The sequence below is a fragment of the Notechis scutatus genome, chromosome 6 (genome assembly GCF_049901735.1).
Source record: "Notechis scutatus isolate UNSWTSFEM ecotype Mainland chromosome 6, rNotScu1.2, whole genome shotgun sequence".
Lineage (NCBI taxonomy): Eukaryota > Metazoa > Chordata > Lepidosauria > Squamata > Elapidae > Notechis > Notechis scutatus.
In genome coordinates, this window is record NC_142014.1 from 19151728 (window position 1) to 19275850 (window position 124123).

General features: G+C 36.8%; 1 protein-coding gene across 2 annotated transcripts; it reads right to left on the bottom strand.

Annotated features, from left to right (window-relative positions):
• Positions 1–9431: 9431 nt before the first annotated feature.
• TBC1D22A (TBC1 domain family member 22A) lies at positions 9432–120725 on the bottom strand. Of its 2 annotated transcripts, none has more exons than XM_026677657.2 (13): positions 120401–120725; positions 114153–114209; positions 108099–108430; positions 106937–107110; positions 93604–93674; positions 89399–89527; positions 86700–86762; positions 84675–84789; positions 60277–60383; positions 58102–58177; positions 49869–49996; positions 31418–31513; positions 9432–12571 (listed from the first exon to the last, which is right to left on the bottom strand). In XM_026677657.2, exons 1-13 carry the CDS (start codon positions 120460–120462, stop codon positions 12443–12445), a joined length of 1539 nt encoding a protein of 512 aa, XP_026533442.1. In that variant the 5' UTR covers positions 120463–120725; the 3' UTR covers positions 9432–12442. The 2 variants fall into 2 exon arrangements, with proteins under 2 accessions (XP_026533442.1, XP_026533441.1); XM_026677656.2 differs by having other exon boundaries at positions 93604–93677; positions 120401–120666.
• Positions 120726–124123: the final 3398 nt, after the last annotated feature.

Below are 124123 nucleotides of genomic sequence, written 5' to 3' on the forward strand. Positions count from 1 at the left end.
AGGTTCTGACCAGTTCTGGAGAACCGGTAGCGGACATTTTGAGTAGTTTGGAGAACCGGCAAATACCACCTCTGACTGGCCCCACCAACCCCATCTATTCTCTGCCTCCCGAGTTCCAGCTGATTGGCTGGGTCTTCTTTTGTTGCCCTGCACAGGAGAACAGAGCTGGAAAGCAGGTTAGTGGGGTCTGGTGGGGAGGGAATGGGATTTTGCAGTATCCTTCCCCTGCCACACCCACCAAGCCACACCATGCCCACCAAGCCAGGTCCACAGAACTTGTAGTAAAAAATTTGAATCCTACCACTGCTTCACAACTATTTTGTATATAATAGGTTATCCTGGGAAAGCAAACATCTGCATTCAGTTCAGTTGATGATTACCATTCCAATACTGTAACTCTTCAGAGGATGAAGTATCTGAAAGGAATCCTGGTCAGTTATATAGTGCAAAAGTGATTGTATAACAAAGATTAAACTTCAACATTAGTGCATGCAATTATTTGAGAAAACATCTCTTTTGTGATGTCAAATAAATCTCACCTTTACACACTTCCCGGCAACCCTCATCAACATATCTATATAGTTGTTGTCATTATTATGCCATTATCAAATAGAACTTTGGGCTGCTCCCTGTACAAAAGCAATAAAGATGATTTGCAAAGTAGAAAACACGAAATAAAAGGAATACATTAAAAGCAGTTTTTAAAAAGATAAAGAGACGGGAGGAAGGAAAACTAAAACATATTCTATGTAAGATGCTAAGAGTCTTACAAATACAGTATATTGTGGTAGGATAGAAACTCAATAAATAAAAATTAAAAGAAAACCTATTTGTCCAACAGAGAAGGCCTGAATGAATAGGTACTGTAAGTCTTCAAAACCAGCTAAAAGATGGAAGAGGGAGCATTACAATAGGTGTAATTACAGATAGGCTGCATGCCCTACTTTGCAATGAGTGTTCCTCTGTTTGAAAGACTGTCAGAGGCCATCCTCTATTTGAAAGGGTTCTTTAGTTGTAAAACTCAAGAACAATCCTCAATTTCAAGAGGCCCCTTTTCAAAAGGCCATCAGAGAACAATCTCTTGTTTGAATATGCTCTTGATCTGAATGGTTATAAAGGTTATAAATGGTTATAAATGGTTATGAACGCAGAAGAGCCACTGCTTATCTGGTAATTCTTTTAAGTCTTCCCCTCTGATGATATTGTATTGCTATTTCAATCACAATTATTTCTTAACATGGAGATGACCATATACATCAGTTGCATGTGTGTTTTATCAAAGGGGGCTATTTCCCCCCTCCTCTGTTTACAATGTGGTTAACCCTCTCTTTTTGCTAATGCACAAAACCACTTAGGGAAATTGCCTTGGGTATTATGGTGCATCCTTTCTAGGACCCCTGCTTTACCGTGTTTTTCTGTAATGTGCTTGCATTAATAAGCAGTGTTATGTGTGTTTCTGCATCTTTTCAACCTATGCATGACGATGTTTCTATGTTTTAATGAAGTGATAATGAAGATGTGTACTTTTTCTCCTTTGGTATGCTGAACTAGGATTAAGTAAGCTATAGGAAGTCTTGAAGTGTTGTTCCCATTATAGCAGAACCTCAATGCTAACCCTTCAGTTAGCATGTACTTTGGGATTGGTTGGGTAGAGTTTATAATGAGAATTAAAAATGAGCTGGAAGAATGTGACTCTCAGCTATGCAAGAAGATAAAAGAAATGTATGGAGGTGTAGAGATCACCCTGAGACAAACATTAGTTTCTAAAAGAAGTAATTAAGTGACATGGTCCCACAGAAGAAAAAAGAGGAGGAGGAGGAGGAGGAGGAGGAGGAGGAGGAGGAGGAGGAGGAGGAGGTGGAGGAGGAGGAGGAGGAGGAGGAGGAGGAGGAGAAACCTTCATTAGGGGAACAGGCTGAATTTCATAAATAGGGGTATACTAATGTGGAAAGGGAACTTCACGCAGACAGTAGTGTCACTCCAACAGGAAAAGCCCAAGGGGAACATCAGGCCAGCCATAAAACAAACTTACATAGGAAAAGGAATCAAATAAAAGGTATTAAAGAATCCCTATAGACAAAAGCCTCAGTAATTAAGAAAACTAGACAAATAAGAAAAGGAAACCCTTACAAACACAGGACATACCAAATAAGCAAAACAAACAGACAAAAGACACACAAAAAAATATAAATTACAAAAGAGACAGACAGGAGATTGCCACAAGACAAATATGAAAAAGCCATTATAAAGCTAAAAGAGATTAGGAAAAACCGATAATACAATCTGGCCACCCCGCGGAGTTTGCCTTCCGCACCCCGTGGAGTTTGCCCTCCAGCAGAAATAAAGACAAACTCAAACAGAATTTGAAACATTAAGCACAAATACAAACATTCAACTCACAAAGGGAGAAAAGGGTATAAAAAACCAGGGACTTACCATAAGAATCTAGCTAGCCCAGGAACGCAGACTTTTCGCTGTCCGCCGCCTTCCTGAATAATAAAAAGATCCAGCTTTCAAGCAGCTGTCCGTATCCTTGCGCCGGAGCTCTCCCAGAGGGAAAATCAAATCCTCGAAGGAAAGGCATTTTGACACTTTTCAACACTAATAAATATATGATGTATTTGTACATGTGTGTTTTGTGACCCATCAATCTTGATGGTTTTGGAGTTGAAAAGTCCACTTACCCATGTAGAATCATCATAATGTTTTAACTATCTTTTCATCAATTTAAAGGAAGAAGAAACTACATATGATATTTTAACACTCTTACCATTTTTCTGATGAACTAAAAACTAGTTTTGACCATGTGGAGATGCAGTTAGCATTGAAGTTCTCTCCAGCTGGTTTCTGAATACCACCTCCATATATTTTCTTACATAAAATGTTGCAATGTTCAAAAAAATTAACAGGGGAACATTTATATTTATCTAGGTACGGTGCTGAAATCCTGAAAGTTTCTGGCATGAAGAAATCGAGTTAAAAATAATTAGAAGAAATATTTAATTTTATTTGGGTGTACGTACATGAATATAGACAATGGTATACTGTTCCATTACAAGTGTTAATTAGTTTAGCCAAGGTAGAGTAGTTTTGCTATAATTAATTGCTGCTGTTGTAAGTGTGTACTTATTTTGCATATATTTAATCCTTAAGTAGATGATCACAAGTATACTTCTGATATTTCATTTCTATTTAACTCTAATTATAAGTTTTTCCTCTACAAATGTGTCCATGTATGTCTTAAGACTTTTAATTCTCTATTATTTTATTTTGTCCATCTCAACAAATGGCTTTAGATGGGGTGCAGCATAAAATATCAAAACAATTAAAACAATACAAATAAATATATATTCCATGAAACAAATGTCAAAAGCAAAAAATCATTGCGAAGACTCGTGTTACACTGACCAACAATTAATTGCTACCCATAGAAGATAGAATGATAACAACCCCATCTCCTGGCAAACTTTTTCCAACTAGTCCTGCATATAGGTTCCCTGCTATAGATATAAGTCTGCAGGAACTGGGGAATCATATCATTCCACCCTCTCAAAGCCAGCAGCCCAAGGAGGAGTCCAAAAGGAAGGAGTCCGAGAGGAGCAATGACACCAACCTTGCTAGGTTTCCAATTCAAAGTGGTCATCAAAGCCCACCAGGAAAAGGCAGGCAGATATCAATGCCACCAATAGGTCCACGTGTCTCCAAGTCCAACACAACCTCAAAAAAACAAAAACAAAAACCTCATTCAAATAAAGCCTGAATAAACACACACCACCACCATTCTTGTTGAGATCTTGAATTAAGCTCTGATTCTATTCCAAATTTGGTCAATTCATATTGATAGACATGATTCAAGGTAATCAAAGCACCATATTTTTCATAGCACATTGAGCTACCTAAACTGATTTGCAGCCTGTAGAAATAGAATAGAAATAGAATAACTGCTGCCTTGTCAGCATCTACCTGTGCGGCCTCCAAATCTTCATTGGAAATAATCTTTCTCCTCCCTCCCTTACAGTGAGAAAGAGAAGACACAGAGGAACAATCTCGTTGACTGCAAAACTCCAGGCCATTGATTTAAGATCATGTTTCTCTCCTTTTAAAAGATGTTCAAATCCTTGCCACGTTAAATAATTTAACCAGTTCAGGTCTCCAAAGGGAGCAGAATTTGTGTTATTTTTCTGAGAGAAGTCAGCAAATGGAAGATTTGGTATATAAAACCAAAAATAAATGAATGGAAAGAAGGAATTCTAACAGAGTAAGAAGTTGCACAGAGTGAAATTAGTAAAACCCCATCCGAGCTTCATTTAAAACTGATCTCAGTTTATATCACCAATGTGCTAAAACAAGTTTCCTTTTCTTGTCACCCTTCAGATGTTTTGGGAGTAAAACACATTCTCACCCAAAGACCAGCCTTGCTGGGGTTTTGGGGAAGACAGTCCCAGAATACTTGTAAAGCACCACACTACAAAAGAAGGTGAGTCTGTGATTATTCATTTACTACAGCTTTCAATCAAGCTATCGGCTGAGAGAAATGTTATGAATTGACAAACTTCAACCATTATGGTTAAAGTAATAAAACTTAAGGACTGACAAAAACAATTGTGCTATCTAATTAAAAACCTAATTTAACAAATAACAGATAATCAGAGTTGGAAGGGACCTTGTAGGTCATCTAGTCCAACCCCCCGCCTAAGCGGGAGACCCTACACCATTTCTGACAAATGGCAGTCCAATCTCTTCTTGAAAATATCAACTGATGGCGCTCCCACAACTTCCGAGGGCAACTTCTGTTCCATTGGTTGATTCTTCTCACTGTCAGAAAGTTTCTCCTTATTTCCAGGTTAAATTTCTCCTTGTTCAGTTTCCATCCATTGTTCCTTGTCTGGCCTACAGGCGCTTTAGAAAATAGCTTGACCCCCTCCTCTCTGTGGCAGCCCCTCAAATATTGGAAGACTGCTCTCCTGTCTCCCCTGGTCCTTCTCTTCACTAGACTAGCCAAGCCCAGTTCCTGCAACCGTTCGTTGTTTTAGTCTCCAGTCCCCTAATCATCCTGGTTGTTCTTCTCTGTACTTTTTTCTAGAGTCTCAACATCTTTTTTATAATGTGGTGAACAAAACTGGATGCAGTACTCTAGGTGTGGTCTTACTAAGGCTTTATAGAGTGGTACTAGTGCTTCCCTTGATCTTGACTGTATCCCTCTGTTAATACAACTTAGGATTGCATTAGCTTTTTTGGCTGCTGCTGCACACTGCTGGCTCATATTTAGCTGGTTGTCCACTAAGACTCCAAGATCCCTCTCACAGTTACTGCTACTGAGCCTCGTTTCACCCAGTCTATATGTGTACTTTTGGTTTTTCTTGCCTAAGTGTAGGATTTTACTTTTCTCTACATTGAATTTCATTTTGTTAGATAGGACCCAGTGTTCTAGTCTGTCAAGATCCATCTGGATCTTGAGCCTATCTTCTTGGGTGTTAGCTATTCCTGCCAGCTTAGTATCATCTGCAAATTAGTTAAGTTCCCCTTCTATTATCTCATCTAAGTCATGAATGAAAGATATTGAAGAGTACTGGGCCTAAGACAGAACCTTATGGCACCCCACTGCTTACTTCCCTCCATGTAGACTTAGACCCATTAAAATTTACATGTGAAGCATTGTGAATATTGACTTCCTTCTAGTGACAGCTCAATTCAGAGAACTCCACAGATATGTGGATTGCTGTGGAGTTTGAATTAAACCTGCCAAAGGATAAGAAATGCTGAAGGACGGTGGCAATAACTAGTAAATCAATGTTTCTCAACCTTGTCAACTTTAAAAAATGGGTGGATTTCAATTCCCAGAATTTTCCAGCCAGCATGTAAACACTAATTAGTGCCAGCAAGGGTCACTCAATGATTAGTTTTTGTTTCGAAAAACAATGTGCAAATTCCAAGGTAAGAAGATTCAATCCATTAGCATTGCTGTAGCTTTTAAGAGGTGGTTTCCTATTTCGTTTTCCACTTTCTTTTGGGTAGCTTTGCTGTTTTAAGAGTTTTTCTTTATTTCTCTTATCACTCTTTTATTGTTTTCCTTCTTCTACTCTTTGGAGCTACTGCTGTTTATCCTTTTTCTTATCAACCTTCTTTGCATTTGATGCTGATCACCTGCATTTTTTCAGCCAGTCTATCATGATGATGGCAATAATATTGTGACTGTCATAGTAGCCATGGGTCCAGAAATTATCCCAAGCTAAATAACATCAAAGTTCAAACATATGAGAAAAGCCTCAAAAGTTATGACTAACACATTATGAGCAGTTTTCTGGAAAGCCGGATTTATCCCAAGAACCCTGAAACTATTTTTAAAAAAATTAAAGATAATAGACTAGCTTAAATTAAAAATTAATTCTCTAGAAGAGTATCATCAAAGGAACCATTTATTTAAATATGCTTTAAATAGTAATTTCCCAAGTGGAAGATGTTTGATGCAGAACATCAAAAACCAAAACAGAAACAGACCCAAAGAACATATTTGAGTAACATTGTAAACATGGTAGAAACAGACTGAAAAATGTTTGACAGAGAATGAGTAAAGCATCCCACTTGCTTCAGTGTACAATTTAAATTGTAGTTTATTTAAATTCAGATTTGCTTTCTTAATTCTTTTTTGAAGTGCCAGGTAAACCAAATCCTGCATTGTCATATTCCTCCTGAATTATCTTATGTGTTTGTGAATGTTCTGAATAGATTTGATGCCACATGGCCTACTCTGTCCCATTATTAACCATATATTCTCTAACATATCACAGATCCTCACTTTCCAACAACAATTGCCACACCCAGCGAAACAGTTTGCTGAACAATAAAATGATTCAGGGGGCTTCTTAGAAAATGGGCGTGAATGCTTCTAATCAGCTACTGAAAATAATAAAGGAACCTTTGGTAGACAGACAGAAAACACAAAAACAATAAATAATAGTTTTTCCAATCCAAAGGACTAAAATATATTTGTTGATAATAGGAATAAATGCCTTAAATTAGATGTTCTGCATTGTACTGCACTCCCAGGAGGAAGCATGATAGTTGCATCTCACAACGATCTTCAAGAAATCCAATGTCTTAATGCAGCCTGACTTTTAAAAGTGGAACAGATTAACGCAAATGGACTTGAAAATCCATTTTTGGTTTCATTGCCTGGTGCAATCTCTTAATATGAGATATGAAAGCCAGAGAATGCAAATGGAAGCTGTTCAAATTAAATTGTTTTAATTATTCAGCGTAGCGGGCGCACAAGAGACACTGGCAGATTTTCCTGACTTTCGCCATCTCTTGGTTTCTGTCCAGAGTGCTGATAGTTGGCAAGCATAAAATACAACTTCATTGTTAGCAAGTTTCATCGATAGAATCCTAGGGCTGCTCATAAGGAACACAGGAGGGGTAATTACCTTCCAGCCTTGGCAATCTCTCTCATCTTTTGATCGGGCCACAGCAAGGAGCCTGAGGAAACAGTATAGCAATGACCAAAGTTGGAAAGAAATGGAGAGATGCCATCCAGAATTATTGCAGCCTCTTGCTAGAGAATATGTTAATGCATCCTTGTGCTCTGCTTTTCTGAATCATACAAATAAAAGAACACCAGGCCCTAAGAAGGACAAAAGGAACCTGGAATATTGCTCCACAGTGTGTAAAACTTGCAGGTTGCTTAACTCCAAACAAAATATAAAATCACTATGGAACTGAAAGTAGTGTGGCAGATATTTGCATTGGTGGGTGCGTTCACTCCTCTTAAGAGAGTTAATTTTGGCCATCTGCACCTCAATAAATCAGTTATACAAGTATCCCCAAAGTGTGATATTAGCAGCCCTTGTTTTTCATTTTGATGATTTAAAGCCATCCAAAATTAATAATAATAAAGTTTTGGACTGAATGAGGGTCGAGATATGTCCAATTTTGGGGTCAACATTAAAATTGCTACCCTATCATAATTTTTGTTTGCTTTTGGACCAAGAAATCTGAGTTTTTGGCTAGATTGTTTTATACTTTTCAGTGCCTGCCACAATATGGAGGTTATGCTAGGTTGTTTTGCTCCAGTTTTATTCTTTTTTTCTTTGTTTGGTAATATTCCAGCAGAAATTTAAAATCTCAGAAGATATATATTAAAAACATAAACACCTAGATGAAATACATATATCAGAATAAGCTTCTCAGATATTCCTTTAACCGTCAGACAATAAAAAAGCTTGTTTTCCAGAATTCTTCTTCTTCAATAAATCCACACTTTCTGCAGACCTCCTTGATGTGACCCTGCTGGTTAATGGGCACGAGATAATTTGAAATTGAAAGACTACTATCATTATCTTAGCCGTAGAGATACGTGCTATCAGTACACTGATTCTTAATAAACAAGGTTTATAAAGTGAAATAATAAATCATATGCATGAAGAAAGCCAAGTAAATGATTGTTATTATTTTCTCCTTAGAATTTGATAAACCCATATATCTCCTTTGATTCTTCTCTGCAGGGCTCCATGCAAAGCTGGATTAATTTATTATGATTTCTGTAAAATGTTCTTTTAGCGGAGAAAGTCTCCAGTACTTTAATAAGAAAACAACCTCCCCAAAAAACATTTTCTACAACAATTCATATCAAATATGATATGAATCAGTAGTTGCAGTGTGATTGCAATGATAAGACAATCAAAGGAAAACAGTGTCCTTTTCCACATACCATTTTGCCAGCGTGTTTTATGTTGTTTTGTTTGTTCTGAAGGGCACTTAAAGCAAAAATCCCTAAATGAAAAGGATCTTTACAGAATAGACGTATAATCTGTACAGCTATTATAAAGGAAGGTTACTGAATGACAAAAGAGCTGGGTGAGAAAGGAATTGGGTAGAATTTGACAAAAAACACACTTTAAAACTTAAAATCTTGTTCTTTCACCTGGAGTAAATCAATACTATCATCTCATTTTTGCAATATTCAACATGAAGCCATATTTTTCCCCTTCAGCCATCTAAGACCTATTTTTTTTAATTCTTAAAAGCCTTGTGAGACAAGAATAGTTATGTAAAAAGGAAAACACATATAAGAGTAGTTATAGTTCATTAAATATGCTTTTAAAGATATATTGCATTGCCTCAATTGTATGAGCAAAAATGAGAAACACAAGGTCAATATTTGATGTCAGTCCTGAAATCTTACCATTATCTCTGTGGCTTTGAAATACCTTGGTCTCTCTCTCTTTCTCCTAGTAATGTTTATGTACTTGGCAGCATGTACATTTAAAATCCAAATGGATTTTGTGTTCATCATACAATCATTTACCATTAAAATAATTTCAAAATCCTTAAGATTTCCTCTATTATACCTAGATATTTTGACATAAAAAGATGTATTCATTTGAAATATTTATTAGTTCCAAAAATTATATAAGACACACATATACAAAATCTTGGGTATTAATTACATTTTATTGATGTAATACAAATCTATGGGCTTTTCCATATGAAATTAAAGACTAGTGCAACTAGTTTGTTATAGTATATTTGAGATGTACAGGTGATTGCAAGATAGTTGTATCTTTCATATTTTATATTTACATATTTAGTACATTGTTTTTATTTACATTACTAAGCATATACTATAGATAGAAATTGTTTATATGCACTGTACATTTAATATCGCATTTATGACAAGAGGACTTTAAGCCTTCAATATAACATTACAGATCATGCTAAATTATTGAATTGTTCCAATATCTTTTCTATGTTAGTAAATCTTAAATGGAAGAATATTGATATTAGATAGCAATTCAAAATTTTAACAAAGGGATGTAAAAGTGGCAGAAATATTTTTTCCATATAACAGCTGGTTGGGATGGCAACTTTTCCTGAGTTATACAAAGAAATCAAAACACAATTTCAAGGAAAAAAAAATAAGTACACAGAAAATCTACCCTATGGCCAGAGTGGTATCAGCTGTCTTAAATACCCCCCCTCTTTTTTTTTTAATAAAACAACATTGGAGGACAGAGTATTCCTTTATTTCTGATGTACTCAAGTTGTTCTTTTTCACAGCATGGAATATTATTCAGTTTTGAAGAAGAAGCAATAATGATTCTAACAAAGCCTGAAAGTCATATCAAATGGAATTAACTTTTTTTTTCATTTCTCCTAATACATTTAACACAGACCCATTTTACATAAGAGAAATTCCTATGCATATTATACAATTTAAAAAGTACAAATCCATGTGCTCTATATCTTATTTTCCTTTTTTTAACGATTCATACAATTTTCCCTCCCAATGCATTTCAGCTGGTTTGTTTGTTTGTTTTTCCTTTGGGGGGGGGGAGGTTAATTTGTTTTATTTGACACAACCTGACAAATTAAAAATAATAATGCACTGAACTTTAAAGTGTCCTTATGTTTAAGAAACCTTTAACCCTTGTGGCTAAGAATCTCCCTTTGCCTTACAAACATAGCTGGGGGTAGGGGAGGAAATTCTGAAAAAACTAAATATTATTTCCATTATATAATTAAATACAAATATAAATACATGGAATACATTGACTGTGAATGACTTTGCATGGTAGATTAGTAGATGGGTGATAGGATTAGAATTAACAGAGATACCTTAATAGAAAGGGATGGCGTAATTCCTCACTAATGTAGCCCCTTCAGATCAGTATTGACCTGGAAGCTCTCATAAATTATATCCTCTTTGTGACTGTGCGTCTGTGTTACAATAGTAACAGAACTACTCTGCTTTGTTCAATAAAGCTGTTAAAAGGCATGCATTTGAAAATGAGGAACTCAAGTGGAATTGGAATATGTTTCACAATCATATAGCCCAACACAATCCGAATGCATAAAACAATATCAGAAAGAGAATATGGCAAATGCTCCACTGAACAAAATATCTTTAAACAAGAAACTTTTAAAACATCTGTGCAGCCTATGAAAGGCCAGAAAAAAATAGTGCTATTGCCTGTAATTATCATGTATTTTGGCATCTATCCATACAGAAAGGAAGTCAACACATACAACCACACTAAGGCATTCAAATAAAGACTTAAAGGCACACTTGAAGAGCTCCTAGTATTATCTTATTCCATTTATGGTTCAGGACTTAGTGAAGATATGAGTGATAAAGAGGTTTTCATAGATCATATTTAACAAATCTGGTATACTAGAAGCATACTGGTATCATTGCTACTTTTGCAATAACCTTTCCTCTATACAAAGACCAAGAACACTTGGTTCAGTCCATTGTATGCTAGATATACAGTCTTAAAGAATAAATCACTTTTTGCTTAAAAATATATATTGCAGTGGAAACATTAACTGCTTGAATCTGTTAAATTGGATGCTTCAAAAGATTAATGATTGGTGAATATTTTAGAAAGCCAAATCATTTATATTACTAACAAAGTCCTTTCACTGAATTCCTTCCATAAGTTGCTGCTAAACATACACTTTTTAAAATATAAATTGGCTCTTAATTAATCAAGAGCTCTGCATGATGGTTGCAAGAGAGTACATTTGAGGAGACTTCATCAGTCCAATTTTCTAAACCTGATCAGTACACTGCAACTCCAAGCCCCATCATATTATAAATTCAATGTAAGGCAGTATCACATCAAAATATATTCTTCATCTATAAAGTAATATTTTAATTAGGAAAATGTTGAAACTAAAAGATCTACATGCACATAAAGGTTTTAAACCATTAGCTTAGTAATACATTACGGCCAACCAAACTTATTTCCTATTCTATAGTCAATATGTTTTGGAAACTCTAAAGTCAAATAACATAGTAAACATCTGCACACTGTTGAGTAAAATGTCCACGGATCTTATCTGACCACACATGTGCCGTTATTTTCAAGTTTTAAATATTGTGTTCCATAAAAATCTACTCCTGGATTTCACAGTGTAAACAAACTTTCTCTTAAAAGGAGTTAAATATCCTGGGTTTGCAAACAAAATAAGTGTGCAACAACCTCTACATGACCTCCTTGCCTAATTTATTTGCACTCATTTTCAATGCGAGACTGATTATTCTTATTAGCTTGCATGCACCTCAGACACCAAAAAATACTTCCATCAAAATATTGAACATAATTGACTAGGAATAAAACTGATGGAGACAACACAATCAGTCATAAGATCCCAATGAACACAACACACTTTATTCATTCACATAGTAACTCAGTTACCAAAGGAAAAAAGGACCATAATGAAAATAAAATTAACTTTTTTAAATCAGTGAACAAGATTTTTTTTTTTTAAGTACGCAAGATTTTCCCCAGGCCTGTACTCTCATTTCTTTGGTAATCCAATAGCTTCTTGCTCAACAGTAATATAGAAACTGTAGACAATTGTGTGCCAGCACAACCACAATATGGAAACTGATTTGACGTCACAATCAGAGCCACACTTTGTAATTTATTTATTTTGTTTATCTCTTGTAATGGTTCGGAGCATCTGCAAATGCAAACTTCAATCTGTAGGCTTCAGCGAGGAGAACACTGATATCTTCGTTTCCCCAGTGCATTGTAGGCAAATTCTGTAAAAAGATAAGTAGTTCCTTGTGGGAAGAAAAAGAGAAAGAAATCAAAAGATGTATTTTGTTAACTTCACTGGTTAATTTTGCATTATCAATCTAAAACTACAAGATTGGATTCACCAAATGTTGAGTTCTTTCTAGATATCTACAAGTATATCTAGAAAAGCACAACTAAAATACCTGTGGAGATTCTCAGTCATCCAGGTTATGGCTGTCCCAAAGGTGCTTTTTTCAAGAGGCAACTGGACTTGAGCCGAAGAAGCTTCTTGGATGAGAAGCTAAACGTCTTCAAAGAAAAACCAGAAAGTCCAATTGCCTCTTGAAAAAAGCACCTTGGGCACAACTAAAATAGCGAGCATGTCATTTGTGATTCAAGATAAAATATCCTGACAGCTTTGGCCTATCCAATGAAACTGCATGGCCACATAAATAAAGCAGCAATTCAAAGCAGAAAAAAAGCAAAGCAAATTCTATTTACGTATAAAAGAATAAAAAGAGAAACTCAATCTCATTGGGTAATGGCAAAAAACTGTTTATTTAATTAATCCTCTCTCATTTGGAATGAACTAATCCAGATCTTCCTGCACACCCAAGTATTGTTACGTGTTAATTTCATATACAACTAGAATTGATCTATGGAAACCTTATTCTAATATATTATCCAGTACTGTCCAGACAATATGGAATTATGGAATATATACTAATTTAGTGTTAATTATAATTTAGGGTGAAAGTTGACGCCAAATAACTTTGAAGGATAGCAGGTTGGAAAGTGTACAGTTTACAACATTATTATCTAACCTTTTATTTAATCAATATGCTGTACATGAATAATATTTCTGTAAATATTTTTTCCTGGATAGTTGCAAAGTATAATAGTACAAATAATCTTTAAAGATCAGTTATTGCTTCAACCATTCTTGACAAGGAATGCTGCCTGATCATTCCCTAAATGAAATGTTAAAACCAAGCATACAAACACCATCATATTTTTCTCTCGATGTAAACAACTGCTCCAAAGATAACTACATTTAAGAACTGAGAGATAGAAATCTGAAAAAAACAAATAATTTGCTAACTTAAACAGTGGCAAATAGATTTTGTTTCGCTAGATAATTCATGCTAGCTTAACTGTTGCTCGCTATCTGTTTTCTCAAATGGCTAAGCACTTTATTTCTAAGAATAAATTTGTTCTCAGGAATAAGATACAACATAACCTGTAATAATATTATCCAGACTTATTTTTAAAAACTTGAAAAGCATTTATAAAATGAATTCTTTTAAGACTAAGCCAGCTATTAATAGTTAGATATCCTAATACTGACATGGACTAGCTGTAAAAGAAAACAATGTGTCAGCTTTATATAAAAGTGGAATAAATATTAAACCAAAGTTTGAAGTAATGCCAATAGAAGTACACTACTGTGATGAACTGTTGCCATGATTTAATAATGTACAAAATATGAATGCTTTTTTCTGACATATATGATACATGCAAGATGGGTATCTCTCTAAAACGAATGGGTACATCATCTCTACTTTCATTTCACACAAGCCAACATATTACATGAGAACAAAAGTAGGGACTTGCCCGATTAGATTACCCTTTTCCCTCCGGAAAGGTGGAAATGATGGAAAAAATACTAGTGAGCACCAGCATTCTGAAAGATTCAGAATAATGACCTTCGTTAATGTTTTTGACAGATTCAAGGTCAGTTCCTCCAGTGCCAAGGAGAATGCACAGAGGAAGAAGAAATCTCTCCCGGGCTGGAGGAACAGTCTAAAACTTACAACCTTCCTTGCTAGCTTCTCCATTGACTTTCTGGGGAACCAGCAGAGAAGTTTGCAAAGCCAAACACATGACTGCAGAGCTCTCGGCCACCAATGCGAAGAGGTTTCCAAGCATATAAAATGGTCACGTGACCCCCCTTTTTTTTGGTCAAGTCTATATTTTAAAAATTGGTATAGATTTTACGGAAGTTTTATTTCTCCTTTTTTTTCTTTACTTCTCTCTCCCCACCCTACAGTGGTAAATAAATCACATTTGTGTAGCACACTGTATCATATTGATCAAGCAATCCACAAGTTTCATAGAACGTATTTTATTCTTGTATACTAAATTCATGCTGCCTTTAAAAAGGTTATTATCCTTTAGAACAATTTTATATTCTGACCTGGATTTGCACAGTATTACTTTTTATGTCCATCTTCTTCCATGCTACATTTGACAAGGTTTCCAGAATAATTCTAAGCCTCAAATGAATCAGTAAAAGCAGTTTATATAAGTGATTTCTTTGACAATTTTGTTACTAGTTGGGGAGGAAAAATACTAGCCAAAATCTGGATGACCTAGCACCAAAAATAGAAAAATAAGTGATAGTTATATTTTGACTCAACTGTCAGCTTTTTCAATTGGTCAGCTAGGACTGACAGCTCCCAAGAAGGTGAAACCAGGAAGGTGACATTTTGTCAGAGCAAACTTCCATTAAACTTTCAGCCAAAACAAGGGACTGCCTTAAGATGCAGAAAATAAAGTTAACAAATTAAGGGAATATTATTCACCATGTTAATATTTCAAAAAGGAATGCAATACTATAGATTTTCAAAGTGGTGCAAACTGGGCTAGAATTAATTAACATTTCTTTTGAGGGGCTTGTGAGAATTGTTATAAAGTTGACATTTGAGGCTGGTACTTTCCTTTGGAGCATGTCAGTTTTTCATATAATTAAGTTCTTAATTAGTAAAATGTAAAAAAAAAAAGGTAATGAAAGTAAGATTGAGCAGAAAGCCAAAAAAAGTACTTATGTCTCTAATAGTGTTTCTGCCTTCCCTTGACTTTCAGTTCAATAAAACTGAGGTCAGAAATAATAACGCCCAAGACCGGGGGGGGGGGGAATTATTTGGGTCAATTATTTGATCTGGTGAGGCAAACAATAAATAACTGTAATGCTTGCAAGGCCTACATAAGTTAAGCAGGCAGCTGGATTCTCCTACTAAATTAGACATTATTAAAAAAAAACAGTAATATTTTATAGACTAACCGAAACAGGGGACTCAAGAGGAAGTCTTGTAATTCAAATGCTTTTTAATTGGTGAAGAGAATATCAAGGATGTGTCAATAAAATTGAGTACTGACATTCATTGGTACAACAGCCTCATTGCATAGCTCTCTAAAAAGGGTGGGCATATAATGGCAAAGGCTGAATAAAAATTGAATTGGCATTAAAAGAGAAAGATTTTAATGCAAAATGTGTAGGACAGAAGGAAGGGAAAATGCGATACCTATTTATGAAAACGAACGAGGTTACTTAACGGAAGTACAAATAAAGTAAGTTTAGCATCCTGGCTTTTAGCGGAATTGTAAAACCCAGTTCTGGAAAGCAGAATGCCATTCATAGCAACCTAACTGCTTTACATTAGGTGGCAAAACAAGACATATTTACATGGATTGTTTTCCATCTTGCTGTTGCAGTGTAACAAGTTTAGCATTTAGTGAATCATAAAAGAATAGATGCAATTTTTTAAAAAAGGGCGGGGGGAGAAATGGTAAACCCCTTTTCTTCTGTCAATTTGTCTGGGGAAAAAAAAGCATGTGTCACTTTATTTCATATTATCCATTTTATACCCCAAGTTTCCCCTCTCCCCATTTTTCTTTGGAGGGTGAAGGTTGATTTGCTCTCATCGGCAATTGTGATTGAATTTGCTGCAACCAGGGCATCAGTGATTTTCGTTTTTATTTTCAGTAGAGGCTACAAAGCCAGTAATTGGCATTGTTATTCAGATTTCTACTGCAGAAAGAACCACAAAAAGAAAACAAATTTTCTTTAGAGCAAGGCTTCTACAGTGGCAGCTATGAATTACCAACCACCCCGTTTCCCCCCCTCCAAAAAAAGAATCACCGCTAAGACATTTAACCGTACTTTGGATAGCTTAGGTCACCTAAACTGCAACTGTCAGAAAATCCTTTAGAAAATGGAAAACATCTACAATTTGAAATACAGCAATTCTTGGGTGATCGTTATTAAAACAACTAAAAATCATTTGAGTAAGGGGGAAAAAGTTAATCGGAAATTCACAAATAAATCATAAATCTGACTATGAACGTGACCTAGAAATTAATTAGAATGCGCTTAGAATTAACAGAGTGGGAAGGGGGTCTTAGAGATCTTCTAGTCCAACTCACTGCTGCAGCAGAAGACCCTATGCTACTCCAATAGTTGTCCAAGACCTGATACTATTCCGAACAAAGGTTCCTTGAAAACCTCCAGTGATGAAGCCCCCACAACTTCTGAGGGCAAGCTGTTCCGCTGATTGTTCTTACTGTCAGGAAATTTCTCCTAAGTTCTAGGTTGCTTCTCTCTTTGATCATCTTCCATCTGTTACTTCTTGCCCTGCCCTCAGGTGCTCTGGAAAATAGGTCGATGCCTCTGTGACAGCCCCTCAAATATTGGAAGACTGCTATCCTGTCATTCCCAGTCCTTCTCTTTCTTAGATTAGGCATCTCTAGTTCCTGCAACCGTTCATCATAGGATTTAACCTCCAGTCCCTTAATCATCTTGGTTGCTCTTCTCTGCACTCTTTCTAGAGCCTCACATGCTTTATCGTATCTCGGAATTGGACACAATATTCCAGTGCAGTATAAACCAAGTGTTACTATCCAATACCTAGAACTGCATTGGCTTTTTGGACAGCTGCAAGCACACTGCTGGTTCATAGTTAAGAGGTTGTTCATTAGGGCATCTAGATACCTCTCAGAATTGCTGCTGTGCAGATTCCAGAGTGGGGACAATGCAGTACTTGAACAATCTGGAATGTGCCAGGACCACATATTGGAATTTCAAGCCACACACAATGAACGATACCTTCCTTACTTATTTTCAGCTTTGAAAATGCAACCTTTCAAAGTCAAATTACAACAGCTAAGTCATTTTTTTTTTTATTTTTTTTTTGAGGCATTTTAAGGAACTCATGCTTCCGGAGAACTTTTAGCAGCAGGATTTATTAAATCTGCCAATATTGTATTTTGGGTAGTTAATATGTTTTAACCCATCTTAAAAGAGTTAAATTAAGAAAAAAAAAAAAAAAAAAAAGATGAGAAACAATACATTAAATGATTCATTCCATTTATTGCACAGGTCTTATACATATGTACATTTGCTTGACAGAACAATACAGTATGTGCAATCTAAGATACATCCTATGGACAGATGAGGCTTAAAATAACAGAGAAGCAAACAACTCTTGAACTTGTTTAAAACAAGAAGAAGGTATGAATGAATCCCTTCAGGACTGTCAGAAGCCAACAACTTAAAATAACAACTAGAGCTCCAGACAGGAATACAATACACAGGGATTCCAAAAGTAACACAAAAGCGGTATTTACACACCACAACTGCAGAGGGAAATGGGTTGTCAGTTTTACAGATATCCTCATATCATCTCTTGATACACTTTACAAGCTGCCATTTGACATGCAGCCAATTTAGCTACAATATAGATAGTAGATGGCTATCTTACCAAAGGTGGTTTTGTGTTTTTTTTTAAGATAGAAGGAATGCTATTCTTGGTGGCTTGGACAGTTTTTTTTAAAGAGATATATACAAAGAGGGCAAGTGTGGAAACCAGCGTCAGCATTTCCTGCGTCGGATGAGGAGAGCATATCTTCTGTCCTGGCCACTTTTTACAGAGGCACAAATTGAGAGGCTTTTTAACAAACTGCAACACTGTTTGGTTTGGTGGCAGCAGTGCCTGAGATAGAAAGTCCATACAGAGAGTGGTGAGGACAGCCGAGAAGATTATAAAAAGCTCGCTTCTTGTTATTCAGGATCCTACTTATAAGCACTATGTGCTTAGAACTCAAAGCATTGTTAGAAATCCCACACACCCAATTCACAGTCTGTTTCTGTTGCTCCCCTCTGGGAGGAGGTTTCAAAGTATTTCCAACAGGACTACCAGATTCTGTAACAGCCTTGTTCCCTATGTCACCCGTCTGGTAAACTTGCAAGATTCATTTTTCTCGCCATCTACATGTTTACATCCGAACTAGACTGTGTTGTTTCTCTGTGTCATATATGTAGCTATATGTATAATTTTTATTTATTTATTTATTCGTGTTTATGTAGTAGAGGTGGTGACCCTTGGAGAACTGTATGCAATGAAATTTCATTATAATGTATGCCTATTAGTGTACGTTCAAAGTGACAATAGTTATTCTAAATCTAAGGATCTTTAAAAGTTTTAACCTGATTGAATTTTCAATATTTCTGCATAAATATGGCTTAAAATGAGATGTGTTTGCCACACATCTTAAAATTAGCCAAAGAGAACCTAGTTAAACAAGTAGAAATTATCTGTGTTCATTTGTTTATTAAGGAAAATGATCCAAAGCTTTGTATTTGTATTTAGCAAAAGTATCCAAACTTCTAAGACTATCAGTGTTCACAAGAACATTATCAGAGAATGCTGAACATCAGTGATATGCATTGCTACATAAATATGCAGCTTTGGATCAAGTATCTGTAGGTTGGATTAAATCATATTTATGCAAAAAGGCTGAAAATTCAAAAGAATTTCACAAACTTTTAAGCACCGCAGAATTTATATGAACCCAATAACTGTCATGTATAGACATCCTGACCTCCGAAGGGATGTTCATGTTCCTCAGAAGGGATTAAGAGAAATAATTCTGCCTGCCAAGGGCATTTGGGAAGCATTAGCTTAAGAGAAGGCTCTGTGATGGTGAGGAAAGTTAAGTACTTATCTGGCTGCAAATATAAGTTTAGTCCCCGGGAACAGATGCCAGATCATTTTATCATTCAAGGTTCAAGATTTGCTGAGTAGTTTGAAAAAAAGGCTCATGGAGACTGGCAAAAGCTCTGAGAAGAGGCTTTAAAATGGCAGTTTAACTCAAATAATTCTTTTTTCAGAGAAAATAAATTTTGTCACCTACTGAAATGGTGACAAAGGGATGAAAGGCATTTTGCATGAGTTATTACTATGTAAATTATTCAGGTATATCACATCTGCTTACATTCTGTCCCTAATTTGTAAATTTCCAATAAGGCCAGACAATTTCTATGTGAACCATCTTCTTGGAAGAATCAAAATCCTTTACCATTTATGCAGTAACCAAATTCTGTGTTACCATAATGAAAATAAGAATTACAGGAATAATGACTTCTATTTTATTTATCACTTGAGAGCCAATACACATTAGTTATCTTGCTTAGAGGTGTGTATTTTATTTCATAAACTATAGTATTTTAGATTTACACGTGGCACAGGTAAATTATCCACCGTTATAATTGTGCATGGGTTATTTATTGATTCAGTATTTAAGTTATCTCATCAACAGGTAGTCCTCAATTTATGACCACCATTGAGTCCAAAATTTATATTTTAAGCAAAATATTTGTTAAGGGACTTTGGGCCCCGTTTTATGACGTTTCTTTAGCCTTAGGCTACATGTGCCAAGCTCGCCGTGTCAGGTTGCCGTCAAGTGACGTATTGCAACGTTTCATGGAGCAGGGGTGGGCGTGGCCTGCATGTGACTCATCCAGCCCGTGGCCACCAGTTTGACGCCCCTGCTTTAGACAATTTAGCTCAGTAATATATCATGCTCTCGATTACAATGGCAATGAGTTCACTACTGGAAGAGCTGAAGAGCCAGATTTTTTGGGGGGGGGGAGGGGGGCAGTCCCATGTTACATTTTTGCCCTCAGTAGTTTAGTTTTACTTCATTTTTGCCTTAAAGATCTCCCTCACCAAGACAATCCCAGAGGACATCTCCATTCATTATGTAGTACATCTCCTGGAATGGGTGACATCATAAATAAGGTAATATTTGAATAGAAGTAGGTTGGTTAAAATGAAATCAAGTCAGTAAGCAGCGTAGGATACTTCTAACAGTGTGTGGTTCATCTTGGAATGAAGTGATTCATTGCTTTCTGGAGACAAAATCTGCCAGCTTAGAGGGAACGGCAACATGGATTTGCAAAGACTGGGGGGAAAAAAATGATAGCATGCCTACATCATCAGCAGACCATGGATCCAGTCCATTTAGGATAACTGGAATCCTTCCAAATACAACACCAGTTCGTTTATTTCTGCAGGTTCCCCGATGATAGGACTGTAGTCCAAGTTGGCAGGGCAAAATTGTTCTCCTGCTGAGTCATGCTGATAATTCATGTTCTTCTTCTTGAACATTTATATTGCTATCACATTAATGGGTGATGGGAGTTCTGTTGTGTTCAACACAAGTGAAGAAAAGTGGGAGATAAACTACCTATCAGAACAAATAGTGCTTGCTTCCTTATACCCCAGTCTAAGACAATTAGAAACAGTTCTATCAAGATAAAAATATTATAAGTTTAATATATTTCTCTCAAGGATTATGGTTTCTTTTTTTTTTTTTTAAAACAAGTTTTATTAAAAGTTTCAACAACAAACAAATCATTACATATTGAATCTTTCCCTGTCTTTCTACAATAATTTCCCCAATATTCTCATAAAACACAAACAAACACAAACAAACATAAAAAAAATCTTTTAGTAAAGTACCTTGGCCCCAGTTACCTCTCTTTGCATGGGCTAAAATAATAGCACATATCACTCTTCACATTTCTATCTTATTTAATCCATCTTAATTAAATCATTAAATTTGTATCTTTTGCCCATTCATTTATCCCTCTATCTCTTCTTATAATAAAAGAAAAATTTCTCCTGAAATCACTAATCAGAGTATGATGCCTTTCTATCCTCCCCTAAGTTAGTAAAATTAACATTCAACATAACAAATACCCAATTTGGTTCTGCTTGGTACATTCTATCCACCAAAAATGTTTAAATACATTGTATCCTCCTTTCCTTCGATATTTTATTACATTTTAAAAATCAATCATTAATAAAAACTTCAACATTTTAATTTCTTATTAAATCTTAAACCATTCTAATTTACTATTTCAAATATAAATGTTACAATACCATCTTCTGTACCTTAGCAGAATCTTTCTTACAGAAAATTATATTTCATCCTTTGTCTCTAAAAAAATCCCTCTTCTCCCATCCAATTTTAAAGCTTTGAGGCTTTTCTCCGCCTTTCCCTTTCTTTCTTCCCCCACCAAATCTTCCTACCCCCTTCTTCTTCTAACCTCTGCCTTGCTGGGATCCCTTCTCTGTTGCGTTCCCTTTTTCTCTTGTTTGTTATCATTATATTTACTTTGCATCATATTTTTCTCTTTCTCAAATGTTTTTTAGATCTTAAGTCCTTCATTTTCCTTGCTCTCTTCCTTCCTTCTTCCTTAGATAAGTTTTGGGATTCAATGAAGATGGCGTCTTCGTCTCTTCCTTGTTGTTCTTCTTCCGTTTCCATCTGTTCCATTGTCTGTTGGTAATTGACCAGCGCCATTTCTAGAAATAGAAAAGCTTTTTCCATGCCATCTTTGCAGATTGCTTTTGTTTGCTCATATTCATCCCTCAGGTCTTCAAAAGGAAAGCCATTATAAATAAATCTTTTCTTTTCTTTATTCCTCTTTCTTCTTACACCAACCAAATATTCCGAGAGAAAGGCAAAACAATCCCAAAATCCACAATTCTCAATAAATCCAAGCAAGCCAAAATTCCCCCTTCCTCTTCCAGGGTGGTATCAAACAAATAGAAAAAAAGAATCCAAGTCTATATTTTAAAGCCTTATTAAGATTGTATTTCTTTCCTCAAGTCTTCAAGGCATCTCCTCCAACAAGATCCAAATTTATATATTTTCTTTATCCTCTCCCTTCCGGCTTAATTCCGTCGGGAGGGAGAGTAAACTTTCCCTTCAGCACCTCAAAATAGCCGCTTTTTTTCTCTTGTGGAAGAAATCATCAGAAAACCATCTTTTCCAGGAATTAAATTAGATAAATCTCAAAGCCCTGGGTCGACCAAGAAGAACTTTTACTTTCAATAACTTTCTCTTCTTCCTCCTGCGCATACTTGCCCGGCTGTCAACTTCTTTGTGGCGGCCATTACGGACCGCCGCTGCACCGTCCTGGTAACAGGGGGTTCTGCCGGCCAGGGAGGGGTCTGCAACACCCCAAACCCTTCCTCCGGATCCCCTTACCTTCAGCTACCCCTGCAGGGCAGCCTTGCTCCGCACCCGTCCGGGTCGGAGCCCCAAAACGACTGGCGCGGCAGGGATCGCGCAGCCGCGAATCCCTACCGCTCTGGCCGACAAACCGAAACCCCAAGGATTATGGTTTCATAGGCCTTTCTATCTCTGAATATGAAGCTATAAGTTATTATTCTTGCTCACATTAGAGCAGACTTTATAGAATTATATAAAAGTAAAGATGTTTTGTTTCATGTTTACAGCAGGGGTGTCAAACTCGATTTCATTGAGGGCCATTTGACCTTGGGGGGCCAGGGTGGACATGGCCAGCTCGACGTCACATGTTGAGACTCTGTTTTCAGCTGTGATGGCCTCCTGCAGCCCTCTGCCAGCAAAAACGGAGCTCAGGGAGGCCTTCCCGGGCTCTGTTTTCGCTGGCAGAGGTCGGCAGGAGGCTGTCACAGCCAAAAATGGAGCCTGGAAGGGTTGCGTGCAGCCCTCCTGTGCTCCATTTTCACTGGCCAGTCCTTCACTGTTTCCAGGGCGGACCCATGGGCCAGTTCTAAGCACCCCGCAGGCCAGATCCTTGAGTTTGACACACCTGTTTTACAGGGATGCTGGCCTATCTTAATTATTTTAAATGGCTCTTCATAACTTTTTGAGTATCTGTATCACAGCGTCTTCAAAATAATTTCCATGAACCTGATATTCTTCACTCATGTATCAGGAACACAGCAAAGAGAATCGGATATAGAGATTCATAACAGGCATTCTACCATCTCCAAAAACTGAAATCCTGTTGTCTCTGCAGCTGGGGCCTCAAGAAATGTTAGAAATAGGAAAGATGGATTCAAAACCATTAACAACTGAATAGCCTGAAATACAATAGACAAAAACAATATGGATGTTAGCTGTAATATAAACACCGATTTATACTACATAGGTATAATCTATGGTTGCTAGATAACAAAAATAGGTCTAACAAAAGAGAGGTTTGAAATGTTCAGAGGCACTACAAAAGTGTGCAGAAGCACATTAAAAATATTTGAGGAATAAAATTCTAAGAGTCAGAGTCAGAAACTTGTATTTACATGAACCAAGTGATTCTTTTCTAAGCATGTTCTTTCTCTTCAGGAAGATTTATTGAAGCATTGAATATAACCATGTGAACTATTTTCGATTTTTAACTAAAATTCCCTCATATATATCAGTAACAAGACTTTCTTCTAACATCCTTCCCATGATGCAGCAAAGATAAGCATTCTCGCAGAAAATGGGAATGTTAGCAGCTACTTGTTTGCCCAGTGAATTTAAATTATCATTCTGACAACCAAGCTAGACAATCAAGCTTCACAGACATGTCAAGGAATATGAAGGCAGTTTCTGGAATATATTCCACTTGTACACTAAAATAATTTTGCAGTTTGCAGTAGTGTTAGAACAGAGAGAAACCGACCATTCATTTCTGAACAGGCTAGTTGTTTGCATATGTTCAAATAGCTGTAAAAGTCTGCACTTGCAGATTTAATAAATCTGACTAAAAATATGGAAAACTCTGCCTATGATTAATGCCACCAACTTGCCTATTGGCCTCTATGTACACTAGTAAGGCAAAAGAATAAAGAGGAAAAAAACCCTCTAATCCAGGGCAAACTCAAAGCCCAGGGACAGTCCTGGAAACAGCAAAGGACCAACCCGTGGTGCCTCTGCCAGTGAAAACGGATCTTGGGAGGGCTGTGGGAGGCTCTCCGGAGCTCCATTTTCACGGGCAGAGGGTTGTAGGAAGCCGTCGCAGCCAAAAATAGAGATCAGGAGCCTGTTTTCTCTGGCAGAGCGTTTGGGCAATCACAGGCGCTCCTGACATGAGTGATCTCGAGCTAGCCACGCCTACCCTGGCCACACCCACTCTGGTCCCCCCAAGGTCAAACACAACACTAATGCGATCCTCAATGAAATCAAGTTTGACACCCCTGCTGATCTCTTAACAGAGAACGAGGAGAAAGAGTTGTGGAGAAAAGAGGTACTGAGAAAGAAGAGAAAGCTATCAAAAAGCATTCTAGAACATCACTTTGGTAGATTTTTTTTTTAAAAAAAGATGTATTAACCTCCCCATCATTCAATTAATGTGTGGCTAAAGGAGTGGTGTAAAAGGGAAGGCTTTGGTTTTATTAGTCATGATGTCTGCAGCTGGTCCAATGTAAAACTGTACAAAAGAGATGGTTTGCATCCATCAAAGAAAGGGACTGAGTTACTTGGCATTAAATTCACAGATTTCCTGGGTAAACATTTAAACTGAACAGTGGGGACAGAGAATTAATGGATTCAGAACATCTCTGTCCCCAGCAACCTAAAACTGATAAGGATACCAGTGCATGCAAAATAGATGTTTGTGCAGGTAAGATTATCAACCTTGATGCCAACTAAAACCAAGCATTTAATAGTGAGTGCCATACCATGTGCACTAATCAAACAGGTGGCAAGAAAGTAGGGGCAGGCAGGCACAACACAGGTTATGTAGACAGGAAACACAGTGTCAGACATAAAGATCTCAAGTGCCTATATACAAATGCACAAAGTCTGGGCAACAAACAGGGTGAACTGGAACTATGAATACATGAAGGTAAATATGATATAGTTGGAATAACAGAAACTTGGTGGGATGAAACCCATGACTGGAACATACTGGTGGAAGGATACAAACTATTAAAAAAAAAAAAACCAGACTCCATAAAAGAGGAGGTGGAGTTGCATTGCATGTAAAGGACCACTATATTGCTACAGAAATGCATGAAACCAAAGATGAAAACCTCCTAGAATGCATATGGGTCAATATAAAAGAAAAAAAAGAATGACATGGCCATAGGTGTATATTATAGGCCACCCAGTCAAGCAGAAAATATAGATGTCCTTTTTGCCAGCCAACTAACAAACATATGCAGGAAACACACAACAATAGTAATGGGAGACTTCAATTATCCTGATATCAATTGGAAAACTAATTCTGCACCAAGTGAGAAATCAAATAAGTCCCTAACCAACCTAGCTGACAACTTTGTTGTCCAAAAGGTAGAGGGTGAAACTAGAGGGTCTCTCACTTGGGCCAGATGACCTACAAGGTCCCTTCCAACTCTGATTATCTGTTAAATCTGTTAGTAAAAAGAGAAAATCTTCTGTAGGCAGAAACTGACATGACATTCTTATAGTACTGTATTTTGATTGAATCTTCTTAGGCAGGGATTCCCAACCCCCCGGGGTCTGGGGACTGGATCAATTCACGGCATCCCAGCAACCAGTCCATACAACCAAGTGAAGCCCAATTGGCAGAATGCAGGCAGTATGCAAAACCACACCCCTCCAGTCCACGGAAAAACCTTTCTCCATGGAACCGGTCTCTCATCCCCAAAAGGTTGGGGGCCCACTGTTCTTAGTGATGTAAAACTTCTGTTAACTCAAAACACGTTTTGTGACGCCTGTCCGCCTGTTATTAAAAATTAATAAATAAATAGAGACTAGAGCTTTATTATTTTTCCTTTTTTCCTTTTGCTTTACATTTTAACAATTGATATTTTACTGCAGGATTTTATTTTATTGTATCATGATATTTCACTGATTATGTGAACAAGTAGATATTTCACTGATTATGTGAACAAGTAGAGAAAGCAAGTCTGTGGTGGAACAGGCAAGGTTTGAAGAAAGACAATATCTGAGGTGGCAAAAAAAATCAGCAAAGCCAACAGAGAAAACATAGAAAAGGGTACAATAGTACTGCAGAAACATATAAAAAGACAATATAGTCATTGCTCATTTGTGGGTTCGGTTGCAGACCACAGCAATAAAGCAAATATTCCAATAAAGCAAGCCACATGAATTTTTTGGCTTTCCAGTGTATATGAAAGTTAAGTTTACTCTACTGTAGTCTATTAAGCGTGCAATAGCATTATATCTAAAAAAAATCTTATATACTTTAATTTAAAAAAAACACTTTATCAACAAAATTGGTAATCATCACCCAAACTTTCAGCAAGTCATAACCTTTTTGCTGGTAAAGGGTCTTGCAAAGAAAAAAAGCACAGTTTGCAAAGCACAATAAGACAAGGTATGCCTGTAGATCATGTAACAAATGTGACACCTACACCCAAAAACTAGTTTTTAAGAAAAGCAAGTAAAAATATTTAACATTCCCGGGCCTTTCAAATATTAGCGTTTTAACAATTTCATTTGCTAATAGTCATATGCTGATGGACGAAAAGATAATGAAATGATTTGACATTTCATACTACAGCACAATTGATCACCAAGGAATCGTGTGTGCGCTTTCGACAAAAAAATTCTCTATACAGATAACCCTCTCTTTTCTGAGACAAGAATTATATCACCTTTCACTTGAGAAAAATTTGACAGCTGAGCCACAAATGACCCAAATGCCTCGATCTGTTATAAATGCGTACAAATGAGAAATGGGAATCAGAAAAATTCAGCTGCAGCTATATATACCAAAACAGATTATAAGATCAAAATACACAGTCCCTGTTTAGCAACTACAGTTTAGACCAGCTATTTGGTTGTTAAGCGAAGCATGCACTAAGTAAAACGGCAACGGTGCTTATGATCTCACTTCAGCTTTCCTATGGTTTATAGAAAAATGTCGCAAATGTGGACAATGGTGACAAACTTACTTTTTTGTCACTATAATTGCAAATGGTTGCTAAACAAGGCAGTCGCTAAATGAGGGCACTGGTATATTCTTTGAGGATCTCCTGGTCACCTCACTTCTTCCTCCAAGACATCTATTTGACCTCATTTTACCTTGCGGCCTCTTTAGTCTACATTCAAATACCACAAAAACCTTCAGTGAATACAATCATCTAAGGGACATTAACCCATATTAAACATGTTATTTCAATTAAAAAAAAACGAGCATTAATAGTAACAAATCCTTTTGGTTACCACGCATTTAATTACGCATATGCTCATTTCAGACACCCAGAAAGCATTCCTGAGGCAAATTCCAAGAGCTGATCAATGACACTGCAAAGGTAACAGCATTGACCTAATCATATTAAAATATTGGACTTTCAAAGAGAATCTATGGGATCTGCATTTTATTATACTGCTGAACGGTAGCATTACATACTAAATGTACGCTTGGGATTAAAATGTGAGGATCACAAACATTGAAACAGAGTGGGATTGAAAATAAAATCTTGCACAAAGCAGGGTTAGCAGAATGATCTGAACGCCCTGAGGTGAATATTAGACTATATAACTTTTCTCCTTTTCAACCCCTCTGGTTTTTTTTTTCCAAGCCACCTTTTCACCCCAAAATTGCTATAACTGCAGCTCTTTAGAAGGAAAATAAACTAATACGTTGGCGATATGCTTCTTGGGTTGCTATGTTACAGTGATTATCCAATTAGCTACCTGCCTGTAGTGAATAATAATGGCAGCATTTAAACAAATCGATAAAATACATCCAATCAGTCCTTGGCAGGCCTTTCGGTGTACTTTAGAAACATACCAACTAAGAATATAACCAGTCAAAAATATGCTTTTGCAGTTTCACAATGCACTTTTACACTGCAAATGCTGACACATAAAACAATCTTTTAAATGAGCCCATTTAATTGGCGTAGAAAGAGAATTCTAGCCTCTGAAAGGGTAGATGACATAAAGTTAATATAATAAAATGTTAATGCAGGCTTTGCATCTTCCCTGAAGGCAACTTTAAGGCACAAAAGGCAACAGTTCACTTACAGCAGTCACATATATTCCACAAAGTTGCTAGATAAGAGTTTTTAAAAAAACATTTTTCTATCAAGAACCTTAGAGCTAATTGTGCTTAACAGCTACATGGGTCAACCCTGACATCCTGCACCCTGACAGACCATTGGAACTATGGCTAATGATGGAAAAATACATTATAAACTAAATAGCTTTGAGTTGCTATCTGGATTCCAAACTCTTCTTACTCGTGGTCATGAGGTATAGCCTGTTCTTCTCCTATTCTTGTACTGGAGGCTCCTTCGGCTGACTGTCGGCTGCCTGCAGTTCAGCAGTTCGATCCTCACTGGGCTCAAGGTTGACTCAGCCTTCCATCTTCCAAGGTCGGTAAAAGGAGATTACAGGGGACGCTGTAAACTGCCTAGAGGGGGCTGTAAAGCACTGTGAAGCAGTATATAAGTCTAAGTGCTACGGCATCAACTTAAGGATAGATGAAGAATTTAAAACGCAGTGTTGGAATTAAAAGCTTGGCACTGTTGAAAACACAGGCGAGAGAATAAACCTAGGTGGCCATAGTGATGGCTCCAGGATGACAACTGGAAGTTTCTGTTGAGTTGAGTTGAGAGGCTGAGCATTTGGACGAAAGCCAGCAAGGAACAATGCACTCACTCCCAGATCCCATTGCTACCAGAACTGGTCCAGCCTCACGGTTGTGGTTTGCAGGCAGCCGGTGCAGCTGGCAACAGAATCAGACAGTGGGGAAGAACGGGGACTAGTCAAGGAGTCTGGAGAGGACTCGGACGAGGGTCCTGTGTCCAATACAGAGATGGGGCCAGGACTATCTGGGAGTGGGATGCTGCCTCCGGAGCCTCTGGAGTCTGGCAGCAGCGAGGTAGAGGACCCTGTTCCCAGTGCGCATGTGCACAGAGCTGCTAGAAGTCGAGAGCAGCTGAAACAAAAAGGGGTGATTCGGGAGTAAGGCTGGGAGATGATTGCCCCTCCCATCAGGTATAAAGGGCAGGCAATGATGACGAAACCTTTGCAGGAAGCAAAGTCGTTTGCTCGGTTCAGATTCATTCTTGAAGCTCTTTGTACTTCGGTTAGTTTCTTTTCTAGTTCATTTGACACTTCTGTTATTGGCAGCACTTCACAAGAAGAAAGGTGGGTGCTTATCTTGAGGGACTGTTTGAAATTCGTTACTCGCTGGGAATGAAAACAATTCCCAGTGTTGCAATAAAAGACTTGTTTTTAAAATAAGTGTGTGCGTAATTACTGTCTCGGAAGCCTTGGTCAGAACATTTACTGCCCTGCACTGATCCCACCTCTTTCCCTTTCACAGGGTTTCCTCTCTACTGTGAGGGTGGGAAAGCAAAGCTATCACAGCTTTGCTCTCACAAGGACTGGGAAGAATGTTTGGAAAAACAACTGGCTCAACTCATCAGCAGGGCTTTAGATTAGAAATGGAAGGAGTGGGTGACCCATCTTTAAGGCCAAACCCCAAGCACAAACCACAACACAATAAATCAGACAATTAAAAAAGGAAGTGTTGAGAAGGAAGTGGGACTCAGATATAAAACAGGTGACGTAGGAAGCAAACACGGGGTTAGTCATAATGCGCTCAAATGCCAGTATGCTAATGCTCAAGAGTTTTGGGAACAAACAGGAAAAACTTGAAATCCTAATACATGAGAGCAGGCATGATATTGCATCATTACCAACATTTGGTGGGATGGAACCCTTGAGTGGAACTTATTGCTAGAAGGATATAAAAGAAACTGACCCAACAAGAGGAGGAGAAGGAGTTGCTTTGTATGTAAGGAATCACTACATGTCTACAGAAGTACAAATACCAGGGATAAAAGCCCTCTTGAATGCATTTGGGTGAACATTAGAAGAAAAATTGCTACAGGTATATTCTACAGGTATGCCCAACCAGGCAGAGGAAACAGATGAACTATTTGCTAGTCAGTTAAATAAGGTGTGCAAGAAACACTGTAGCAATGAGGGACTTTAACTACCCTGACATCAACTGAGAAACAAAATCTGCACCAGGCTCCTGTTGTGCCTAGCTGACAACTTTGTCAGCCAAATGGTAAAGGAGGGAAATAAAGGGTCAGCTATACTGCCTTTAACTCTTACTAACAGGGATCAAATGATAGGACAGGTGGAGGTTGCGCGAACTTTGTAAGTGACTCTGTCGCACTAGGATACGGTCATAGTACTCAACATAATGCAGGCAGAAACAATTGAACAAAATCAAACTAGTGTTCTAGACTCCAAGAGAGCTGACTTCGACAAACTAAGACATAAATTAGGAAGGATTCCATGGAGATAAATCTTAAAGGGAAAAACAACTGAAGATGCTTAGGAAACTCTGAAAAAATATTATTAAAGCCAATCAAACACAGTATGGCGGCGGGGGGGGGGGAAATAGATCCCAAATGAAACCAGCATGGTTGCATAAAGAACTTTTTGACAGATCAAGGGACAAAAAGAACAAGTATAAGATAGAAAGTAGTTATTATAAAATTGTATTTCAACATTCCTCCTCCTCATGTCCATGGAGAAATATAGATACTTCAGGACAATGAAAACAGGCATTCTCTGCCTACATGGGGCAGATCACTCTCTGGGCTCCATTTAAACATAATTAGATCGTTTTTCCTTTATCTTCCCATATGGCCAGGTTAATTAGTTTTTACCAATTATCAAAACTGTCTTCCTTCCGCTTAATTTTTTTTCGACATGAAAGTTGATGTGCTGGAATTGTATCAAATGAAGTTTTCCTGCTCCTAGTAGACATATTTTTGTTTTTTCACACCATCTTGATGTTGCCTCATCCAACACAAGGAGAAGGACAATTGGAAAAATATTCAGCTGCAACTTTGTACTTTCCTTTCATTTTAAACTCAGCAAGAGAAATACAGAAAAGCATCCAAAATGTATGCAAGGCTGTTGAAACCCGGTAAAAATGGAAGTCTTTTTCAACTAGTGAAGGTATTTTTTTTAAAAAAAATTAAAATATCCTTTTTTAGTAAAAATAAAAATAATGTTTTACTTACTTGGAAGTCTTTCTCTTCAAGGATGTCCTTTTTCCACCTGACAAGGAAGGCAGCACAGACATACAGATGGAAGTGGGAAAAACCTTCGGGTTCAGACTGTTAAAATAAAGCATATATATATTCAACATAAAAATACATTTGAGTAGATAACTCAATACTGATCAGAAAATGTTTTTGTTGTTTTCCTCATTTTTAACATGTAATTGTCACGATTAATTAGCGAATCAGATTCCAAATAAAAGCCTTTTGACTTGTGTAGAGAAAATAGGAATAAACAAAACTACGCTATCCAAGGATCACAAGCTTATGTGAGTATATAAAAAGCATAATATCCGCCAATAAGCTTTGTTATTGAGCATCAAGGAAACCTCCCGGCTTCAACTTTAGGGAAGAAAACCGCTGTGATTTTTCTTCATGGGCAGGTTTTGCTAGGGGAGAGTCAATGGCCTTCATAAATAAGTTCTTCTTAGCTTTGATGATTTCTGAAACAATGCATCATTCTATACCAGGAGTGTCAAACTCCATTTCATTGAGGGTCACATCAGGGTTGTGTTTGACTTCAGGGGGCTGGGGGTGGGCGTGGCCAGCTTGACGTCACTCATGCCGGGGGCGTCTATGGTGGCCTGAGCGCTCTACCAGCGAAAATGGGCTCCCGAGCTCCGTTTTTGGCTGCAATGGCCTCCTGCAACCCTCTGTCACCAAAAACGGAACTTGGGAGGGCCGCAGGTAGCCCTTCCGAGCTCCATTTTCGCTAGCAGAGACACTATGGGCCGGTCCTTCATTGTTTTCAGGGTGGCCTCACAGGCCAGATCTAAGCACCTCATGGGCCAGATCCGGCCCCCGGGCCTTGTTCTATACCATCTTCCCTATTTTGCACTGCATTTTGGCTGCATTCTTCCCTGGTAAGAAAAACTACGGAATGTAGTTTTGGGAGGAAATATCTAAAGGGTCTGTTATTAATCCCCAACCTATCAACATGAGCTTGCTGGGAAAGATCATTATTAAAGTTTCTAGAATCAGGAGTGATCAATATGACAATACATTCATAATCAAGTTATGTCCAGGAAATTATATAACAGAAGGATGTTCTCTTCTACAGTAAAAAAAGAGCATGTCTTACTCAAAAGTCACATCTCATAAACAATTCAAAATGGGAAAAAAAATTCCTAATGTTTCATCAGAATCACAACCATTGTTGCAGAAAGAAGATGGGGAATAAAAAAAAAGGACTGCTCTAGGAATCTGCCTCTTTGCAAGAACATTTAACTATCTTGGACTTTTCTGTAACACACAGTAAGTCTTAGTTTCATGAGGCTATCTGAGTCTAAAATTAATTCCTCCTTTAACCTAACCATTGGGTTCCTAGTTCATACAACATTGGGTTCCTATCCTAATGCCTGACCCAATTATAACATGATATCTGTAGATGACCCAATTCAAATGGAACTTAACACCTCTCTAGAGTATAAGGCAAAGACTTGGAGAAGAATTAGGCCATTGCTAAAGGGATTGCATGAAAACAGACAATAATCTATCCAAACCACAGAGAAACAGAGCTTTTAACTACTGTTACACCCAACAAAACTGACAGGAGATTCAGGGCAAAAGAAAAGCATAATTTTCAGAATTTCAAGGTGACTATGTAAGATGGCTTAAAATGGATTTTTGATCTGAACTAGTATATCTTTTATGTTCCTGGGAGCAGGAAAAAGAAGAAACCATTCTTTTCAGTCTTAATCCAACACCATCTGGCAAAAGTCAAAGAAACTGAGCAAAACTTCAGGAGAAACTTTGAATAATCCTTTATGCCAAGGCCTAAATACCATTCTCTCTATACAAGCTGTATCAAAGTTTTTCTCACTCTAAGAAATGGAAATAAAATAGCAAACTGTGCCAAAGATCTAAATTTATTCTTGATATTTCCTGTTTTCACATTGTTTTTCAGTACCGTTTGCCTAGGCTCTTTTAAATTAAATCAAATAGGCTTAAGCATTCAGTTCATTAAAGGAAAATGCATATTCCCTTTAGATCTGAGAATTCATCATAGTTCAGAGATAAAACTAGGGTATAAAGCATTTCAAATGGATAGTCTTGGACAGTTTTGGAAATTGAGCAAAGCACCTAATGCATAATTGCCTTTCCTAACACCTGCTACCTATTATAACTTTCCATTTGCAGCCCTTGAAGTTACAAGCAGATTCATCTTTAAATGTATAAAATGGCAGGCCAATAGCTAAAAGCTGCTTAGAAATCAAATATAAACAATGACCTTGATTTAAATATTTTAGCAAAAGATCTTAAAAACAGATGTACAGCCTTCCAGAAGACTTATTCTGAACATATTAGGCGTGACTCTGAGTGCATCACCACAGAACCATCTGTCATCATCAATAAAAATCACTTAGACAGTTAACACCACAAATATCACATCGCCTTGCAAAAAGTTTTATCGCTCCCCTGGATGAAATTGAACCCATTATTTCAGACTTTGCCCTCAAAAAAATCTCATGAATTAGTCATGAATCTAGCTTGAGGGACAGAAGGAAGGATAGCAGAACATATTGTTATTACATTGCATCCCACCACTTCAAAAGGAAATGTTATTATGAGGCTTAATGTTACATTGGTTCATAATTGCAATAAAACCTACTGTTATACCAAGAAATTTGCAGGCTAGTTTAAAGGGTCAATTCCCAATTGCAGTAAAACATATACACAGATTTTCCCTTTTCTAAAAAAATAAAAATAAAAATTAGGACCCAATACAAACACCTTAACAACAAATATCTCGATTCCTTTGTAGAATTCTTTATGCATTGTGCTACTAAAGTCTAACTATGTTTCCTTGGAGTAATAGGAGTAGTTGTTCTAAGTAGCTTGAAGTAATTGTGGGGGGTAGTTTGAAGAGCAGCTGGAGACAGTTGTTTTGAAATTGGTTTAGGTGAATGGGTTACAAAAAGAAATGGTGCAAAGGAAATAGTTAAAAGGGGTCTTAGGTGGAAAGTACTAATTGGCTACCACTTTTCATGAGCTATCAAATTCTGTCCATTGACTCATTCCAGTCCTATCTCAGACCTTTTGCTGGTACCTTGACTTCTTACTGTGCAATTATGTCACCTGGAGGGAAAAAAATATCAGAACTAGAGTTGAAATAATCCTCCTGTGCTTAGGAGCCATAAGGAAGTGAATTGTAAGCACAAGCGAGGGTTAAGGAGTCCTCTCTACCATATTTTGAACCAGACACCCATTTCCTAAACATCTAAAGTTGTGATACAAGAATAAAGATCTAAAAGTTGTGACAGAAGACTGTAGCAGTCTTTTTCAGAAAAAGCAAAAGTCCAATGTTTCAAAAGCCGATAACCGCCATCTTTTAGGCTTCAACTCTAGAACCATAATGAAAATTTGCTATGATCAACAATTTGCTATGACTTAAGTTGCGCATATGTAATCCTACATTATTTAAATTAGATTTCAGAAGGAAAAAATACAAGTTTCTTTAGTATTATCTTTCATACTGAAATACACAATCTGCAAATTCTTTTGAAGTGCACATTCTGCAATGTCCAAGTAACTTAAGCAACAGAAGTGGATATCCATAAAAGAAATAGCAAAATTCTGAAACTCTGTTCTATAGTAGGAGGTCATTTGTAATTTTTCTGAAAAAGCTTTTGCAATGGGTGCTTCTATTTGACTACAACCTGCCACAAAGTTCCACTTCCACACTAGTGAATAAACACCAAGGATTCAACAGTCCTGCTATGCAAGCAGAGTCATACAGCTGGTCCAGCAACCAGTTAATTCAATTGAAGGCTTTCCTTCCACCTCGCTTTCAAAATATAACGACATAATTGACAAAATAAACAAATGAACGAATGAACTTATTTTGGAGGAGGTTTTCATGCAATAGGCAGTTGATATATTTTTGTTATTCCCCATTTTCATTAAGAAAGCTATGCAGAAAGAAATGGTGGACAATAGAATTATATTTTCCCCTATCAGAACTATTATAGGAACAGCTAGAAATTGGTAAAACATTATCCCACTCCCTCTGCAAATTTACCTATGAGCTTCCCTGTTTAATACTAGGTGCAATTCTGCCATTTATACAGACCAATAGTAAGTACAATGAGTAAGACATGAGCAATTGATAGTAAGAAAGAACTGATAGGGTCAGAGCTGTTAGACTGAATAATTTTTCTTTTATGTATATTTTTGCATTGTTAACTGCATTAACAATTGCAGTCTGGGCAGACTTAAAATAGCTGAATGTTCCTGTTAGGAGCCACCCACCTTACCTTCTGTAATCTGATTCTTTCCAGTTATGTTGGATTACAATTCCCAACATTCTGAGCCAAAACTCTGTTTGGATTTAATTCAAATGGAGTAGTCTGGAAATCCTGAGATGATTTTGATTCTAGACAAACGGGTACAATTACCACTGGACTGCATCCTGCAATCTCTCTAAGCTAAAAGTTTCTCTGAAACGGATCAGCTGCAGACCAATTTAAGAATTACAAGAATGTATCAGCTGCAAAACCTTTTTGTCAGCCTGTGTGTATATTCTCTCAGGATTAACATTCTGGGTATACGTGTTCTTCTGAGCCAAGACAAAGTGATGGCACCTTCATATCTGATCCTAATAACATGCATTCCAATGAGTCATGAGATTCATATATGCCATTCTTTTCACCTAATTCAGATCTGCAGATCACAAGAAATAGAAGCTGAAAGAGTGGGAAACAGGGAGGTATTCTGTCAGAAATTAGTATTTTGAGTAAGCAGCTCCTGTTAAAGCAGCCAGGCTCAAGCTTCTGTTTCTAAGAGCAGATTGGGCTGAATGGGAGGTCCAACTACTCTTAGTGATCAGTCAGCAAGCCTAGAAGACAGATCCCTAAACCAGGCTTTGGCAGAGTGGCTCCTACAGGCCGCAGAATCACTTAACCGACCCAGGACCTGCAAAATTAAATAATTACACACAATCCGAAAGAGTAATCAGAATATTTGGCAGCATGCATATTAAATTAAAATAGTTTTTTTTAAGAATGGTCAAATTCTACGAAGTTTTTAAAAGTTTCTACGCTTTCATATGAGATATGTTTTAATATCCGTAACACTGTAGGAAGTCTGGTGAAAATGCCGCCAGCTTGAAATGGTTCCTAACCCATGATGTAAGCTTTCCCAGGAATATAGGTCTGAGGCTGACTGGTGTCTGTCAGGTATAGGACTTGTTAACGTTTGCTTGATATGAATATGAATAGGATTGCATCAGAGGTGGGTATTCAGCCGGTTTGGACCAGTTCTGGAGAACCAGTGGTGGAAATTTTGAGTACTTTGGAAAATCGCCAAATACCTCTGACTGGCCCCGCCCCCATCTACTCTCTGCCTCCTGAGTCCCAGCTGATCGGCTGGGTCTTCTTTTGTTGCCCTAGCACAGGAGAACGGAGCTGGAAAGCAGGTTAGTGGGGTGGGGAGGGAATGGAGATTTTACAATAACTTTCCCCCAGGAGTGGGGAGAGTATAGGGATTTTACAGAATCCTTCCCTTGTCGTGCCCACCAAGACATGCCACACCCACCAAGCCACACCCACAGAACAGTTGTAAAAAAATTGAATCCCACACTGGATTGCATTTACATTCATGATGGATTTGAATTAGTTTTATTATAATCATAGATTAATATTTATCAAGCATGGTTAAGTAGGAAAAAAACCGGTTTACAAGAAGTTATTTATATTAAACTATTTTCACCTTGCCTACTTCAAAGACATCCGTTCCACCTGTTAGTTAAAGGGGCCAAATGTTGCTTTTTTGAAACCAATTTCTATACTTCCTTTTTTTACACTGGGAAAGGCATAAAGAAGTTCAGCCATTCTAATTTTAATGGAATTGTTTGATAGAGAAAAAGAACACCGTAACAGAACAATACACCCATGAGATTAAACACAGATCAGTTTTTGTCATCATTTGTCACTGCATGAAGGACTGACAGCAGCATCCATAGATGAAATAAAACTAAATGTGGCATTATTAGGCCTTTTCAGGTAGCTTTTTGAACTAAAGGTCAAACAACTCCAAGTAATTTTGTGGTTTTTTTTTAAAGAAGAATGTAATCAGTTTTTCATGCTGTGGCATAATTTCTTACCCTACAACCACAATTTTATAACTGCTTGCAGATTCAAGACTCTGCTGAGAAATGAACTCTAACAGAATAATCCTTACCTTGAATTGTTATCTCAATTAACTAGCTCCACTTTAAAAATTAATACTCAAGTTTCTCTTTTGTTCTTTTTTTGCCTTTTGTGTTTTTTTATATTTCAACTTTTCCAGATGAAAAAGTTTATCCTTTAAATGGACAAACACAAAAAGTACATCAGGAATAGATTTTATGGGATAATGGGCTTCAAAACTAACTTTTTTGTTTTTTTAAAAGGCACCTGAATTATTTTTCTACTATTCAGCTGTACTAGAATCTACTGAATTCTTCTCAGTGAATTTTTTCTAATATTATAAAACAGAATATTCTTGCATTTTAAAAAAGAGAATAAAATTTTCAAGGAAAGAATGCAAGTGACTTTAATCTAAAATTATGATTGTGGAAGTCTTTGAAATGACGTGGTTGCAAATCAGGAATGTACTTCAACTCAACAGAATGCCTGAATGTGGCACATTTGAGGCACTTCAGTTATTTTTGTCTGACTTGGCTTAGGACAAGAGTCTCTAACTTACTCTGTCAAAAAGCACAATTTAGCTCAGTAATATATCATGATCTCGATTACAATGGCAATGAGTGCACTATTGGAAGAGTTGAAGAGCCAGATTTTTAAGGGGGGCAGTCCCCATGTTATGTGATGGGATGTTAGACTACACAGTAGATTGGCCAATTCTTGCATTACCCTATTGCTGTGGTGGCGAACCTATGGCACACGTGCCAGAGGTGGTACGCAGAGCCCTCTCTGTGAGCATGTGAGCCATCACCCCAGCTCAGCTGGACATGCACGCATGCCTCCTGCCAGCTAGCTGGTCTTCGGGTCTCTGCCATGCATGCGCAGGGGGACGGGGCCAGGGGTGGGATTCAAAAATTTTAACAACCGGTTCTGTGGACATGGCTTAGGTGGTGGGCGTGACTTGGTGGTCATGTGATTGGGTGGACATGGCTTGGTGGTCATGTTATTGGGTGGGTGTGGCCAACTCAATATCACTCACATTGAGGCACATATCTCCTCGCCTGGCCTCCCATGACTGTGGGGATGCTGCAACAGTCGTAAGTGTGAAAAATGGTCATAAGTCACTTTTTTCAGTGCCATTGTAACTTTAAATGGTCACTCCACACAAGCAAAGTACCAGCAAAGGAGGGGGAAAAAACTCCAGAGAAGTTCCAGAGACAGGAAGTCTAGTCCTGCCAAGAATGTAATAAGGGTTAACGGAGAGGCAGTTTCTGTAAGCAACACCAGAATGTTTCCTTTCTGCCTTCCTTACAGGATTAGGCCAGTAATTTCTTCTAACAACCGGTTCTCCAAACTGCTTAGAATGTTAACAAGCGGTTCTAGCGAATAGGTGTGAACTGGTAGAATCCCACCTCTGGACAGGGTGCGTGTGCAGGGGGGACACACACATTGCATTTTGTGTGCTTTGGGCTCTCGGTGCCGAAAAGGTTAGCCATCACTACCCTATTGGATAACATGGAGCTACAATTCTGCCAGATCTTCAAAGCAGGACAGATCAGAAAATAGGCACCCAAGGGAATGCCAGAAGTGCTACTTTATGGATATACAATATCACAACAGAAATTTGACAGACTGTTGAAACTTGTCCCATCTTATTCCAACAAAATCAAGGCAAGGTTATTTTGAGTTTCTTTCTCATAATTGCTTCAGTCATTGGACTGTGCACAGGTAGTTCTCAACTTATGACTGCAACTGAGTCCAAAATTGTTAAGTGAAACATTTGTTAAGTGAGTTTTGCCCCATTTTACAACCTTTCTTGCCACCGTTGTTAAATGCAGTTGATAAATTAATAACCCAGTTGTTAAGTGAATCTGGCTTTCCAATTGACTTTGCTTGTCAGAAGGTTGCAAAAGGTGATCACATAACCTTGGGACATTTGAATCTATATTCACATATTGTCTGGGTTATCTCCCCTTTCCATATTTGGGACATGCCAATCATGAATTTTAGATGCTTCCTTCAGAGCCACGCTTCAACCAAATTTTAATGGAAGTAAAGTATTTTAGGATTTGTTCAAATCATTTTAGTATACATGATTTTACTGACCTTTTAAAATATATCCACAATTATATCCAAATAAATATATCCACCTATGTTTTATAGTTTTATATCACCATTATCTTGCTAAATAAAATATTATTGATCAGGATAATACAGCAAAGAATAACTTTCCAAAAATGGTATTAGGTGTACCACAGAGACAATGGAAATATAGGAACCAGGCAGCCTGCAAATTGTAAAATATATTAAGAAAATATTCAAAAAAGATTTTATATACAGCATTCAATTTCTTGTCTCCATACTTTCTTGTAACAGAAAAAAATCAAGACAAACACAACTTGCATATTTTCTTTCAAACCATGCATGATCGAAAATCACTGAGGTGATAAAAGTATGCCAGGTCTCAAGGTGTATTTTTAGAAATATATTTACAATTGTTCACCCTCCACTGACATGCAATATATTCCGATCAAGTAAAATAATCTAGAAAATTTTATAAAGTCAAATCTTCGCCTACAATCTATCATGTGATCTCTGGCTAAAAATATTTCAAGATTTTCTATACAATAACACCTCACAATAAACAATTATCTCCAGCACCTGGTAATAATGTAACAATAAAATTATTAATGGAAGTACTTTGTGGATGATAAATATGTAAGAGGGAAAAATAAAGCAAATTATTGGCAAAGCAATACTGGAGACAATTTTGATAACATGGTCTAAAAGGAATTGACTGATGAGAAGAATCATGATTTTGAGCTATATTCACCCAAAATGGCACCTTAATTGCTGGAATGATATTATTTAGCTCCTAAATTGCATCTTATAGGCAATCATCATACACATTACACACACTTCTCTCTTAGAAGTATAAAACTTGTAAACTCTTCATAACAGCAAGGGAGATGAAATCACAACATTTCAGATTTACTCTAAGTTGCCGTGGCATTTTCCTACCCCAGTAAGTGGAATATTTGAAGACATGTTTCTCAGCCGAGATGTTCTGTATTGCTTAGAAATAAAGTTGTTCTGTTCTACTTATTATAGAAAAGAATAGCAAAAACTGTATGGTGTTTAAAAGAGCTGTAAGGTGCATAAATACCTTACCTCTACTGTAAAATACCTCAGCATACCTCAGAGTCAGGTGACTAGCTCTGGACATATCAAGCTAGCTTTTGATTTAAAGAACTACCTGCTTCCCATTTCATAATCTATTTCAGTTTGGAAAAAAATCAGGAGCTCTAAGAAATGCTATCATCAATCCAGGTTGCCTAGAAATAATCCAAAATTGATTATGTATCTAAAGGAGCTGGATAACTGGATTCTACCATACTGTACCTTAGTATAGCATTTCTCAACTTTGGCAACTGTAGAATACAGTATGTGGATTTCAAAGCCAGCATATTGGCTAGAGAATTCTGGGAGTTAAGATCCAGACAACTGAAAAGTTGTTAAGCTTGAGATAAACTACCTTACAATAGCATGAACAGTTAACATTTTTGTTTTTCGCTATAATGGGATAAAAGCTGCAATAAACTTACACAGGAATGAAACATGCCAAATTTCACAGGAAATTGTTTTCAGAAACTGATTTTATAGGATCACGAGTTTTTATTTGGAAAGGGAAGGAAATTAAATGTGCAAAGATTACAACTATGGTAATAAAAGACATATATTCAAAGTTTTTATGGACAGAGGAGTGTAATATAGCTTCATCTACCTCTTTCTTGAGGTAGAACTATGAAATAATAACTCATTGTATTTCCACAAAACAAATCCACCTTTAAGCCAGTTGATAGCTAACACACAGTAGCTCACAAAGCATTTCCATATGAAGAACTGGAGCAAATAATAAAATTAAGCATCTCCCATCTCTAATACTGAAGTAAAGATGATGGCCTCATTCCAAGGGCAGATTCTGAGAACCTGAAATCTGTCCTGTCCTGTCGTTCTTTCTTTTTCCAAGGACTGGACTAGACAGACAACAATTTAGCATGTTGCTTTATATCTGGCCCCAATAACAGACTATTGCTCTGAGAGTTAGCCCACCATCCTAGACCTAGCAAATTGATGTAGATGATTAAATAAACCTTTAATACTCAGTCCTTAAAGCAAACAAAAATCCCAAAATCTATTAAGTGGCATACAACGTTTGCCTCTCACCATACATTCTTGCACTGGTTGAGATGAGGGGTCAGTGAGGTTGCTCTTTTTCTGGTTGCTGCCAAGCTCCAGACTAAGTTCCAAGGCAGGAATCTTACCAGTGTATGCTACTTACTATTGTTTGTAGACTTGGCAACTGATCAAGAGCTCTCTTATTGGCTGTAACTTTGTCTCTGGCTTTAGTTTGCTGGGGGTTTTTTTGTTTTTAATCTCAGGGGGTCTCCAAACTTGGTAACTTTAAGACCGCTGGATTTCAACTGCCAGAATTCTCCAGCCAGCCATGCTTTGGTAAGCTAAGAGCTTGGGATAGGGAGAGGCTACCTCTGGACATCAGAAGCTTGCTAAAAACACCAGGATATAGAGCTCAATGAGATAAATGTTGGATACTTGTGGGTAAACTCAGAGTGATTGAATTAATGAGCCCATCTCTCAAATTGGGAGAATTGGGATAGCTATTTCAGCTTCTTTCATCCTCCTGTTTTCATCCTATTTCTCTTTCTTGCTTACTCACTCGCTCTCTCATAGATACATAGATATCCTTATGGCATATCTCATTGTTATCACATATAATTTGGAGAATAGACAAAATTGGAGTTTTATGGAAGCCTAAATTCATTCATTTCAGCCTGAATTCATTATAGGAGAGTAAATTATAAAGAATACATAAAATATATTGTCAATGTATCTACTTTAATATGAGGATAGATTATGGAGAATAAATCTGAGAAAAGTTCAACTGTGTTCTAATCCATATTCAAACTCATCTGCAGTTGAGCTTTATAAAATATGTGTGATCTGTAATTTACAGTTAATATGAAAGCAGAAAATGTGATTCACTTTCCATGAACTTCTGCACTGCAACCTGTAAATACCCCATATATGTACCTATGACACCACCATATGAGGTTATAATTCATTTGAGTGAATTTGCTATTTTCATATATAAAACAAATCATCTGCAGGGCAGGGCAGATTGTTTGAGGAGTGCTTTGTCTGTAAATTGCCCCTCTGGATATATGGCTTGAAAGCAAGAAGAAGCCACAGCTGTTTCAAGTTTTGGTTGGATGCTTAAAGGGTCTCTCATTATAGGGTTTGCACAGTCAACCATGACAATAAAATAAGATTATATGAGTTTTCCCATTGTACACTTAGTTTTTCAATGCATGATGAAAGGCCTTTCATCATACATTGAAAAACTATCTATAATCAAACTGATTTTTCCTTAGTAAATTTCACTTTATTCAAATTAATTCTTTCCTAAATATAAGAAAAAAGGCTTAGCATTAAATACAGCTCAGATATCACAACAAATATGAACCTGAGTTATAAAATTGTCTGATTTGTTATTAGTCAGGAAAGTGAAGAGTTCAATATACGGACACACAAAAATACTTTTAACTCCTTTAAATTGAACTGTCATGAGCCATCTAGAGAGAAAATGTCAGACAGCCAAGAGGAAATGAAGTTTTAGAACAATACAATCAAAATTATAAGAATACTTGAAAAGTGAGGATGAACTATAAGCCACAAGCTTGTTATACCAATGATTAAATGCAGGTCCAAAATAAATAAGATTCACTCATTTCCTGCTAAAAGGCTTGCTCCCCAAAAAATGGCAGATTGTCATAAAGCAAAACTGGATAGAATAAAAATATGGCATTCCTCAATGTTTAGTACCACTGTTTTACATTAACATTCATTTTGTAATATATTTTGTTTTAAAAATATAGTTTTTAATTTTAAAACTTTTTTTTATTATAGGCTATGTTTAGTCAAGAGCTGGTTATTTCAAATCCTTAAGGTGGACACAGTGGGTGTAAAAGAACATTGAATCCTCACCTGAGACTAAGGAATGTAGGGAAATCACATATTGTGTGAATTTACACATAACCCTATAAAACACTGTCGTTAATAGTCATTAGCAGGTTAGAAGAAAGAGAAGTACCAGCCAACAAAGAAAGAAGGAGATAGAGGGGTACTAATTTTACTTTTACTGAAGAAAAAGCCAAACCTTCTTGTTTTGGATGAAAGAAGACTAGAATGTGATAGACATGCTGCTGCTAGAGTTTAAACTGCTTGCTTCCAAATGAAATTTTCAAAGGATTCCATTTAGTTGCATAGGAATCCTGCCTGGAAGGCTTCTAAGGCTTCTACATAACTGATTTTACCTTACTTTGGAAGGGCTATGAAACAGAATCCTCTAAAACTGTAAGACAAAAGGGACTGACGTATGGCTGGAAGATTTTGTTGCTGATAGAGACGACGTTAGGTCAACCTGGAAGGAGATGCACTTCCAAGAAGACAAATGAACAACAGAGCAAATCATGGCTGCTGAAGACTGCACTGTATGATAAAAAGAAATCTACTGAAATCTGGCTGATTTTGGTCAGTGATGGAATGGGCAAAAATCTGTAAAACAGAGTTCATTCTAAGAAAAGAAAGACATTGCCAAACACATTGGCTCTACAATCTCTTGATGCAGATAGAATAATCTTGCATTTGTACAATCGGACCCGATAGCCACAGATGCAATATCTTTTTATTGGATGACCACCCTAGCATGTCTACGCTGATCAGCAGGGATGGTGTCATATCCAGACATATGGATGGCAAGGATGAAGAATAGAACCAATGCAGTTGTAAAAGGGGATACAAAACTTTGTAAACTTTGTGGTTTTTATACCACTTCTTTTTAATATGCAACAGACTACAACAGAATTGCCTCAGGCAATCTGGGTAGCCTGATCATAAAGACAGTCTTGGAAAGCTATGAGGGCTTCCAAACTGCAGAATTAGAAGGTCTTAATTTGTTGGAAGGTTATGTGCCTGCAGAAAGCACAGTGAATGCAGAGGGCTCATTAAGAAAGCTCCCATTCTGAACACAAATGTATCGGTTGTGAGTAAATGTTGAGAAGGGAAGCACAAAACTAAAATGCCCAATAAAATTGCCTGAAATCAATAGCCAGTGGGATTTTTTTTAAGCTGAGTTGAAATGAGAGGAAGAGATGCTTTATAACTGCCTCCAAGAAGTGAAGCAGAAGTACCACACTTGTAGGTGATAGATCTGAAGGTGGATGGACCCAACCACTAAAGCCACAGCTGCTATATAGCTCAGTAATTAAAGAATATGGGCTTAGTCTCTTCATAAACATCAAAAAAGAGCCAATAGAGACTGGACAGTGTAAGAATTCATCGACAATGGAGCCATTGAAAATGGCGTTGGTAATGCCTTGTAAAGTACAAAGGAACCTGAGACAGTTGGAGCTGGAATTAGAGAGGTTCTTTATTCCTTTCTTTTCCTTTTTGCACTGGTTGAAATCAAACAGGGAAGGCTACTCTGAAAGCTCTGAATTCTCAATGGGCAATTTCCTCAGTGCTGACAATGGAACAGACTGCAACAGAATATTCATCGTGGGAGACAGAAAATGTGGTTCACCTCTCAAAGATGAGATTCATCAGGCAGCAACCCAGAAGTCAAGAACTGAATATTGACTTCTTCCCTATGATTGGTATGGACCTCCGTATTTCATTGTTTTGGGCAGTAACACAGATTGGCAAGGTAAGGAGAAAATGCTGAAGGGTATGAATAATTATGTCAAAACTGTGACAACAAAGATTGTAATAATTTTCAAAATGTTAGCAGAAAGGAGAAAATGGATAAAAGATTCATACCAATACAGAGACACATTTTTTTCCTAAGGTTATATGTACATTTTCACCGCAGAATAGCAAAAATAAAGAATATTTCTAGTGACTTTTTTCTTTTTTGGCTGCTAGCTAAAGTACTATGCTTTTTCAGGAGCAAAGAAGGGCATAGTTGCATAATTATCTATAACTGTGTTCCAAAGACTATTCTACACTTTCCATGTCTTTAGCTGATGAATGTTTTAACTGACAATTTAAGAGTGAGATTTTTTTTTATTCCAGTGCTCACCTTTGAACTACTTTGCACCTTTACATCAGACTTGCAGTTGACGTAACTGGAAAATTGTATTTATTTTCATATTACATTTATCCATAGTTACTATGTCTCTAACATATAAAATTAAGCCTATGCCCATTTGAAACAAACTAAATGTCTATATTTATTTGCTAACAGGACAAGACAACTAGATATTTAATCATTCAAAAATAAAATTGTTAACAGCCACCAGTAGTAATTCAGATGCATCCCAAAAGTCCAATTATAGATAGTTCTCAATTTACAACAGTTTAATGAAGGTTCAAAGTTATGATGCAATTAGAACAGTGATTTATGACTTGTCCTTGAATTTACAACTGTTGCATCAACCCATCCATGGTCATGTGATTAGAATTCAGGCATTTGACAACTGGCTCACGTTGATGACCAGCTGCAGCATCCTGTAAGTCACATGATTACAATTTGTAACCTTTCCAACCAGTTTTGGATGAGGAATGTCAACTGAGAAAGCCGGATTCACTTAATGACAAGTGTTTTGTTTTAAGGCAGGGGTGTCAAACTCACGTCATCATGGCGTCATCACATGACGTATCGGGACTTTTTCCCCCCTTCGTTAAACCAGGCCTGGGCCTGGCCAGCACGTTACGCATCTGTCCCTGCTTTAAGGGAATCATGTAGTTCCTTCCCTTAATCTCCACAGTCAAAATAGTCATAAAATCAGACAGTCACATCCTGACTCATTTAACGATTGTATCACTTAGCAACCCAAATTCCATCTCCCAAAACTAATCATAAGCTGAGGATCACTTGTTTCAAAGGTTTGGAAAATAATTTTTGTTCTTATTCACTTGTTTATTTACTATTGAAAAGAAGTTCAACCGTTGTCAAACACACAATTAATTGATTAATTTAATTAATCTTTACAGAACTGAATTGTACTGTATTTCTGTCTAAAAATATTTGAGGGGCTTCTACAAAGATGAGGGAATCAAAATATTTTCCCATGCACCAAAAGGCAAGACAAGAAACAATGGATGGAAACTAAGCAAGGAGAGAAGCAACTAAGGAGAAGTTTCGTAACGGTGAGAGCAAACAACCAAATGGAACGACTCGGCTTCAGAACTTGTGGGTGCTCCATCACTGGAGGCTTTTAAGAATAGACTGGACAGACAATGGTATAGGGCAGGGGTGTCCAACCTTGGCAACTTTAAGACTTGTGGACTTCAACTCCCAGAATTCCTCAGCCAGCTAAGTCTTAAAGTTGTCAAGGTTGGACACCCTGGTATAGGGTCTCCTGCTCAAGCAGTGGTTGGACTAGAAGACCTCCAAGGTCCTTTACAACTCTATTATTCAATTATTCTGTGTTCTAAAAAGGTTATTTTTAGGAGCTGTTGTTCAGGTCAGCTGCTCAAATGAACTGAGACATGTAGTTTTTAAAAAGACAATGCTTGACATGGTTGTGGAATGCTAACTCACCCTTCATTTTAGTTTGCTAACTCACCCTTCATTTTAGTCGTCACTTATTCTGCTGAATATTTCTGAATAAATTAAGTAGCTATTTTTTTCTCTTTCAAAACAAGTAGTGCTTTTCAGATACAGGTAGTCCTCGACTTACGGCCACAATTGAGCCCAAAATTTTATGTTGCTAAGTGAAACATTTGTGAAGCGAGTTTTGCCCCATTTTACAACCATTCTTGCCACAGTTGTTAAGTGAATCAAAGCAGTTGTTAAGTGAATCTGGCTTCCCCACTGACTTTGCTTGTCAGAAGATCGTAAAAGGTGATCACATGACCGCAGGACACTGCAACTGTCATAAGTATGAGTACTGTATATACCGAGTATAAGTTTAGTTTTTCAGCCCATTTTTTGTGCTGAAAAATCCCCTCGGCTTATACTCGAGTCAGATTCCCTCTGAAAAAAAATGGTGTGGAGTCGCTGCCTCCGGCGGCAGCGACTCCCAACAGCCTCAGCCGGGAAGGGAAAGGCAAAAAGCGCTTTGCCTTTCCTCTTCCCGAGGCGGCGGGACTGGGGCCGCGCCGGCGGTAGTGACTCCTGACTCAGGGGGCCTCCGAGGAGGGGAAGAGAGTGACTCCTGCCTCCCGCTGTCATCATCATCTTCTTCTTTGGGTTAGTGAATCAATTAAACCTTTCATGATAGTGAGATCGCTTCCCAAATTAATTATTTTTATTTTGAAATTTACCAGTAGCTGCTGCATTTCCCACCCTCGGCTTATACTCGAGTCAATAAGTTTTCCCAGTTTTTTTGTGCAAAATTAGGTGCCTCGGCTTATATTCGGGTCGACTTATACTCGAGTATATACGGTAATTGCCAAGGTTCTGAATTTTGATCACATGACCAAGGGGATGCTACAGTGGTCATAAGTGTGAAAAACGGTCATAAGTCACTTTTTTCAGTGCCATTGTAACTTTGAACAGTTATTAAATGAACTATTGTAAGTCAAGGACTATTATACTATTATTTCCTTTGCAGGCTTTATTTTGATTTTTTTTTTAAAAAAAAAAAAAACCAGCATTCTTAAATACATCAAGTTGCACTTTACATTTTTTAAAATGTACCTTAACATAAGTTGTTTTTTTACTCGACACAGTAAAAAAAAAAACAGTAAAAATAGTAATAAAATTATTTATAACCCAAAGTTTAAGAAAAAAAACAAGCCTCTCCAATAATAATTTGCTCATGCATTTCACTTTCTACAGCAAAATTTTAATGGTAATTATTTTGTGGATTTTTTTTTTCCGAAAGTGCAAATAAATCTGCAAAGATTCCTCACAGATAACTTTCAGATGGCAAGTTAATGACATTTACTTCAGAGGGTATGAACTATAAAATTAAGTTCTCTCCCATTAAGCTTTCATGCCGCTACTATTATTGTCTATGCACATGTCTTCATGGTTTTTTATTAATTTTATATGGCTGTTTAGTGCTTTGTATTTCTGGTGGACAGAAGAATATCTGCCAAGGAAACTTCAAAATTTGCTAAGAAGTTTAGTTAAAGAAAAACAATCAGATGTACAGGAATTTATAAAGACATTCTTTTGAATCTATAGATTTCCCATATTCAGCTAGGGAATGTTAACTTATAATATGTTTTTTTGATTAAGATAAAAGATTGTTATGGAGAAAAAACTAAGTGGATTCTAAGAATCAACACTGGCTTGATGGCACATGACCAATCAAGCTATACTTTATAATATATTGAGGCATGTGTACCTAACCTTTTCATTAATAAGACAGAAGACTCTGTATAATAACAAGAATGTGGCCAGGAACTACCATCCACATATATTAGTTTCAGAAATAAGATATTATCTATTGGTGCCATTAATATACACAAGGAATCTGAGGAAAACTAGTATAGTGGAACCTCGGGTCACGAACGCTTCTGTTCGCAACCAAATCAGGTAGCGACCAGAATTTTTGCTTCTGTTTTGCTTCAGGTTACGAACAGATCTTCGGGTGGCGACCAAGCAAACCTGAAAATCACCATGGTGATTTCCCCTGCCATGGCAATTTCCCCTTCGGCACCTTTTTTTTTTTTTTTGGTGTGTTTTGCTCCATGCATGCACAAACCGCCATGCTTCCGGTCACTACCAAATCGGGTTGCAAGCATAGTCCTGGAACGGATTGTGGTCATGACCCGAGGTTCCACTGTATCTCTTTTCTTGAGTTATCAGCTACTGTAGGTTCCAATGATGGGGCAGGGAAGGAAGAGACTGATTTAAAACGGTATCATTGACCACTTGTAAAATCATATTTTTAAGCCTTCAATAAAAATAGAGCCAAAAATTACAGGTCAAGACCTTAAACTTATTCTTTATTTTTCCCTTGGAACCTACAATATCTTCTGGTACTTACAACATATGAGGCTGATATATGTCCAAGCATTTAGCCACAGTATCATAAAAATGGTTTTGGAAGATATTATCCTATCGAATTGCAGACAATTGCAGGCAACTCTGCTGGCCAATTTCGATGTCAACGTTAAAATCCCTACAAAGGAAATTTTTTCAAGCACCCAAACAGCAGTCCTAACTAGGTTAAAATAAGTACAGGAAGGAGGAATCATGTTTCAAAACAGCCTGGGGTGGTTAATTGCAGGGTCAAAGCATGGTTCACCTGGTATGTGTCCCAAAGCCTTATGGTACACCGCAGGGGGATTTCTCTCATCAATAAGTTATTCATCCAACGGAAAGCAAATTGAAGGTATTTCACTTCATATTGTTCTATGTGTTTATGTACTTGGTCTGAAAGAAGAAGAAAAAAAGAGCAGAAATAAACTATTGATGATATTTATATAACTGTCACAAAACAGTGTAATATCATATATGTTCTCTACATATCCCCAAATATGGTTCAGAAAATTCTCCATCCTACTTCTTCTGGAATATAAGCAGGAGCTAGGAATGTAAGACTTTGTTCCGGTATTAAACAAATGTCGACTAATGGAACGTTAATATATTACTAAACTCTTAATTCATAAATGCAGTTATATAATTACACATCTTATTTATTAAATTTATCTATGTTGCCCGTCTAACTATTGAACAATGTGTCAGGATTACATAGGAAATATAAATTTTCAGATAGCTGTCCAGACTTTTTATTATTATTCAATTTTACCCCATGTTCATTTATAAACATATTGTCAACTCAAGGCAGTTAACATACTTAATACTCCTGCCTCCTGTTTTCCCCATAATAATTCTGTGAGGTGGGTTGGTATGAGAAATTAAAAAGTGGTCCAAAGTCAGCCAGCTGGTTTTCATGATGGAGCTAACACCAACTGCCCCTCAGCCTTCATTTGACTATCTCCGGTATCAGAGCACCCACAACTCCAGCAGGCAAGCTGTTTGGTGGCTTAATAGCTGTCATGACCAGAAAATTCCTCCTAATTTCAATTATTTCATTTCCCTCCCTCCCTCTCCTTACAGGCTTCCATCCAGTGGTTCTAGTTCTATTCGCAGGTACTTTAGAAAATAAATTAACACCCACTCTCCTGTAACAGCGGTGGTTAAATAAATTACAGAAGCTTTTTCATGATTTGCTTACATTACATACAAACTAGGATATAAGGTAAGTTCCCTTTCTATAAAGTCCAAATTGCAATACATAGTTTTGTCCATGTTATTTGCTCTATAATTCAATTGTAACCTTTCCACACACACACCCCAGTGATAGTAAAATAAAAAATAACAAAAGGACACCATCATTTCTGCAGTGTTTTCACAATGTACAGGCAGTATAACAAAAGCAGATGCTACCATTACATTTACAGGTAGTCCTCAGTTTACAACAGCAATTAGAACCAGGATTGCTGTTGCTAAGCATTGCAGTCATAAAATGTCAACATAATGTGACTCTCAGTAATTTCAATCACTGTAACGGAACTGATCAATGACCTTGGGGAAATAGAACACAAAACATAGAATAAAGGGGCTAGAAGGATCTTAGAAGTCTTTTAGTCCAACCGCCTGTTCAATTTGAACCCCCTGTTCAAGCAGGACTTTATGCCATTCCAGACAAATAATTGTCCAATCTCTTCTTGAAAATCTCCAGTGATGGAGCACCTACAATTTCTGGAGGCAAGCTGTTCCATGGATGGTTCTAACTGTCAGAAAATTTATCCTAAGTTCAAGGTTGGATTTATCTTTAATGATCTTCCACCTCCCCTTCTCTGTGAGATAATTAATGCACATCTCTAGTTCTTCTCTTTGTTAAATTAGGCATACCCAGTTCCTTCATCCTGGAGTTTAGACTCCAGATCCATTATCTTCTCTGTATTCTTTCTTTCTAGAATCTCAGCAGCTTTTTTGTATCATGGTGATCACAATTGGATGCAATAATCCATGTGTGGTCTCACTAGTGCTATATAAAGTAACATCACTTCATGTGATCTTAATGTTAACCCTCTATTGACTCAGCCGAGGGCTACATTGAACTTTTGGGAGGCTGGCTCTCATATTGCTGGCTCTTTGTTACTTGGTAGCCCATTAGGGCACCTCCTAGATCACAGGTGTCAAACTCGCCATGTCACGTTGTGGTCATGTGATGTTTCATGACGTTTTTCCCATTCGCACAGCTGGGGTGGGCATGGCCTATTCGTGATGCATCCGGCCCAAGGGCCACCTGTTTGACATCCTTGTCCTAGATCCTTCTCATAGTTACTACTGTTGAGTCAGACACTACCTATTCTATACCTGTGCATTTGTTGTTGTTTTTTCTTGCCCGAGGGTAGGACCCAACTTTTCTCGCAACCGAATTGAATTTTGTTGTAAGTGACGATCACGTAAGTGTGGGATATAGCAACTGTAATAAGTGTGAGCCTGTTGTCAAGCATCTAATTTGAGGTCAATTTTGTTGTAGGTACTACTTGTTCAGGGCCATCACAACTTTCAACTATCCCTGAATGAATATTTATAACTCAAGGGCAATCATTAGATAGCAAATTATAGTTGTTTATCTACCCAGAAGTAATTGATAATCCTATACTTAATTTTAGAGGTTTCTAAATTTTGAACTTTCAGACTACTACTCAGAGAAAAGTTCATCACTATCTTTGTTACACATAGCGTATTTGTGGTACGAGAGAGAACATTTATCTTCACTAAGAAATGCCATAAGTAAAGACCAGATATTACTGATTAGTAAATTTATATTGCTTCCAACTAAATATTATCATAAGTTAATTAAAGCTTTAGTCATGATTAAAACAAATAGGCAGCAACTTCCACTTATTTATATAACAATTATCAGAAAATCTTGTGGATAATAAAACCAGCAAACCAAGGCAACTTAAATGTTTCAAATTTATTTTAAAGCAAAACAAAACGAAAAGAAAAATACTGAATTTCCCATGGGCTTTTCTTTATTACTTTTTAACATATTGAAAAATGGACAACTAAATGCAAAGCTTTTAATTGTCATTTATTTGATAATATATGAATAAACCATAGAAAACGCACAGGATGAAAAAAGATTCATTCCTCTTTTTTCAAAAGTAATTGTGAGCAGATGTTATTTCACTGATAAAGGTAATTTGGTTGGCAATAATTCTTAATTTAAATTTTCCATGTCATTGAAAGAAAGCATGCAGATGTAATAAAAGGCTTGGCAGATGTAATTATTGCCATCTTTCAGACTTAGAATTTTTCCAAAGATACTTATGCAGCAGTTTGCAACAATAAAATTGTGCTAAATCTTCAAGAAATAATAGCACTTGTATCAAAATGAAGAAACACAAGTGATTTTATTTTAACAGTCTTTTCAGCACTTTTACATATATAAAACTACTGGAAATGTTTGAAGTAAGGCGTCCATTTTTTAAAAGAATGGTTAGAAACACACCATTTATATCATAGATTTGCTGTGTTTGGGTTTAAGAGATAACGTGTTTATGCAAGTGCATGATATGTTTTACAAACAATTAAATAATGACTCCATAATTTAGCCTTAAACAGACTACGTGAAAAAAAAAACAATGTTTAGTTAAAATGGTATCTTAACTTACTAAAAACATTGTATTCACTAGATCAAATACTTCTAATATAAAGTACTGCCTGAAGTTAGAACTTAAAACTTGGGCAGTTTCAGGCAGTGTGAATTTTGTTTGTTGTGTGTCTTGTTTAAGCCAACTGCCTCTCCTGAGTCTCTGAAAGTAAAAGTGAAACCCTCATTGTTGTAATCAACGGATTGTCCAATGGTCCAGGAATAGTCAAATGGTAAAGAAATGGACTAAATGTTGGAAAACCAATTTCAAATGTGTCCAGGAACATTACAAAATGCTTTTGCCCTATACATCTCCACCGAGTGTGTAGAAAACCTTCCTTTACATAAAAAGACCCAAACAATTCTGAAATAGAAGCATCTATTTTAAGTTTGATTACATGTATTCCTGAAAGAATTAAGTAAGTTTCATCATATATCCCGTGTAAAATGACCTTCATGGGTCATTTTATAAAGCTATGTATGTAGCTTTATAAGGTTAGCTAATGCTCAGTTCTGAAAATGCTGCAAAAATGTTTATAGGTTAAATTCAACTGGTCTTGTATTTTAACAATTTGCTTGGTAGCCATAGATAATCAGGAATTCCATAGGGAACAGCACATACTGGGAAAGTGATAAGATTTTTCCATTGCTCCTTTAGCAATCCAGTTGTTGTTGTTTTATGCCATCCTTATAGAAAAATTCAGAACATAAATAAATGCAGCAGCGAAAAGAGTTAAGATGGATCATTCTATCCATCCCTCAAGTCGATTAATGCTCATGTATCTATATTCAACATATGTTTTTGGTAGGATGGAATTTTTTTTAAATAAATAGAATCGAACACCTTTATTGTCATTGCATTTCGCTCTCTGGTTTTTTAAATAAACAATAGTAATACCTATTAACAAAAAGATCATAGATTTGTAGAGTAGTGGGATTCAAAAAAATTTACTACCTGTTCTGTGGGCATGGCTTGGTGGGTGTGGCATGGGAAGGATACTGTAAAATCCCCATTCCCTCCCCACTCCTGGGAGAAGATTACTGCAAATTCCCATTCCGTCCCCATCCCACTAACCTGCTTTCCAGCTCCGTTCTCCTGTGCAGGGCAACAAAAGAAGACCCAGCCGATCAGCTGGGACTCGGTAGGCAGAGAATAGATGGGGACGGGGCCAGTCAGAGGTGGTATTTGCCGGTTCTCTGAACTACTCAAAATTTCTACTAGAGGTTCTCCAGAACTGGTCAGAACCTGCTGAATACCACCTCTGGATTTGTACAATTGTGTACAAATGATGGGCTGCAGTAATCAATCAAAATAATATAGGATTAATACATGAAATTACTATTTTATTTCAAACTCCAATAATGAACTTTATCTTGAATTTCCCTAGCCCAGGAAATTAATTTCAATTGATACATTTAATTTTACTGTCTGAACCAACAGGCACTACAATCCCTAAACTCCATAAATCAGAGAGGAAAATCAAATGGTACAGGCTTTGTAAAAACGGCTTGCGGTTTTATACCAGGAAATGAATTTGATCATGTTCAATAAAACTGAGTTTTAGATCAACAAGCTTTTAATAAACCTCAGAAAAGTAATTAAAATAGTTTGCCTTGTAACACGTTTTATACAGTTTAAAACAGCTTTGCTTATAAATATTGTAATGCAACAAATCCTTTGGAACTGAAATCTTAATCTATCAAGATAAAAAAAACAATTCTTTCATAAAACGTCAACATATGCCTGTGATTCTAAGAGTTGCACATTTATTATAAGTGATCTGTAAAATGTATGGTGAGGAGAGGGAACCCTAACAGGCAATAGAGACATTATGCCTCAGTTCATAAAGATTCCATGTAAAATTGTCTTGACAACAGTTTTTCTCAGTAAATTTATATTAACATTAAGATAATTAAATGTTACTTAATTTTTCAGGATGACCTTTCATCACAATGAGAGCCAGTTTTATTCATACATACATACATACATACATACATACATACATACATACATACATACATGGTATTCAGCTTTGTTTGGGTATTTTCCCACGTCATTATAGTTGTGCTTTTAAAGTTGTAGCAACGTTTCGGCAGAATCTCATCTGCCATCATCAGGCTTCTGTATTGTGTTCGTCTGTGAGTCAGACTTTCACAGCCGTTTCAGTTTTAAATTTGGGGCTAGACTACTGCTGTGCCAGAATGGTTTGGTTGGGATTGATTGGTTGGGAACCTTGGTCTGTGTTTATTGGTCTTGGAATTTGCTGTGTTCTGCTTGATTGGTGTTTCTAATATCTTCTGTCTGTTTTGTGGCTTTTTTTGTCTTGATTGGCTGGCAACATTGTGTTCCTGTATTGGAGGCTTTTAGTGCAGCTTAGCTCAATGGACGGCATTCATTTGTTAGGAAGCCTAGGATTCATCTGGGTGCCTGGTTGTGGTGTGTTTGAGCTGGAGGTATCAGGGGGGATCCGTTTGTGCCCAGGTGTTTGCCTGGCTTGTGGTGTGGAGATTTTTTTGTTTGTGAGTGCAGGCTTCCAAATAATTGACAGTCTGGTGGAATCATCTCTTCTATTCATGCTTTCAGGTCTTTTTTTCAATCTCTATGGCTTCTCTGATAATTCTGTGGCTGGGGTTTTCTATAGTGGCTAGGGTTTTGGTGCCATTGAAGTTGATGCTATGACCTGTTGCTTTCATATGTTGGACTAGTGAGGAAGTGTGTTCCAGCTTTTTACTGCATTTTTGTGTTCATCCAGGCAGGTACTTATTCTTCTATTTGTCTGTCCAATGTATGTGGCAGGGGACTTCATATATGCCTTGGTTTTCCAGGTCAATTTTATCTTTGGGGTTTCTTAGGATGGCTGCTATTTTTCTGTCTGTTTTGAAGGCAGTCTTGATGTGATGCCTGTGTAATATCTTACTGATTTTGTCTGTAGTACCTCTTATGTAGGCCAGGACAGCTGTTCCATAGGTCTGTTCATCTTCTAGGTCTCCATTATGTCTCAGTGTGTTTTTGTGGATCAAGCCGGTGATTTTGCTTTTGTGGAAGCCGTCAGCTGTCAGTACTTTAGTCAGGGTGCATAGTTCAGTCTTTATGTGTGTCTTATCTGCCAGGTGTTTGGTTCTGGCGATTAGTGTTGGCACACTAGGACACACCATATACCAGAAGAAAACACACACCAACCGCTACCTCAACACCCAATCCCACCAGCACCCAGCACACTCTGTGGCCAAAACACTAATCGCCAGAACCAAACGCCTGGCAGACAAGACATACATAAAGACTGAACTATGCACCCTGACTAAAGTACTGACAGCCAACGGCTTCCACAAAAGCAAAATCACAGGCCTGATCCACAAAAACACACTGAGACACTGAGATTGAAAAAAGACCTGAAAGCATGTATAGAAGAGATGATTCCACCAGACTGTCAATTATTTGGAAGCCTGCACTCACAAACAAAAAAATCTCCACACCACAAGCCAGGCAAACACCTGGGCACAAACAGATCCCCCCTGATACCTCCAGCTCAAACACACCCCAACCAGGCACCCAGATGAAACCTAGCTTCCTAATAAATGATAGCCGTCCATTTACTCGGAGCCAAGATGCACTAAAAGCCTCCAATAACAGATAACACAATGTTGCCAGCCAATCAAGACAAAAAAAGCCACAAAACAGACAGAAGATATTAGAAACACCAATCAAGCAGAACACAGCAAATTCCAAGACCAATAAACACAGACCAAGACTCCCAACCAATCAGGATGAAGAAAAAAACATTCTGGCACAGCAGTAGGCTGGCTTTAAAACTGAAACAACTGTAAAAGTCTGACTCACAGACGAACTCAATACAGAAGCCTGATGATGGCAGATGAGATTCTGCCGAAACGTTGCTACAACTTTAAAAGCACAACTATAATGGGAAAATACCCAAACAAAGCTGAATACCATACATATAAATACCCGTGAAAACTTAAGAAAACATAGATAGATAGATAGATAGATAGATAGATAGATAGATAGATAGATAGATAGATAGATAGATAGAGATAGAGATAGAGATAGAGATAGAGATATATAGATATAGATATAGATATAGATATAGATATAGATATAGATATAGATATAGGTATTCCTTCCTTAGGTTTGAAAGCTGTTTGCATGACTTTGGACCAGTGACTGTCTCTCACCAACCTACTATAAGGTTTGTTGTTATGGGGTATATAGAAGGCAGGAGTATTCGGTATGTTCACCGCCTTGACAGACATATATAAAATGGGGGGGGGGGGAGATAAAAAATGACAACAACAGCAATGTAATCCCTGAGAAGCACTTCACAGGTGGACAAAAAAGTCAAATCTAATCTAAGCATTTGGATGACTGTTCAAGAAATAATAATATCAACAACAATAACAACAACAATAATAATAGTGGGTATCCTTGCATTTGGACAGGCCTCATTGGCATGCCAGGCATTTTTTAGATTTTTAATTTATCAATGTGGTCCTTTCCTCTCAACAAGTTATACAGGCCTATTTTAGTTAGTACAAGTGATTTTCGTTAGTACAAGTACTAACTGTTTCCAACTGTTAGTAGTAGGTTTGCCATGCTCTCTTTAAAACTCATTAAAAATAATTCTTTAAGCTCTTAATTGTACTATTGGTTACAGTTTAACTCCTGTATATGCCTTTTTTGTTATGTTTTCCAGTCTTTTTCCCTAATTATTATTATTATTTTTATCCTGTATAAGGGTGTCACAACCTGTGGTCACAACAATAGATTTGTTGATTACTATGGTACTGTTCAAGCTTCTAATTGAACATTCTCCAAAGGACACAATTCCCCTTAGTTTTTAAGGCTTACCATCAATCCGGCTAACAAGCTCTTCCAGCATTTTTACTTTCTTCTGAATACCAGGCTGAGCAAAGGTATAGTTATCCTAGAAGACAAAACATTTTAAAAATTACCTGTTGACCAAGAGAGATAAAAACGGTGCTTCAAAAACGTTCACCTAGTTAAATGAATATTGCATTTCTAGATAACATCTGCTTTCAGTTCCTCTCACCTTTGATAAAGGACCAACAACAAAATAATGAATTTAAATAATGAAGTTACCAAGAGAAATATTTTTATTAATTATAACCATATAGCTGCTGTTAAAACCTGTCTTCCAACAATGGAACATTCTGGCCTGTTTAAGGAAGAAACCCTTTCTCTAACCGATGCATCACCAACAACAGAAAAATAAAAGTTAGGAGTTATACCACCTGAGAGGAAATAAATACATCAAACAGAGAGCAGAAGTAGGGAGAGTGTAGATTTATTGATGTGTTATCTTTGTTATTAAGATGTCAATTGTTACTTCAGCAAAAAGTATTGACACAACATCAATACTGCAAATATAAGAAATTGTCAAGAAAACTTTCTTTATAGTAAGGCCAACAATATATTCCCAAATCTTGGAAATAGTTACCTATTCCATATCACAGTTCCTGTTAAAAAAGAAATGCATTGTAAATGCTCCATTATTCCAAATTCTAAGAAGTCAGCTTCTTTGAAAAAGTATCTGAGAATTCTAGGTATGACATGCTAAACTATCTGAAAAAGATTTTTATTCCAGTTGAAACAGTGGTATATTTTTTGTCCTCAATGGAGGAATAATGCCTATAAAGAAAACGATAGCTCAAATTCTAGGCGGTGAGGTAATTGTATTTCTGTGCTTTCAAAAAGAGCTACACGATGCAGATTTTCCTTTTAATACTTTAAAAGAAAAGAACGCACAAGCTATATTAAAGCTTTCAATCACTAACCATTTTTCTAACCTAAGAGCCATCTTAAAATTCTTATTGGATACTATGCGACATGCTTTATACATCATTCTCTTGAAAAATAGAAACAACAGAAAGGAATAATAAAAACAACGCAAAAGAGAACATTTTCACAAACAGCAGTAATTGTAAACAGAGAAAAGTGCCTCTGTCAATAACAAAATTATTCTTACAGGGAAGAAAGAGCTGTCAGGAGAACATTGGGGCTCACAGGATCTTACAGTATGTTCACCAACTAATCTCTTATTAAAATTAAAGGGGTGCTTTTTTCCCAGATAGAAATTGCCTTATTCTATCTACCTACATGGAAGTTTTTGTTTCACCCCATGTATATTCATGGCCATGATAGAGATTCTTAAAAACTAGGCCACTCAAAAGACTGCTTTCATTGATACAAGCCTACTGAATGTAAGGCATCACAATGCATTCCACATGATGCCAGCTACTAGATGGAATGATTTAAAATACTATTCTCATACTTGCAGCTATTCCAAAAAGAAACCTGACTGCTCAAATGGAAAGCATAAATATAAGTGCTTAACTGTACTGATTTCTTCTAGTATCAATTCACTGGGTTAGGTGTGAATTTACAGCGAACAATGACCACTGGTCTCATCTTTGATTGAAATATATTCACTGCAATTACACATAACACACGGAAAAAGGGTTCAGAGCAACCTTGAGCCCTTTAATATAAATTCTCTGAATCTAAGCTATCTTTTAATTAATCCGGTTTCTGTTCGTATTACTTTTATTAATTTATCATTTTGTAACATTTGCATTTTAACTATTATTCAACCCTGCAATTTGATTTAGGCTTTTTTTTTTAAAGGGGGGCTTCTTATTTTAAAGAAAATACCGATAAGCCACCTTGTTTGGAAAGATGGCATATACTGTACGTTCTTATCTACTAAAAATGCCTACCAACGTGTGGCAAAATAGTTTTGTTTCAGTCATAAAAAGGAACAATGAACTGATTTATTGGGGGTGGAGGTATCTTTTTAATGTACACCAGAAATGATAATGGCCAATTTCATGATAAATTATTTTTATCAGGAAGAATCAGGCAGGTAGCCCTTTACCAATAAATGCAGTATCACCAACTGCTACATCCTATTTATCAACTGCCTGGTTTTCAACATCTCTAATGTACTTCCAAACCCAAATGCAAATGAAATATGCCCACTGGTTAGAAGAGAAATCAATTCACCTGAATGCCATCAAGCAGTTTGCTCATGCACCAGAAACTGTCAGCTTCAATATTCTGCAGTACCTCAGTAGAAAGACTGGAAACATCAAACTTTTCCAAATCCTCTTCTGAAATAAAGAGAAGGCAAGAATGTCAATTAAATGTGGGAGACAAACGCAAGATTTAACACACAATATATAATCTTAATTAAATTTAACTATGAAGGTGAAAGTAAATGTCTTTGCTAAGGACTAAACATTCTAAATTATGCAATTTGACTAAGGCATGAGCTTTGGTTGATCAACAAATACTTGGGAATTCAATTTATTACACATTAACAATACCCATAAGCCATTGTGAAAAACTGTAAATACTTTGGCATACAAATACAAAATCTGGAAAAAAATGAAAATCTGCCAACACAGGTTCCCTTTCCATTCTGTATCATGATTCTCAACAGATTCCTAAGACTGCCATAGTTATCTATATATATTTACAAGATCCCAAAGGAATCATCATGTCTCCAATGAAAAGTGTGGTTCATCCCCAAAGAGAGTTTAAAACACAGTAAGTGATAAAAGAAATAAATTTGTTAATTTCATGGTGTAGCAGACAAAGTATATGATAGCTTAAGAGATTAATTGTTATGATCTCCAGCAATATTGAAAGTTTCAGATTCATGTTCTAAATAAAGTCAGATAACCCAGTAAATCAGCCAAGAAAAAAACAAGCAGCTAACTTTTTTGTAAGTATTGTTGTTCTTATAATTGTGGTGAAACTAAATAACAGCAAAAAGGGATTTGTAATTAATATGTAGATATATCACAAATCGTAGTCACCAAACTGGTAGTAACACCGGTTGAATCCCACCACTGCATCGATTCCTATACCAATGGTTTGTCAAAATATAAAATACAAAAAAAAAAAAAAAATGAAAATAAAGGGAAAGTGGAAGGGAAGCAAGAGGAAAGGTGTAGAGTAAAAGAAAGAAAGAACAGCATTGACTCCCGAGTCATTTTAGTGCAGTAGAATAAGGTAATATCAAACAGCCTCAACTTTTTACTTTTACATACAGTAATAGGATACTGTATACTAGCCATCTCTATAACAGCAAACCTATCCAATCAGCAAAACCCAGTCAAAGGTTTTTTTTTCTACCTCAAGCACAAAGTCCAGAAGCAGTTTCCAAGGAGAAAACATTTTTTCTTTATATTTTATGTTTTGATAAACTAATAAAAAAATAAATACCAAACCTTTCCCGTACCATTTCTTTTCAATGAAGGATACAATGCAAAATAGCAAAATTGTTTCACAGCATTCTTTATGATCTCCAGATTAATAATAAAGTCATGTTCATAAAGACTTTTGGGGAGGGTTCTCTCAGTATTATGCATATGGGATCCTACCATTTGGAAATTAGCGTTTGATACAATATAATTTACACTTCAATTCAGCGTATCGTTTTCAGCTGGACATAGGAAATGTAGCAATGACTGCAAAGTACTATATGGCTTACAATAGAAGAAACACTCTTTAGATTACATTTTATTTCATTTCATTCAAACATACTGAACAAACTCTTTTCCATGGAATTATAATGAAATAGATCAGCAAGAAGCTTACTCAGTAGGTTCAGTTACTCAGTAGGTTCAGATTTTGAAATATATGAACTCCAGCATCTATACTGGGATGGTTTTTTTAGAAATAAAATGTTAAAACCTACCAATGTTTCATCTGTCTCAATAAGGGTTTGATGACTCCATGTGCTACAAACCGACACATAGTAAGGAGCCATCATGTTTAGAAATGCCATTAGCTATTTCAATGTATAGATATTAACCTGTCTTTGCAGGGTTGTTGCTGAGAAAGTAAAAAATGGAGTATGCTATGAATGTCACCTTGAGACCCTGGAGGAAAGTGGGACACAAATCTAATAAATGTAAAGATAATTACAATTTCAGCAAATTGCCTAGAATAGGTCAAAAGCGATCCATTTAAGAAAAGCTAAAAGAACCAAGAACAGCAGAATACTTAACACTGGAGGTTTATATACAACATATTCTTATTGGAAAGTAACACTTTAAGAATTGCTGACGTTCTTAGATGGTTCCAAAGAAAGAATACAGGTAGTCCTCAACTTACAACAGTTCATTTAGTGCCAGTTTGAGATTACAACATCGCTGAAAAAAGTGATTTATAACCGCTTTTCATCCTTGTAACATCCCCATGGTCACGTGATCGATGTGATAAAAATTCAGACATTTGGCAACTGGCTCATATTTATGATGGTTGCAGTGTCCCAGGGTCATGTGATCGCCTTTTGCAGCCACTCTATAAAGCCTTAGTAAGATGACACCAGTTTTGGTCACCACATTATAAAAAAGATGTTGAGACTCTAGAAAAAGTACAGAGAAGAGCAACCAGGATGATGAGGGGACTGGAGGCTAAAACATACAACGAACGGTTGCAGGAATTGGGCTTGGCTCGTCTAGTGAAGAGAAGGACCAGGGGAGACATGATACCAGTCTTCCAATATTTGAAGGGCTGCCACAGAGAGGAGGAGGGGGTCAAGCTATTTTCTAAAGCACCTGTAGGCCAGACAAGGAATAATGGATGGAAACTGAACAAGGAGAGATTTAACCTGGAAATAAGAAGAAACTCTGACAGTGAGAACAATCAACCCATGGAACAGCTTGTCCTGGAAACTTTCAAGACAAGACTGGACAGAAATGGTGTAGGGTCTCCTGGTTGGGCAGGGGGTTGGACTAGATGACCTACAAGGTCCCTTCCAACTCTGATTGTTATCTGTTATCTGCAGCCTTCTGACAAACAAAGTCAGTGGGAAAGCCAGATTCACTTAACAACCGTATTACTGATCTAACAACTTCAGTGATTCACTTAACAACTGTGGCAAGACAGGTCGTAAAATGGGGCAAAATTCCTTTAACAAATGTCTCACTTGGCAACAGAAATCTTGGGCTCAGTGGTGTTTGTAAGTTGAGGGCTACCTGTTAAATAGCATGTCATTTTTCTTCCTCTCAAACTTGAGGAATCTTCATCAATATCGGTTACGCCAAAGTCTCCGATTCCAATGTTTCAAAGCAATGTCTCTCATTTTCTCCAGTTTCCCGTGGTAGTTCTCATCACACTCTCTGCATGAATGTAAAAGATACCAAAAGGGTTGCCTAAAGAGAAATAACTGGGACATAAAAATAAGTGATACGCTGATGCGAGGGGCTGTGGTTGATGCAAGTACCTCCCTTAGCTCTTGTTTATTCTTTCACAGCACGTGACTCAATTCTTGTGAAAAAAAATTCCGTGGAGCAAACAATAATTCATTCACAGAGGAAGGAAAGAAGTCTGATCCACAGGCAGCAGCCACACAATGTAATGAGGGTGGAATTATACTTTAAGGAGTCATATACAAATCATAAAAACGGGTTAAGATCAAGTCCAGCAATGGTATTTTGGTTTACTTTTAAAAGCCATGGAGTAGTGCAATATTTCTTGGTTCACCACCCAAAATAGAGAAAACGCTTTTCTCCCAATTTTTCAGATATAAATGTTTTCCAAAGAAGTCCTTCTGTATTCAGTGGCACTTTTAAAACGTAACACAAGTTAACCTTCTTTTTATCTTGCTTCAGATTTATCCACAGACTCTGTGACTCAGTGACCCTTTAAAGCTGTTTTCAGATGAGTAGCAAAATAGTTATTTGCAGCAAAACAGAATTTTTGAGACCCTAAGGGCATCTTTTTAAAAAATTACTTGACTTTTTCTGCCACTGAGCATAAAGTCTCTTACTGGTTTCAATAAATATTTAAGTTTATAAGATAATAATGGGTTACCCTTTATATTATTTTCCTGTTGAATGGGGCTAGCTTTGAAAATTGTCAGTTACCAGATAGGAGTTAAACACTAGAAACTTCTTATACTGCACATACAATACCTATGAATACACTCACATGAAACAATACAGGAAACAGAATAAATACAAATATACATCTGAAGAGAACAAGAAAGCTTTAATTCTGGAATGTCCCATTTCACAAAGCATTTGCACTTTCAGAGACATCTTGATCCTCCTTTCACCACAACGGTTACCAAACTCTTAAGTTTTAAACATTTTCAGATATGAAATACAACTCTCAATCAATTCCCCTCAGATGAGGAACCTGATATAAAACATTTTCAATAATTCACAGCCAATGTTACAAAAAATAAGAACAATATATTTCAGAGCCACAGAAAAATATTTAAGAAGTGGGAATGTATGAAACAATGCTCTTTAAGAGGAAATTTTACTTCTGGTTGTGATTTACTAAATGCCCTGGGCCATTTTTTTGGCAAGAAGTACTTCCACAAAGTTGGGAACATCAAACATATTGGTGCCTTGCTAATAGAAACACTTCTGGATGAATGAAAGTGAATTTAGAGAGTTCATTTATCACAAATAAGGAATCATAATTTGTATTTTGATTTTTCAGAATAAAATTCATAGCATGCAACAGTGTTCTTCACTAGCATAACCTAATTACACCACAATTCATTATTCCATAAGTAATTGTTAAGACTGCTACTAGGATTATAAACATGTTTACAAAATTTGGAGGTGAGGTGGGGAAAAGAAATCAGTTAAGAATTACATTTTGTACCACCTTCAACTATTAAAATATTACAATTCATCTGTACTGATTGCTCTACAGCAAGTAATAAAGCTGAAGGTTTAATTAAAATACTACAAAGATTTTGTGATTGTTGTGGTTGAAATCACTCTGGTTGGTTATTTCTCATGGTTTGGTTTCATTCCAATGAAACAGTTAATTATTCCCCAATCTGACAAAAAATACCAAAGCACTCTATTGTTGAACAAGTTGTGCTCATACTACTGTTACTATCAAATTTTTCTTTTAAATGCAGTTTACCATAATGCACCTTTCTCTTATTGTTTGCTAAACATTAGCTGTTACCAATTCCAGAAAATTGTCACAGAAGCCGCAAATCTACATTAGGCAGGAAGAAGAAAACAACTTTAATAATTATTGTGTATCTGCTGACTACAATGGCTGAGCTGACAGGTAACAACACCAAGCCAACATTTTAAACCACAGCTTGTTGAACCACAGTAATCCAATTACTAAAACACAATGGGTGATTTCCACATAATGCTACCAAATCAAAATTTCCACTTTCTCCACAAAGGCCCTCCTGTGCAGTTACTTCAATGACAGCAACTTCATTCATGCTCTGTACATATAAAGCACCTCACCTGAATGCTTTGCATTGCTCTGTAAGAAAATTACACTAACCTGTTCTTCCTGTGTAGATGGCATCCTCATTAGTTCAACTTTATATAAGTATTTCCAAACACTTTAATATGCAAGTGTACTCATTTTCTTTTGAGCCACAACAAAAGAGATTTGTGATACTAGACAGTTGTGAGTAGAGTTGATGCAAAAGTTAGATTCCAAGTCTTAAAATGATATTGATCAGTGGTGGGATTCAATTTTTTTTACTACCAGTTCTGTGGGCATGGCCAGGTGGGTGTGGCCAGGTGGTCATGTGACTGAGTGGATGTGGCTAGGTGGTCATGTGACTGGCGGGTCAAGTGTCTTTTTTTCCTTTTGCATCACCCCCCGTTCCCCATTTTTGGCCTAGTGGGCCTCAGGGAAGCCTCCTGGGCATTGAAAAAAAGAAGCATTTTGAAGCCTTCCGAGGTAAATACAACAGCAAGGGGGGAAGAATCAGCTGTGCCTTGTGATTTAGATTAGCTAGAAAGCAAGAAATCCAACGATCGCCCAGCTGATCATTGGAACCGGTAGCATTTTTTTTTTTTTACTACCGGTTCGTCCGAACCAGTAGCATTTTTTACTACAGGTTCGGGTAAACCAGGCCGAACCGGCAGCATTTCACCTTTGTTATTGACCCTAATATAACAAAAGTTTCCTCTCAGAATAAAACATAAAAATATAATTTGAGGGACCAAACTACAATCCTGTCTCTTGTTTATAGATCTGGTATTCACTTACTTCCAACCAGATACCGTGTTTCTCATATAATAAGGCCGGGTCTTATTTTTTTTTGAGCCCCGAAAAAACGGCTAGGCCGTCTTTTCGGGGGTGACTTAATTCCTTCCCCCTTGCATCTTAGGGCGGGCAGCGACGGCTTGGATGTTGACCTCGGCATTGGTGGGGCACTTTGTATCAGGGTCAACGCAGGCAGCACCATATCTGGGTGTGCAACAAAAATACTCCCTAACAGCAAGCCCCCCCGCCATTTCGCATGTTTTAATATAGGCCTTAATTTGGGGGGGAGGGGCTTAATTTCATTTTTGCCTATAAAACATGCTGGGACTTCCTATTGGGGGAGGCCGTATTGTTGGAGAAACAGGGTATATACAGGATTGCCTGAAAATGTGTTTTAATCATATATCTTATAACTGCAGGAATGTAATTAAAAGGCTACTTTAATAACTACATTTATTTTATGCATCAAAATACATGTGCTATCTTGAATATTTTACAAAATTGGATGACAATTGTGGTTTGCCAGCAGCCTGTGCAGATAGCAGCGGAATTGGACAGTGGGGAAGATCAGGGACCAGTCCGGGAGTCTGGAGAGGACTCGGATGAGGGTCCTGCGTCTGATGCAGAGATGGGGCCAGGACCATCTGGGAGTGGAGTGCTGACTCCGGAGCTTCCAGAGTTTGGCAGCAGTTGAGGCCGAGGAACAAGGAGCCTGTTCCCAGTGCCCCTGTGCGCAGAGCTGCTAGAAGGCAAAAGCAGATGAAACAAAACAGGCAACTCGGGAGTAAGGCTGGGAGGTGACTGCCCCTCCCATAAGATATAAAGGACAGGCAAAGATGACAAAACCTTTGCAGAAAACAAGTTGTTCATTCGGTTCGGATTAATCCTTGAAGCTCTGTGTGGACTTTGTACTTTGGTTGGTTTTTTTTATAATTCATTTGGCACTCTAGTTGTTGGCAGCAATTCAAAGGAAAGAAAAGTGGGTGCTTATCTCAAAGGGACTGTTTGGGACTCATTACCGGCTGGGAATGAGCATAATTCCCGGAGTTGAAATAAAATAAGAGTTGTTTTAAATAAGTGTGTGCTTAATTGCGGTCTCAGGAGGCTTGGTCAGAACAATGACATTGTTATTATATGTATCTTATAAGAAACTTACCCTTATGAATCTTTTTCTGCTGTTCGATATATGACTGTGCTTAAGGTTTTGTTAGGACACAAGAAAAAGAACATTCTAGTAAACAATTCCCATTTGCCACAGATGTAGGAATTAACCTAGATAGCTGAAGTAGCATTTTAGACAGGCTGCTATATATTCAATTCCATTTAAAAAACAGAATTAAAATATAACTATGGACAGTTCTCTTTTGAGATATTAATCAAAATTCTTATATCAATATCTAGGAGGCTTTTTATTTCAGTATTTTGAAATTGCAGGTTTCTTCCCCTCTTCCCCAATCTTTTCAAAACGTTTGGCTACTCGTTCACATCTTTATCATTGCATCAGAATTTGACATTATCAATAATGCTAAAATAATGCCAGTCTCACTTGATGGCATATGAAATCTAAAACTCAATCAAAATAAGTCTTGAAAAACTAGTTTTCACTACAGCTCTATTTTAAAACTGCATTCATATTCCTCCTCAAATAAATCCAATCACCCAAATTTTCTCTCTAAAATAGAAATAGCACATGGGACTTAATTTAAATGATTTAAATGATGTTTCTTTTAAATGTAAGAGCTACAGTTAACTTAGAAGCATGGAAATATTTTTTAAAAACCATAATTTTTTAATTTTATTGTAGTTAACTGAGGACTGAAATCATATGATGAAGGATCTGCATTTGAAGAATAAACAGTATAATCCTACTTCTTACATGATTTTTAGAACTGAGGCACAGAACATGAAAAATTCATCACCGTGTTATTTGCTTTTGAGATAAGCAGCATTGTACAAAATGCAGAAAAGGAAAAGGAAGAAGTAAGTAAAACAAATTAAACACGGGAGATAATAAAAAACAAATCTAACTGTAAGTTATGACCCAGAGTTGGCACGTAAGCAACTCATGCTAGGCAGAAGCTTGACAGCTTTTATTCAACCACCATCCCCCACCATCCCCACGATCCAGCAATTCCCGGTCCGTTCTCCAAGGTCATCCGCAGACACTTCGTACAACTTCCCAGCAGTGAAAATCCACACTAGCAGCACCGCTCCAGGGGCAAGACAGGCTCTGAAACTTGGCCAAGTTCATGACAAATGTCAAAGCAAAGGATAAAACTTCAGTCCACACCAGCAAGGATTCTGGAGCAAAGCTCTTCTTGGAGCCGTGGAGCACGTTGCTGCAAAATACAACATTTGTTCCCAACAATAACCTCTCCCATGGCTTTCCTTAAATGCTGCTCTCCAGGTGATCCTCAGGAGGAGGGGCAGGGTGCCCTCCTCCTGAATAGTTGGGTCACCCTGCGCTGACTCTGCTACCTCTCCATTCTCCCCACTCGGAGATTGGGTGGGGGAAACATTTGCTTGTCCCCTCCTGTGCCTGCCCTTTCCATCTCCTCCCCGCTTCCTTGGTCAGCCTGTGCCCTCTCTTCCTCCCTGCCTACTCTTCTGAAGCCCAAGAGATCCAGGACTGCCTTGTCCTCATCCCCAGGTTGTTTCTCGTGGGCCACAGCGATTCATTCTTTCAGAATAGGATTCTTCTATTTGTATAAACCATCTCAAAAATTCAAGTTAAAAACTTCATACAATAAAAAGGGAATGTAGAAACCAATGACACAAAACAAAATTTGCTAGAATATATTGTAAAACAAATGTCACTTTAACTGTAACTCCTAACCCCAACACTAAAGATTACTTAATATTTTATTCATTACAAAACATAAAGACAAGCCTAAACAAATGAACTATTTAGTATGAAGGTATAACAGTTTATCCAAAGTGGAAACTGAAGAAGTAAAAGAATGGACAGGTAAGCAATTTTCCAATAGTTTTTTTTTTCAGAATAGTTTGAGTAGCTTACAAAAGCCACCTGTTCAGAAAGTATGATTTTTCATTTCCTTGTAAAAATCATAATTTAACCCTCCCCAAATCAACTTTCTCAGAATGTCTTAAACAATATTTATCCAAATTCATTAATCTGGTAGAAAAAATATTTTTGTATTCAATTTTTTGATATTTAAAGAATAGAAGTATGGTACAAAACCATAATAAATACCAATAACGAGAGGATCCAAATTATTCTTGTATTAAATCTATTTGCTGTTTTCCCTCCGTTAAGAGCAAAGAGTGCCAGAGACTGGTCAAAATAGGGTTACAGAGTTTTTCCAAAATGAGCATACATATAAATTTGAACATTGTCAAAGAACTGTTTTGCAACTAACATGGAGAACATATAGGGTAAACAGGAAATCTGGATGTAGGAGTGGTAAAAGGAGGTCAAATATAGCTAATGAATAACAAATATGTGCCATTTAGCTTCATTGCTCAAGGCCTTATTACAGGAATGTTATACTCTCCATACTGACCAAGAATGAAACAAAACATGTATTCTTTTTCTGTTACCAACAACAGTATCTTCATCATAGCCAGTGTGATTAGAATAATTAAGATGTTAGGACTAGGAGCAGAGGAGATATTTTTTTTTTTTTTTTTTTTGGGGAAGGGGGGGGGGGGGGGGGGGGGGGGGGGGGGGGGGGGGGGGGGGGTGGGGGGGGTGGGTTTTGGGGGGGGGGGGGGGGGGGGGTTGGTGTTTTGGGGGGGGGGGGTTGGGGGTTGTGGGGGGGTTGGGGGGGGGGGGGGGGGGGGGGGGGGGGGGTGGGGTTTTTGGGGTTGTTTTTTTTTTTTTTTTGGGGGGGGTTTTTTTTGGGTTTTGGTTTTTTTTTTTTTGTTTTTTTTTTTTTTTTTTTTTTTTTTTTTTGTTGGGGGTTTTTTTTGGGGGGTGGGTTTTAATATTATTTCCCCTCTTGGCAAAGAAACCTTCTAGATGTGTAAAGCACATGTTGGCAAACTATAGTGTACAGGGCCAAAGTTGGTCCACAGGGCCTGTTTTTGCATGGCCCACAAACTAAAATGTTTTTCCATTTTTAAATGATTGGAAAAAGAGCTTTTGTTCATGACGCCTATATGAAATTGAAATTTCAATGTCCATAAATGAAGTGTTATTGGAACGTAGGGACACTTGTTTATTTATATATTGTTTATGGCTGCTTTCACACTATAACATAAGAACTGAGTAGCTGAGACAAGACCATATATGACATTTTACCACTTTGCACGGCTGCTCAGCATACTGCAAATTGCAATAACGCAGTTACAACAGGGGTTCAAGTGCCATGCATATTTATTTTTTCTTACCAATGGATATATATCATGTCAAGAAGAAAAGTGGACTTCAAATATCATATAATGGAATGTGGATTCTTATGCTGTCAACATTACAAACATGATAATAAATTCACAATAATAAAAAATGAACGTGAGGCTGCCACTCTAGCAAGTTTCAAGTAACTCATTTATTAGTCAAGTAAGGAAAGCCTTTTACCAATGGGGATTAATGAAACTGTATTTGATTACAGCAGCTGAAAAAAATGTATCTACAGAAAATAAACTTGTTTAAGACCATTAGCTTTTTGATGAAAACAGTTGCTTGAAAAGTTGTGGACACTGGAAGCAACATCAATAGTCAATTAAAAAACAAGGGAAATGATTTTGAATGGTTTTCCTTAGCTCTTGATGAATTCTTGTTTATTCGAGGAATCAATGCTGACATTGAGATCACTGGAGAATTAGTCTCTATCAGTAGTTTGCATGAAATATTTTCAGAGAAAATATTCCTGCACAATCTTAAATGGAATGTTAAAATATGTTATAACGGATGATGTTAAAAATATAAGTGGAACCGAAAAAAAGCTTAGTTGAACAAAGCTTGTGAAAATGTAAAGTATTTAAAATGAATGATTATTCATTGTACTATTCATCAACAGGCACTTTGCAGAAAATATTTGAATCTATTGAACCAGTAGTGTCAACGATTAATTTCTTTCACTCTCATAGACTTAACCATAATCAATTCCAAGTTTGTTTGTTTTTCAGAAACAGAAGTTGAATAACATGACTTGCCTACCCTATAGCAATTTGATGATTCCCAGTAGTAATGTTTTATTCTGATTTTTGAGTTCAGGACTGAAAGTTTTCTGCATAAGTACTGTTCCAGACACTAAAATCAAACACTAAAAGGCTTTGGAAATTAGCTTTTGCTGCAGACTTGATATTATTTAATGACCTAAATGTATAAGACAAAACAGCATTATTATCCAAAATGTATTCTGAAATAAAATCATTTTGATGATAACTAATGTTCAATCACAAATAATGTCAACCTGCTTTATCAGCTTCCTGTGTTGTCAAATGTTAAAATAAGAATCAAGGTCTCAAATTTGCAGCAGATAAATCTTCCAAGTCCAACCAACCTAAATTTCCAGTAGCAGTTTCCACACCTTGATGCAAGTGCAAAAGAAATTCCCATATTTCAAAATCTATTTAACTATGAAATTGAGGAGCTTTCACCTAAATTTCAGTTGCAATTAATTTGCAATTTAATAATATGCTAAAAAGCAAGCTTCAAGAGAAGATCTAATAAAAGTCTATAAATGCCTTTCGAGCAATTGATATGTTCAATTAAAATCATATGCTCATGCATTGATATCAATATCAATACATATTTGTGTAAAAAACATTTTCAAAAATGAAATACTTTTTATTTAATTATAGATCAGCATTAGCAGATACTCATTAGCAGATCTGTATTATGAAAAGGTATGTATGTATTAGTATTATTTGAATTTCATCAAATAAAAAATGTTTTCTCTCTTGCTACATAAGTATATAATACCATTGATTTTGCCTCTTGGCCTGCAAAGCCTAAAATATGAAATGGCTTACATAAAAAAAAGTTTGATAACTGATGTCCCTAGAGGTTTCTGTCCTTTCTCTTCTCCATCGTTTTAGGAAAAAAATAAATCTTGCAAGACATAAACAAAATGAATTTTTTTTAAAAAAACCTAAAAAATAATATATGAAGCCTAATTTAGACAAACGGATGCAAGGTTCTTGCAAAACCATGATGATGTTGGTTTGCTATAATTAACAAGCTAGAGCACCATTTGTTTCAAAGAACAAAAATGGCAAGAAATTAATAAAAAAGCAAAATAAGCATTGCTTATTGATGTTCTATGGAGTGCCCTAGTCATGCAGAAATAGGAAGAGACAACAAGGCATCCAGAAGCAAATTAATTTCAACACCCTAACAGTATTTTGATAAACTTGGTTATTTACTCTTTCTTAAATAGCATCTATTTGAAGCAAAAGTCCATGGGTGGCGCAGTGGTTAAAATGCAGTATTGCAGGCTAATTCTGCCAACTGCCATAAGTTAGATTCTGACCGGCTCAAGGTTGACTCAACCTTCCATCCTTCCAAGGTTGGTAAAATGAGGACCCAGATTGTTGGGGGGGAAATGCTGACTCTGTAAAATGTTTAGAGGGGAGTATTAAAGCACTGCGAAGCGTTATGTAAGTCTAAGTGCTATTGCCATTGATATTCAACATTTTTTCTGGACCTTTCCCAGCTTCTTCAGGTAATTCCAGTCATTTATCAGACCTGCTGGGAAGATGGCACACCTCACTTCTTTTTCCAATTCATGAACAGCAACAACTTCCTCAAAGTTCTGGTTTTTTTCTTTTTCTTTTTGAAAGAACAAAGGTGTTTTTTCCCTATCCAGGAAGGGTCGGTATCAATCATATGATTGTATCTGTGTACCAAACACATCTGTCACTCTATGTGAAATTCCCTCTTGAATGTGGATCAAAGCACAGGTGTCAGCTGACTGCCAGCTATCAATCAGCAAACAGAGGTTAAGAGTTTTGGTCTCCATTTTTACTATGTATTATTTTCAAGCACACTCTCTATCCAATTTAAAATGAAAATAGGAGAACAAAAAATACTTAATATCATCTTTGCTCCCAATAACAAAAATGACAATAAACAAATAAGTTGAAACTAAAGTTGAGATTTTTCAACTGGCTCTTTCAAGCCTACTATAAAATGGATTTATTTTAAACATACATTTAAGTAGTATTAACCAAATTTATTATCAAACATAATTTCTTTCTAGTAGTGGATTCGTCCTTGGATTTCATGAAAAAAGAAATTATCCCTTCTGTCAAGTCAACTTAAAATATGGTTTTAACTTGAGGTTTCACAATATGCAAATTTCAATTTAATTAAATGAAAAAAGTTAATTAATAAAATGGTTGATGGCGCTCAAGCCTGAACAACATGAAGAAAACATCAATTACATGAAAAAAATTCTCATTTGATAAAAAACCCTTTCATACTTTTAAGAAGCTAACAGCCTAATCATTCCAAATATTATTAATATAGGCATACGGTTCACCGGCAGGTTAATTTTTTTAACATTACCATTTGGATAATTAAATGGGGAGAAGAAAATTATTTGCCAAAACAAAGTAGAGACTTTTTCCTTTGTTCTTTGAATAAAGACCATTTAAAAAGTTTCATGTTCAACTGGCCCAAACAACTTTATGCCTTTTTATTCCTAAAAAATAATCAGGTATAGCTAAACAAGGACCAAAGATAATATTACTAAATCATGTTGCACTCTTCGAAGTACATTTCTGCCTGCGTAGTTACATTAATGCAATTAGCTTCCAAACTCTTTATAAAGCTTAAAAATTTGTACCTTTTAAACTTTTTTGGCATTTCCACTAATTTTACCATTACCAATAATATTACTCACATAGTTATTTTCATTTTTTTCTATAATACAATATTACAGCAGTTTCACATTACATACGAAAGAGATAGTAGTCTTTAAAATTATGCTAACGAATGTGCTTGCTAAATATTAACGATAGCTTTTACATTATGAAACAAAGGGTTTTTAAGAAGATACTTCAATAATCAATTTTAATTATTTAGCCTTCTATTTTAAGAAACTTAAATATAAGGAGGAATAATATACTTTTGCTTGCTTTTAATTCAGACTATTATAATCTGAAATAGCTCTTCTTTGGAACACAAGATAAGAGGATATATATTTGGCTATCAAAAATTACTACTAGTAGTAGTACTGCTACTAATTATTCTTATTGTTCTTAACTCATTCCTCCTGAATCCTTTTCTACTTTCAAAGTCCTAAAATACAACAAGATTTCTCTTGATATCTCTTTTTGCTAATTAACAAGCTTACTGGTTCTCTTTTCATATGTCCATCTTTTCTCAATCACAAAAGAAAATATATTAGCACCAAAATTAGCATTCCTAATCAAACAGACGTATTGCTCTGATATTTTGAAGTCCAACTGACGTTGGATGACTGAAAGTAAATAAATTTAGACAAAGTAGATTCTAAATTACTGCAGAAGCTTTCATTATGGGTAGATGGTTATATGAATACTTTTAGGTAATACATACACAGGGCAAGTGACTGCTGTGCCATCTGTCTCCTGAATTTGAATATCTACAATGTAGATTACAAGCTCTTCCCCGACATGTTAGATTTCATAGTTTAAGAATTTTCTAATAATGCCAAATATATAATTTTATGTTTCTCAGTGCAAACAACAATTCCGTAAGTAAATGTCTGAAATCTCTATAAGCCTCAAATCCTTTTGGTAACCAAAACAAATCCCTACGTTACAACACCTTAATAGTGTCCATCTCTGTTTCATAGAGCTCTGGACTCTAGAAAATTCATATTAGATCCTGTAAACTTGAATTCAGCTTTCTGACTTCAAGTTTAGTCAGTTTTCTTTCCAAAACACACTTTTGTTTTCAGCTGTAGCTATATGTTTTGCATTTTTGCATACTGTCCATTCTTAAATATTAACAAGAACAAGTAGAGGTAGGAAAACACTGTAATTTTAACTTCCCTCTGTATTTGAATGATCGCCCTGGCTATTTACATGACAAAGAAATCTAAGACACAATTTTCAAATTTCCAACAACAGAAACATACCAAGATTCATTATGCTTATATTACATAGGTTTTCACAATTTATAGTGGATAATGTTGATCTGGGCCAATGGATCTACAACCAAGTTGCTTTTGCTCACTATTATCAATAATAGAACCAGAACAGAAATTTGAAGGCAATAAAATAAATGTTGGCTACACTGGGAAAGATTCTAGGAAAGTTTTCAGAACCACAAAAGTTGCAAGATATGATAAATGGATTAAAGCTAACACTATTGTATTTTGCCCACACACAATGGCAAGACTGTGAAGCAAGTACAGAAACAGTAAACAGACTAACAGACATTAATAGCAACAACCTTATTCATCATAATTTTGTTAATTGGATTTTCTGGAGAGGAGATTTTGGCAGCAGTGAGGAAAATAATATCGTTGAAATAAAGACAAGTCAGATTTTTCATCAACATAACATTCTCAGTCCTAATTAAGATGCTAAAATAAACAATAGAAAATCGTCTCCATAACATAGCATGCAATCAGCAGAAAATGGGCCAACATATGATTTGGGACAATTCAGAGTTTTTCAAGGCCAAATTTAATTAATGATTGTATATTGACTTAACCTTGCTGTTTCTTTTGAAGTAGATGTACATCACACACATATACGGATCGCGAATGTATGCCTTGATAAGTTATGAGAAAAGATTGTGAATAAAATAATTATTGATTACTACATCAGCGTATGCTGTATGAGAGCCGGTTTGGTGTAATGATTAAAATATCAAGCTAGAAAATAGGAAACCATGAGTTCTAATCCCAACTTGGCCACAAAGCCAGATTGGCCAGTCACTTTCTCTCAGCTCTAGGAAGGAGACAAGGGCAAACCACTTTTGAAAAAAACCTTGCCAACAAAACTGCAGGGACTTGTCTATACAGTGTCCTAGACTTGGATATGCTTGAATGGAAGAATACAGAGAGAGAGAGAGAGACAGAGACAGAGAGAGAGACAGAGACAGAGACAGAGAGAGAAAAAGAGAGACAGAGAGAGGGAGACACTGGATACAACAGTGGCAGTAGCTATTCCATTTAATTGGAAATACTATAGCTGTAAAATATAAAGGGCAGCTTAAATCATCAGGGAGATATATCATCTTTCTTCAAGAAACTCCTTGTGCAACTGGAGGTTTCAAGGCGATTTCTGATATCTTCCATTTTAAAAAAAGAATTACAAAATGACTTCTACATGGCAGCACATTTCAAAATAAGTCATTCAAACATCTTTCTAGAAGCAGCTATTTCCAGTAGAATATGATGGTTTTGCTCATATTGGAGAAATATTTCTATTGGGGGTCCTACCCGAAGAATATAATAAGGAAATTGCATAGTTATTCATATATTGACTGCTGACAGAATTGTATTTGTACAAAATTGGAAGAGTGAATATATGGTATTCAGCTTTGTTCAGGTATTTTCCCACGTCATTATAGTTGTGCTTTTAAAGTTGTAGCGACGTTTCGGCAGAATCTCATCTGCCATCATCAGGCTTCTGTATTGTGTTTGTCTGTGAGTCAGACTTTCACAGCCGCTTCCGTTTCACAGACTTTCTGTGAAAGTCTGACTCACAGACAAACACAATACAGAAGCCTGATGATGGCAGATGAGATTCTGCCGAAACGTTGCTACAACTTTAAAAGCACAACTATAATGACGTGGGAAAATACCCGAACAAAGCTGAATACCATACATATAAATACCCGTCAGAATTTTGATCATGTGACCACAGGGAGGCTGCAATGGTTGTAAGTGTGAAAAATGGTCACAAGTTCCTTTTCTCAATGCCTCAGTAACTTTGAACGGTCATGAAATGAACTGTTATAAGTCAAGGACTACCTGTCATACTTTCTTGCTGAAACCAGCATTCACGGAAAAAGTTACAGCAAAACTTATATACAGCTGTCAGGACATTTGATGAAAAAAAAACCTAGGTATTAAAGGAAGTAAGAACACTCGATTCCCTCACAGTAGCTTACAAAACTACTGTATCATAATCATGAAACCTATTTTAAAGATGCCAAAGGGATTACTTCAAATAGTCATTTATGGCTCCATTTTTATTCTAGTGCAGAAATCTATCCTTTAAAAGTTGCCAGCTAGGCTAAATCCCTTTTGCCATTAAATATTTTTATTATTATCAACAATGCATACTTCTTCCATGTTCCACATTCTCAGGCATCATCACATTCACAATAGTGCTATACCAAATGGCACTTAGGGAAAAGAGGAGGGGATTTTGGTAAACATAGAAGACAGAATGGCTTTCCAAAACATGTTTGTGAAGACCCACAAGTAGAGCTTTCTCCATATATGTTTGTATTTACAGATACATGACTGAAAAGATTTTAAAGACACGTGGCTACAATGTGTGGCTGAGAAAGGCATAGAGAGCCATAAATGATTTAAAAACAAATTATGACACATTAGTACCTTTGTAATTTTTCACTCATTTCTGTGTCCAACCTGACAATGGAAACAGTCTTAATTCAAATGGTCAAGAGTTTCATCCGACTGATGAATACTGCTTTAAAAACAAACTGCTTCCCCAAAGGAGCTATGTTCCCAGGCATGTCTCGTGCATGCCATAGATCAGATTCACTGAAAACCATGCAGCTTCAGAAATTGTTCCCTGTGGCAATAGAAACCTTACCAGCAGTTTCCAATTCTTGAATACCTGCCACCAATTTTATTGCTTTAAAACATTTTAAAACCCTTTTCATGGGATATCTGTCCTGCACAAGAACTGATTTTATTGAGAATGTGATGTAATCAATACAGATGCAAGCAATACATATAAAAAGGGATGTTTCATTACATAGAATTCTGTCTTCGTATGTTGAGTAATCAATCAACAATCTTTCGCACAAATCTAGAGAAGGAAAGATGTACTGCCCGAGAACTACAATCTTAGAGATATGGTACCTGTAAGATTTCATATCATTGTATAGTAATTTACCAAACTATAAGCATAAGTTGCACTCAGCCAGCCATAACTTTTGAAGTAGCTATAATGTGGAAGACTGAAGTTCAATTTAAGGATAATCATGCTTCTACTATCTTCATACTTTAATGGAACATTAGGCTTTACATTAAGGTCTATATTAATGGAACATTAAATCTTTTGTTAGCAGAGACAGCTATAACTATAGAAATCTTTTCTTATAATTGTCATGGAATTATAAACTCTTTTAAAGTATTCTATTAAGAAATCATTCTAGTTCTTATTGAGGTTAGCAGCATTGTAATACCTATAGTAATAATTATTTTCAGCCACAAAAATTAATTGCACTATTGAAGCAGTTATCAGAAATTATGGAGTATATTTATTTTAGATTTAGGATTCTCAGTTTCAAACATTCCAGACTTCTTTTACTATAAATAGAACATAGAAATGCGTACATATGTTAGAAAACAATTGGGTTATTCATCTGCATAGTTTCATAAGAACAGTAATAAAAGTAACTGCTTGTCATAAATAAAAATATTTTTTAAAAGCTTAAGCCATTTATCTGAAGATTAATTCAGAAAAAAACAACAATTAGAACTCTTCATTTTCAGACTAACTCTTGAAGCATAATCATGAAAAAGATTCATGTTTGAAAAGTGACTCTATTTCTTACCTTAGAAAATGACAGATTATGTAATATGAAACCAACAAATATTCAAATCTCAGGCAGTTGTAATATGTAACAGTATATAAAAAGTATGTGTCTGTGTATGTATATATAAATATTAAATATTTGTATTCTAAGGGCTATTTTCCAAGCCTTAAGGCTTTAATATTTCAAGGTGGTGAACATACATAATATTCCTTCCTCCTCCTATTTTCCCCATAACCAACTTGTGAGGTGGCTTGGGCTGAAAGAGAGTGACTGACCCGAAGTCATCTAGCCAAAGTTGAGGATGGTCTACAACTCAGCCTCCTGGTTTCTAGGCTAGCATCTTAACTATTACAGCAAACTAAGCACCAAGCATGGAAAAGAAAGAGTCTCAAATGAAAGTAGGTCACTTTCACTTTAATATGCATATAATAAAAACTTTGTAAGTCTAGGAAAACAGAGCATACTTCATGTGGTCTAATTAGCTACAACACTAAAAACAGTCTCAGGTTAAAAAAAAGATGTACATAAACAATAATATTAAGCACATATTTATTTATCATCAAGAAACAGAGCGTTCTGCTGATAGTTCACTAGAATACCAATTAGGAAATGTACAGACAAACATGTTGTTATTGTTTTAAGATCTGTCATCAATTCTGTTTAGTTACCTTGAAATGTATCAGCAGCAGTCGTTCACATTATGCTTCAAAATGGGCCGTGTTAAAAACAAAATTTGAAGTAATTCAGAAATGCATAAAAGAGAATTAAAAGACAAATACATTTTGGAAAAAAAACACACAAACCCAATAGCTTGCCAAGAAGAAATGGCTTGGATTCAAAGTCAAGTACTGTATGTCATTAAAAAAAAATCAAGTCCTGAATTTTTGTTATGCTGAAAGCATAAAAGTTGTCTTGGAGAAATCTCTGCACAACTAAAATAGAGATCTGTCAGAAATAACTTTTTGAGCACCACAAGATTCAAATAAATTTATAGTCAGAATCTGTCCGCTACACCAGATACAGCAAACGATTCCACAGGATTATAAAGGCTATTTTACTGAGAGTGGCTACAATAAACATTCTTGCAAGTCTGATTATTCTGTATCTCCTCCCTTTCTTATACCCATATGAATTAGGGAGGTGTCTAAGTCACTTAACACATACTTTCTGCAGGACAGCTCATACTATGAGTCCTTAGAAAGAGAGGTCTTATCAGTATAATATTATGAGGCCCATAAAACGATCATTTTGAATTGTGTGAGTACTCATCCCCTTGAATATCTTCTATACCATCTTGTCTCTATGATTTTATCTGTTAATATTTTGATCTGTTGTTGTTGTTGTTGTTGTTTTTGAATGGATGATTAGTTTGTCAATGTTTTTGTGTTGTAAGTTTTCCAGAGTCATTAGATACAAGATGGCGCCAAATTTTATAAATAAGCAAGTAAACAAAGACATTTAATGAAGATACCAAGATATTCAATGACAATACCAAGATTTTAATAGCTAAAGTGTTTTGGTATAAAAATTAAACTAACTTTAATTATTCAACCAATTATTCTGGTTTCATGAAAGTCACAGGTAAAACTATAGATAAGGAACTAAAGAAATTAAATTAAATGTGGGAGTTGAATGGCTGGGAAGGGAGAGATGGAATCTCACTAGGTCACCTCTTCTTTTAATCAATGAAGAGGATTCAATAGTAGTCTTAGTGGGATTGGAGTGTAGACAAGTTAGATATAGAGGAACAGCAAAATGGGGAATGAGGTGAAGGGAGGGAGAAGAGAAATGGGTGCTTTTCAAAGGGTGGAGGGAGAAGGGAGGGCATCAATGCAAAAAGAATATTAATGTTATACATGTTTAATGTTATAATATCATGCATATTGGTAAATTCTGTGAATAAGCTTTCCAAATTTGCTTGGATGTGAGAAAATGTTACCATCACGTAGAGATGTTCTAAAAATTCAGTGGAAACTATTTCCCTAAATATTAGAGACCTGTAGATTTTATTAAAACGAAAGGGATTGTTAATAATGTCAAATCATTTAAGCTTCATGTGCTTATGTTACAAGAAACATAAACAACAAACAGGTTGAATGATAGGTATTTGGATGAACTGTTTTTTTGTACAAGGATCTAATAAATTAATGGAAATAGTTATTTTTTTTCAAAGCTGCCATAAATGGTAAGATTCAAAAGTTCCTGAAAGATACGGAAAATATACATATTTATATAAGGGAAATTTGGTAATAACACATCAATTCTTTCATCTATATACGGTATCCTCCTGGTTAGGTCAGATCGGTTATTTACAAAAGGTTATGAACAATAAAAAAAACAGCTAAATTTATAATAGGAAGGTACTTCAATATTGAAATGCCCAGCCAGGCATGGAGGACGCCACAAGTGGGGAGATTAGCCTTGAATTGTTGCATAGGCACAAAAGATCCAGGTCTAACCCTCCTCTATAGAATCGTATCTATCTGTTTCCAAGAGAAGGCAAACAGTCTGGAGAGAGTCCTATATCATTGGTAGAATATAATAAAGTAGGTAGCTTGAACTCAATAAAGATTGTAGAATACTGAAAAGCTTAAAAAGAATAATAGATGCAATTAAAAATAGCAAAAAGTGACTTAAAACAAAGATTTAAGAATTCAAACTTGTTTTCAGCAACTATATTCCCCAAATAATCCATCAAGCAATAAAAATTAATCGATATTTAAATTAGTTAACCAGAATTAGCTCCAGAAGAAATTAAGGTAAAAAGTCAGCTTGTGGCGGCACTGGGAAAGCCGGTATAACAGCAGGGGGAGTTAATAATTTGTGGGTGGGCCTAAATTTTTATTCCATAAATGTGGAGGTTCTACAGAGGTTATTAGTTCTAGGAACTGTCCATTTTTAAACCAATAAAATTTGACAAAAAATTTCTTAGCCTTATTTGTCTATAGCAAACCAAATATTAAATGAAGTTGTTTGTTGTTTTCATTCAATCAAGTCAGATTCTTGGAGATTGCTTAGACGAGTTCCTGCAGTTTTCTTGGCAAGTCTTTTTGCAGAAGTGGCTGCCATTACCTCCTTTCTAGGGTGAGTGTCACCAGCTGGCTTTGTGCCCAAGACAGGACTAGATTTCTAACCTTTCTAATAACCTTAACTAACCTTAGCCTCTACATCAAACTTCACTCCAAACTGAAAAGCAGAAATAAAAATATTCATTAAAATACGTGATGCAATCAATAATTCCAAGCTGTACTTAAAGGATTCTTCACAATTATTTAAACTAATGTCAATTAGACCCTGCCCTACTAGGGAACCTGTTTGGCCTCTAAAATTACTAACTTGCACAATAAAAGTAAGTACCCAATTAACCTCACACCCCCCACCAAGAGTACTAAATTCCTATTCCAACAAGTTTTTATTAGCACTCCCTCCAAATGAAATTCTTCAAATTGATGGCTAATTGAAACAGAACAATACAGATGCTTCACAAATAGCTTATTTTTACATGCAACGGCAGATTTAGAAGGTTGATTTAAAAAAAAACAACTTAAATTTATAGCAGAGCTACTTCAAATTAACACTTAGTGTCACAGAATCAATTTCACGTCTTCCCTTCCATGGTGAACTGCATGCAGTCCTGCCCTGACAGAATAATGTATGTAGGTCACTGCTATTGTTTTTATATATTCAAAAATATACAATGCAAGAACTTTCACAAGCAGCTGATTTGGATTTCTCAGTCATGAAACTAAAAAACATGATACCGAGTTCCAGTCTTCCTTCTAGCTTTCAATTTAGCATTCAGTAATTAGTGCCATTAGTTTACTCAGCTAGATTCACTTTCTTCTCCACTGAGCTAACCAGAACATCTATTATTGCTTCCACCCTGGAGAAGTTATGGTAAGGCATAATAAACAGAAGATAATGAAGAGAAAGCTGTAGTTATATAATCAAGTATCCCAATAAAAATCTCTCCATTAGAGTAACATAGCAGTACCTTCCATTCTAAAGGTGACACAGTGACAACATTTCACTGGTATTGTGACAGTTACTACAAGTGGACATTAGACAATTATTTTCTTATCTGTAGAGAGAACATTTCAGAAAATACAGACAACTCGCTAAGGATTTGCAATGTAAATTGATGGTAAAGTACTTAAGACCAACATATTTACTATATTAATTAAATGGTCTATTTAACATGGAATATCAATCCTCTAATCACATCTCGTTTGAAGTTATTTCAATTAACAACTGTAAAGTACACCAGCACAGACCCTACTGTTCTAGGCTCATTAACATCATTTTCATTATCTGTCAAATCAGGGAGTAAAAGGCAGAAACTATAAACACTCTCTAGAGTAGCCCCCTTTCCTACTTAAGAGATTATTAGGAGAACAAGCTGCAGTAATTCTCATTAGCTGCTCAGTTTGGGGGGGGAAGGAGGGGGCTTTCCATGCACTGAAACAATAGATGGAATAAGTAAATGGACAGATTTTCATGCATTCAAGGGTAATCTGTCCTTAATCAAACAAAATCAATCTGAATTGTTGATGAGACATAGAAAGCAAATTGAGTTATAGGATGAAGAAGAGCTGAGCAAAAAAGATTTAAGTACACTACGAACATGAATGTTAGAATCTATCAAATGTTATTCTTACAAGGAAAAAACACAACCCTTTCAATTTGTTTGGTTTAATGCAAGGGTCGCCAACCTTTTGGACCTCAGGGACCACCAAACTCATAATTTTAAATCCTACAGACCAGAGACCCTGGGAAAATCCCCCAAAAAGTCTGCAGGAAAATTCCCCACCCCATTTTCCTACCGATCAATCATTCTTTATTTGGGATCACAGGATACCGTCTCCAGCTCCATTCTCGGGGGGGGAGAGAGAGAGAGACTTTTGGCTTCATGCAAGGAAAGCAGCAGAAGTCTTTCTTTCTCTCCCCCAAACTTCACCAGAAATGAGTGTGTGTGAGACTTGTTGCGCCGCACAGCCTCTTGGAGCAGGATGCCTTGCAGGGTCCCAAAGACTCATTTCTGGCAGAGTTCAGGGGAGAGAAAGAAAGATTTTTGCTGCTTTCCTTGAGTGCAGCCAAAACAGAAGAAGAAGTGGAAAGAAGCAGCCCAGTGGCCAGGCGAGGCATGTGGAGCGAATGGGGTAAGTTTCCCCCCCCCCCCCGCCCTTTCACCCCTCCCCTCACTACCTCATGTTGTTCGCAATGCAAGCAACGCAAGTCTTGTGTTCCCATGGGCCATTTGTGTTCCTGCGCATCCTGAATTAATTGCTTTGGGGGGTGCTTTGGGGGTGACATTTCTCTGCAGACCACCAACATTTTCTCGTGGACCACCAATGGTCCCCAGCCCACTGGTTGGCAACCACTAGTCCAGTGATTAAGTTGCCAGGCTAGAAACCAGGAGACAATGAGTTCTAATCTGCCTTGGCCCTGAAAGTCAGCTGGGTGACTTTGGGCCAGTCATTCCCTCTCAGCCCAACTCACTTCACAGGGTTGTTGCTGTGGAGAAGATAGGAGGAGGAAAGAATATTAGGTATGTTTTCCATCTTGAGCTATTTATAAAAATAACTAAGGCGGGATTTTTTTTTTTAAAAAAAATATTTTTTTAATTTAACTAATTGATTACTCTTTATACACTCTGCATTTTCATAAACATAAATGCTAAGGAACACAAGACAGCAATAATAATAAAATATCAGATTAAAGCAATGTATAAAGTAACAATTTTTACCTGTATATTCGCTAGTGAAGACAACAAAGAAAGGAGTCACGAGATCATTAATGCCCTGAACATATCCACTGGCTGGATGGCGTATTGCCCAGATAAACAAAATTCTTTCAAAAATCTAGGGGGGAAAAATATAAGGAAAAATATATATAATTATAACAGAAGGCACATATGTCCGAAATTCATGCACTGGATATGTGAAAGATGACTCTTTTATGAGACTGTCATACAATGGAAGCCACCTCTAAAAAGATGCATTTGGCTACCAAGTTTTGATACTCAGAAGAAGGGCAAAAAATGTGTCTTTTCCACCAACCTTTAACTGATTTTAATGATACAGGATTAAAATTTGATTTTAATTATATTAATTTTTGTTATATATCATAATTTGCAATTTCTTAATTATTAGAAGCCACCTGGTATGTTTATATGAACAGAAAGTAGGGTATAAATATACTATTAAGTAAAATTAGAAAATAAACAGTTTGATGGTGGGTGAGGAATCTCAATGAGCCTACTTGAGACCTCAGTACATATTCAGAAAACCAAGTTAGCACCAAGATATTGGTGATATTGTTAAACATATTACAATAAAAATGCAAGAACCATGCCTAGCTCTTGGAAAATAGCAACATTTATAACAGAATTTAAATAGTGTTGATATACAGTGTTCAGCTAACCAAACTGAATTAGCCATAATATATTGTACTTTTATGGAGATTCCATATATAAATATTTGCTGAATTTGAAGAAAAATAACAGCAGTGAAATCAGATAATTCCAGTTTTTTTAGAGATATTAAAGTAACAAATATAAAGCAGTAAGAATTAAATATTTTTAAAAAATCAATGTCCATGAAAGCATATTCATGTACATAAATGAGTATATTGATATTTCTTTATCAGAGCTATCAAGTCCCATTAAGTCTTGTAAACAATCTTTGTAGCTGTAATACTGATATGTCCAATTTTGGAGGAATATTTCAAATCAAGGGCTGCTGTAAATGATTTTCATGTAGATATTTTGGGAAGTTCACGCTCTCTAGCTTTTATGTATACTTATTAGTCAAATTAACATAGTACAGACTTTACATATTGAGATCATTGAAATGTATTATGTTATAGGATTAACATCAAGGCTCTAAAGATTTTACAATATAAGATTAATATCAAGGGAGAGTAGAATAGCTTATTTCTCTCCAAAGCTTACTATGTAATTGCAGATTTTCCCCCTGCCCTATAATCTGAGATTATTCATTTCTTGTGAATATCATTATAGTATATATAGTAGACTGAGCTAAAGAAATGCTTGGTATACTCTAGAGATTTCAGAAGTAGTTGAAAAATGGACTTTACATAATCTGATTTCCTGCTAATCATGCAATTTAAAAAAAAAGATCAATGAGCAAGAAAAAAAAGGGGGGGTGGACCAATGAGGGGAAAAAGAAGAAGAGGCTCCAAATCCCCTTTAGAGATTCTGGATCTGTTTATTCTGGATACGTCTTCAGTAATGGGATTATTGGGATGAGAATAAGCATTTATCTTCTCTCCAAATTAACCTTACCCACTCTTTTTCTGGGATTCTGAAAGTAGGGTGACAATGAAGTTAAGAGTTCAGTTTCATGAGGCATGCATCTGGACTTCCAGTTAGATATACACTCTTGTCTGAGGTAACAGAAATACAACTGAGTCACTTAGTTCAGCCCCTCATGAATATAGTGCAGAACTAGACCGATAAATTTCAAGACTGGGTGAGAAGTTACAGCAACTTCTTGTTTGAATGAAAGCAGAGCTCTCGATACAATCTAAGGCCCATTTTATTACTGAGGAGAGCTGCATGCTTGGTTGAGACTTTGAACTTTCTGCATTTTCGACTAAACAATACAGTAATTAAGATTGGCAAACCATTCCCATCCAATAAGCATTGCTTATAAAGGTAATACCTTTTTCAACACAGCATATGTGAGTGATATATTTTAACTTATTATCTATCCAAACACAAATTGGAGAACCTTAGGATTATACTTGCCTCTGTTACTTTGGACTGAAGAATTAAAGCTTCGGGACTCATGCGAGGAATATCTATATGAATCTGTAACAGAAGCATTTAAATTCAGAAACCTTCAAAATATACAAGCAGGTTCAAATCAGACAATATATTGCAGGTTTCACTTTTCAAAAAAATACCTCACCTTTAGCATTCTAAGAGCCTTATCTTTTACAAAGCCTTATAATATATACTTACTGTTAGTTCAGTGTTATGAGTGGTAGCTTATCTATTATTTTCTGTTTAAAAATTATCTGCATGCCAAAAGCTTCTGCAGGTACAAAGTATGGTGTCATCTGTTATTGCCTACTGTTTAATCATCCCTGAACCACGTTAAACCTATGACATCCTTGATCTTTTCTTTAATCAGTTAATAGAATAAAAACCACCAGTTACAAAAACACCCTCAAAATGAAGACAAACAATAAGGCACTCGAAACAATTTATGCAGATGATTTACACAGCCACCTTTGGCTAAGAAGATATTTTCAATTATTTCCCAAAAGTATACTATCTTTCCAGAAGAGAGAAATCCCTTCAAAAAGAAATTACAGGCATGTAAATGAAGAGGAGGAAATTATATTTATTTTTTAATTCATTGTATACAACTACCATATAATCCCATTAGTCAATCTTATAACCTGTAAAAGTTGGTGGACTACAATCCCATAGCTTCAGTAAACTGCTGGATAATTTCAGTGATGAGGAATCAGCTGAATTTCAGCAACTTTTTGAAGGTAATGACAAGTATTCCAGCTTTGATCTAACATAGATTTCCAAAGTATATTCTAGGGGCATTCATGGATAATTTGTGACAGAAAGACCCGATCTTCAGACTGTCCTGAAAAACATTATTTATCTTCCTCAGCAATGAACAGAACCAAAAGCAGAGTGCTCTTATGAGATTTAATTTATTTAATAGATTTATTAATAGCGGAAACCTGGCTTGCTTAGCTCATAGGCAAACCAAATATACGTGTTTTATACAATGCTGGAACAGTTTCAGACATGTGGAGAGATCCCACAGCTACAGTCACAAAGAAAAATACTTCTTGAAGCTAAAGATTTGGAAATTACTGGTTTTTTTCCTGTTTTTTTTTCATTTAGTTCAATTTTCAGGCTCCCCAACTCTTTAGGTAGTTTAATATTAAAAGAGAAGTAAAGGGAAACAACATAAAGAAATAGAATGATTGGAAGACTTATCCCATATCATATAAGATAACCAGAAAAACAAAACAAAATCCAATTATCACTTTATATCATGAATTACAGTATATTTATTTCTAAAGTTAACTACAAGCTGGAAAAAAAAAAGGGGGGGGGGAAATCAGGGTGCTAAAGCAGGTCTCATGAAAGTCCTGCAAAATCAGATCCTATATCAGGATTTTAAAGCCTAGAAGAAAAGCTATAAACACCAAAAGTTCTTTTCCAGGAGGAAGGACCTGAAGACTGAAGAAACCGAATATGATCTATGTATTAGGAATAGAAGAATGCAATATATTTAAATGAACAGCCTAGGTGGTTTAGAGTTTAGGCAGTTGTATCAGGTCAAGGACCATATTAGATTATGTGCAATACACGGAAAGCTGCTTTCCATTATTGGGTAGATAAACTGTATTTTTGATAATATTTTTTTTTATTATATATTCTTAACTAAATACATTTAAAAGAAAAAAGCATACACCTTTTTCTCAAAAAAAAAAAAAGTTGCAGCTGTTCATAAACAAAGCCAGGGCTCCAACAACCAGGACCTATGGGAAACCATAGCCTAAACTGTTTCTTATGATCAGATAACTCCCTTTAATGTGCCCATTTCAAATGTTCATTCAGTTTGGGATAGTATTATGGCAACAAAAAAATAACAGGGCTATTCTTGCTACAGAATACACTTCTGACATTGCCCTCATCAGAATAGAATAGGAGAGGAGAGGAGAGGAGTTGGGAAGGTCCTTGGAGGTCTTCTAGTCCAACCCCCTGCGTAGGCAGTAAACCCTACACCACTTCAGAGAAATGAACCACTTGCCTTTTTAAAAACTTCCAGTGCTAGAGCATTTACAACTTCTGGAGGCAAGCTGTTCCACTGATTAATTGTTCTAACGGTCAGGAAATCTCTCCTTAGTTCTAGGTTGCTTGTCTCCTTGATTAGTTTCCATCTATTGCTTCTTGTCCTTCCCTCAGGTGCTTTAGACAATAGCTTGACTCCCTCTTCTTTGTGGCATCCCCTGAGATACTGGAACACTGCTATCATGTCTCCCCCAGTCCTTCTTTTCATCAGTCCAGACAGACCCAGTTCCTGCCCAGTTCATATGTTTTAGCCTCCAGTCCCTTAATCATCTTTGTTGCTCTTCTCTGCGCTCTTTCTAGAGTCTCAACATCTTTTTTACATTGTGGCAACCAAAACTGGATGCAGTATTCCAAGTGTGACCTTACCAAGGCATTATAAAGTGATATTAACACTTCTTGATCTTGATTCTATCCCTCTGTTCATGCAGCCTAGAACTGTGTTGGCTTTTTGGGCAGCTGTTGCACACTGCTGGCTCATATTTAAATGGTTGTCCACTAGGACTCTGAGATCCATCTCACAGTTACTACTATTGAGCAAGGTACCACATATACCGTACTTGTGCATTTGATTTTTCATTTTAACAATTTAACAAGAGTCATTTTAACAATTCCTTTACCTGTCTATATGTATCCTGATGAGTTTCTTCATTTCTTGAATCATAATATTGTTCAACAAAAGCGAAGTATTCTTTCCGTTTTCTTTGCAAAGTACCTTCTCGCCTATCTGTATTTGCAGGAAGATAACCCTAGTAATTGAGAGGTAAAAAAAGGCAGTTGTTAATCATTAATTCAAGGGGGGGAAATCAGTACTATGGCATCAGGTATTTTCAAATTAATTTCAATCAACAAAATAGCCAAGTAAACTGGGGGTTTTCACCTTTGAAAATTTGAGCAGCATTTTACTGAACCATTTTGCCAATGACTGCAGTGGAGATACAGATTATATTGTGCTACTTTTATTTTAGTATTCATAGTATATTCAAAGGGATAAGACCTACTCAAATAGACTGAAATTCATCTAATTAAATTTAACTTCAATCAAATTAAAAAGGTACACAAATAAAAAAAAATATGAATAGAAAAATCTGATCTTTAAAACTTTAAAATAAGCTAAGATACATTTTTCTTGCAAATAAATTCAGCATTAATGTAAATCAGATTTTAGGAACTTTCCAGACATTCTTATGAGATTTTGCATAATGGCACAGGCAACATCATTAAAGAAGAAAATTATTTTAAAAATGATTGAAATCTTAGGAGACTACATAGTGTACAATTTTTCAGAATCATTACTCTGAAAACTCACAAATTTAGACAGTCTCTTGAAATTAACCATAAAAAGTATGTCGCAGGAACTATTGCCAATCCCTGAAGCATAAGCAAAGAACATAATCTGATTCATCTTCATCTTGCAGTCTTATAGATGTTAATATATCCATGTAAAAAAGGCAGTGCACTCAGTGCAAAATAATTGAAAAAAGTAAGATTAATTTACTTTATTGCCCAATTTATTTTTCATCATGAAAAAGAAGAGAACATCTCTACATGCAACTCCATTACTTCCACAGAATTCTTAAACATCCATTTTCCGCTGATTTTCTTATGTACATAAGCTGAAGTGAAAGAACAAGGGTCAAAAATGAGACAAAAGCCATAATTTGTTGGTAAATGACCTGAAATACTAATAAGGAATGGTACATGAAATTACTGAGAGTTGATGAATGTGAGTCAAAATTCAAATACAGGCAGTCCTCACTTAATGACTGTCCTGTTTTGTGACCATTCAAAATTACGATGGCACTGTAAAAATAACTTTATTACCATATAGCCTCTGTGGCTACATGGCTAACATTCAGATGCATTCACAACTGTTGCAGCCTTCTGTATTTATGCGATAACCATTTTGCACACCACAGCCAGCTTCTAACAAGCAAAGTCAATGGAAAAGCTGACAGTAAAATCGCCAGCCATGGTCATGGGATGTCTTGCTTTATGACCACGGGTAATTCCCTTAAAAACTGCTATGGAAGAGAGGCTATAAGACCATCATAGTCACATGAAGTCTCACATAATAACTGCACTGCTTAAAGACAATTGCCAGTCCCACTTCTTAAGTTCTTAAGCAAGGACTACCTATATAGGATTTTTTTTCCTAAAATAAGCTGATTCAACAGAAATGGGAAAATTTTTACAAAATTGTGCACAATGTGAAGCTATTTCCCTCTTCTCAAAGTACTGGAACCAGAAACTGGATCCTGGAAGAATCAGGACAAACAAACAAAAAATATATATAATATTTTTTTTATGTACTATATAATTAAACTTTGGAATTTACCACCAGAAGTGGGAAATGGTTACCAGGATGGCTGGTTTCAAAAAAAAATTGGACCAATCTACAGATATCATGAGGATGAATAGCTATTAGCCTCAATGGCAATGGGGCTGCCTCTGAAGACCATCTGGTAGAGGATTAGTGAGTTGTCCTGTGCAGTTGGTTGGCCATTAAAAGAAGAGACAGTTGGCCTAGACAAGCTAGGGACCTGATCCAGTGAAGCACAGCTTAAGTTCTTAATGCAACTAACTCAAAGGTATAGATTACGCTTTCCAGAAACATAAAACGCTCATATTATGCCACAGAAATAATGGGCAATTTCAGTTAACCTTGGTAGCTATTAAAAATGGAATAACTAATACATTTTTGTCTCGTTTGCTAACAGCTTCATTTTGCAAAATGAAACCTGATCTTCCCAATACTAATCCCATGCATAACAACTACACCACACATATTAGAATGTATGGCAGTGAGGGACAATAAAACCAAGCATACAATACTTAAATACTATCTATATAGTATTTATTTTAAGAAAGCTGACTTCAAACCTCAGGAAAAAGTTGCAATCTATTAAGATCTGCACTAAGACAGGGCTAAGAATCAATTGTTTGGTTATTCAGTTCATTCTTTTTTACCTACTAAATTGTCCAGGGAAAAGTTAAGCTCAATTACCATTATGGCCAAATCAGAAAAGCTGTTATTTAATCTCTATTTAAATAACAGGATGAAAAAACATTATCTGATTCTTTACACCTCCGTGACAGTCAGATTAACGAGCTGGAGGAATGGCATCCACACAGCTTCTATTTTCTAGCACCAGCTAAGCATTTTTGTTAAAAGTGTGCACCTACATACACAGAGATACAATATTTTCCAGGTATTTTACACTATATTAGCTGACATTATGTCTTTAGATGAAATCTGACATTTAATATCCTGTCGCATGGATTTATGTAAGGTTAAATATTAAATTCTAGGCTTCACTTCTTGTCAACGGTTTGCATTTATGTATGATACTATTAGTATCATTAAAAACAATTTAATGTGTAATTGTAAATTTAACTCTTCATGGGATATAAATGTTTGCCTTAGGGCAGACGTGTCTTCTCTTACTCAGTTTTTAAGATTAACACAGGCATTCTCTCTCTGGATCAACAGTTTCAATATTCTATATCAAGCCAACTTTTATTTTTAAAGTACAAATAACATACACTACCCACAAATATGAATCGCTGTACAGTTTCTTCTTCTGGCTAAAAACAAAAAAAATACAGCAGCCTTGTTTATTGCCACAAACAAGGAATGCATCTGTACATCAGGAGACCCATAAGACATTCAAATTTCATTACCCCTGGGACTTTCCTAGACTCCTGTAAGTATGACCTTTGTCTCACTGGAAAAAAAAAAATCCCAGGATCCCTCTTTGTGATCACAATACTGAACTAATCCAAAGTTCTTGTGAGGCCTGCCTTCTCACAATGACTTCTATTTGTCTTCCAGTGGCCTTCTTGATCCACATCAATTGGCATTTTGTGAAAATCAATAGAAATAGTGCTTTCTCAAGTTCTAAATGTTATTTTGGTAACCAAGTCCCAAATTCTCACACTAGGCTGATTCTTTAGGACCGACTGCAGTATTTCATACATACGACCATAGTACTACTTATTATGCCTGGCATCGATGATAATGGAGCTGTTTACTAATTCAACCCTTCTCTATCTTCTGGTTTGTTTGCAAAGTGAATTACATCTTCAGGAGCTTTCCCTTATGGCAAGTGTCCAAGATCAACCCTGGGACCTTCCTTTATACCAGGGGTCCCCAAACTTGGCAACTTTAAGACTTGTGGACTTCAATTCCCAGAATTCTCCAGCCAGCTTTCTGGGAGTTGAAGTCAACAAGTCTTTAAGTTGCCAAGTTTGGAGACCTCTGCTTTATACCCTTCCACTGAATACGCCAATTCATGGCTAAGAGCTTCGGTACCACTATTTCACTGACAATATTCTACCTGCCTTTTGTGGTTCTTGATGAAGATATATGGCCAAATAGATCAAGTTACCGTTTTGACTTGGGGTGTTCTTTGCTCAAGCTGAATATAAATAAGACAGTGACTTGATTGTCCTTCCAATTCCCTCATGCATTTCTCTCCTCCATCCCATTTGTCTCTGCAATTTCCAGATTGTCCCAGGTTCCTCTGCCTCTTAGGATCTTGACAGTTGATGATCAACTGACTTTATGCCTACTTATTGAGTTTTGTTATCCTTCTGAGATAGGCAAAGTCAGGGAATAGCCACAATAAGGATGCCAGGAATGGTCTTTATTGTTGTAGGAAAAAGAACAGAACTTCGAAAGCGTGTTGAAACTTTTCTTGAAACTGAAAAAGAACACTGTTCCTTTGGCCACACTGTTTGTAATGCTACTTAATAGTTGTGATTCAAGCAAAATTATACACGGCAGACATACACCATCATCATAAAATCATAAAGTACTTACTGACAGGAGCTTCCATGTAATTGGCCGGACAACTTTTGGAATTCCTGACCAACTCAGCTTCCGCAATTCTTCTACTTGCCCAACCAAAAGAAAAAGAGCAATTAATTAAGAAGTTGCATGAAAATACACTGGGGTTAAGATAATTTCCTTATAAACCTAGGTGTTTGTTCTGATTCTTACACATGAGTTCCCATGCCTCACTTTTAAAAAATTGTTGAAATGTAAATCAAAGAATTTCTGTGATTGGATTCTTTGTTGCCTAGGGATTTATTTCAATGCCTGCACTTAACAACAACACAATTAAAAAATACTGGCTTGCAAATATAATTATGACCTTTTTAATCATGTAAATTGTAAAACTTACATTATGGAATAAATCCTGGCTTAAAATTAGCATCTAAACCTGTTTGGGGGTAAATTTGCCTGGTCACAGGATTATTAGTCTGGATCAACTTAGTTCTGAAAAAGACGACAAATTTGTTGGCAGTTTATTTAATAGTCATTTAGTCTACATTATTCAAATATTAACTTTGCTTCTGAAATTGTGTAATGATTAGAGTTTTGAGAGGAATTTGGTTTCTAAATCTTCTTTAAACAAAGGTTATATTATTTCTTTACATCACCTCTAAAAGAAAAGTGCTTAAATATTTCAACATGAAATTAGCTTACTTTGATAATATAAAAAGGTTAATAAAAATGCTTTTTATAAACTGGATACTGCAAATAATGTTTGAAAACATTATGATTCTGGAGAGATCATTGTGTGCAAAATATAGTTGTCCCCTTGATTATTTTCTTCCATATTTGCAATCTTTTAAGACACCATGAATTTCTCAGGTACTTAGCAGCTTTTAAAAAAATATCATACAACGTTGAGAGAAGGAATCTATATTTGAATTGCAGCAATAGTTTGTGGATTTGTGGGTTTTTGTCAATATTTGAATTTGGGGTTTTTTTTCATCAAAAAAGACAAGAAAACTTTTCAAATAATATGGTTAAAACAAGTGAACTTATGAAGGTCATTTTTACCTCTCTTTTTATTATTATTAATACATTTGGAATACATTGCAGTATACATTTAAATAGAGAGGCTGAATAAAACCCAGTTTGGTGTATTGGGTAATGGCTGGCCTACAAACCAGGAGATTGTGAGTTCTAGACCTGCCTTAAAGTATAAAAACACCATCATAACATGTTTGCAACTTAGCCATGTTGTGCTTCAATATATGCCCACTTTCAAGCAGTTTAAAAATGGAAATGAGGAAGTGTATGAAGCGTTTACTTTACTGTACCTTAGATAACAGCAAATTCAAAATTACCTAAACCTCACCCAACTATGAAACCAACTAGTTGACCTCCTTCACAACTGTTTTCCAACCAACTTTCCTGTACCTCAGTCTCATAATGCAGAGAGACCAAGGAAAAAAAACATGCTTTAAGCTTTTGTTTCTAATTCATGTATTCACTGAAATGCTCCCTAAATGAAAGTGATTGTATGTTGTCCAACTGTTCTTCCTAGCCGTTCCTGGACATTTATAAATAGCACATGCATTGTTTAACTGATATAATCTGTTGATACATATGCATTCTGTTTGGGTGGGAAGAAGAACGGCCGTATCAAAGACTTTTAATGCAAATATTAATTCCTTTGTTACACCACATTCGAAACATTTACACACAAGCTGCATATTGCAGGTGGAGAGATGGCCTAAGTAAAAGTGCAAACATCAGAAAGAGTGAAATGCCATTGTTACATTCTTCTTTTGCAGATTTCACTCAAAGAAGAATATCTATGTAGTTATATGACAGATATTAAAACTGAGTACACACAGGGCAGTTGGGAGAAGAGATCCAAGGTTCTTCATAAAATTCCAAGACCCATTTTATTCTGGTTTACTAAAATCTACTGCCATCCCAGTAGAAAAATACAGGTAGTCCTCACTTAAAGGTCCTAAATGAGAGCCAGAATTTCTGTTGCTAAGTGGTCATTAGGTGAAACATTGTGCTGCTGATGACAGAAGTTTCAGTAGTCCCAGTTGAGGTCCTTAGGCCAGGACTGGACTATCATTAACCAAGGATGTCATACGTCTGCCCTGACACATTCGCCTTCACTCCCCTGCCCACCTCTAATGATATCACCATATCACCACTGCAATTCTGCTTTTTATAAAGACATAAAAAACAGAAAAGGAAAAAAGTGCAAGACCTGAGCTCCTACAGTAGATCACCTATCAAATAGTTCCAATGATACTGTTTGTGTTATCCCACTGCAGTATTTTTCTCTACATGCCAAGGATAATTTTTATTTATGCTTCTTGTTCCTTCTCCAAAATGAGTCATGATGGGCATTATGGATAAAAGATATCAAATTATTTCAAATATGGGGAAAAGTTTGCATTAGAATTATTATTTATTGCATGGTACATCTGCATCACATTTAATTACATTGAATTTTAAAAAAAAACAAGATAAAAATAAATATAAAATCAGAAAAGAATTAGATTAATTTTAAATTAGAAAAATTTGGACATCTAATTCCAAAAGGATCAAGAGCCTAGATCCAAGAAGGACTAGAAATCTGATCACCTTTGCTTAACTATGCTTCCAATAAATACAAAAACACTTATCTGGAGAAAAAAATATCAATTCATCATCAGTACTAAAGAAACATTTCCAGAAGGTCTAGTTACAAGCTTTCTAATATAATTGCTTTTGCATCCTATGTTCCACAATTTTAATTAAGAAAAATTTACTGCTGCTTGATATTATATATCCACCTCTATTTACATTCCCAAGTCTAAATTAGCAGGAAGAAAAACTGACAGATACCTCCTCAACAGAATAGACCCAGTGTGGTATAAATGTTAAGTTGATGAACTGCCAATGAGGAAACTGGAGTTCAAGTCCACTTTCATCCATGTAAGCTCACTGTGTGATATTAGACCAACCTATCTCACAGGGTTAGGGTTAGGGGAAAGAGAACCCATCAAATTTGCAGATGACAGCAAACTGCCAAAACCTTGGAAGACAGACTCAGAAGGATCAAGATTCAATTCAATGGAGAGAAAAGGAAGATCCTGCATTTAGGAAGAAAAAAACCCAAAGGCATAGATACAGATTAGACAGTACCTGGCTCAGTCGTAACTGTGAGAAGGATGCAAGTGTCCTACTGGATAATAACTTAAGTATGAGTCAGTAGTGTGCTGCAGCTACCCAAAAGCCAATGCAGTCCTGGCTTGCACCAACAGAGGGAGAGCAACAAGATAACAAGTAATAGCACTCTATAATGCATTAGTGAGGCCACATTTGGAGTAGTGTTTACAATCCTGGTCACCATGATACAAAAAAAGCTGCTTGAGGCCCTAGAAAGAATGCAGAGAATATCAACAAAGAGAAGAGCTTTGGAGGCTACATTGTACAAAGAACTTTTAAGGGAACTAAGCATGTCTTGCCTAACCAAGAGAGAAGGATTGGAATTCTGCAAATCTGAATCCAGTTTTGGCCACCAGGCTACAAAAAAGATGCTGAGACTTTAGAAAGAATGCCGAGAAGAACAGCAAAGATTGTTTGGGGACTGGAGGCTAAAGCACAGGATGAATGGTTGCAAGAACTAGGTATGTCTAGTTTAACAAAGAGAAGGACCAGAGCTGACATGATAGCAGCCTTCCAATTTTTGACAGGCTGTCCCAGAGAAGAATGGATTGACCTATTCTCCAAAGTACCTGAGGGCAGGACAAGAAACAATGGATAGAAAGTTATCAGAAAGAGATCCAACCTAGAATTAAGGAGAAATTTCCTGTCATTGAGAACAAGTTGTGGGTGGCTCCATCACTGATGGGTTTTAAGAAGAGATTGGAAAGCTATCTATATGAAATAGTACAGGGCACGGATGTCAAACTCGCCGTATCACCTTGCCATCATGTGACATATTGCAATGTTTTTTGCCTTCGCAGAGCTGGGGTGGGCGTAGCCTGTGCCTGATGCATCCAGCCTGTGGGCCAAGGTCTCCAAGGTCCCTTCCAACTCTGTTATTCGATATTCTGCATTCTGACATGGTAGCTGCCTTGCGGTACTTAAGGGGCAACTTATTCTCTGAAGCGTCTGAGGGCAGCACAAGAAGCAATGATTGGAAGCTTGCTAAAGAGATATCCAATCTGGAACTAAGAACTGACAATTAAGTACAATCAAGTAAGGGAACAGCTCACCTCCTGGAGTTGTGGGTGCTCCATCGCTGGAGGTTTTCAAGAAAAAATTGGACAGCCATTTGTCCGGGATGCAATAAGGCCTCCTGCCTTAGGCAGGGAGTTGAACTAAATGACCTCCAACGTCCCTTCCAGCCCTATGATTCTATGATTCTAAACAAAAGAGATAGAAATCTAGTAACTAAGTGAATGAATACGTCATTTTATTGACATTGAGAAGGGCACTAGATATATATACTAGTTATGGCTTAGGAACCATCTAGAATTCCTAGATATTTTTTTTTAATCTTGATCACTGAATTCACCAATATCTTAAATTCTGCCATAAAATGCTAAATAGAAAGGGGAAGCTTTCACCATTCTGGCTGTATGTAGGTGAAATTCCTCAATGTCATTTCCTTACTGAATCTCAAAGATGCTTTTTCAAAAGGCAATTTCACTTACTTTGTTTTTCCTTGAAGACATTTTGCTTCTCATCCAAGAGAAGCATTCAGTCTGAACTGAAGAAGCTTCTTGGATGAGAAGTGAAACATCTTCTAGTAAAAAACAAAGAAAGTTCAGTTGCTTCTTGAAAAAGTACCTTGGGGACTATCATGACCTGGATGACTGAGAATCTCCATAGATATTCCTTACTGAATGTTTTGCCTATAGCATATAGAAACAAGTATATATACAAGCTTCAAATAAGGTAAATGAAACTTTAAAAGGCAGCCACAGGTTCCAATGATTATTTTTTGCACATGAAAATTATACAAATGTTTTTTAGCTGCACGTTTTAGAATAAAGTCAAAAAAGCAATATTCCCTTTCTAATATTGACTGCATCACAAGATCACTTTGGAAGAAGAGGGGAGGCCAGATAGATCCAATTCTCAATCTTTGAATTGGGTCTTTTATCAGCAAACAGGAAAGACTGGATCATATGATTCCATGTGGTCAAAAGTTGAAAAACTGACCAATGGTAGTTTTCATACAAATACAAGTAATGTACTTGTATTGCAATTTAACATTAGCATCCCCTTTTCCTTATTTTTCCCCTCTGTGTTAAAAGAGATTTCCACCTTTTCTTTTTGGGCACATTAATAATAGGAGATATGGTCTCTTAGATAATCAGATTTATATTACAAATATTTCATTCTCTTTAAATGGTATTTACAATTTTTTTTGTTTTTAATTGTAATTTTGAAAAAACCCATAAAAGTATTTTTTTTTAAAAAAAAGACTAGATTCTGCTCAAACAGCCATTTCCACCATATTCAGCATCCAAGAGAACATGCTGTCTTTGAAGGCACTGACTGCTATCCTTCTCCATATTCCATAGGGAAGTCTGCAACTAAATATGTCTATTATATTTCAAAGTATTTCCGACTCATTTAAGCAGATCTAGGTTGAAAACAACATTGATGGAGAAAAACAAATCTCAGCGATGGATTCAGAGGAGAATAGGCAGATTCAAGAAGTGTTCTCCCTTCAGCAAGGACGCTCGTGCAGTATGGAAATGCTCATTTTGTTCCTAAACAGATACGGGTAGCAGCACCTCTTTTCCTAGCTGCCTGCAGATAAATACAGATAGCCGATAGTCCTTGTTTAGCAATCACAACTGGAACCCAGCAACTCAGTCCTTAAATGGAGCGGTAACTAAGTGAAACCATGACTGTGTTTATGATTTTAAATGAGCTATTTTTTGCTTTACAAACCTGAAAGGGGCATAAATGTCAGGATGGCTTGCAGTTACTTTTTCAAAGCTGTCGTAACTACAAACAGTTGCTACCCTGTTTCTCCAACAATACGGCCTCCCCCAATAGGAAGTCCCAGCATGTTTTATAGGCATGAAATGAAATTAAGCCCCTCCCCCCAAATTAAGGCCTATATTAAAACATGCGAAATGGGGGGGAATGGTGGGGGGGGCTTGCTGTTAGGAAGTACTTTTGTTGCACACCCGGATATGGTGCTGCCTGCGTTGACCCCGATACGAAGTGCCCCACCAACGCCGAGGTCAACATCCAAGCCATCGCCACCCGCCCACCCAAAGATGCAAGGGGGGGGGGAATTAAGTCACCCCCGAAAAGACAGCCTAGCCATTTTTTCAGGGCTCAAAAAAAAATAAGACCCGGCCTCATTATATGAGAAACACGGTAAATGAGGCAGTGTTTAAACAGGGACTTCCTGTAGTTCAAATACTCAGGCACATGAGATACACCTTCCAATTATTTCAACTAAAAGCCTCGGTGTCAACCTCACACTCTTTTCTTTTTGAAACAGGTGTCGGGAGTAGATTGGTGGGAAGAAGGAAAGATATGACAAGCAAAGAATTAGATGTTTTCTTTTGCTGCTGCTCTTTTCCTGTTTAGCCTTGTCACATTTAATAAGTGCCCAGGAACTTTAACCAGTATCAAAGGACTAGAAAGAAACCGCTACAAAGGCAGATGAACTTTATTGACAAGATCCTGGAGACAAGACAACTACTCTGACATTCAATCTGCAAGAAACCAAACACTGAACACAGCGCTCGCTAGATTCAAATAAGAAGAGAATAAAACAAAGAAATGGACAAGAGTGCCAGTAACTGCAGACGCTGTTGCTACAGAGGATGAACATCCTGGAAGGTGACCTTAAAGACTTCAAAGACTGTCTGGATTTCTCCTTTTGGAAACATCAAAAGATGGCTTCTCTAAGGAAAGGCCCTCTTAATAGAACGGAACAGTTGAACAAATTAGGAATATGAGAGATGGTATCTTAGGTCAGGGGCTCCCAAACCCCGGTCCGTGGACTGGCACCAGGCTGCAGCATGCCGGAAACTGGACCATGCAAACAAACCTTCCATCTGTGGGATGCAGGCAGCATGTTTTCAACCATGCCCTCTCCAGCCCATGGAAAAACTTCCTTCCATGGAACCGGTCCCTGGGGCAAAATTCACTTAACAAAGTTGTTACTTAGCAACATAAATTTTGGGCTCAAACTGTGGTTATACATCGAGGACTACTCTAGTTACTTTTTTAAAGATTCTTTGCAAGTAGACAGGAAAGAAGAAAAAGGATTTTTATTTATTTTCCTTTTGAGTTTTTTGCATTGGTGAATACTTTTTTCTATGCAAGGCTTAAAAGGCAAATATCTCCTTGAGCAACTAAAAGATGCTAGGTTAATTTGAAATAGGCTAAATACTATTCTTTGATTGGCAAACAAGCTTCACAGTATTTTCACAGGTTAGTATATGGCCTTTAACTTTAGTAAGAATAGTTCGTTCCCATGTTCCATTCTAGATCATGCAACAAGCACAAATATGACTCAGGAACCAAACAAGACTCATTCTATCATATAATTCTTTGCACGTCTATTTAACTCATTTGATTTTAGGCAAAGTGGATTTCAATAGAAAAGAATATATGTAGCTCAAGGTTGAACGTGGAGTCCTTGGTATTCTCTGAGCCTAGTTGTTTGCTTGCCATTCACTGATGGTGTTATCTAATCAGGTAATGAAATGTCTGCAAAGCAAACAACCAAGCTCAGAGAGCACCAGGTATTCCAGAAAACATATTTAAGTTTCCACATGAAAAGAGCAAGACAGCTATTAAAAAAGACAGAAAGTATGAAATATACTACATCATTAAGGCAGTGACTAGAACTACTTTTCCATAAAGAAAAAAGCACCAGATCGAAAGACAATCAAACACGAAAATGCCTAACCTCTTACTTAAACGATGGAATCATAATTAACCAATTAATGTGGAAGAACAAAATAATTTTTCATCCCAATGACTACTGGTTTTTTTGTTTTTTTAATGAAATCATACCACATCAAGAACACAATCTGGGGCTTTCCTGAAGCAATTAAGTATTACCACTCTTTTGATGCAAGGATTTTTCTTCTTTCCGGGAAGGAAAGCCCATAAAGACAGCACTTCAAGCTTGCCTATTCTTCCTTCTGGTAAAACAGATTGATATCCTTGTCTATTTCAGTATCAAGAGCTCCATTCGAACAACTCAAGCATATTGCTAGATTCTAGAAAATCTCCAGGATAGGATATAAAATATCTGTATACTCTTGGAAACAATTAGCATTTACATCCAATTAAAACAGACGGAATTAACTTTCTGTAATATTTCTCCAGCCTGAACTGGATACACTCATTATATACTGTTTCAATTCAGCAAACTTCAGTTAACACTATACAATTACAATGAAACAAATACCGATAAGCTGCACTTTTACCATGGAGATTTGATCCTCTGCTTTATCAAAAATTAAGACTCTGCTTCAAATAGGAGTCATTGGCTGGCCTGGAGGCCTGCTGGAAACCAAGCAACTAACTATGCACAATATTTTTCTCAAAACACAAAAGCATTCTTCTATTATTTCCCTTTAAGCGTAATATTTCTGGCTGTATAATTTTAAGGGAACCCACAATTTTTGCTCATGCATTATTTATCTTTTGACACAAAACAGTTACTTCACTGAGACACTGTAAATCGTAACGTGATTTGAATGAACAATTAAATGATGGACATGATAAACTAGATTTATAAGCTTCAAATTCTTATGAAAAAAAAATCTTAGCATAATTTAACTCCAAAAGAACTAGAATATTCTTCTAAAACAATGCAGATTCATGGAACTGCAGCTCCCCCAACAGTATCTGAGAAGTTAAACAGCACAGAGATTGAGCTAATAAATGGCTTGAAATTACTATGGGTAACCATAGTAGACTAACTGCTTTAAAAATTAAAAAAAAAAAGACAGTTCTGTTATACATATTTTAAAAACTCCATGTTCAATGCTGCATTTATTTTTTCCTGAATGATTGAGAAATTAAGAAGCATCAGACAAATGGAGTGTGCTGAACACATTATATTCTTGAAAAACAATCTTCAACCAAAAAAAGCCAACTTAGCTGAAGTATAAAATGTTCTAGTAAAATAGATGAAATAGAAATGTGAAAGAAACAAAAACAGCACCACACAGATTAATCATTGAATGACAATGCAGAATTTGAAATGTGAGTGGCTAGCAGTAGAAATGGGAATTGTTGAAATATAAATTAATATAAAAACACTGCTGATCTACATAGCTTTAGTGTCTCATGGAATCTTCCCCATTCAGGAAATTGAGGTCGTATTTATAAATACTTACTGTTTTTTCAAGGTTAACTTGTTTGGAGAGTTTTAAGCAACAAGTCAATATTTGCTCCCAAATTTCCCTTCCACTGGGGGCGATGAGGAGCACCTCAACCACAAAGCTGGAGCTAGACTATCTGTGCAGCTGTGTTTGGCTTCAGAGAGCAGAAAAGGACATTTGAGATGAGCAATTATGAAAGTGGGCAGGGAACCAATGAAATAATTCCAAATCATGGCCATTTGTCACCAAGAGAGGCATACATCTTTTCTCCAAACCTCTGAAGTAAGAAACAATACCGTAAGACTATTCTTAACATTGTCCTACAAAGACAAAGCGTATCAGTAGGAGCTATGATTATGCATTCTTATCTAAGTGCCACTGTGACCAATAGGAAATATTTTCACTTAAAGAAGATATTGTAAGGAAGGACTCAATGTTACTTTAGCTTGATCTCAACTGATGGACCAAGCTCCCCTTATTGTGTAATCCTCATAAAACCCAGTACAATACTGGTACACTTTAAACGTGCCATTTGAGTGCCTGGTTTGTTGAAACATCTGAATGCTTCTCTACTGATAAGAAATAAGACACAGAACAATTTCATATATGGATGTAAAATCACAAGATAACTTGCTGCCTTGCTTGCTTCTTGTGCCCCTTGCTTCCTCATGCACACATGCACATATATGTTGTTCTTCCCTTGCACACACATAGTTCTCTCATGCACCCTTCTCAGTCCTCACACAGGAGACAGGGCCTTCCAAATAGCCCCTATCACTAGGACTTCCTTATGAGAGAGGATAGGAAGACTTTGTTATTGTTTTTCAAAAAGGCTAATTTCTTTTCTTCAGTAAAGCACTGCAAACTGGGTTACAGACTAATTGTTTTCTCTCTGTGTGGTCTATGAACACATCCCTGCTCTAATGGGTCGGGTAGATGTGACCGGCAAGAGACGTTCTCTCAGATAACCTGGTCCCAAGCCATGAAGGGCTTTAAAGGTGACAACCAGCACCTTGAATTGTACCCGGAAGCAAATAGGCAACCAATGCAGCTCCCGCAGGAAAGGTGAAACATGTGCACACCGGGGTCTGCACAAAACCATGTGGGCCACTGCATTTTGCACCAATTGGAGCTTCCGGATGTTCTTCAAGGGCAGCCCCATGTAGAGCGCATTGCAATAATCAAGACGGGAAGTGAGTAGGGCATGAGTGACTCTGAGTAGGGACCGTTGGTCCAGGAAAGGGTGTAACTGGTGCACAACCCGCAGTTGCACAAAGGCCCACCTGGCCACAACTGACACCTGCTCTTTGACCAGGAGTCATGAGTCCAGGAAAGCCCCTAGATTACTCACAGGGTTTGGGGTAGTACCATCCCATCCAAGGTGGCAATTCTCCCTGAGCCAACGAACCCCAAACCCAGAGCCACTCGGTCTTGCAAGGGTTTAGTTTCAACCCGTTGCTCCCCATCCAGCCCCTAACAGCCTCCAGGCACTTGAGAGGGAGGACACAGCAACACTTAATTCACCACAGGCTGAGATATACAGCTGAGTATCATCAGCATATTGGTAATACCTCAGTCCATGGTGATGGATGATCTCACTCAGCGGCCTTCATATAAATGTTGAACAGGAGCGGAGAGAGTCCGAGCCCTGCAGAACCTCATAAAGCAGTGGGCGAGGGCTGGATCTCTCCCCTCCTATCAACACTGACTGAGAGCGGCCACAAAGGAAGTGAACCAGGACAACACAAGGCCCCCCTCTCCTACCCCCCCAAAGCTGCCCCAAGAGAATCCCATGGTCAATGGTATTGAAAGCCGCCGAGAGGTCAAGTAAAGCAAGGATGGATGCACTGCCCCATCCCATTCCCACCAGAGATCATCCAAAAGTGTGACCAATGCTGTTTCTGTCCCAAATCCAGGCCTGAATCCTGACTGGTAGGGGTCAAGATAATCCGTTTCATCCAGAAACCTCTGGAGCTACTGTGTGACCACCTTCTCAATAACCTTCCCCAAAAAGGGAAGATTGGAGACAGGTCGGAAATTCTCCAACTGGACAGAGTCCAGCAATGGCTTCTTAAGAAGAGGGCAGACCATAGCCTCCTTAAAGTTCTGGGTCACCATTCCGTCCTATAGGGAAGCATTAATCACCACCAGGGTCCATAATTCAGTTTTCTTTCATATTTTTTCCCCAAATTCTATCAGCTGTCTAAATAAGTTCTTATTCCTAGATTATATTACTTCTTTCCACAATCTTTATCTGCTGTATGATATATGCTGTCCTAACCCTCTTTGAAATTTCTTTAACATCTGAATTTGTTAATTAATATGACATATATGCTGAAAAGGAGTTAAAGAGTGAGCTTAGCAGGGATAAGTAGCAGAACAAAGCAATTGCAAAAGTTGAAAGTGAAATATGTGTAAAAAAAATTGGTATTCTGTGTTTAACTTGGGAATAAAGTAAATGTCAATACCTAGTTGTTATCAATGACAAACTGTCTAGTCTGGAGAGGGATCAAAGGTGAGAAGACAAAAAATGGCTTGTCACAAAAGAAAAATGCACAGAATGAGTTTTATTTTATTTAATTCAAATAGTTCAAAAAGTACTTTCATAAGAATGTTATAATAAGAACAGCAAAAGTAAAAAGATAATGTAAAAGTAAAAATATAATGAAATGTTAATCTGCCACATTGCACTTCTATTCTATTACTCTGTATTGCAAAAAAAAAAAACATAATGTATTTCAAATTCTTTATGAAAAAAAAGCAGTATCAAGCGCTACCAAACAAGTTCATAACATATGGGATGATGCATCAATTGATAAGTATCTTTCTTGTACATGTCAAGAAAGATACCTATGAGTTTATGTGATAATTTTTTATGACACTTCCTCCCCTCTACCACATTGATATAGAAAACAGATTAAAGGTTTCCTAAAACTGACATATCGACAACGCTGAAATTCGTTCCTGTTCCTGTTTACTAAAAAAAAAAAAAATGTATATTTATTGCATGTGCATATGTGAAAATGTTTTAATCTTTAACATAAAACAGACAGACAATATCATGGAGCTTTCTTTCTTTCATGGTGAATGGGGGAGAGAGGGGAACCTGCAAAGGAATACTTTTTTTATTGCCTCTTGTTCTTCTTCGTCATCATCATCATCATCATAACCAACATATCTTTTAACTATAGTTAATCAGGAATATATTCAGAGCAGCTCAATAGCTGATGCAATTCTAGACCAGGACTATGATGGAGACCCAGGAAATTCTTTATCTAAAGTATAATTTATATGATTAATTGCTCACAGAATCAATGCTCATGAAATCTACTGCTTCAGAACCTATGGTAATTAAAGAAAATCTCCAGAGAAAAATAGACCAAGGTACCTATAAATGTAGACTCATTCTCCATCCATGTTTCTGAATATGGATAAAAAAAATTAAATATCTCCCTATACAGATATTAAAGAGAAGGAGGCTCTTGGTAAGTAAAATTGAGCAAGTGGATGCCTGCAAAATTCTGGCTTTCTGATATATTTTTTTATGTCTGTTTAAATAACAGGCACATTTGACTATACAGCAAGAAGAAATTGCATTCCTTTTGGCTGCCAAACAATTTTGCTTGAAGGTCTGGGAAGAGTATAACCTACCTAGAGATGAGATCTCTGGGGATGCAGTTAAAATCTTTCTCCTATCCCTGTAATAATTGTTTTGATTCTTTCCCAAGCCATTTTAGAGGAAACTTCAGCCAGATATCCTTAAAACTGCAATTCCACTACCGTAATAATGAAATGATTTGACAACAAAAGCTCAACAATAGGTTTACAGTTAAAATCCTTGGGACAGGTGCAGGAATAGACCACCTATCTTTCCATTAAGCCAAAAGAATTAAACAGAATAGAAGGCAGTAAAAAAGTTCCAATATGCCTTTTAGGAAAGAGCAAACCGCCTACTCCTGTCTCACAACTATTTAAGGGATCTTAATCTAATGTGCTGTTTAATGTTTATGAATACTTACCAAGGTTTGTATTTGGGCCAGCAAGAAGCTGCTTGAATTTATCTAATCGCAAGGCCTCTCTTTCAGATAATACATGAACACCGGAGGCATTATCTGCCACCCCACCAGTAAGTGCATTTGTAGAGGCTTGTGGAAGAGACTGAGATCTTGGCACAGAAGTATTTCCATTAGTGTCTAGAAAATATAACAGGGGAAACAAGGCATAAAGTTGATCAAATCTGAAATGGGGAAAGAAAAGATATTTATACACACACACAGAGAGAGAGAGAGAGTCCTTACAACAGTTCATTTAGTGACCATTCAAAGTTATAACGGCATTGAGAAAAGTGACTTATGACCGCTTTGCAGTTACAGCCTTTCCAGCATCCCCGTGATCATGTGATCAAAATTCAGATGCTTGGCAACTAGTAGTTCATAGTTATGACCGCTGCAGTGTCCCAGGGTCACATGATCCCCTTTTGCGACCTTCTGACAAGCAAAGTCAATGGGGAAGCCAGATTCATTTAACAACCGTGTTACTAGTTTAACAACCGCAGTGATTCACTTAACAACTGTGGCAAGAAAAGTCGTAAGATGGGGCAAAACTCATTTAACAAATGTCCCACTTGACCACATAAATTTTGGGCTCAATTGTGGTCATAAGTGGAGGACTCCCTGTAGAGTATTACTATGTATTTTCAATAAACTTTGGACTACAAATAGCAGTATTTTATCCCCTTACCTCCAACTCAAATATGAGATCTATCCTGCTATTTACCTCATGTTTGTCAAGAAGCGGATGGGAAAACTAAGGACTACCACTCTGAAATTTCCTTTTGTAAGAAAAGAAGTATTTTACTTATAAAAAGAAAGTACAGTGCTATTTTATATAATTATTAGAAATCTGTTGTTTCGCAGTTTTCTCATACTGAAAATAATTAAAAGTAGATTTTTCCCCCCCCATTTCTCCTACCAGAGTCTCTGGAAAACTAAGAGGGATTAGAGTTCCATGTAAGTCGGGATAATACATTTAATATTCGCAGTATCGGAACTGAGCTATTAGCCATTTTCCAACTTCATTTTTGGAAAATCAGCATGACCTTTCAATTGGTGCTCAAGAAGAACCATTGCATTCAGCCAGGGAAGCACAGGGCAGCGATTGAGTTTCTTAAGGGTAATATACCTGCAGAACTTGATGTGTTTGTTTCGCTGACAGATTTAACCAGTCTGTTGTCACCACATGCAGCTGAAGGCAAGTCTGAAATTTTCTGCTCCCTTTCTATCTGTTCCTCCTGCAATTTGTGCTGCTCGTGTAATTTGCTGTGATTCTGAATTACTCTGTTAGCTGTTTCCATGACTACATCGGTGTTGAGGCTTTCTGTAGCCATTGCTAAAAGTTCGTCATCATCTTCTCCTACATCCCAGGCATCGCTCGTGTTGCTTTCAAATTCCTGAAATGTGCTGACTTTCTTTGCTTTTACTGGGGTCGTAGGAGGCTTGATTCCTTGTTTTAAACTGTTTAAAAAAACAAACAAACAAAAAAGCAGCTTTTACTAATACTTGCATTACTGTAAAATTTAATTAAGGAAAAAATTCAAGTTGGTTAAAAGTGATATATTTCTGATGAAAAAGCAAGCAGATTAGGATGTCCTTTTGAGAACAACAGAATAACAGAGTCGCAAGAGACCTAAGAGGTCTTCTAGTCCAACCCCCGTACCTAAGCAGGAGACATTATACCATTCTGTCCAAAATGGCTGCCCAAAATGGCTGTCCAGAATTTCCACTCCGCTACTCAGTTGTAGCTGTTAAAATAAAACAAGCCAAAAGAGAAAAGGGAGAGACAGATCTCAATTAACAATAAGTAATAATTCTGTATAGCTGTTAACACTGAAGTAAAAAGTCCTTCTCAAGAACATATGGTCTTCATATGCTCTGCTTATCTTCCAACGTGAATAATCATTGTACAAACTCTGTACAACCTTGGTCTGCACAGAGTCCGTCATGCCAGTTGGAATTATCACAAACAGTATCAATCAGATATATTACAGACTTAGACTCTTCCAATATAATGCTGGACTTCACAGACATGAGATGTGGATTAAACATCACAACATGAAAACAGCTAAATCAGAAGACGGAGATTGTTTTTAAAAACATTTGACATATAATAATTTATATGCATGCATATATGTGTGTGTGTGTGTATAGATTATAGATACACACACACACACACACACACACACACACAGAGAGAGAGAGAGAGAGAGAGAGAGAGTTACTACAATCCATATACTACTAAAATTAATGTTGTGAACTTTTAAACAATCAAAACAATGTCACAGGGCAACAATTTTCAAATCGAGGTATCTCAAATGGATTAACCTTTCCTGATTCATGCAGTATTTCTTATGCACCTATACACACCCTTCCCCAAACCAAGCTTGTCCCACAGGCTTTGCCTAACTCATGCAGCACTTCTTAGGCACACACACACACACACACCCTTCCCAACCTGCGCTACCCACCCCACGTACTGTCCTTGATCTGCACAGGATTTCTTGCACTATCCCAAGCACCCCAGGTATCTGTGCCAACACAGGCCACCCTCCCTGCACCATTCACAACCAGTATGGGACCTCTCACTTACCCCTGTGGCACCCATGCATTCTTTTTGAGCTAAAGGGCCTTGAGCACACGTGCCTACTTGACTCACACAGCAACCCCTTAATACTACTTAAAGACCATTTTCCCATTTAGCCACCCAAGGGCCTCCCGAGACTCCCCCTGCCTCTGCAAGTCCCTTGGATGGGTGGATGGAAGTAGGTCTCAGCCTACAGGCTACAACTATCCTCCGTGTGCCAGCCGCTTCTGCTGGCCAGATTTTAGGCTCTGTTGCCTAGCTAGACAGTCGGCTTAGGAGCAGGCTGAGGCCTGGGTAACCCTGAGGGGCAGAGAGCGGAGCAGCACTGGCTGTCTTGGGGAGGGGGAGAACTTAGGAGGTCCGGGACAGGTGAGCTTGAGCTGGCACTAGGCCTCCAAAAGCTTCCCCCTGAGATCCACCCCATGCTCTGCTTAACGACCCACACGTTCATTTAACAATTGCAATGGGGAAAGCAGGAATAGGGGTCGTTAAGTCAGATGCTTCACTTAACTGTCATTGTAACACGCAACCATAATGGCCAGGCCCACGCTGCGGTTTTAAGTTGAGGACCATTTTGGATATGTGGCTTTGGATATTTTAGCACAAAGGGCCATTTTTTCTTTTTGTTCCATTTGGTTGAACAGTTTGTCTTTATTTCAGGAAGCTTGGGGAAAAAAACACATTCTTTTACACATACTTGCTGATTATCTCATTTGAAGAGGAAGGGATAGAAGCTGAAGCTATTTCTTTTAAAAAAAAACACTAGCTTATCTATTTAATAAAAATCATGACAATAAAAGCCTTTGTAAGAGGTAAAAAGTATTGCTATACAGAGCATGCAATGTGTATAATCAATGTTGTATCCATAAAATCAAGCTGGCTTTATAAAACAGTAGTAATATATCAAGAAAACGCTAGTGGAGAAAAAGACTGCATACTTTTATACATTTTAGGGGTTTTTTTTTACTACCATATGTTAAATAGAAACTTCATTAAATACAGTATTTTCAAAACTTCAAGAAGAAAATATATACACATAATGGCTTGGCAAATAAATACACAATAGGAGCTAATTAATGTCAAAAATGCTTTCATTAATGACCTTGATACTTAAAATAATACTCCTTGTCTCACATTGTCTGAATCTTACAACTAGACAAAAGAGGGGCCTTTAATTGTCAGCCAGGATGATCCCCTGACAAAGTCAAGCTTAAGTAACCACTATCAGTCCTTCTATCATTAATCTTTCATGAAGCTAAAGCTTACACACCAACTTGACAGAAATTACAAAACTTACAATGATCCTTGGGCTCAGCCTGCTCATCTCCTACAGTTACTAATGTACATTCACCAGTAGAAAATGGAAATATTTTGATACTAACCAGTTTTCTAAGCTGGGTTTGCAACCTTATTCTGAATTCTGATTTGCATTAGTGATAGTTGGTGTAGATACAATAGTGATAAGATTCATTCAAACTAAAACGTACTAAATAGTTGTCTACTTTTCAGTTAAATTTGTGTGATACTTGAGCATTGCTATTTGCAAACAATAGATTATTATGTGTAATGCAAGTCAATGCCTTACCCAACATACTGCCACTTAATGGAGCCAGGTACTAATTACATGTCAAAAAGCAAGAACACAGAAAAGGTATGCAAGAAAGCAACAGCAAGCAATTCCATAATTATCTGTAATGATTATGATTATAACACACCTTAGCCATGTTATTACACTTAATGGCATCATGCAACAATAGCTTGGATTTCCCCCCCTTAATATTTGTTCAGACAATATCTGTTTTAGATATGTGTAGATCTCAGGGAAAAAATCTACAATTTTTAATTTTCAATATACTTTTGGTTTATTACTTTATTTTTAAGTAATCAACCTTGACTTAGTGTCCTAGCGCTGAACCCTAACCCTAACTCGCCTCCCACTCAGAAGGTTGAGAGTTCAATCATAGGTTAAGGCAAAGGTTTCTCTCCTAGGACACAAATAAAATATTTCCTGCAAACTCCACATGGCATCAGGAAGGGCATCCAGCCAGTAAATGCTCAGCTCCAGCCAGTCATCCTGACTCTTATCCAAATTTGTTGCTTGTATCCTAACGATTTTTATTGCCTGTTTCCTAGTATGATTTGATTGCTTATTGTACCCTATGACTATCATTAAGTGTTGTACCTGATGATTCTTGACTCTTGACGAATGTATCTTTTCTTTTATGTACACTAAGAGCCTATGCACCAAGACAAGTTCCTTGGGTGTCTAATCACACTTGGCCAATAAAAAGGATTCTGTTCTATTCTATTAAGGGATCACAGAGTCATAAAAGGGAGTTTAACTTAGTATAATTGTAAAAATATGTCTTTGCATCTGCTGAATGTCTAAGTGGCTCATGGCTGTCCACATGCTAACTAGAACATTGTCTAACCATGCAACACCAGTATTGTAGGAATAGCATTAGGTTATATGAGAAAGAAAACTATGGGTTACATGAAGAAAAACTTAAACATAAGATTAGGCATCGAAACAGACATCAGCATAACAAAATAAATCTAAAACTTCAGCAGGCACTTAAAGAGCAATTAATGTTTACTTTTGTTTTATAAACTTTTACTACCAGTACTGAAAAAGCAGCCATAAACTGTGAATTGCCACTCCTGAGACTCTAAACAATACTCCTTAGAACTGCAAGCACTGTTGAAAAATCTATTATAACTGAGATAGCTGAATGACTAGGGAGCTATGGTTTCTCTGTTATCACAGCAAGGATCCTTTGTTTACTTTTCTGATCTATGAATCAGTGGTGGGATTCAAAAAATTTTACTACCAGTTCTGTGGGCGTGGTAAGGGAAGGATACTGTAAAATCTTCAGTCAGAAGTGGTATTTTCCGGTTCTCCGAACTACTCAAAATTTCCGCTACCGGTTCCCTGAACTACTCAAAATTTCCGCTACCGGTTCTCCAGAACTGGTCAGAACCTGCTGAATACCACCTCTGCTATGAATTAGACTGAACTCTATTCATTAGATATATTGACACGTCCTGACATGATATCTTACAAGACTCGTCATATCAGCAGAATGTATTCTGATGTCCACAGTAAATTCACTAGAAGAAAACAGATCAGCTTTTCTTCACAAAGAGTAAAGTCAGCGAATGAATGTGCATCCCTCATATAGAGCAATGTAAATTTGTAAGACTGCCATTCCAAGGTCCTACAATATGGCTTGCGTATTCCCAAATTATCACATATTTACTGTAATGGGGGGGAAAATGAGACAATGTTCTATATGCCTTCCCAATTTCTCACAGTAAGAAAATGAAACCACTGCAGTAAATAAATATGAACCAGATTATAGTTCATATATAAAATCAAATTAGTGTTTGTTAGAAAGTAGAATTTCCTGCCTGGAAATAGGCAAAGTATATAGCATTAGTATCAGCAAAGTAAATCACAAAGCTTTCATTTTACATAAAGAAATGAGCAGTATTCACATACAAATCCAGGATTTAGTGTTTATGATGAATAAGTCACATGCTGGTACATAAAACCTGTTCATTTCTGTTTTCTATTTATGCAATCAAATGAAATGGAGAAGTCATGGCAAGAGTAATCTAGTTACAGTTTCACAACACAAAAGGAGATGCAAACAACAATTCAGAATGTATTGCTAAATTAAGATTCTGGCTTGTTTGCAAGCAACAGAGCAGAGTCTTAAATGAAACGAGACAATTCATAACTTTTTGGGCATCCTTTCAAACGTATTTCTTTGCCAGATTCCTCAATGCCTTCAATAACAACAGAGCTTCTGGTGTACTGTCTTCACTGGAAAGGTTGGGATACATTCAGAGATGTATCTGCCTTCAAAACAGCCCATTTTGAACGATATAGCATAGTCAAACAAAAGCACAAGAAATATCTTACGACATTTTGTATTGTATCACAAATTGTTTCATGATAATTTTTATGTTATAAAATGTTTTATAATAGTTTCCCAAATTTCAGTTCCACAAGAGTCATCAGTCCTGGATTTCAGATGCATTCTGTAAGTTATCCCATATGAAGTACCTTGATTAAAAAAAAAAACTTTTCCCTATAATGCACTGTTTCACCTAATTAAAGATTATGATTTTAATAGTATATCAATACAATACATAATCCATTAATTAATTTCATCAGTTTATTTAAAGAGAAGGAAAAAAATACAGTTAAAGTTGCATGTTGCAGTTCCTTTTAAGCTATAGTACAGTAACAGAACAGATAGCAAATGTCATTTATAAACATTATGATGAAGTTACTTTGTGTTTAAACATTATAACTAAAAATGTGAATATGACTCAGTTGATTAGGCTATTTGTATCTCTGAGTTTTTAACAAGAAATGAGTACTTACTTCTTTAAAATGCATGGCATTAAATATTTATTCAATAAGCTAACCTAGCCAAAGTGGTATTCCTTTGTATTCATGAGGACACTTATGCCAGAAAGAAGCAGAATAGGAATAAGACTAAAGCATTTACTAAAGCTTAAAATAAGGCAGTAAGATTTTCACAAAAATAAAGTCCCTCAGCCACAAAAGAAAAAAAAACTTACTTTCCATGCAACAGTGGATCAAAAGGAGGATGCTGAGCTCCATATACATGTTGAATACTAAAAAGAAAAATAAGAGAAATAATATTCAATTCAATTACAGCAAGTCTCTAATACTTGGAAGTAAATCCACAAAATGTGAATGTGGCATATTCAATAACTTTCTATAGCAGGTTTCATAATACCAAGTTCATAATTATACCGATTACAGCCTACATGAAAGGATCCTAACAACTTTCAAAATATGGAGATGCTTATAGGTCATCACTGGAGCTTTACAGTCATCTCAATCTCACCCCTAACTCCAAGATCAAACAAAGAGTTTGGAAACATGATACAACTGCCTTCTTTCTTGCAGATGGACAAAGCAGCAACTTTGGAATTCTGAGCCTGACTACCGTGAGTGCAAAAATCAGGACAATTTCTAGATGGCAACAAAGAATTCAGGCACCCAATATCCCTGTGCTACTGCATCTAATGAACAGATTTTTGCAGTCTAGATCTGGTAGCCCTAAATACTTACTGAAAAGAGGAGGAGGAGGAGGAGGAGGAGGAGGAGGAGGAGGAGGAGGAGGGAGGAGGAGGAGGAGGAGGAGGGAGGAGGAGGAGGAGGAGGAGGAGGAGGGAGGAGGAGGAGGAGGAGGAGGAGGAGGAGGAGGGAGGAGGAGGAGAGAAATGAAAACAACTACTTGGCTATCTCACTTTCCATGGAAGCACTTACCACCATCCAGTTCTGAATGGAGGAACAAAATCTACTGGAGAAATTTGTAACTTGGTTAAAAAGACCATCCAAAAAAGATACAGGCTGATTTTTATAACTAATAGGTACACTACATAATACTAATACACACAAAAGGCTAACATTAGGCTGGCCACAACCTTTGGAAAGCCTTAAAGATCTGGTTGTATTACTGATCATGGGAGTCAGAAGGTTAGTCTAAGCCTATGAAAGAAAGAAAGAAAGAAAGAAAGAAAGAAAGAAAGAAAGAAAGAAAGAAAGAAAGAAAGAAAGAAAGAAAGAAAGAAAGAAAGAAAGAAAGAAAGAAAGAAAGAAAGAAAGAAAGAAAGAAAGAAAGAAAGAAAGAAAGAAAGAAAGAAAGAAAGAAAGAAAGAAAGAAAGAAAGAAAGAAAATTTATTAGCAAATATAGTTATCTCATGCAGATTTTGTTGTTGTTTTTAATGCACTATTGGCTGCCCAGTCACAATGGCAAGATTTGATAGAAAGGGCTCTTCTTGCTTTTGATAATGCATTTTTTGGAATTCTTAAGAATTATGTAAAAGTGGAAAGTGAACACAGATGAAAAGGAAATTTGAAGGAAAACAATCATCTCCATATGTGAACAGATTATTTTACAATCTACTCTACTGGCTAGAATCAATGTAGCCAATGTGGGATCAATGTTGATGTATTTTTCTAATCTATCACTCATTTTCTAAAGTTATTATTTGTTTCCTAAAATAGTAATCAAATTGATAAAAATTCCCCCCAAAGCTAGTTTATTGTTGAAGAAGACTTAAGAATGAAAAGTACTTAGAGCACGTGTGTCCAACCCATTGCTTACTGGTCACATAGTCTTGGACAGCTACTACATTTACTACTATGCAAGGTTTGAAATAAAGACTTTCTAAAATGGTTAGCAAACCTTTGTATTCCATATAGCTGCTTCCCTAAGCACTAATAAATTATGTTATTCGGAATGCAAAATATCATTATTACTGAGAAAATAAAACTCAGCAGGAATTTGATTCATAGAAACAATCCTGATTAACCCTCACTTTAAAATGTAATAACTGAATGCTGCAATTGAAATGCAGTATATGTTATAAGAAAGGCTATACTGTACTCTTTCCTGGAATAATTTTTTTTCCCTTTTTTGATTTTATTGTCAACTCATAAAACATTTTCTATACACATTGTATAGTTGTCAACAGAAAAGGGGGGGGGATTTCAAAGAGCAGGCAGCAGTGAAAGTACATTCCATTCATATTCATTCCATTCATATTTTCTTCAGAGACTGTTTAGATGACTGAAGCTTCTGCTGTGCAAAAATCTAATTGGAGAGCATGATTGATGACTCTTGGCTATGGACGTGTTACATTGAAGAATATGAATTATGATACACCCAGAGGGGTGGGGGGAAAAGCAGGGTCAAGGGTGACAGTGAATTACGTATCTCAGAATCGGCTACACCCAGATCATGCCGACATGTTGACTTCTAATAAATCCCTTGAAGTTTTGGGAGTGTGGCTCCTCATAATTCAATTGGAGTAACTGCCAGAATCCTGACATTTGTTATTTCACTGAAAATTATATACAATCAACATAAATGTCAGAAATGGTTAACAAAATTTTTATTTATATTATATCGAAGTAGGCAAAAGAGATTTGATAAACCTCATATTATTAAAATGCTTTCAGGTGCAATGAAGATGCTGAAGTTATTCTGGCAGATGTTATCATCATTTAATGGAGGAGATTCAACGACTGTGGAAGGTATCATACCAAGAACAAGTTTATTGTCTACATCCAAGTCCATTCTTCATTCCAAGCCTTCATCTCAATTTGCCATGCTAAAATTTAGAAATATCATATTCTACCTGATGTAACATTCTTCCTACCCAAAATAAAGAACTATGTGAAGCAAATCATCCAGATTTATAGTAATCCAATGATTTGTTGCTCTTCGAAATTTATATTTCCCAAAAAGCTTATTCCTTTCAAAATATTAACTAGTTATTATGAAAATATATTTTACTCAACTGAAGTCTCTTCCTATCAAAGATTTAACAGCTAGAAAGTTTTTCTGAGTGGAGTTGGTTATGTATTGCAAACTATTGTGACAAGTTTGAATATGTATTATATTATATTATATTGCGATATGTGTATGATAATTATGAAATACTTGTGCATACATTTGATTTCTTAACAGACTATGTTTCCAAGTTTGAGAACTGTAAGACTTAAGTTTATACAATCACTACCAGTGATTTGAAGAAGCATTTTGATGGACTTAATATTTTATTAAAAACTTTAATTACTACCATCAAAATAAACCCTCTAATTCATAATTTTAGTTCTATAGATAAGCCCAAAACTACTCTCAGTACTCTACATTTGGTAGCCTGTTTTGATTAAAACTGTGACAGTGTTCCTTACTAAATGTATTTACAATACAGTAAGCTGCAATTGCTTAACTATATTTATATCTTCCATTGTATGCAAAGCTTGGTTATAAAGGAATCATTTAATATTTTTCCTAGCAAAGAAGCTTTTAATGGCTCCTCCCTCTAACCTGAGCAAATACCTATCTTGATCTTCCAGGATAACTCCTTTTTCTGTTGTCAACACCTTCTGTTGCCTGTGCATGAAGAGCAATTTTGTGTCCAGATCTCTTGGCTAAAGTACCTTCTGGTCAAATTGCCTTTAGAATCTTTTTAATGCCCAGTTTCATCACTATCTTACAACAATGCTTCCCGCATTTTCATCAATTAACACTGGCCTCTAGATTCTTTTCCAATAAGACTGGGTCAAATCCAAAAGCTTTCTGTTATCTTACTCTGCTCCTTTTACCATTCCTTAGTTGTGATTTTCAAAAAAGCTTGTAATTTTCCAGGTGAACTTCTCTAATTCTGAAATGGAGAAATTTATTTTTTTTATTCTGTTCCTAGAAGACTTTCTAACATTGAATGAAAATGTATTCCTAAAAACCCAAACTAAATCAAGCAATCCCGACAAAACTATGCCTCCTACATTCCAATTCAAGGTCTTTGTGAGAAAATAACCAATCATAGGTTCTGATAATTGCTTTTCCATCATAGATAAGGATGTGAGGGTATGATTTTTCACCTTAACAGAAAAATTAAAGGGACAATGTTCAACAAACTGTGATTTTTCAACCCTCCAAAATTCTATGCTATCTAAAGTTATCTAATTTATTCCTACTAGTCTAAGTTTTTTGCTTTAGCTTCACTATTATGCAAGAGAGTTTTTAAGTGAATTTTACCCCATTTTACAACTTTCTTGCCACAGTTGTAAAGTGAATCACTGAAATTGTCAATAGACTAGAAATATAGAAATAGAAATATAGAAATCATAGAAAGAGAAGTAATCAATAGAGACTAGAGACTAGAAACTAGAGTGATTGGACACACAAGGAATTTGTCTCCGGCGCATAAGCTCTCACTGTACCTACAAACAACAAAGTGATAAGTCATAGATAATAAATCATAAGATACAACAATTGATAAAGCATAATATACCAATAGGAAAAGGTAGTAAGAAAGATGACAGGTGAGAAAGATGAGAAGATGGAAAAGATGAGAGGAATAATAGCAATACAATGTACTACATAGGTAAACAGTGTTAGGCGTAAGATAGTGCTGTGGAAATTAGGTATTTAGCAGAGTGATGGCATATGGGAAGAAACTTGTTGTTTTGGCATACGGTGGCCTACAACAGCATCTTGAGGGGAGAAGTTGAAACAGTTTATGTCCAGGTTATGAGGGATCTGTAGATATTTTCTCAGCCCTCTTTCTGGATGGTGCAGTATTTGGGTCCTCAATGGAAGGCAGGGTAGTTGCTATTGTTTTTCTGCAACTACCCTGCCTTCTATTTTCTGCAATCTACTATCTGTTGAAGTCTGTACCTATCCTGTTTGGTTGCTATGCCAAACCAGACAGTTATAGAGGTACAAATGACAGGCTCGATAATTCCTTTGTGGAACTCGATCAGCAGATTCTTGGACAATCTGAGCTTCCTTGGTTGGCACAGGAAGAACATGCCTTTTTAATGATGGTTCTAATGTTAGGTGTTCCTTTCAAGTCCTGAGAGATTATAGAAACTTGAAGGTCTCTACTGTTGGTAAAAAATTGTTAAGTGATTCTGCCTTCCCTTTGATTCTGCTTGTCAGAAGGTGTCACTTCCCCAGGACACTGCAACTGTCATAAGCACATGCCACTCGCAGGGAATTTGGAATTTTGATCACGTGACCAGGGGGATGCTGCAGCGGTCATGTGAAAAACAATCATAAATCACTTGTTTCAATGCTGTTGTAACTTTGACCTGTCAATAAACAAATGGTTGTTAAGTGGAAGACTAACTTGTATACAATACTGTTGCCAACTGAACTTAAAAGAGCCAGCTTTCTCTATGAGATATTTATGAATTGGGTTCCCCCCACCCCCAAAAACACAGATTTTTGTGGCCAGGTCACAGAAATGCAAAATATACTTACGGCCTCTCAGATTAAAATCCAAAGCACTCCATTCTGAGGCTTCAGAAAATCAAAAATAAAAGGCCTCCCCTGAGCCTCAGAATTTAGGGTTACCTTACAGAATCCAAGAAGGACATGAAGTAATTTCTTCTTCGGTGACTGCTGCACTTTATTCTCCATTCTTGTTTTTATCTTATCAGTTCAACCATAAGAAGAACACAACAGTGGCCAAACACATATCTAATTTCTCGACAATGCTTTCAGAATATCTATCAGCAGGAAACAATAACAGCTCCGAGTATTGACACAGAGAGATGCCTTGCCTCTGGATGGTCGTGTTAAACGTTATTTACCTGATACTTTATTCTTGATTTAAAGGTAGCGGTTCCACCCAAGATCATCATAAAGTCTCACCTCTGCTAGTTACTACACCTACCGCCCTGCCAGGTCCTCGTTTCTCACAGGAAACATCGGCAAAGTACTTCCAGCAAACTCAAACTGTCTACCGTGGACATCACTCCATTCCCAAGAGGCCTGTAAGGGGGCGTGCATAAGCGCACCAGCGTGCCTACTGTCCCTGCCTTATTATTCCCATTTATCCATTTATTCTTACTCATTATGTATATACTTATACCTCTTTATACTTATATGCTTATATGTTATGCTCATGCTTATACTTGTTTTCTCATACATGCTTGACAAACAAAATAAATCAATAGTAAATAAATGAATACTTCCAGCAAACTCATCACCATTGTAGAGCCAGGGCCAAAGAACAACCGCCGCCGCCCTCGCCCTCAAGCCCCGGCTTCTTCCAACCACTCCATCCCAACCACCCCCGTTTCCAAAGCCATCGCTTCAGATCCGGAGGAACCGAACGCCTCGCGAAACGGGGAGGCGGAAAAGGAGACGCGACACCGTGGTGCCTCTGCTCAAAATGAAAACGCCCACCTACTTTTCACCCCGGGAGAAGCCCATAAAGCCCGACCGCCTTACACGCTCCCGCTTAGGCACCCCGCAACTTTTCGCCCGCTTACCTGCCCGGCACCCGAGACGCGTTCCGCTTCCAAAACTGCTTCTTCCCCGCGTCGCTCGCCATCTTCCCGTCACCTCATAGCCCTTCTTCTCCGCAACGGGAGCGGTGAACGGGCACAGGATCCGATGCCCGATTTCGACCGGCAGGTCCCGATTTCTTCTCCGACCAAGGCCGAACGGTTCGGGGCTCACTCCATCCCGGCCCCTTTCCCTTTCCTCAGAGACCTGCGCGCGGCCATCTTGAGACCCCAGAGCAATCTCTCTCTCTATTGGCTCCGAGCATCAGCTGTCGCTTGCGCCCTATCACAAGTGAACATACTTCCGTGTGGGTTCAAGGAAGCCCGATGAAGATCAGTAAATCCTATTGGAGAAGAGTTGGGATTTCAATCAATGGGAGTCACCCTGGGAAGGCTTCGGGCAGAAGCGAGGGTTTTGTCGGTCACCGATTGGCTGTTTTAGCATTCTTTTCCCGCCCCCATGAAGAGCGCTTGACAGAAGTGCTGGCTTTGCAGAAGAACAAGCACAACAGCAACAACAAGTGTCATCGCCGCCCTGTCATTAGTGGCATCGTAAACTGACCTGACGTCAAAACACTAGCACAGAAGGCTGTATTTAAATAGGGTTGATCTTACATCGCCTTGATTCATGTAATTGCTGAGCCTGAGCTGCACAAAAATCTTTTTTGAGGGGATATCAATAAAAAGTAACAGCAATTTAAGAACTACGATCATTTCAAACCTGACAATAAAACCTACGAGATAGTAAAAAATATATATATATAAAGGCTAGCATTGCTAAGATGATGCAATAATATTAAAACACCACGATGATTACACATGGGCTCATAATATTAAAATGAGACTGTTAACCAAAAAATGAAAATAGAGTAGGAAATGCAAGAGTATAGTATTTCCTAAAGCAGGGGTCTCCAAACTTGGCAACTTGTGGACTTCAACATGGCTGGCTGAGGAATTCTGGAAGTTGAAGTTGGCAAGTTTGGAGACCCCTGTCTTAAAAGTGTGGTCCTAAGCACCCTGAGAGTCCCCCGAGATCTTTGGATCCTCCAAATGAAGACAACCTGTGGGTTAAAAAATACATTAAAATCAAGCCATCATAAGAAATGGTAGCAGAACAGGTAGTCCTTAACTTAGAACCATTCTTTTAGTAACCGTTTGAAATTACAATGGCACCGAAAAACGTTTTAACAGTCCTAGCACTTAAGACCATCATAGCATCCCCATGATCATGTGATCAATATGCTTGGAAACTGACATGTACAGTATTTAGGACAGTTGCAGTCAGGGGTGGGATTCAGCCGGTGTTACTACCGGTTCAGTGACTACGCACGCACATGCAAAAAAACATTAAGCTGTGCTGTCCGGACAGCTGAAAAGCACTGCGCGCTGGTGCACAGCATTTGAAAAGTCTCTTTTTTCCTGCTTTTTCAACCTCAGCTGTGCCACGCAAAGCAGCTGAGGTTGAAAAAGGAGATAAAGATCAGGTAAGAGCCCAGGCAGGCAGGTGGGCCAAAACAGCAGCAAACACAGAACCAGTTCAGTGTCTGCTGCTCTTCAGAGAATAGAATAGAATTCTTTATTGGCCAAGTGTGATTGGACACACAAGGAATTTGTCTTGGTGCAAATACTCTCAGTAAAACATAAAAGAAAAGATACATTAGTCAAGAGTCGAGAATCATAAGGTACGACGCTTAATGATAGTCATAGGGTACAATAAGCAATCAAATCATATTAGGAAAATCAAATCATACTAGGAAAAGGGCAGAACCAGTAGCATTCCACCCCTGGTTGCAGTCCTAAGGTTATGTGATTGTCATTTGCAACTTTCCCAATTGGCTTCTGGCAAGCAAAATCAGTGAGGGAAGCCAGATTTGCTTAACAACCACATGATTCACTTAAGAACTGCAGTGATTAACTTAACATCTGGGGGGGAAGCAATACATTTGGACATGATTCACTGAACCGCCTTGCTTAGCAACGGAAATTCTGGTCCCAGTTGTAGTCAACAGCTACCTGTAGTGCATGCATCAATTTTCATTTTCAATATAAATTGCTTATAAATATAATCCAACAAAAGCTCCTTTGGAATCAACCATATTTTTTAAAAAAGTAGGAAGGGATCCTGAAAGAAAAAGCTTAAGAAACACTAGAATAGAATAAAAATAGTATAAAAACTTTAATAAAGTTAAACTTTATTAAAATTTAACTCTGATTTAACACAATGATGTAAAAATAGAGGGAAAAAATCTCTTTTTTAAATCTATGGAGTTATGATCAGAGATAAAACACAATTAAAAGATACACCATAACATGTAAAACATACAATTAACATTCTTGGTTCATTTGTTAGTAGATTCCCAAAGTAGCCACACAAAACTTTGTAATTGCATCAGAAGCATGCTGGTTTGTACTGTAGTCAATCATTCATAGGTGTCCTGACATTAGGTCAAGGTTGTATGTGTAGCAGAATGACACTGTATCAATAGATAAGATATTTTTTTTACAGTCAGTGACTAGTCCATAAAACACACTGCATGAATTAATATTAATAAATTTATCAAGTAGGTGTATCAGTCAAACTGCTACACATCTTGCATATAATTTGACAACGTTTGGCCACACTTAAACAGAATCCATCTGAAAGTAGAATTGATTAAAATGATTAGGGAATTTGATTAGATTCAGGGTTAGTAGCTCACAACAGGTATCAGCATAAAATGCATCGTAGAATAAGATATATCTGATTATTTCAATTAATCCCTCTCTGCATGGACATAGTCCAGATTCAAAATTCTCTCAACTCAAATGTATTGGTTTGTATCAGAGTGGATAAGTTCAGCATGCAGTTCATCAAATCTCCCGGGTACTTCTTTTTTATAGGTGTGTAATTACATCCTCCTGAACACACTGATACACAGAGCACAATTGTTCAGTTTTCATGGCAACAGCACAGAAACTTTGCTGCTGCCTTCTTCCAGAATGTTTTGTGTTTACTTCCCATTCTTCACTGATTACCTGATGGTCTCCCTCCCATCCAAGTACTAATCAAACCTAACCCAGCTTAACTTTCTGAACATAGACAAGGTCAGCTAATTTAATCTTTCTACAAAAATGTTAATATGAAGATTTATAAAGAAAAAGCCGGAATTTCTTATTATTTGCTCTTTTGGCTGGCTTTCACAAAAGAGAAAAGACAGATTGATTTTCCTTACACATACATACACACACACACGTCTTGATTTCACTGCAAAAAAGTAGAACTTTGTCCTAAGCAGAACCCTACAATCTTTATTTGGGATCCATCTAGGGTCACTGTTAAATCAGAAATCACATCCAAATATTTGGCACTGTGACAGCACAAGAGCATGACCTGAAAAAGGATACTCAAATGAGGACAGAAACCAAGATGGGACAATTAAGCAGGCAGACACAGATATATAATAATTGCCAAATGCATCTAGCACATGCAGGGATACTTGATAGCAAATGGTCACTTATTTGCCTCCCAGCCTTCCATGGTCTAGCCATTGCAATTATTGGACTGGATGGCTAAGCCTCTAATTCAAGGTCTGTCATAAGGAGAATACTGAATCCTCCTAATACAGGGGTCCCCAAACTTGGCAACTTTAGGACTTGTGGACTTCAACTCCCAGAATTATGTCAGGAAATTAGTTCTAGGTTGCTTCTCTCCTTGATTAATTTCCATCC

What these genes read in the sequence shown, in the direction of transcription:
- TBC1D22A (XM_026677656.2), bottom strand. Translation starts at nt 120,462, where the DNA reads ATGGCGAGCGACGCGGGGAAGAAGCAGTTTTGGAAGCGGAACGCGTCT. An exon ending in CTTCACTAGCGAATATACAG is followed by an intron (nt 60,384 to 84,674) that starts GTAAAAATTGTT and finishes TCTTTATTTCAG; the next exon opens with AAGAGGATTTGGAAAAGTTT. An exon ending in GCTTGTTAGCCGGATTGATG is followed by an intron (nt 49,997 to 58,101) that starts GTAAGCCTTAAA and finishes TTCTTCTTTCAG; the next exon opens with ACCAAGTACATAAACACATA.